General features: G+C 39.9%; 1 protein-coding gene and 1 long non-coding RNA gene across 5 annotated transcripts; one reads left to right on the top strand and one right to left on the bottom strand.

The window, feature by feature from the left end:
• Nucleotides 1-33,540: 33,540 nt before the first annotated feature.
• LBH (LBH regulator of WNT signaling pathway) lies at nucleotides 33,541-112,002 on the top strand. Of its 4 annotated transcripts, none has more exons than XM_056813226.1 (4): nucleotides 33,541-33,825; nucleotides 83,037-83,189; nucleotides 87,686-87,788; nucleotides 108,817-112,002. In XM_056813226.1, the coding sequence occupies exons 2-4, from the start codon at nucleotides 83,137-83,139 to the stop codon at nucleotides 109,003-109,005; spliced, it is 345 nt and encodes a 114-aa protein (XP_056669204.1). In that variant the 5' UTR covers nucleotides 33,541-33,825; nucleotides 83,037-83,136; the 3' UTR covers nucleotides 109,006-112,002. The 4 variants fall into 4 exon arrangements, with proteins under 4 accessions (XP_056669204.1, XP_056669202.1, XP_056669205.1 ...); XM_056813224.1 differs by lacking the exon at nucleotides 33,541-33,825 and adding an exon at nucleotides 81,675-81,831; XM_056813227.1 differs by lacking the exon at nucleotides 33,541-33,825 and having other exon boundaries at nucleotides 83,016-83,189.
• On the bottom strand, nucleotides 77,876-82,289 carry LOC130456504 (uncharacterized). The gene is made up of 3 exons (XR_008915482.1): nucleotides 81,927-82,289; nucleotides 81,549-81,699; nucleotides 77,876-81,261 (listed from the first exon to the last, which is right to left on the bottom strand). It is a non-coding gene; the product is annotated as an uncharacterized LOC130456504 (long non-coding RNA).
• Nucleotides 112,003-144,179: the final 32,177 nt, after the last annotated feature.

Here is a 144,179-nt window from a genome sequence, read left to right on the forward strand (position 1 = left end):
TACATAAGCAAGACACATGAAAGTAACCTCAGAGTGTAAACAGTGCCATTTCTAAATATGCCACAAATGGAAAGATCGTTTCTATTGTTAATTGTTCTACCCCTCCTTTTCATTTTACCTGGCTGGTTTCCTCTCTTTGGACTTTTGGATTCACCAGCAGCTGGAGAATGAGGGACTCTATGTATGTGTGTATGGGATGTTCAGGGAAGGGTAGTATCTCTGGTATGGAGGGCTTGTCGTGCCCTCCTAGGGCAGCTCTCCAGCCTCTGACCCCCACCCGACACCCAGCTCTCACTTGTGGCTCCCAGTAGCTGCTAGCATGTGGCAGCGGCCACACCCCGGGCAACGGCTTCAACAGGCCGGCCAAACCTTGTGAGGGTAGCCATCGGGTCGTCGACCCCTGGTGAACCAGGGCTTTGCTCACCCAGCATGTGAAGACTGCTTCGGCGGAACAGGTGGAAGAAACCAATAAGAAGGTCCAACAGCTGAGAGGGCGACGCAGCAAAGCACTGTGGAGTGCTTAGGGCGTGTTGGAGCACAAAAGACAACATGGCCATCCAATGCAGCTGAGGAAGTCTCCAGATGTAACGACTTTTCGTGCCACTGGACCCAGGCTTCCAACGCCGAGAGAGTGGGACTGTCTCTGTGCATCGACTTTTCCTCTTAAATCTCCTTCACGCACAAGTGTCTTTGTGCACACTCATCTATCCTAACCCCCTTCTTCTATCCACCCTCTTCAAGACCTGCAGCGATGGGGGAGTGGCGATGCAACAGGTGGAGGTGACCACTGGCAGTTGTAGTCATGATCCTGCACGTAGGCGGCCCACAGACCAGTGGTCGCTTGGCCCTGTAGGGCAGCAGGGACGTTCGGCAGCATCCTGGGCGACTGAGCAGCCCTCTCTAGGACAGCACTGCTCACCCTAATCAAGGGAGGGAACTAGAAAAGGTGTCCCAAACATTGCCTGCCCTACAAATACCCGGTCAGCACACCGCAGCTGGTGGGTCATCCTCTTAAGTGGTTGAAACCAAATGAAACAAAATACAAAGAAACTCCTACTAGGAGCATGGAACATCAGAACATTACTTGATAGAGAGAATACCCCAAGACCTGAGAGAAGAACAGCTCTAATCGGTAAAGAACTGGTGCAATATAACATCGACATTGCAGCCTTAGGTGAAACATGCTTACCAGAAGAGGGATCACTCAGCGAACCCACCACTGGATACACCTTCTTCTGTAAAGGTAGAGCCTCAAATGAAGAAAATCCACGGTGTGGGCCTGGCTATCAAGACCAGTTTGCTCAAACAGCTGCCAGACTTGTCGGTGGGCATCAGCGAGAGGCTCATGAAGATCCGTTTGCCTCTCAGCAAAGACTGGTATGCCACAATCATCAGCGCATATGCCCCAACACTGAGCAGCACAGAGGAGACCATCGAGCAGTTCTACTCTGACCTGAGTGCCGTCCTTCACTCAGAGTCCACAAATGACAAGCTGATACTACTGGGAGACTTCAACGCCCGCACTGGCCAGGACCATGAAAGATGGAAAGGAGTGCTCGGCAAACACGGCATGGGCAAAATGAACAACAGTGGCCTACTGCTACTCAGCAAATGCTCAGAGTTCGAACTCACTATCACGAACACTGTGTTCAGAATGGCGAACAAATATAAAACAACGTGGATGCACCCAAGATTAAAAGAGTGGCATCTTATTGACTACATCATTGTACGCCAGCGAGACATCCAGGATGTAAAGATCACCAGAGCCATGAGAGGAGCTGAATGCTGGAAAGACCACCGATTGGTTAGAGTGACTCTTCAAATGTGCATTGCGCCTCACCATCCAAAACGCACCCAGACAGTTCGCGCATTTTAAACGTGAGTCGTCTTAGAGATCCATCTTATTTGCAAACATTCCAGTCCTTCCTGGACAACAAGCTGTCTGCCAAGGGACCACTCGCTGGAAGCTCAACTGAGAAATGGAACCAGTTCAGAGACGCAGTGAAGGAAACATCAAAGGCAGTCCAAGGCCCCAAACAACGCAACCACCAGGACTGGTTCGACGAGAACAACACTGCTATTGAAGACCTATTGAGCAAAAAGAACAAAGCCTTTATGGAATGGCAAAATAACCCAAACTCTGCTCCTAAAAAGGACAGATTCAAATCTCTCCAAGCCACAGCACAGTGTGAGATCAGGAAGATGCAAGACAGATGGTGGGAAAAAAAAGGCAGAAGAAATCCAGTGCTTTGCTGATACAAAAAACTACAAACAATTTTTCAGTGCCCTCAAGACTGTCTATGGGCCATTAAAACTCACCACCACTCCCTTGCTATCCTTTGACGGTGACACTCTCATAAAAGATAAAAAAGGCATCAGCAACAAGTGGAAAGAACACTTCAGTCAGCTTCTCAACCGACCCTCTTCAGTCGACCAAAGAAGCGCCCTTGACCAGATCCCCCAAAACCGCACCATTGAACAACTTGACGTCTCTCCTTCAATAGAGGAAGTCCAAAAAGCCATTAAACAAATGAGTGCAGGCAAGGCACCTGGTAAAGATGGGATCCCAACCGAGGTGTACAAGGCCTTAAATGGAAAGGCACTCCAGGCATTCCACATAGTGCTAGCAGACCAGTATATGGGAAGAGGAAGACATGCCCCCAGAACTCAGAGATACCTTCATCGTAGCCCTATACAAGAACAAAGGTGCACAAGCAGCCTATGATAACTACAGAGGCATCTCACTACTCTCCACTGCTGGAAAGATCCTCACCCGTGTAATACTCAACAGACTCCTATCATCTGTTTCAGAGCAGAACCTGACTCGGTCACAATGTGGCTTCTGACCAGATCGCAGCACCATCGACATGGTCTTCACAGTGAGGCAAAAGCAGGAAAAATGCCTTGAGCAGAACCTGAGTCTCTACATTGTCTTCATAGACCTGACAAAGGCATTCGACACAGTGAACAGGGACGCATTGTGGGTGATCCTTAGCAAGCTTGGTTGCCCAGCAAAATTCGTCAAACTGATCCAGCTCTTTCATGTCGAAATGACAGGGGAAGTCCTATCTGGTGGAGAGACTTCCTATCACTTCAACATCTCCAATGGCGTGAAACAAGGCTGTGTCCTCGCTCCGGTACTATTCAACCTATCCTTCACCCAAGTATTATGACATGCTGTGATGGATCTAGACCTGGGCGTCTACATCAAATACCGACTGGATGGCTCACTATTCGACCTTTGCCGCCTGACTGCAAAAACAAAGACAACAGAGAGACTCATCCTGGAAGCTCTCTTCGCAGATGACTGTGCTCTCATGGCCCACCAAAAAATCATCTCCAAACCATTGTGGACAGGTTCTCTACAGCAACAAAACTGTTTGGCCTGACCATCAGCCTCAGCAAACAGAGGTGCTGTTCCAACCTGCACCAGGGAGGCCAACTAATCAGCCATGCATTACAGTCGATGGCACGCAGCTTTCTAATGTCAACACTTTCAAGTACCTGGGCAGCACCATCGCCAACGACGGGTCCCTAGACCACGAGATCAATGCCAGGATCCAAAAGGCCAGCTAGGCACTCGGGCGGCTGCGCTCCAAAGTCCTCCAACACAGAGGTGTAAGCACTGCGACGAAGCTCAAAGTGTATAATGCAGCGGTCCTCAGCTCGCTCCTGTACAGTTGTGAGACATGGACACTGTACAGGAAGCACATGAAACAGCTGGAGCAATTCCACCAATGCTCTCTCCGGTCAATCATGAGGATCTGATGGCAGGAACGTATCACCAACCAGGAAGTCCTCGACAGAGCCAATGCCACCAGCATCGAAGTCATGGTCCTCAAAACCCATCTACGATGGTCTGTACACGTCATCTGCATGGACCCATACCAATACCAAGACAGGTATTCTATGGTGAACTGTCAGCTGTACTCAGAAAACAAGGCCGACCAAAGAAGAGATTCAAGGATCAGCTAAAGTTAAACTTGAAGTGGGCTGGCATTACACCAAAGCAACTAGAACTTGCTGCCTCTGTCAGAAGCAGCTGGCGAACCCACATTCACCATGCCGCCACCACCTTTGAAGATGAACGACATTGACGTCTTGACGCTGCGCGTGAACGCCGACACCAGGCCACAATCGCACCTCCAGTAACAACTGGCGTCCCATGCCCCATGTGCCACAAACTTTGCGCCTCAGTCTTTGGACTTCAAAGCCACATGAGGGTACACCGTAGATGAAAATGCACAAAGACAATTGTCATTCTCGATCACTGAGAGACTACCACTAATTCAATATTTACCAAGTTTAGGCATTTTCCTTACTTAGACTATCTCGAGAAAACATTTGATACCAATATGGCGGCACTGAAACTTTCACTGTGATCTGGACAAACTAGTGAATCAATAAATATTTGTTAAGCACCTACTATGTATTAGGCATTATGCTAGAAGCTGAGAAAACAGAAAGTGACAAAAACAGTTTCTGACCTCAAGGAGCTCACAAACTAATGGGAGAAACAACAAACAAATATCTACAAATAAGCTATCTACAGGATAAATAGGAAATAATTGAAAGGAAGAAAGCGGATTAAGAGGGGTTGGAAAAGGTTTCCTTTCTTCCTCAGTTTCCTCAAGTGTAAAATGAGGATGATAATGGTATTTAATCTCCAAGGGTGGTTGTGAGGATCAAATGAGATAATATTTGTAAAGCGCTTGGCACTTAGTAGGCACTGAGTAAATGCTCATTCCATTCCATTCTGCCTGTCCTTCATATTAGCTTTGGTGACATACATGATGAAGCATATTTTACAGATGGGAAAACTAAAGCCCAACCGGGTTCCATTGAAAAATAAGTATGCCACTGAAGGGTTTTTGTAATATTAATCACTTCTTGGTCATGGGTTGGCTTCAGAAATCCAACTTTCGTCTGTTCTATGAATCTAGTGTAGCTTACACCACTTAGTGACACTGACCACTGACCCTTTGGGCCACCTCCCCCTTGAAAATGGAGGAAAATTTACAACCCCACTTTTGAAATATTTTGACTGCTAAAACTATAGAAAAATAAACAGGGAATTAAACTAACCATGAAAAGGAAAAAGCTACAAGTCTAAAAAATGCATGAGTGGGTAACCCTGATCTTTATTTGAATTTTAAAGCTAGCCATATGTAACAATAATGACCAATCTTGGCTTTGAGAAAATCTGACAGAATGGCCTTTGTCTCCTCTTCTTTGCAGAAGTGGGAGATTATAGTATCTTATAATACATATGTTTTCAGACTTGGCTAATGTGTTGGTTAGTTTTGCTGAAATGTTCTTTCCTCCGCTTAAAAATCTTTGCTAAAATGTGTAGTTTGCTGGGCAAGGATGGAAAGGAATATGAAGTAACAACAAAAAGCACCAATAATAATAATAGAAAATTTAAAGCTAGATCTTGATCCTTTTTATGTGTGTCTATTCACTGATTCATTCTTTTAGTTCCTGGCCTGTCAGCCTAGTTGGAGTCTCATCCAGTTTGGATGTCACAACAAACTCCTAGATTCCCCGCTTATGGTAGATTAAGGTTGGCATGACCACTAAATTTTTCAGCTGTTTCAAAACATGAATGTTGGTCCCCCAACTTCAGAAAGACTCTTCAATTTGGGTCTCTGAAGATTCTTGCCCTGGGCATTGGCTGCCCACATATAACCTTATGGTCAGCTCCTTCATTCTTCTGGAGGTTTTGATGATTCCAGTGCCCTGGAAGTCCTGTCTTGCTCTTAAAACATTCACACAACTACAGAATTTGAGAATTGGTTGGGACTTTAGGAACTATCCAGTCCAGCCTATAAGAAAAGGAATCTCCACTACAACATTCCCAACAAGTGGTTGTCTAGCTTCTGCTTGAAGTCTTCTACTGCTTCTCAACAAAGCACATTCTGTTTTTGGATAGTTAATGTTAGTCTTTTTGGTTTTTGGTTTTTGTTTTTTCCTGCTAGGAAGGCTATATTTTCTTTTTTGTAACTTCTATCTAATATTTCTGGTTCTGCTCTCTAGTGCCATATAGAACAATTTTAATCCCTTCTCCCCAGCCCAGTCCTTCATATATTTAAAGTCAACTATCATGTTCCCCATACTTCTTCTCTTCTCTGGGCTTACCACTCACAGTTTCTACAACTTATCCTCATATAACATAACCTCCAGGCCCCTCATTAAAATGGTTACCCTCCACTAGATGTTCTTCAGCTTACTCAATGGCCTTATTAAAATATGACACCTAGACTTCAGCACCACACAACATATGTGGTCTGACCAAGGCAGAGTAGAGAGATTCTTACCTCTTCAACCTTGAAAGTTTCCTGGCTTAGCTGATTTCTTTATAGGAAATCCAATAGTTGGTTGTTTAATGGTTATTCTGCTCTTTGGGTGACTTAGGTTCTTCATTTATTCTAGGGTAGCATATGGGTTAGACAAATCATTTCATCTCATTGGTCTCAGTTCCTCATTTGTAAAATAAGGGATTTGGGAAGACTGTTCTCTAAGTTCCTTCTAGCCCTGACATTCTAGAACAGATTTTATTGAGCCTTCACTAGTAGACAGAGCTTTCAAGAATAGAAAATAGAGGATTAAATCTCCTTGACTCCTAGACTCATAGTCTAATTGGAGTAAGACATAGCATCTGATGAAAAGTTAAACAAAAAGTGGTGTATGAAAATTGTGTGATTTTACCCTTGCTTAGATTTCAGTCTAGATCTCTATAAAATGAGGGAGTTGGGCTATGTATTTTTTTGTTATGTATCTTGTATTTACTTATCTATAAGTGTATTCTCAACTATTAGTAAAATTTAAGTTCATTGAGGGTAGAGAGAGACTACCTAACTTTAAATTTGTATTCCAGGACACTGAAATACAGACAATAGACTTTCTCTACCTGCTTGGTCTTTCCTGTGTGAATAGACATGTAACACTCCTTTTAGTAATAACATATCTTTTCCAAGACATCCTACAATGTTCTGGGGTTTCATGTAGTTAGCACAATGTCATCCACAAACAGAAACATCTGAAGGATTTCACTATCTACTTGGTTTTTATGCCTCACTTGATGTTTATTATCAGAAGGTTATTGGAAAAGGTTATTTCTATTGTTACATTTTCCAAATAATCTTGAATAATAGCAATATATGGATGGGAGCCACCTTGTTGTAAAAGAAACATGTAAGGCATCATTTTATTCTACTAAATGATTTTTTTATACTCGAGACAGAATAAGCACAATGGAATTTTATGTTCTTTACGTCTCTCAGTTAAATGAGATACTAAAAATGAGATTCATTGTTCAGTAACAATTTCAAAAACCTGCTTGTCCCTTACAAATACCCTCATTGAAGATGCCCTTAATTTGTGCCGAGATGATTCTCAAAATGAGTTTGTACAATATGTATCTTTGGGATAGACAGGGCACATGGTGAATGAGCTGGATCCAGAATTGAACAGGAAGAAGAGAGCAAGCTACATTACAGGAAACTGTAAAACTCTTTTACTATCCTAAGCTTCCTATGAAAGCAAAGGCCCCATCTTTTTAATCAATCAATTAATAATCAACCAACAAAAATTTATTAAGTACTTATTTGCCAGGTACCATGCCAAACTCTGGAGATAACAAAGAAAAGCAAAAACAGTCTCTAACTTCAAGGAGTTCATATTCTAATAGGGAAAAGAGCATGCAAACAACTGCATATACACAAGATCTATATATCTATTGATCTATTTATCTATCTGTCTGTCTATCTCTGTCTCTGTCTATCATCTATCTAACATCTAATTCTAAACATCTATTATCTATCTCTGTCTGGCTCTATCATCTATCTCTAACTCTAAACATCTATCACCTATCTATCATCTATCTATCTACCTATCTATCTATCTATCTATCTATCTATCTCTGTTTATCATCTATCTAACATCTAATTCTAAACATCTATCATCTATCTATCCATCCATCATTCTTTCTATCTATCTATCTATCTATCTATCTATCTATCTATCTATCTATCTACCTATCCACCTATCCATCTATATCTATCTACCTATCTACCTATCTATCTATCTATCTATCTATCTATCTATCTATCTATCTATCTATCTATCTATCTATCTATTCTATCTGTCTGTCTGTCTGTCTGTCTCTATCATCTATCTAATATCCAACTCTATCTATCATCTATCTATTCATCTATAATAAAAGTGGGAGGCAATCTGAGAAGGAAGGCAGTGTCAGGGAATGGAAGTGGAGTAGGATGCTGTCCAGTCAGTGGATCAGTAAACATTTAATAAGCACCTACTAAGTGTCGGGGATACAATGAATGCTCTCATGGAGTTCACCGGTTAATGTGTGTGTATGAAAACCAACATATAATCCATCTACATGTGGATAACATGTCAATTAACACAGGAAATACCAAGCAGATGGAGAATGTTTACTGTCTATATTTCAGTGTACTGGGAATACAAAATAAGGTAGTCCCTGCCCTCAGGGAGGTTACACTTTATCAGTGGAACACAATATATTCATAGATAAGTAAATAAAGGATACCTACAGGGAAGTGATAGGAAAGATAAATTTTTGGGAAGTCAACAGAGGAATGGCACTGGAATTAAGGGGCACAAAGAAAGGCTTCTCATAGTAGATGGAATTTGAGCTGAGTCTTAAAGGAAGCCAGGAAAGCTAGGAGGCATAGGGGAAGGGGGAGAGCACTCCAGGCATAAAAGACAGCCAGCAAACAGACATAGCACTGGAGGAAGGAGGGTGTGAAGTATGTGAAGAAGATTAAGTCCAGGGTCATTGCTACCTTTTTTGGGTTATGGTTATGGTAATGAGATGTTGCACATCACTGTCACAAAAGAACTCAAAGTGACTTCTTTAAAGGTCACTAGAGAAGCGCAAGGTGGGAGGTGAGCTGATTTCAACACAAACCAGGGAGGAACTCCAAGGAAGTATATGAAAGGACAAGGGGAGATGGACTGGTCACATGGTGGGATGGAGAGATCACAGTGACTGGTGGGCAGAGTGCTCATGAATACCCTTGCAATGTTGGGAGAAAAGAAAGCCACCAACACAGTATTAGGTGGATCCTCTGTGCTGAACTTTTATGAGAACAGAGATAAGCATCAACATGGATGGGCAAGCAGGGAGAAAGTGTAATCTGCCTCATTGGAGAGAATGCCTAAATTGATGAGGCCTCGGACCTACTTGGTATTTTGAGTTTATTCCTAGCACAGCCTGGCATAGAGCAGATACTTAATAATGCCTCTTCATTGACTTGCTTTCCAGATGACAGCTCTTTGCCAGGAAAACCAGGTAGTCTGGTATGTGGACAGCAGAGGGGGATGTTGGGCTGATTTGCATTCTTGGCGTTCTGGCGTTTTATAAAAGAACAAATTCAAACTGGGACATGCAAACCTTTTGTTTGCTCCCAAGATTTTGAAAGCCTTGATCTGTGTAGGAGGGATTAGTCAAAGAAAGCCAGAGAATGAGGACACTTGCTGGAGATGAGCTAAAGTTTCTTAGTTGAGATACTAGAATGGTTTGCCATTTCCTTCTCCAGCTCATTTGAAAGATGAAGAAACTGAGGCAAACAAACTTTGATTTGCCCAGGGTCACACAGCTAGTAAGTATCTGAGGCTGGATTTGAACTCAAGTCTTCCTGATTCCAGGACTAGTGCTCTATCTACTATGAGCTAAATGCTGGAGCAAAACTAATCTCAAACTTCTTCAGTTTTGAAACTGAACTGTGGAAACAATTTTGAAACTGAACTGTGGAAACAGTCAACCAAGAAAGGCCTGGAAAAGAAATTGGGAGACCAGGGTTCAAATCCAAATTCTGTCACTAACTCAACTGTGTGTATAAACTTAGGAAAATTACTCTACCTCCCTGACTCTGATATTGTTGTTGTTCAGTCATTTCAGTCAGTCATGTCTGATTTTTCATGATCCCATTTGAGGATTTCCTGGTGGAGATACTAGAGTGCTTTGCATTTCCTTCTCCAGCTCATTTTACAGATTTTACAGATGAAGAAACTGAAGCAAACAGGGGTAAGTGACTTGCTCAGGCTCACACAGCTGGCAAGTATCTGAGGTTGGATTTGAACTCAGGTTTTTCTGACTCTGGGACCAGTGCTCTATCTACTATAGCACCCAATATTGTTTAACTATAAAATGGAGGATCAGTTCTCTTTGGTCTTCAGCACTGCTAGAGATTCTGCCATTTTCAGATAATGGACCTGCAAGATCAGAGACATCTGCTCAGTCATTTGTGATAGGTGTAACTCTGAGCAAGTGACTTCTCCCTCTGGGCCTCCCTTATATCATGTACAAAGGGAGGTGGTTTGACTAGATGGTTTCTAAAGTGCCTTCCAGCTCTAAAGCTAAGATCTCATGAGCTGTCAAAGGAAAGCATGCCATGCCTGCAAATTCAACATCTGAAGGAATAAAAGGGAACTGGAATGAAAGTGGGAAGTGAAGAGGAGAGGAGAGAGGGGGCCTCTGATCTTCTGACACATCACTTGTTGTGACTTCCCCTTCGGGAGCTCCTTTAGCCTGGGTCCTGTGTCGAAGAAACTTCACCTTTAAGAGGGGCATCCATAGAAGAACCAGAAGGCAAGTGTAGAAAGAATCACAGGGTAAACTGGAGGAAGTGGATAGAGTGCTGGGACCTCAGCATCTTCATCTGTCAAATGGAGAAGGAAATGGTAAACCTATCCAGAATCTTTGCCAAGAAAACCCCAAAGGAGGTCATAAAGAAGAATCAGAAATGACTGAAAATGACTCAGCAACAGCAACAATGATAATGAAAGTTTCTTAGGAAGGCAATCCACAGAGGAATAAGAATTGTTGGAGTAAACTGATCATACAACTGGTAACTAGCATCTCACTGGACGCAAACAACAACCCTTCAAGGTAGGTGCTCTGATTATCCCCATTTTACAAATGAGAAACTGATTAAGAGAAGTTAATAATTTGCCCAGGAAAGGGCAAATCTTAGCTAAGTGAGTGCTTGAAAGCAGGACTTGAAATCCAGTCTTCCTGGTTCCAAGGCCAACCCTCTATCCACTGTGGTGCCTACCTGCTAAGTTCTTCTGTGGAAGTTGACTTCCAAAGTAAACTGAATGATCTTGACCTTTCCAAAATGCTGACTATACACAGAAGCAGATAAATGTCTCAAATAGCAGAGATTGGGCTCCACAAGGTCCCGAGGAAGAGGACCCGAAGGCCAAAGACCCATTGAATGGGGAAGAAATTGTTAATGTCCACTCATATTAAAAAAAAAAAAGACCATGCCAAAAATGGCTCTACCTTGGGTACAAAGAACACAAGGAACCCTAGACACATTGAAATAGTCTGCCCTGCCTTTCAGCTGTCATATTATTGATTTTTTTTTCTTCTCTCACTCTTGCTGGAGTGAGAGAAGTGAATTCAGTTAGCAATTTGCCTTCCCTTCCATTTCTCTTAGTGCCCCATTTGGGGAAATTAAAGTCAGAGGTTTAATTCAATGTAGAGCAAAGCACAATGTGATTAGTCTCCAAGCTTCCCAGGCCATGGATACAGAATAGAATCTATTCTTTTCTTTCTTCCTCTAAAACTGACATGCATCCAGTAGAGAAAGGAAGTCATGATATAGTGGGAAAAAACAGCCAACAAGACTCTGGACCAAAGCCAAACCAAGTCAAATCCTCTGCTTCTGCTCTGAACTAGCTGTGTGGCTCTGGGTAGCTGAAGAGACTTTCTATGCCTGGGGCAAATCCCTTGGAATTATCAGCTGTCTTTAAAACAGGATCAGCCAAAGGGAAGTTAGAGATCCTCATGTGGAGGCATCATAGATCCTTCCAGCAGTGAGGTGGAGAGGACCATCGATTTAGTGTGGAAGGAGCAGCTGGGGGCATTTAATCCAACCCCACACCCAGTTTGTAATCAAAGAGACTAAAGCCTAAAAAGTGATTTACCAAAGACCATCCAGGTGGTAATTAGTAGAGACAGGATTGGAACCAAAATCCTTTGACTCTCTCATTCCAACAACTTTTCCACTGTTCCACATTAGAGAGTCCCTTATTTGTCTAGTCACAACTAGCTGTGAATACGGAATTTTACATCTTTTAGGTTCAATTTCTTAAGCTCCAGGTAAAATAAAGAGGCTGAACTATATTACAAAATCATAGAATATTGCACCCCAGTGGAACCTTGCTGTGATATTCTGACCCAGACCTTTAACTCATGTCCAACTCTTTCTGACTCCATTTGAGGTTTGGGTTTGTTTGTTTTTTTGCCAACCATACTGGAATGGTTTGTCATTTTCTTTTCCAGCTCATTTTACAGATGAAGAAGCAGAGGCAAACAAGGTCAAGTGACTCTTCCAAAGTCATACAGCTAGTAAGTTGTTTGAGTCTAGATTTGAATCGAGCCTGACTCCAGCTCTATCCACTGTACCATCCAGCTCCCCAAATGAGACCTAGAGATGATCTACTTCAATCTCATGATATAGATAAGGCAATTGAAACCCAGAAACTTTATTATCTCTAAGATTCCCTTTTATCTTCTTCCTGAAGTGAAGATCTGACCTTGTCACATCCCCTTCACCCCAATTCAACAAACTTTACCAGTTCCCTACTGCCTCCCGGATCAAATATAAAATCCTTTGGCAGTCAAAACTCTTCTTAACTTGCTTCCTCTCACCCTTCACCTTTCAGCCTTCTTATACCTTGCATTCCCTGAAGTATGGTGCAGTGACTGTGGCCCCCTTGCTGTTTCTGCAACAAAACACTCCATCTCCCAAACCCCAGCAATTTCCACTGGTTGTCCCCAGGTGTGGAATACTCTCCCTCCTCCTCGCTGCCTCTTGCCTTTCCCGGTGTCCTTCAAGCCCCAGCTAAAATCCCACCTTCTACAGCAGTGGTTCTCAACCTTTCTAATGCTGTGACCCCACAATACAGTTCATCATGTTGCAGTGACCCCAAACCAAAAAATTATTTTGGTGGCTACTTCAAAACTGTAATTGTGCTACATTATGATTCGGAATGTAAATACCCGATATGCATTATGTATTCTTATTGCTACAAATTGAGAGGTTGAGAACCGCTGCTCTACAGGAAGCTAGTCACAGGCCCTCTTAATTCTAGTGCCTTCCTTCTGCTGATTACTTCCAATGTATCCTGTCCATGGCTTGTTTGTACAGTTGTTTGCAGGTTGCCTCCTCCACTACCACTACCCTCTATAAAAGCAGCAACTGTCTTCTGACTCTCTTTGTATCTCTAGCATTTAGCACAGTGCCTGGCACATAGGAGATGTTTATTGATTGACTCAGTGCCTAAGATATATACACGTATATATTAGAATATATATGCCTATATATGTGCTTATATATAGCATATACATATAAGTATAGTATAATTATATTTATATATTATAATATATGATAATTATTGTTATAACCATACTATATTTAATAAGTTCTATGCATATTCATACATTTTAACAATGGCTTTCTGGTGATATTGCTCCTCTCTGAAGAATAACAATAGATCATGCACAAATAGACACAATACACACACATAAGAGGGAAAGAAAGAAAGGAAGGAAGGAAGGAAGGAAGGAAGAAAGGAAGGAAGGAAGGAAGGAAGGAAGGAAGGAAGGAAGGAAGGAAGGAAGGAAGGAAGGAAGGAAGGAAGGAAGGAAGGAAGGAAGGAAGAGAAAGAAAGAGAAAGAAAGAAAGAGAAAGAAAGGAGGAAGGAAGGAAGGAAGGAAGGAAGAGAGAGAAGAGCTTGTAATCATTTATAAAAATGCTATCATTTTTCTTATATATAGTTTGTTTTTATATAATTGTTGACTTGTTGCCTTCCTATTATACTGTGAGCTCATTGAGAGTAGAGACTATTTTGTTTTGTTTTGTTTACTATCCCTAGCACTCAGCTCACACAGTTCCTGGCACCTAGCAAGCACTTAATAAATATTTATTTACTGACTTAGTCCAACTCATACCTGGGAAAAAATACCATCTACTGTATGCCTGAACAAGAACTTGACTGATCAGCTGAAAACTTAGATTCCAGCTTCAGCTTGACCTCTTGAAAGCTGTGGGCTCCTTGAGGGCAGGTATAATTTTTTAATCTTTCTTTTGTATACCTAGTCTTAGCATAGTATCTGGAATATAGTAGATGCTTAATAAATGTTTATCGATTTTCTGACTAATGCTTTTAGTAACTTCTACTGACCTTGCTTGGAAACTATAATAACTCTTGATGATGTAGTATATTACAGTTTATAAAATATTTCCATGTAATAGCTTTGTGAGATAAGTAATGCAAGTATCATGATCATCCCCATTTTTTTAAACATTATTTTATTTGGTCATTTACAAACATTATTCATTGGACACAATGATCATTTTCTTTTCCTCCCCCTGCCTCCCTCCCACCACCTCTCCAATAGCCGACTCACGATTCCACTGGGTATCACATGTGTTCTTGATTTGAACCCATTTCCATGTTGTTGGTATTTGCACTAGAGTGTTCATTTTGAGTCTCTCCTTAGTCATATCCCCTCAATCCCTGTAGTAAAGCAGTTGCTTTTCATCAGTGTTTTTACTCCCACAGTTTATCCTCTGCTTGTGGATAGTGTTTTTTTAGATCCCTGCAAATTGTTCAGGGACATTGCATTGACACCAATGGAGAAGTCCATTACCTTCGATTGTACCACAGTGTATCAGTCTCTGTGTACAATGTTTTCCTGGTTATGCTCCTTTCGCTCTGCATCACTTCCTGGAGGTTGTTCCAGTCTCCTTGGAATTCCTCCACTTTATTATTCCTTTTAGCGCAATAGTATTCCATCACCAACATATACCACAATTTGTTCAGCCATTCCCCCATTGAAGGGCATTCTCTCATTTTCCAATTTTTGGCCACCACAAAGAGTGCAGCTATGAATATTCTTGTACAAGTCTTTCCTTATTATCTCTTTGGGGTACAAGCCCAGTAGTGCTATGGCTGGATCAAAGGGCAGACCGTCTTTTAGCACCCTTTGGGCATAGTTCCAAATTGCCCTCCAGAATGGTTGGATTAATTCACAACTCCACCAGCAATGAATTAGTGTCCCTACTTTGCCACTTCCCCTCCAGCATTCATTACTTTCCATAGCTGTCACGTTAGCCAATCTGCTAGGTGTGAGGTGATACCTCAGAGTTGTTTTGATTTGCATCTCTCTGATTATAAGAGATCTAGAACACTTTTTCATGTGCTTATTAATAGTTTTGATTTCTTTGGCTAAGAACTGCCTGTTCATGTCCCTTGCCCATTTATCCATTGGAGAATGGCTTGATTTTTTGTACAATTGATTTAGCTCTTTGTAAATTTGAGTAATTAAACCTTTGTCAGAGGTTTTTATGAAGATTGTTTCCCAATTTGTTGCTACCCTTCTGATTTTAGTTACATTGATTTTGTTTGTACAAAAACTTTTTAATTTGGTGTAGTCAAAATTATTTATTTTACATTTTGTGACTCTTTCTAAATCTTGCTTGGTTTTAAAATCATTCCCTTACCAAAGGTCTAACAGGTATACTATTCTGTGTTCACCTAATTTACTTATAGTTTCCTTCTTTATGTTCAAGTCATTCACCCATTTTGAATTTATCTTGGTGTAGGGTGTGAGGTGTTGATCTATTCCTAATCTCTCCCACACTGTCTTCCAATTTTCCCAGCAGTTTTTATCAAATACTGGGTTTTTGTCCCAGAAGCTGGGGTCTTTGGGTTTGTCAAAGACTGTCTTACTGAGGTAATTTACCCCAAGTCTATTCCACTGATCCTCCTTTCTGTCTCTTAGCCAGTACCAAATAGTTTTGATGACCGCTGCTTTGTAATATAGTCTGAGATCTGGGACTGCAAGGCCCCCTTCCTTTGTATTTTTTTTTTCGTTATTTCCCTGGATATCCTTGATCTTTTGTTCTTCCAAATGAACTTTGTTATGGTGTTTTCTAAATTAGTAAAGAAATTTTTTGGAAGTTCAATGGGTATGGCACTAAATAGATAAATAAGTTTGGGTAGGATGTTCATTTTTATTATATTGGCTCGTCCTACCCATGAGCAGTTAATGTTTTTCCAATTGCTCAAGTCTAGTTTTAGTTGTGTGGAGAGTGTTTTGTAGTTGTGTTCATATAGTTCCTGTGTTTGTCTCGGGAGATAGATTCCTAGGTATTTTATTTTGTCTAAGGTGATTTTGAATGGGGTTTCTCTTTCTAGTTTTTGCTGCTGAGCTGTGTTGGAGATATCTAGAAATGCTGATGACTTATGTGGGTTTATTTTGTATCCTGCAACTTTGCTAAAGTTGTTGATTATTTCAATTAGCTTTTTGATTGAATCTCTAGGATTCTTTAAGTAGACCATCATGTCATCTGCAAAGAGCGATAACTTGCTCTCCTCCTTGCCTTCAATTGATGCCTTCAATTTCTTTTTCTTCTCTAATTGCTACTGCTAGTGTTTCTAGTACAATGTCAAATAGTAGAGGTGATAATGGGCATCCTTGTTTCACTCCTGATCTTATTGGGAATGCATCTAGTTTATCCCCATTGCAGATGATATTAGCTGATGGTTTTAGATATATACTGTTTATTATTTTTAGGAAAGACCCTTCTATTCCTATACTTTCTAGTGTTTTCAATAGGAATGGGTGTTGTATTTTATCAAAGGCTTTTTCTGCGTCTATTGAAATAATCATGTGATTTTTTTTGGTTTGCTTGTTGATATGGTCAATTATGTGGATAGTTTTCCTAATATTGAACCAGCCCTGCATCCCTGGTATAAATCCTACTTGATCATGGTGGATGACCCTTCTGATCACTTGCTGGAGTCTTTTTGCTAGTATCCTATTTAAGATTTTTGCATCTATATTCATTAGGAAGATTGGCCTATAATTTTCTTTCTCTGTTTCTGACCTGCCTGGTTTTGGAATCAGTACCATGTTTGTGTCATAGATCATCCCCATTTTATAGATAAGAATACTTTGACTTTTTCATACACATAGAACCTGTAAATGTCAGAGCATGGGATTGCCTTTCCATTACACCATGCTGCCTTTTTCAATTCTCTTAAGAGAAAGAAAAAGAAAAACACTAAATAGAATTCCTATTCATAAAGCATGCAGTTTGAACAGAGAACTAGTTGGATCATTCAAACCCAAAGAATCCATTGGCTCTAAATGCCTGTATTATATTAACATTGCATATTAAAGTGGGTTGGGGTCTGAATGATCTAGATAGGTGATGTCAAACACCCTTCAGCTGGATTATGGCTAGAAACATTTATAGATGTAGTAAATCAGAGGAAAATGTTATTGGGAACTATTTAATAAAAATACAATAGAATAGATATGTTAATAAATATGTGGTTTTCTAAGCCAGTATGCTGCTGCTAATGTGGATCATTATATATGGTTTAATGACCTTGTTTCTATTTGAGCTTGACATCATGGGTTTCCATTTTTTTTGTTAATATCATATTAGCCAAAATAATTGCACAATTGGACAATCTGTGTGCATATATTTAAACATTTATAAAATATATACAGTTGTTACTGAAATAATGATTATGTATAATCTATAAAACTTATACTGAAATAGAACTTCTAAAATAATAAGATAAAAATGAATAATACTGATTCTCTAGAGGCACTAGAAATCACTAAAGTTTATTGAGCAGAGGAGAGTCCTCTTCAGACCTGAATTTTAAGAAAATCACTTTGGTACCTATAGAGACAGTAGACTGAAGAGGAGAAAGATTTGATTCAGGGTGACAAGGCTATCACAATAATCCAGGTAAGAGGAGATGAGGGCTTGAAATGGAATGGTGACTATAGGAGTAGAGAGAAGGGGACAAATGGAAAAGACATTGAAACAGAAATTCTGAAATATGACCACTGATTAGCCATATGGAGAAAGGGGGAGTGAGGAGTTGAATATGAATTTGAGGTTGTGAACCTTGACTAGAAGGACAATGGTTTCCTGTAGAGTCATAGGTAAATACAAAAGAGAAGTGGATTGGATGTGGGTTCATGATAGAATAATGAGGTCTATTTTTAACATCTTGAGTTCGAGGCTGGATCTTAGGAGAAAAACTAAAGTTGGATATATAGATCAAGGAAACATTTACATAGAGGAGGTAATTTTGGGCTCTTATTCTGATTCTACCCTCTCTTCTAAGGTACACCTGCAGCACCCTTATCAACTTACATTATAGAAGGGATGCACAGTGCAGGTGGGGACAGAGTGGAGGAATATTGGGAAATAAAAGGAGAGACAGACAGACAGAAAGACAGACAGAAACAGAGGTAGAGACAAAGAGAGAGCTGATTCGTAAGCCTCAAGCCTACAAATCAGGGCTTGATTTGTTTTGTTGATTGTCTAGACTTAAGATAGTAATAAATAGAATATTAATAAAGCTGATGAACTTTAAAAATATGTCATGTATATATTTTCCCCCTTGGGGATCTGGTTGTTAAACATTTACCAGCATACCTCTGACTAAGGGTAGGTGTGATTGAGTTGGTGTCAGGTCACATAATTGGCTATGAGTAGGATTAGACCAATTTTCTCACAGTCTGAATTGTTAATCACATACCCCTAATGATCAAACCATGATCAAGGTTCCCTACTCTGAAGACCATTGTTTGAGATAATTCACTCAGTTTCCCACCATGCCCTTCACTTTACATATATAACATTTGACTTCATCTTATAATGATGAAATCATGGAATTTTCAAATTAGAGGAAACTAAAAGATAATTTATCTTTAGGAAAAAAATCAATATTATTGTTATACTAGATAATATATAATAAATATAAACAAAAATATGATAAAATAATAATTATTATAATATCATATTTGTATAGCACTTCAAGGCTTACAAAGCACTTTCCCTCTAACAATCCTACAAAGTAGGCACTATAAATATTCAATTCAATTAAAAAACTTTTATTAAGTATTTACTATGTGCTAAGAATTATGTTAGGTGCTAGGATTAAAAATTTTAAAATGAGACAAACTCTGCCTTTGAAGAGTATACTTTTATAGTTGGGAGAGGGAAAGCAACATGCACCCAGAGAATTAAAATATAAAACAATACACACAAAGTAAATGTAAGGGAGGGGAATATGTAATTACAAATGATGAACTTTCCTCTTCTCTGCCCTCCTCTCCTATCCTCTGCTTTGCTCTGCTCTGCTGCCCTCTCCTCTGCTCTGCTCTCTTCTCTTCTCTACTCTGCTCTGCTCTCCTCTCCTCTGTTCTGCTGTCCTCTGCTCTACTCCGCTCTCCTCTCCTCTGCTCTGCTCTCCTCTTCTCTGCTCTCCTCTTCTCTACCCTGCTGTCTTCTCCTCTGTTCTGCTCTCCTCTCTCTGCTTTGCTCTCCTTTCCTTTGCTCTGCTCTCTTCTCTGCCTCCTCTTCTCTGTTCTGCTTTCCTCTTCTTTGCTCTCCTCTGCTCTGCTGTCCTCTCATCTCCTGTCTTCTCTTCTATTCTCCTCTGCTCTGCCCTCCTCTCCTGTCCTCTGCTTTGCTCTGCTCTGCTGTCCTCTCCTCTCCTTTGCTCTGCTCTCTTCTCTTCTCTTCTCTTCTCTTCTCTTCTCTTCTCTTCTCTTCTCTTCTCTTCTCTTCTCTTCTCTTCTCTTCTCTTCTCTTCTCTGCTCTCCTCTGTTCTGCTGTCCTCTCTTCTTCTCTATTCTCCTCTCCTCTGCTCTGCCCTGCTGTCCTCTTCTCTGTTCTGCTCTCCTCTCTCTGCTTTGCTCTCCTTTCCTTTGCTCTGCTCTCTTCTCTGCTCTCCTCTGCTCTCCTCTTCTCTCCTCTCCTCTCCTCTCCTCTCCTCTCCTCTCCTCTCCTCTCCTCTCCTCTCCTCTCCTCTCCTCTCCTCTCCTCTCCTCTCCTCTTCTGTCTTCTTCTCCTGTCTTCTCTTCTCTTCTCTCCTCTGCTCTGCCCTCCTCTCCTGTCCTCTGCTTTGCTCTGCTCTGCTGTCCTCTCTTCTCCTTTGCTCTGCTCTCTTCTCTTCTCTACTCTGCTCTGCTCTCCTCTCCTCTGCTCTGCTCTCCTCTCCTCTGCTCTGCTCTCCTCTCCTCTGTTCTTCTCTGCTCTGCTCTTCTCTGCTCTGCTCTTCTCTGCTCTGTTCTCCTCTTCTCTCTGCTTTGCTCTCCTCTCCTTTGCTCTGCTCTCCTCTTCTCTGCTCTGTTCTGTTCTGCTCTGCTATCATCTCCTGTCCTGTCCTGTCCTCTCTTCTCTTCTCCTCTATTCTGCTCTCCTGTCCTCTCCTTTCCTCTTCTCTTGCCTCTTCTTTTTCTTTCCCCTTCTTTCTATCTCTCTTTTTTCTCTGATATCTACCACACTGTCTGTGTCTGTCTGTCTGTCTCTGCCTCTGCCCCCATTGATATGGAAGAGGGAATGCCATTGCCGGAATGAAAGCTAAGCTACCAAGAGGTGACAAACAGTAGAAGTCAATCTTCTCCAGGCACACTTTGTACAGAATGACTCCTGCATGTAGGGGAGTAGCAGATGTTTCTCTTCTCTCCTACCCCCATCGGCCATAATGTCTAGCAATAAGCTACTCACCTTTTGGAAGACACCCCATTCAGCAGTTGGAAAGTCAGTTCAAGATCATCTAAGGCGCAGTCGAGGGAACAGAAACATACAACTCTTCAGCCTGATGACAGGAATACAGAGAGACAGTAGAAAGCAGAGGTGGCTTCGGGGTAAGCAAAGAAGAGAGTCAACTATGGATGTAGAAATCTGAGAGAGACCTAACTCTGGCAATCAAAGACTGAGCTTTAGAGAGGGATCAGGAAAGAGAGGACTTGGAGTACTGGGGTTGTAAATTGCTTTAGCCACAGGTATGATTCTCTATCATTATGTCCTCAGTTTGTGCCTACTCTTTTCACAGATGCTGTGCATATGAATAGAGGGGTACCCCCGCCAAGGCCTATGGGTAGGAATTTAAACTTGAAAGGAGAGAGGAAAGGACTTTTCGGAGATACTATTTTCAGTTTTCTGCCATAGTAAATTTCTCTGCTAAGAACTAATTGTGCCTAGGGGCTAATCGTTAAGGGGAAGCACACTGATATGTGCTCATAAGCTACTATAGTAGAACTGAAGAGTATAGGACTAGTATCTGCCTTCTGGGGAGTTACTGCCTAAAGTAGAAAGCACTAACAATTAGGGAAATGGAGTCCAAGATTCTAAGCAGGCGAAAAATAACATTCCAGTCATAAGGGGATAGCTGCCCAGAGAGTGGGAAGGAAATGTGTTCTATAGAGAACAAAGTAAAGAAATTTAACTAGAACTGAGTGCATGAAACAAAAAATGTGAAATTGGTCCAGAAAAATGATTCCCATTTTACAGATGAAGAAGCTGAAGTTCAGAGAAATTAGATGATCTGCCATGTTTTCACAGCTAGTAAAGGTCAGGGCTAGGAGGTGAACCCAGGACATCTGAATCCCAAGTGTCTTTTCCCTTTCATATCTTTGTTAATGGTGTAAGAGACTTGGGAATGGAAAACATCTGTGCTCTTAACAGAATTATGCTTCTGCCCAAGATGTAGTGATTTAATAATTAAAACAATATCTGTGAGTTATAAATATAAGGTATTCATTAAATTATATTGTGACTTCTCAAATCCAATTATTATGTAAAATATCTCTAATCACTGAAATAATGAGTTTGTTGAATATTAATTCTAGCATTCACCACAGGCAGTGATTATAAATCCCTAAAATGGCCCATGAGGTTATGTAGTTTTTATTGAGATTCAAGATGGTCCTTAAAATATTCATTATGAATTAGACATTCAGGGCTTTGATTGATTTTAGTGATATTCCATTATATGTTTACAAGCCAGGGAGGATAATACGTAGGTTTTCTGGGAACTGGATTTCCAGAGGGTAGGCCACACATTCAATCTGAACTATGCATGAATAGTTAGGTTAGACTTTCAACACCATCACTCAACTGAAATATTCTTTTCTAAGCTACCAGTGATCCAAGCACCAGATCCAATGAGCCTTTCTCAGTCCTCATCCTTCTTGGCTTGTCTGTAGGATTCATCATTCCTGACTACCTTGGGTGCTTCCTTTCTGAATTTTTATTACATTCCTTTCTCTTGGCTATTCTCCTACCTGTGATCACTCCTCAGCCTCTTTTATGAAAAAAAAATCACTCATATCCTGCCTCCTAACTCTAATTATGCTCTAAATTTCTGTCCCAAGTCCTATTTTCTTCTTTCTATTTATTCTCTCTATCAGTGATCTCAACAGCTAATAGAGCTTTAATGATCATCACTCTGTAGATGACTCAGATTTCTAGGCATCATGGCAGAGAAGATTGAGTGCTGGGTTTGGAGTCAGGAAGTCCTAAATTCAAATTCTGTGTCATATATTTGATAGTCATGTGACCTTAGACAAGCCATTTAATTTTTCCTAGTTTTAGTTTCCTCATTTGTAAAATGAAGAAAAACCTTTGTTCCAAGATGTCATTCAGATCAAATTAGACAATATATGTAGAGCCCTTTGCAAATTATTAACTGTTATAACAAATGTCATCTATTATTATAATGATTATTATCTATCTTTTTTAAAAATCCACTTTAACATTCATTTCCAAGATCAAGAACTGAAAATCAAAGCATTTTAGAAAGCTGATTTCTAATTGAAAGCAATCTAAATCTAAATCAAGTGAAAAAAGTTCCCACCGCTATATAAAAGCTGTTTTTCACAGCTCATAGCAATAATTTTGATTAAATAAAAACATACCAATTTCCATTAATTTCCTATTCCTTTCCCAAAATCCCTAGCAAAAAGAGTTCCTACTCATTTCACTTCCAACCCCTTTTAGCAACTACTCAAGAATTTTTCAAACCAATTTTTTTTTTTAAGAATAGCTCTTTCTCTTGCCTAGGAAAAGTATCCAAATTATAAAATTTGAAATAATTTATTATCAAATTTGGAATTTATAAAAGTAGTTTTCTTACAAAGACATTTTAAAAGGAAACAAAAAGAAAGCATGCACTAAAAAATTAGAGATAAACACTGGCCCTGGCAGATGCAATTTAATTGTTACTATTACTCATTGTAACACACACCTAGACTAAATACACTTCTTTCCTTCACTAATCACACTGGGGTACCAATATTCAAAAATGGAAAAGTCAATATTGAAAAATAAAATCTAAAAATGAATTTTTTCCTCTATCCTGAAAACTATGTCAAGTTTTATATGAAATGTTAGTATACTTCTTGATATTTCTAGATACTTCATAGTTGTGACCTTGGGCAAGTCATTTAACCCAATTTGCCTCAGTTTCTTCATCCATAAAAGGAACTAGAGAAGGAATGACAAACCACTCCAGTATCTTTGTCAATAAAACCCCAAATGGGGTCATAAAGACTTGGACATGACCAAAAATGACTGAAAAACAAGAGCATATGCAAGTGACTTGGCAAAAACCATGTTTGGCAATCAAATACAGATGTCTAAGACTGAGGCATGCTCTCTACATCCCACTCCTGGAAGCTGAGTTGGGCCTGATACAGAAAATAGTTTTGGAACAATTAGTCCAATTCTATATCTGCCATGATTGAGAAGATATCTAGGAAATTGGGTTGATTTATTACACTGTTTCTTCTTATTAGGGCTATCAGAGCAATAAGAATTGCTATAAAAGCAGCATAAAGATTTATTAAAATATATACTTCCATTCTTTAATAGATCTGAGGTCCTCTCAACATGGACACTCCCTCCAGTGGTGCAGAGGACAACCCATTCGTTGCCTTCTTATGCTTTGAGAGTCTCCTTCATGTCCTCCCAGCAATCTTCCACAAAGAATCTTGCCAATGATCTAGAGGTTTTCCTCTAAGCAGATTGTAATGTCTGGACTCTCCATCACTCTAGACAGACCTCCAAGGGTTGAGCCTCTCTGAACTCATTTAATTTTGTTCTCAGAAAAATGATATATGATCTATGTCTCTAGCTTGTACTTGAAACTCTCCCAGCTAGGTAGGACCTGTCAAAGCTTGCACCCTTCAAGGAATAATCTCAAAAGACATAGAAACCAGTCTTCATGCACTGGCTTCGCTTCACTACAATGAGGCATCAAAGGAGGCTCCAATCAAAATTCTCATCAATCAGCATATACAAAAGGATAGAAATATGGAAGCTCTTTTTTCTATTAAAAAAAAAATAGAAGGAATTATATGGGGCAATATAGAAATGTTTGACTACATATACATTTTTTTCTGTACATCAAAAAAAGTATGTATCCCCAGCAAGTGGCACATAATAGATACTTAATGAATGCTTATTAGTTATTAAAATGTTAAAGAAAAAACAGATCTAGAAAAATACTTCTTATAAAATATTAGATAAAAATATATAAGCTCACAATGATTTTTTACAAAGGATATTCCAGTCCACAATGGACAAATGGTGACATAATATAGAAACAAATTTCAAAGGAAGAAACAGAAATGCTCAACTTTATTAATAATCAGAAAAAAATTATTTTAAATTAATGCTTCATACATATCAAACTGACAAAAATAATTAAATTCTGGGTGCAGCTGAGTGGATTGAGAGTCAGGCCCAGAGATGGGAGGTCCTAGGTTCAAATCTGGCCTCAGATACTTCCTAGCTGTGGGACCCTGAACAAGTCTCTAAACCCCCATTGCCTAGCCCTTATTGCTCTTCTGCCTTAGAACCAATACACAGTGTTGATTCTAAGATGGGAGGTAAGGGTTTGAAAAATAATAATAATAAATTCAAGAAAATTAAATGCTGGCAGGAATATAGAGAAACAGGAACACACGTTTTCTTACTGGTGAAAATGCAAACTTCTGGGATTTTTTTTTGGAGAATAATCTAGTAATAGTCAATAAAAGTTAGAAAAATAAATAGTTGGAAAATGTATTCTTTGATCTAGTATTGCACAGCTGGTAATTAATCTTGGAAGTGTTATCAAAAACTACAACAACTCAGGGCAGCTAGGTGGCCAGGTGGATAGAGTACCAGGTTTAGAGGCAAGAGGTTCAGGGTTCAAGTATGACCTCAGACATTTTTTAATTGTGTGAGCCTGGGAAAGTCACTTAACCCCAATTACCTAGTCTTTACCACTCTTTTGCTTTGGAACCAATACACAGGGGACAGCTAGGGAGCTCAGCGGATTGAGAGTCAGGCCTAGAGACAGGGGGTCCTAGGTTCAAATTTGACTTCAGACACTTTCCAGCTGTGTGACCCTGGACAAGTCACTTAACCCCCATTGCCTAGCCCTTACCACTCTTCTGCCTTGGAACCAATACACAGTAGTGATTCTAAGATAAGAATAAGGTACGTTTTTAAAAAACAATCCACAACAACAATAAAAAGAGCTTTACATATTTGCATTGTAGCATCAATGATAAGTGCAAAATATATGTATAATTGGAAGGAATCTAAATGTCCAACACTAGGGAAATGGTTGAACAAATTGTGGTGGCTTACTATAACGGAAGAGCATAAAATAATTAAGGCTGACAAATAGAAGGAATACCATCGAATCTGGAATGGTCTTATTAAATAAGGCAAAATGCACAGCGCATGTACTCAGTAGGATTGTTTCAGAGAAATGAGTAAGAAAACAATGGACAAAGAATCCTGACATTGGCTTATGGGGAATGTCTAAAAAGTCGTTCTTAGTATTTTATGGGAACAGGCTGGAAAATCTTTCTAGAAAGGCATTTTATGGTATCGACTGGAAGGACCCTGCTCTCTGACTCCAAGTAGGCTCTGATGTTCCGTCCCTGGTCTGCCAGTCCCGCGATGAAGGGACAGATTACTGAGCCAAAACTGGGGGGGGGGGGGGGCATTCCCGAGGCACTCACGGGCCAAAATAAGAACCTCGCTTCTCCTGTTCTCCCTCTTTCCTGCCTCTCCGCTGTGAGAGACGCGCTCTGGACAGGAGTTCTGAAGACAGCTGTGACTTTGTGCACTGTAAAAGGTTAGACCAAGGAGTGCCCAGAAAGAAGTCCGAGAGCCAGAGCAGAGCTCGTAGAGGTCAAAGGCAGCCAAGAGGTAGCCACGGTAATTCACGCAACAGCCAAGCCCAACTGAGAAGGGATCTTGATGGGGACAGAGGCTATGGAGAAACGGACTTCAGCTGGAGCCCCTTCTCCACAGAGACTGAAGCAGCAGAGAGGAGTGTCCCCAGGGAACCGGGGAGGGGAGCTGCTTGTGTGTTTGTTCTTGCTGTATCTTCTCAGTAAATATCCCTTTATAAAAATCTAATGAATACTAAGATTAAATGAAACTCAGGTGCTGAGCTCTAGAGATTAACATTACGGAGAACACAAGAGAGTGGGGCTGTTGGCTGATAGCTTTAGAGAAGGACACTCCCTACCCTCAGGAGACCCCCTAGACTAGAATCTTGCTCTGGAGGACTTTATTCATAGATAGATGAGAGTGGGATTTTGATAAGTAGCCTAGAGTACATAAAATATGTAGATTAAATTAATTTGATTAACTAGTCAATATATTGAATTATATAATTAACATATTAAATTTCTAACATACAAATATATGAAAGAAATAGAATTAATTTTAGCATCTATTACATTCTATATTTAATGCTATTTTATATACTACAGGCATTATATAGAATTGTGTGCTGCAAATATATTTAATATAGTAAAATTAACTTAATTGCAAATTATTAAATAAACTCCATTTTATTGGTGTTCAATATTGTTTTTAAGCTATTAAAGCATAATCATTTTTATGTATTTGTAGCTCTTATTGACAAGAGAGGTGATGAGGGGAGACTGATTGAAGTCTTTTTTTCCAGATAAAAGTTGCGGCTCATTGACCAAAATAACCTTACTGGGTTGGGGGAAACCCTGGAAAATGTAAAATCAGTTACTCATTGCAAGAAAAGGGTCCTGTTACTTGCTTCCTTCCTACACCTCCTATGCCCCCAAATGAGTATAAACAACAGCAATTTGAGCCTGGTCTGGTTCAAAGCCATGTTTAGAGTTGGCTATACAGTTATGCAAGAACAAATGAAATGGGAACCCATGGGACCTATAACCCTAGACCTACATGCACATCTGTACTGAAATTCTCTGTCTGTCTGTCTGTCTTTTGATCTCTTTGACTTTGTCTCTATATTTCTTTCTCTTTCTCTTTGTCTTTCTGTCTCTTTTTGTCTCTGACACTCTCTTTTACTCTTTCTGTCTGTCTATCACTATCCATCTCTCTGCCTATCTGCCTTTCTGTCTGTCTGTCTGTCTCCAAAGACAGAAAATGGGATTTCAGAGCTAAGAACAGATTCAAATAGGGAACATCCTGACCCATGTATGATGGAGGATGTAGAGGATGTAGAGCATGTCTGTCTTCAGAGTTACAAGTAGAGGAAAAGGAAAGAAAAAAGCACTTTTTTTCTTCCTTTGGGACTATTTTTGTGTTTATCTCTCACTAGGTACACAAGTAGAAGCCCATTTCTCCTTGACTAAACAGGGCTCTGGTTTTTCTTCTTGAAAGTTTGGGAAGATTTTATGGCTGGGCCTCTGCCATGTTCTTGCGGTTTTGTGGCACTTGGTCTGTTGCGGTGCTGACATTTTATGGAAATATTTAGTTAGCCTATCTTGTGACTTCAAAGATCCCAGGCCACATTCTTGCCAGCACATATTCTTTTTTCTCCATTTCTTCGTCTGGTGGGGGGTGGGGGGAGAGGGGTGTTAGATACTTGTAGGTGTATTGTAAATGCATTGCACATACATTGTATTAACTACCCTTTCATCAGCAAGTGTATAATAATGATTAAAAACCATAACAATCAAGACAGCATGATACAATGGCAAAAGTGCTAGATTTGAAGTTAGAGGACTAGCAGTTCAAATCCCACCTGTGTTATTTACTAGCCATGTGTTTTTTGGTAATTAACCTCTCTGGGCCCCAATTTCTGTATCAATAAAATGAATGAGGTTTCTTCTAGCACTAAATCCATGATCCCACCATCTTAAAAATAATAATAGTTAACATCTACATAGTGCTTTAAGGTTTGCAAAGGACTTTACAGACTTTTTATGATTTGAACCTTATAATAACCCTGTAACATGGAATACTACAGATTTTAGTATAAACAAACATCCAAGAGCATTAGCCTGAAATTCTAGATGCCTGAGTAAGAATTCCAGCCCTAACACTGGCTGGTACCTAGTCTGTGCCTCAGTTTCTTATGCATAAGATGATAAGGCTCAATTAGATGGTCTGCAAGGTCCTTTCTAGCTCTTGAATTCTATGGTTCTATGCCTTGATGAGCTCTATAGATCCTTCTAGCTATAATATTCTGATTCTGAGGCTGGAATTCAGTGTCTGGTATGAATTGAAATTTGGAAAGAGATTCACATACTGATAGGATGCTTGTATGAGATGCTATCCGAAAGCTAATTTAAAATCTAACTGACAGTCATTTATTTTGATTCAATTCCTTTCTCCTGGTACTCTGAGGGAGATAATTTTGGATTTTTATTTTGAGGCAGCTGGTTAGCACAGTGGATAGAGGTCCCACCTTGGAGTCAGGAGAACCTGAATTCAAATTTGACATCTTAGTAGTTGTGTGACTCTGGTCAACTAACTTAACCCTGTTTATCTTAGTTCGTCATCTGAAAAATGAGCTGGAGAAGGAAATGGCAAACTACTCCAGTATCTTTGCCAAGAAAAAGCCAAATGGGGTCTTTGAAGACTGGATTTAGCTCTCCCCTGATTGTAACAATGAAGATACTTAGCTCTTCCTTTATTGGGAAGATTGAATTGTAATCTACAATCTATTTTTAGATTTTAATCTACAAAAGGTGATAACTCAGTATTTTAAGTAGATCTACCCATTTTAACTACAAAAAGGTTTTAAGTAACTACAAAAGGTGAACTAACCAAAAAAAGGTGTTAAGTAACCCAAAAAAAGTATAATCTAACCAAAGAAAGTGTGAACTAAAGAGTGGGCAGTCCTGGAGAAAAGTGTCTGCTGTGATTGGTAGACGTGAAATTTAGGGGAGGTGACACAAGGGGAAAAGATCTTTAAAAAGAGGACCAGAGGCCAGAAGAAGATATTTGATTTGAAATTCGAGATGGATGGAGGATCTCTGACTCACGAGTTGGACTGAAGGAACTGGACCCCTGGAGGAACACGTGGAGGAGACCTCAGACTGCTTTTCATTTAGATGGAGGTGTAAACCTCTGAGAAAGGCCCATTGTCTTGAGACTTTTTTCCTTGGCTAGGGCTTAGAAATTCTAACTGATATCAGAAGAAGCCAGATCTCTCTCTCTCTCTCTCTCTCTCTCTCTCTCTCTCTCTCTCTCTCTCTCTCTCTCTCTCTCTCTCTCTCTTCCTTAATATCATCCTATCATCCTTCTATTGAAAATAAACTACCATAAATTCCATTTACTTTAATAATTCATTTTGGGATGTAGAAATTAAATCCCTGGTGACCACATAATTAATATATTTCAGTCTCAACACAAATAAATTTAACAGGTCTTAAAGAGTCAGATGTGACTAATTGGCAAAGAGACAACAAAATTCTATTTTGAACACCTAATCCCCTAGTAAGGGAGTGGGTCACAAGGGGCCAGAAATGAGAAAATGCTGTATTTAGGACCTGAGGGCTCTAGTCTAACATTTGAAAGAAACTTGAAGGCGTTCTAGGCACCATTTAAGGAGACATTGCTCTTGGTATTCAGATGGAGAAGCAATTGTTTGGAGTTGCACCTTAAGGATCATATGAAAAGTGCATTTCAAACCTTCAAGGGACTACACAAATGCTAGCTATTATTATTATTAATCATTATTACTAAGAACAAGACTGGCTTCATCTCCTTTCTGAAAGTGCCTTCCACTCCATCCCTGGACGTGCTTTTTTTCTTTGTCTGCTTGGCTGATTAGATTTCAAACAGTAGAGCTGATGCCATTAAGGAAAATTAGTAGGACTAATGCCATTAAGTAAAAAGTTGACTCCTTTGAAAACAGCCTATATAGTCTAGATTCCATTTTTAAAGCCTCACATTCCATTAAGATGAAATATATTGAGAGCCACATGGATTTGGTTTCAAGAATAATCATTAGAACTTCAAGTACTAGGGCTTTAGTGGGAATTTCAGCCTGGGTGAGGGGAAAGGGAAGGAAGTCAGCAGGTCCAGCAATACTAATGCACAAAGACTTGTAATAAGATCAGAAAATTGTCCTCAATCCAATGGTCAGTTAAGCACTTGTAGCAGAGACATGAATCTTAGCCACTAGAATGGGGCTGTTCAGGTCTCACTAGCTTGCATGTCATAAGTTTTCCTTGCCCCAACAATTGTGTATTGCAGGATTCTTATGGGAACAACCAGTTCTGCCCCTTCCCTAACTTTATCTCCAGTGTTTTCTTGAGACTTAGAGAAGCCTTAGGGTAATTTGCATGGTCTGCCCCAGGTGCTACAAAGGAAGGTGGGTGAGAAATGAAAATGCAAAGGCAAAGAGAGCCTCATTATGAATCCTAGCAAGATTCACTGGAAGGTGCTGACCCAACAGGAGAAATGTTCCTTAGGTATGGAGAGAAGGGAGAAGTAAATGGTATCAACTCACCTTGACTTGGCTCAGATTAGAAAATAAGGACTTTTGCATGAGTAGGACCAGTAGGTAGATGCTCACAGGACTTGAAGAGATCCTATGTTTGAAGACAGTATGGGTCTGTAGGGCTCCAGTGAAAAACCAAAAAGAATAAATAGTCGCCTCTCCCTGCTAATGAAAAGTTAAAACACTATTAGCCTCTCCCCTTTATTCAACTGCTGGAGAGCCAGGGCCAACCACTGGGGAAAGGGAGTACCTGCCAGAAAGCATCTGTTTTAAGGAGAAAAGAACCTAGATCTATCCTGACCCAATAGGTGAACAAATTATAATACTGTCTCTTATGGAGTTGCCATTATTTCCTGGAAGATGAATGATTGTGTCTGCTGAAGGAGAGAACTATTTAGCGATGGTCATAGTAGTGAATGATGGAAAACAGCTTCTATGGGGGTCCCTCATTAAGCCCCCCACTAGAGCCCTACCCAAGGCATCACTCTGAGAGGATTCAATTCTCCATTAAACTGGGTGGAAAGTGGGGCAAAGCAGAAGGGGAAAAGGATTTCTAACAGCTTTCTAAGGCCTGGAGTAGTTGCTGCCTTCTTTGATAAGTAAATAAAATCTGTTTTATGTCTGATGCATTGTGAACCTGAACTCTGTAAGGAGACCTTTAGGCCACCCTGGAGAGGGGTGCTGTGCACTAATATTCTCAGATGCCTCTTGGGGTGGTCAAATGAACCAGAGAAGTGAAATGTTCTCAGGATAAGGCCTCTGATTTAAGGTTTATAAGCACAATCATTATATACAGACTTGGGCTTTTCACTGTACTAGGTGCTATAGGGGTTTTGAAAGAATAAAAACTCTGACTCCTCTCTGCATGGAGCTTATAATTTAGTTGTGGGTATATCAAGAGATTAGTGAGCAAAAAGTATGATAGAAAAGTACTGTATCATCCTTCTTGACTAGAGCATTTATGTATTAATACTGGATGATAAAGGCTTTTGAATGATTCAGAATTTATAGAATCACTGAAATTTGAGACTAGGAGGGACCATAAAGATTACTTTGGTCACAATCCCTTCATTTTGCTTACGAAGAAACTGAGGTCTTGAGAAGGTAAGTAATTTGCCTGCAGTAACACAGCCACTTAGTGGTGAAGTTGAGACTCCAGCTAGTTCCAAGGCCAATTCTCTCTACATTGTAATAAAATGCCTCATGTGTGCTAGTTGTTGTTGTTGTTGTTTTATACTGTAAACAGCTTGAAGTAAGGGCTTAAGGTAAGGCCATGCTTTGTGCTCCTCTCTCCATTAGACTATAAGCTCCTTGAGAGCAGGGGCTATCTTTTCCCTTTCTCTGTATCCCCAGAGCCTTGTATAAAACAGACACTTGATAAATGCTTGTTGACTGACCATTTGTATCCCCAAACAGGCTGCTGAGCACCTAGGAAGTTTGCTAAATAGCACTAAAAATAAATTACTAAATTGTACAACCCAAACAAATGGAAATTAATTGGATTTGCAGACAAATAACATGCTAACCGTATGATATAGGTCCCAAGAATCAATCTGTCGATTGATAAACATTTACATCAAGTATCTACTATGTATCAGGCACTGTGTTAAATGCTGGGATACAAAAAGAGGCAAAATATAGTCCCTGCCCTCAAGCTGCATACAGTCTAATGGGGAAGACAACATATGGACAAATATATGCAGAGCACTATATATGCTTTATATGGAATTTTATAGCTACTTTTCACACAAGAACACTCTGTGAGATGTTACATTTTCTTTATAAATGAAGGAACAGGCTCAGAGAATTCATCGATGATTACCTAGTAAGCAGTAATAGAGATCCTACTTGAACCCAGACTTTCTGGCTGTTTTTAGACCATTTCTAAATGTTAGCTTAGCCATAAATAGAAGATTCTTATTCAATAACCAACTAAAGAAAATTATTATTAATTGCTATAATTAATCAACATTGATCATATTAATCTTGACATTTTTGATAAAGATGGAGCCAGAAGAGAGAAGGAAATTGTAACTAAATAAAAGCATTGCTCACAGACTCTCCTTGAAGTGGTAAATAAAGGGATTAGTAAAGTTGGTGTTTCAAGCATCCAAAGTCAACACCTTTCATGAGATATTTATTCATTTCATAATGCAGTGTTCCTAATAAGTATTTATCAATATATCAAGAAAATAATTCCAGTATATGTACTATCCATGATAGAGGATGATTAAGGAAAAACATTCTACAAAGTACTAGAAAAGACCCTCCAAATTAAGTCAACATAAACTTTTATCCTGGGTGACTTCAAAGCCAGTGGAGGCAAGGACAGAAAAAAGCATGTTTGAAAATGATTCAGGAATAATATCATCCAAAAAATAAAGACACCTCAGAGGTTTTACTCTTATACATGCAGTATATATTCTTCAAGAAAAAGGCAGAAAGTATTGAATCTATTGAGCACTGAATAATATCACCAAAAATAAAATTGATTTTTATGTATATACATATGTATATATAATATGTATCTGTAATATATATGTATATATAATATGTGTTTAAAAAACTATTACTCTCTGCCTTAGTGACAACTGTAAGCAGAAAAGGCAAGGCAAATAGGATTAAGTTACTTGTCCAGGGTCACAACTGATTATGTTTTAATTTAGGAAGATTCTTTACTGATGTGAGAATCATTCTTAAATTAATTGTCAGTGTACTATTGAACCACTGATTTGTTTGAGAAAAGATAAAAATTAATATAAAGCTAAAAGAAAGGGAAAAAAGAAAGATATGGCCTACAATGGAAACAACTCCAAACTGACAAGTTATGACACTAAGGAAAATGGAGAGAGGAAATGACATCGACACTGATTGTGACAATTTCATGTAGAAGCTTGACCAGCACAAATCAGTTCCTACAATAGGGAGATCTAACAAGCTTAAATTACTTTATGCACCTTCAGCCAACCCAGAAATAACCACCTACAGCAGACCAGATTAGCAACCCCACCAGGTTGGGGCACCTTCAGAGTAAGGCAAATCACAACCCCATTTGCCAGTGAGGAGGGGAGGGGTTGAGGAGTGGGGACCCTCCAGGACTTCACTAGCACCATCTGCTTCCTGGACCTGCCCTGCACTGACCCCCATCTTCACCCACTAGCCACTCAAGAGGAAGATCAGTAGCAGCAAGAACAGGTCAGATCTGGGGATCAAACACCCTTTCCAATGGTTGGGCCTGGAATATTCCCTTCTTATTTGCACCTCAGAGAATCCCCCCCTTTTCCTTGGGTCATAGCTTTAGCACCATCTTCTACATGAAACCTTTTCTTATACCCCCAAAGACTTGTATCTTCCCTCTCAAACTGTCTTGTATTTAACTATTTGCATTTATTCTTTTTATATTTGCTATGGATATACATACATATAGATAACCATATATGTATAAATATGTGTATGTATATACTTATGTACATATGTATATATTATATGTGTGTCTGTATAATATATAAAGGGACTGCATAGAGGTGGCATAGTACATAGAGTCCTGGGCCTGGAGTCAGGAAGATGCATCTTCCTGAGTTCAAATCTGGCCTCAGATACTTATTAAATATGTGCCTCAGTTTTTCCATTTGAAAAATGAGCTGGAGAAATAAATGGCAAACCATTCCATTATCTTTGCCAAGAAAACCCACAAAGATAAGAGGCACAAAGAATCAAACACAATTGAAACAACTCAACAATAGCATAGATACAGATATAGACAGGGGTGTGCTAGTAAGTAAATGTTTAACAACTAGCTCTCTAGAAAAAAAAGTCCTTATAATACACTTTTGTGTTTAAGCTGCATTATTAATATTTACTCCATCACTTTCTAAAGTCTAGACAGTCATCAGAACAATAAATAAAACCCTGATTGTAGTGTTTGCCCAATTTCCAAGGTGTAAATGCTCCCACTGAAAATTTATAACAATTGACCTTAACTATACACTTGTATAGCTATAAATTTGAATCTAGCTATCCTTGTTGTCTCCTTCATTAGCATGGAAGGTCTTTGGGAGTAAGGATTGTTTCATTCATTATATATATATATATATCCCCAGAACCTCCCACAGTACCTGGCACATGGTATTATTTAATAAATACTTGCAGAATGCTAGCTTGATTGATTCTGCTTATCCCAGAAGGAAGAATTAGGAACAAGAGGTTGAAATTACAAAGAGACTCATTGTAAAGTAAGACTCATTGTAAAGTAAACTTGCTCTATTTTGGTGGGGGTAGTTGTGGTGGGTATCACAGGATCATGGTTTAGACCTTATTTTACAAGTGAGGGAACTAAGGTCAGAGATATTAAGTGAATTGTCACCTAGGTAGAAAGTGGCGGAGGGAAGATTCTCATTCAGGTCTTATAACTTAAGTTCAGCACTGTTTCCACTAAAGTGAACTTGTGATTTTACTGGCTTGGAGAACTCCTGGTATGGAAAGTCCTTTTACTGATACAGATCAGCAACTCACCCAGAAGTTATTATCTTAGGGAATTTCCTAGTAATCTGAAAACCTAAATTAATTGTCTATGGTCATAAAACTAACAAAGGTAATAAAGGAAGTACTTGGAATGATATTTTCCTGATTCCAAGATTGTCCCTCTAGCCATTGTGCCATGCCATACTAATGAACCATTTTTGTCATCCATAAATAAAATGGCAGTGAGGCCCCTTCCTTTGGGATTTTTACGTAAGGACCAGATGCCCATTTGTCAGATGTTTTAGAGATGAGATTCTTGTTCTGTTTTTATCACAGGAGATCTGCAAGGATTAAATGAGATAATACATGTAAGGTGCTTTGCAAACATTAAAGTGATATCCAATTGTTAGCTATTATTCTATTAAATGATCTGTGATCTCCATTCCAACCTTGAGACTGTGTTTCTTTTAATTGGGATGATAGATTTCAACTCTTAACTGACAAGGGGTTGAAGATCATCTGCTCCAACTTCCTTCATTTCACAGAAGGAGAAGCTGAAGTCCATAAAGGTTGAAGAACACGTAGATGATGTATTGTTTTCATAGCGAGTGGTCTTCCTACTGTCACATTCATTGTCACCATGATTTGCAAAATACATGGAAGGCTTCAGAAAATGCAATCATTGCCTTTTCAGACTGCTCTCCCACAAATGTCATTCCACAGGTGCATTCAGGGGGCTCTTTTTTGTCCATCAGAGCCACTTAGATTGTTCCAACTGAGCCTAAGCCCATCTTGCATGACAAGTTTGCTTACATAAGCACAGTGACGGGTGCAGCCATAAGCCCAAAGAAGTACATGGTTTCCTCGGCCCGGATCAACCTAGATATCTCTGGAAATTTCCTTAAGACGCTTAGCCAGATGGGGATCTTTTGATAACATCATTGACAGAAACCAACATGATCCAAACTCACATGTTCCTGAGCGGATTATGATGAACTTTGAGCTTTTACCCAGTTAAGCTGATGTCAGCAGCAGTCTGGCAGGGGTTGCTGCTACTTACCCTTTCTCCTTAAGCCAGGAGTCAGGGTGCCTGCACCCCCTTTGTCAGCCATACAATCAGACTGTCAGACTTCAGGGCAGTCAGACAGTCAGTGAAACAGTCAGGCAGTCAACACCACAGTCACTCTATGGCAAGTCCAGTGTACTGTGTCAGGCATTGGGGGGTGATACAAAGGCTGCAGGAACAACAGTACATTCTCTTAACTACCAATGAAAATAATAAGGATAATAATAGCTAATCTATATATGATGTATATATTTATATATGCATTTGTGTTTATATTTGAAACCCTCAAAACATTAAGATAGATAGTGTTTTGCATTTTTTAAACCCTTACCTTCTGTCTTGGAATCAATACTAAATATTGGTTTCAAGTCCAAAGAGCAGTAAGGATTGGGCAATTGAGGTTAAGTGACTTGCTCAGGGTCACACATCTAGGCAATATCTGAGGCCAGATTTAAATCCAAATTTGGACTCTTGTCTCTAGGCCTGATATTTGATACATTGAGCTTCCTCTATAAATAGTGTTTTAAGGGTTTCAAAGTACTTTACATCTAGCTCTGAGACCCTGGGCAAGTTGCTTAACCCTTGTCTTAATTTCCTCATCTGTAAAAAGGGGAAATCAATATGAGGTCAGGATTTAACCTCGTAGCCTCATTTTTCTCATCTCTAAAATGGGGATCAAAATGGCCACAGGAATTTTATGATGGTTAAATGATACAACATATGCAACGTGCTTTGAAAATCTGAAAGCACTATGAAAAAACCAGCTATTATTCAGGATGTATAATATATGGTGATAAAGGCAGAGTGAGTCAGTTGAAGCCATGAGACTAGTAAAGAAGTTCTCTAGTAACAATTACTTAAGAAAAGGAAATTTAGGAAAATTCCCTCAAATTTTCAAACTAGAAAGGATCTGAAAAAGGTAGTCTTTTATTCATTCTGAGAAATGAATGATTGAATGTATGAATGCACACTAGTCACCGGAGATACAACTATAAATAATCAAATAGTACTTGCCCTAAAGAACTTTATAGTCTAATACAACATTATAAGACAATAGGGGCCAGAGAAGGGAGTTATGATAGTCTAGCGAGTCATAGTGTGAGAGAACTAATATACAAAATGGTGGACTTCTCTCAAAGGAGCAGTGGTAAGCATACAAATTTCTATTCTCCAAGTAAGCCTCTAGTTTTCCAAAAAGGCCAAGTCATCCTGAGTTAGCAGAAGAGGACATCCCACTTGCCATATAAGGAATAAAATATAGTTGGATGATTGTGATGGGTTAGGACCTTGTGCCAAGGCCATGAGCCATGGTCACCAGCCAATGGTGAACTGATAGAGAGGTGGGGTGAGGAGTATTGAGTTAGGGTCCACATAGGCAACTGCTTACCTGCTACCCAGTTGTATTGCCTTATTGAGGTGGTACCCTTTCTCATGAGAAAGATTAAACTTGCCTCTGCTCACCTAGGTGGTCTCTTTTGTCTTTAAGCCATATCATCTCATACAATAGGAATTGTGAATGGAGCTTCAGGACTGGTTTCCAAACCTGACCAGATGTGGGAAGGGGAAAAGGCCCTCCCCCCTCATCTCCTTAGGACATGTGGTCCCAACAACAGGGCTGGGATTTGGCCTATTTCATCTGTCCTTTTCCATTCCATGCAGGAAGTGGAGTCTCTGACCCAGGAGCTGAAGCCATGGAGATGTAGGACTATAGACTAGGTGTGGCAGCCAGACTAATTAGGAAGCCCTGAGGAGTAAAGGTCTAGAAGCCTAGCTCAGTGGGGCTCTTGGTGGAACTAATGCTAGGTAAGAACTGATTTAAACTATGAGTCTAATCTCTCTCCCCTTCCAAAGGCTAAGGACTGCTGGGGGAATTAGACTCCCAAGGTGGTGGGAAGATTTTTTTGTATATTTAGAAAAAACAAATAAATCTATCCAAGGTTTTTGTTACCTACCGTAGGACTCGCCATTTCTTATACTTGTAGGACTACATAAGTGAACAGAGATACCCAGAGAGCACCTGGTTCATGTGGGAAAATAATGCCTTTTCCCCAAATGTTATTGTGGACTGACAAAGCATTCTGGACAAAGGGATGGAGGTTTAAAATTAAAATGTGAAGTAAGCCTGAAGTATTTTGCAATTCAATGGAGAATGCTGGGACTAGTCAGCTGAAGATGGTGATTGCTGACATGTGATATGGACACTGGATGTGAACTATGGAAAGGCAGGAATAGAGCTCGGCTAGGGTAGATGGAAGAGGATAAGAACCCAGATGCTCGCTGCCTGTGAGTGAAAGGCAGGGAAGCTAAAGGGAGTCCTTTAGGAGTTCTGAAGAACTGAGAGGGCTTTAGAAGAGACTGTGGTACAGCAGAAAGAGTGCTGACTCTGAAGTTAGATGAAGGAAAAATAAAGACATGAATTTGACATTCCCATGGGGGCATTTGGGTGGCAAAGTGGATAGAAGGCTGCACCTGGAGTTAGAAAGACCTCAGACATTTACTAGCTGTGTGACTCCGGGCAAGTCTTGCCTCTGTTTCCTGTAAAATGGGCTGCAGAAGGAAATGGCAAACCATTCCAGTATCTCTGCCAAGAAAACTCCAAATGAGGTTATGAAGAATCAGACATTACTGAAATGACAGAGCAAGAAAAAACAAATGATATCTTGGTGACATGGTCACTTACTGGTTCTGAGAACAAGCAGAGGACATGGATTCAATTCCCGCCTGTGATTCTCACTGCTCCTGTGATTTTGGACAACCATCTGGGGCTTCAGTTTTCTCATCTGTAACATGAAGAGTTGAACTAGGTTTTCAAGATCCCTGCCAACTCTAGACCTAAGATCCTGTGCTCTAGAAAGCACGGGAGAGATAGGCAAGTCAAATTGTGCTGAATCAGAATGAGGAAGCTGGCGTAGGAAGCAAGAGCAAGGGACTGGAGAGGCAACAACCTGATAACCCTTGGATTTGGCATATTCCCATCAATAGGAGAAGAGTTGGGGTACTAAGAACAGCTCAGATGGAGCTGAACTGTCTCCCAAAGGGCCCATTTGTCTCTCACTATAGGACTTGAAAGGTTTCCTTTTCTTGCAAGATTGAATGGGTGAGCCACTGATCCTCAGGTTGATTTATCATTCCAAACTGAGAAGGCAGTTAGGAAAGTAAAATCTTATCAGGGTCAGTGGTACTTAAAGTTCTTCCCTGACTTTTGAAAGTCTGTATACATTAATAATAGTTATAGCCAGAACTTAAAGTTTGCAAAATGCCTTACATATGTTAACTCATTTGACACTTGCAATAGCCCTACAAGTTAAAGTTCTATTATTAGTCCCAATTTCTAGATGAAGAAACTGAGAATGAGATAGATTAAAAGTGATTTGTCCAGAGTCACAAGGCTAAGTAAATGCCTGAGGCAGGATTTGAACTCATGTGTTCTTGATTCCAAGGCCAAAATTATCCATTTCTCAAACAGTTACTTCCCCCTAAACCCAGCATGATCAGGACCTCTAAACTAAAGTGTTATTATCTACAGAATCTTTAGGGCAGTGTCTTAATTGCATATCTGCCTCAAGTGTTACTTTACTCAAAGAAATAAGTGTTATTTAGCAGTTATGCATCTGGGAGAGTCCACCTCTTCTCCAAGGACTTCTAATTCGGTAAGGGAAGGAGGGCTGGTACCCTGAGACTCCAGCAAGAGCTCAAAATCTAAAGATGCAAAAAGCCAGAGGAACTGAAATGTAGCTCTTCAGATGAAAAATAGTGTCTGTTCAAGCTAGAAAAGGGCTGAGGCTTGAATTGCTGAAGAAGAGGCCAGTGAGATAATAAACTTGCCTCCAAGACATAGACTGCATTTAGGACTTTGTGCCCAGCCACTCCTCTCCATTACCACCCTGGTGGAGTAAGGGAAGTCGACAGAACCAGAACTGAACACCCTAAGGCTAGGCGGAGTGCTTTCTCTTACACAGGGCTTTTGAGCTGTGAAATTTTGTCCAAAAGGGGAGACTAGACCCTCTCCTACTTTCTGCCTGGAGATGAAAACACAGTTTTCTCCCTCTCCAGAGGGAGTCAAAGGGAAGAGGCATCAGCCCACTCTAAGCTAAGAAGACTTCCCACAGTCCCACTCTCTAACCACCTGTACCCCTCTGGATACAGCTCTGATGGGGAGCTTGCTTCCAGGCCACTTCTTGTAATCCCTCTATCTATCTCTTTCTATCTCTGCTTCTCTGTCTCTGCCTCTGTCATTGCTCTAACTGGAAAGACACTGTAACACTTCAGCTAAAAAAAGTGTTACAGTACCAGCCGGTCAAGTCAGTGGTTAAAAGGTAGGAAAGACTGTAGCAGCCCTATGAGGAGCAAGCCCAGATAATCCCTTTGTCTCTCTCTAGGAGAAGCCAAATGACTTGTTCATCACCTATGCCATGCTCCACTGCAGGCTTTCCAGGGACCTTTCAGAGAGAAAAAGGACACTGAGGCTCAGCAGTTCTGGAGCTGTAGGTGCCATTGTACTTCACTCTTCCTCCCATAGAATGTGCATGTGTTTGTGGCAGAGTAGAACCCTGGAAATGGAGGCTCTACTTTGTAATTATTGTGCTTGCCTTGCCATTTGAGTGGATGCTTTTGCTAAAGCACTGAGTCTACTGGCTGATTATTATGGGAAAGCTAGGACCCATGATCTAGCATTTGTAAAATCCACCCACAGGATTATCCCCCAGAGTCCCTGATAGTAGTTACTCCCTCTGAGGTCTGGACCTGCCAGCATGCGTCAGGGCAGGGCTAGTGAGCCCAGGTAAGGGTGTTACCTCATAATGATCCACTGAAGTAGGTCATGCAAGCAATCTTATCCCCATTATAGTAATGAAACTGAAGCTCAGAGGTCAAGTGACTTCATAGCAAGCACCATCCGAGCCAGGATTGAATCCAGAGCTTTTGTGTACTAGACCAGAGTCCTTTCCATTATCTATCGGAGCATCACAACAACCTCAGGATGCAGGCAGCGCAGTTCTTCTCATTGCTGTTTTATAAATGAGGAAGCGAAGTTCAGAGAACAGAGGATGACCAGCTTACCTAGCTAATAAGCCTCAGAGCCAAGACAACAATTTGGTATCTTCTGAGTTTGGTCTTGGGAGCAGGACAGAAATGCTTATTTTGAGGGTTTGTTTTTTCCTTCTGGGCCTTTGAATTCAAATAGTTTCATCTCAGAATAAATTCTCTAATAAAGCTGAGCTGACACTCCTGAAGTTCTTTCCAATTACAGACCAGCATGCAGTGGTCAAAAGGAAACCCAAGAAAACATAAGAACATATGCAGCAGGCTTTAATAAAAACAGCAGTTTCTGTTCAGTCGGTTCAGATACTCTGTGACCCCATTTGGGGTTTTCTTGGCAGAGATACTGGAACGGTTTGCCATTCCCTTCTCCAGCTCATTTTATAGATGAGAAAACTGAGGCAAACTGGGTTAAGTTGACTTGCCCAGGGTCACAAAGTTAGTCATTGTCTAAGGTCGCATTTGAACTGAAGAGTCTTTCTGACTCCAGGTCCAGTGCTCTCTCTATCCATGTTACCTAAATCCGAGAAGCATAGCTCATCTCGAGGGTAGGAGGGCAGCAGCGCTGACTGCTACTCCTAGAAGGGGGGTTGGATAGGCAGTGTCCTTTCCCCCAACTCTGTGGTTTCTCCTAAGCAGATTATAAAGTCAGGGAAAGTCTGGCCTTCTGGATTGTTGTTAGACCAGACAATTATACTGTGATGATTGAGCTGTGTGTTTTGGAAGAGGGAAGAGCAAAGGAGCCAGGTGAGTCAAGAAGAACCACATTGAATAATGTAGTTGGCTCTGGTGAGTCCGTGGTAACCTGTTTTTTCTCTTTGTGGTATGTGTGTGTGTATGTGTATGTGCGTGTGTGTCCCTTAAAAAAGAATTTGTATATTGAATTGTAAAGTAAGGTACTTATGGTCTTAGACACAGAACACATCAAGAGAGCTGGGAACAGTGATGATTTTGAGTTATGAGATCTAGGAGAGCTGGGTCCTTGACCAAACCCTCTGAGCCTTTCCTTATTCTCTTAGATATATCTAGGTCAGGCACAGTGCACAGAAGGCTAAACCTGGAGTCAGGAGGACTCTTCTTTCTGAGTTCAAATCTGGCCTCATACATGTACTAGCTGTGTGATCTAGGGCAAGTCACCTGACCCTGGTGGCCTCAATTTTTTCCTCTGTCAAATGAGCTGGAAAAGGAAATGGCAAACTATTCCAGTGTCTTTGCCAAGATAACCCCACAAGGGGCTATGAAGAATCAGACAAAACTAAAAATCACTGAACTCACACATATCCAGGTCAGAAGCAGTAGGCTCCGAGTTTCACATTTCCCAGGTATCTGGAGTAAGAGATCTGAGGATCAGATGGATAGTAAAACTGCAGAACTCTGCAGCCATTTTCATTCCCCTGAATTTGCTGTGGAATTCTTAGACAAGCCCCTTCTCATGTCTGAGTCTGTTTCCTCATCTATTAAAGTAGAGATTAGGGTTACTTTAGGGGTTTCCAAACTGTGGTCTATAGAACTCTGAATGAGCATTTATGGATTCCTTCAATAAAGTTCAAGTCTAAAAGTGTCCCATGGTCAAATTAGTTTGGGAAACAGCAGACCAGGTGACTTCTGAAGAACTTGTGAATTCTGGCATTCTGTAGATTAAATGAGCCTTTCCACTTTGATAGACCACTGAGCAATCTTCTGGAATTTAGTGACGAAAAGAGTTCAACCAAGATAATTGTCACAAAAGTCCATGAAACAAAGCTTATGCCTTTTTTTAGGCAAGCCCTGCAGGGTTTTACTTAGCAACTATTAACTCTTAATTTAGATACACTTCTAACAAACTTATTGGATTTCCTACTTATAACATTCTAGAAGTTGCCAGTTGGAATTTAAGGTCCTGAGCTTCTTGTGGTGGGCAACTTTCCTGGCTTTCCTTCCTCTTTACCTCTAAGTAATGATAATCAGGTAATAGTACCAGAAAAAGAAATTCATGATCCTGTTTTATTTCCATGTTGTCTCATTTGCCTCCTACACCAACAAACGTGACAGTCATGGCTGTTTCCAGAGATAGGAAAGTCAAGGATTTGTCCTTTCCCTCTAGAGTGAAGGTAACTCAAGAATTTATCTGTAGTGAGTGTACTTTGAGCTATAGCTCAAAGGGGAAGAGCTCTTCTTGTTTCTCCATTTCTAAATACCTCAAGGGAGCCAAAGTGCTGGCCTTTAAATGTTTCCAGACTAAATGCAGGTTTCCCCCTGAGGTTTCTGTTGGGCACTCCTCCTCCCTGGTTTTGAGTGAATCTATGTTCCCTTTAAAGGCCTTAGACTGGCCACAATTCTCTCAAATGGTGGCCACAGAGGAAAAGCTTCCCAGCCTGCTTGGGAAAGATTCATTTTTCTATTTGCAGAAGCATAGATGTTGATCTTTGATCTCCTTGTTGTCCCTGTGGGTCTTTTAGGCAGTGACTACCACCATTCTGTTTTCTGTCTCTCTACTTCCTAGACACAGTAGTTCAAAATAGAAAAAGTTGGGGGGCAACTGGGTAGCTCAATGGATTGAGAGCCAGATCTAGAGATAGGAGGTCCCAGGTTCAAGTCTGGCCTCAGTCACTTCCTAGCTGTGTGACCCTGGGAAAGTTGCTTAACTCCCATTGTCTAGCCCTCACCACTCTTCTACCTTAGGGCCAATAAACAGTATTGATTCCAAAATGGAAGGTAAGAGGTGAAAAAAATACAAAATGGAAACAGTTTTAGACTTGAAGTCAGTTTGCTTTGGTTTGTATCTTGGCTCTGGCATATACTGATTGTGTCCTAATTCTTCTAATTATTAGCATCCCATTGCATTTCTTGGCATTTAGTTTATATAGATTTTATTTTTACTTGAAATCTTGGGATCTTAAATTTAGGGCAGTGTGAAAAGGGAATTCACACTCCCTTGGTTTTTTTTTTTTAACTTGATCAATCAGGAACTTGGAATTCCTTTCCCTTTTAACTTAATCAGTCAGGAACTTGAAGATCCTTTATCAGTGATAGAAAGAAAGTTCATATCCTCAGAGACAGGAAATTGATCCCACAGGTTAAATTAAGGAACTATGATTGGTTCCTGGGTTGTGACGTGGGAGAACTAATGGAGAGAAGAAAAATGTTTATAAGGTGAGACATAGCACAAAGTGGGATTCTGATTTGAACTTGAACTTGTGCTCTAGAAGCATTTGGATTCAGGCTCAGGTGCTGACTGAAAGAGTTCTTTCTTGTACTGGTGGCCCTTGCTGAAGGGACTCACTCTTCTGACTAAAGATTGAACTTTTTGTGGATAGAGAGCTGGATTTCATTGAAGCAGACTCTAGGACAGTAGGCTAGGCAATCCTCTACCTTCTTCCTACACTTCCCTCATTGCTATCTCTCTATTTTGATTAAACTAAATTGTTAAAGCTATTAACAGCCCCATAATTTTAGTTGTAATTATTACAATTTGGTGACCACATCCTTTTAACTCTTATACCATGTCACTCTTATGATAAGTAAGTTCCAATAGTTGCCTATTGCAGCCAAATATTTTATTCCATCCTAAATATTGCATGATGACACAGTAAATAGAACACCTGGTCTTGCCTACTTGCCTCAGTTTTCTTATCTGTAAAATAAGCTGGAGATGGAAATGACAAACCACTCTAGAATCTTTTGTCAAGAAAATTCCAAATGAGGGTCATGAAGAGTCAGATATGATTGAAACAACTGAAGAACAATACATATTTTGTCTGAAATGATGAAATATAAACTCTTCTTTTTGGCTTTTATAGTCCATCACAACTTAGTTACAAACTAATTTTCCAATATTTCTAGCTCTCCATCCTATGCTCTCTGGTTTAACCAAACTCACTTTCTTACTCTTCTCCATACAGGACAATCTATTTCCTTCCGCCCTGTTTTTATACTGGCAGCTCCAAAGTTTGGAATGTACTCTCTCCTCTGTCTACCTCTTAAAATAAATTGATGTTAAGTAATTTTTTAGTACTTACTAAATGCCAGGAACTATGCTATGTATTAAGGATATAGAGACAAAAGTGAAATAATGCCTGCCCTCAAGGGGCTAATTTTTAATAGGGGAGAGACATAAATACATTTAAGAATATATACAACATAGTTTGGGGAGGGGCTATAAAACTAGATGGGGAGAACAGAGAAAGCTTCCTGAAGAATATGATACTAGAACTGAGTCTTTTTTCCCCCCTTACCTTGGTGTCTTAGAATCAATTCTGTATATTGGTTCCAAGGCAGAAGAGCCATAAAGGCTGGCCAATGGGAGTTAAATGGCTTGCCCAGGATCGCCCATCTAGGAAGTGTCTGAGGTCAAATTTGAATCCAGGACCTCCTGTCTCTAATCTGGCTTTCAGTCCACTGAGCTAACCAGATGCCCCCTACATGGCTATTTTTGAGTAGATTCATACTCAGAATACCTTGAACCTATGGAAATTTGTAAGGGGTCACCTGGTAATTGATAGGGTGGGTTCCTCCAAGTGCTACATACTTATCTTTTTCTACAGTTTCCTTAGAAGTATATTAAGTTCCTAAGGATAGGGGATCGGTCACTTTTTTATCTTTGTTTCCCCAGTACCTAGTGAAGTTCATTGCCTGTAGGAGGTCAAATTAGTGTTTTGTAGAATTGCATTATAGCAGGAATATTAATACTCTTCTAATGGAATCTGAGGCAAAAAAAAGATAAGCAAGAAAGAATAATGTGTATTTAAAGTGCTAAGAAAAGTTTGTGTTATAGAGATAGCTAGTCCTTGTTAGTGCAAATAATGAATCCTGTAAAATGGTGACATTATTCAAATTTGCATTGTATACTTCTATTGGTCTGGGACCAATTTTCATATTTTACATAATTATAACTTTGAATAGGGTGAACTTGAGTACATGCAACCATTTCATGGGATTCATTGCTTGTACTAATTGGAATTTATCTCTTTATAGATGAAAATTAATTGAAAAAAAAAAGAGCATGCTTTTGCCCCCATGTACACCTTGAACATTCACAAAAATTGATCATATTCTAAATTACAGACATTAGAGTGGGCAGCTAGATGGCTCAGTGGATTAAGAGCCAGGTCTAGTGATGGTAGATCCTGGGTTCAAATGTGGCCTCAGACACTTCCTGAATGTATGATCCTGGGTAAGCCACTTATCCCCCATTGCCCAGTCCTTACTGTACTTCTGCCTTGGAACCAATAAACAGTTTTATTTTGTTTTTTTGAAAGAAGCAAAGTTAAGAGGTAAATTTGGAAAGGTAGATAGTAATCAACTCTGAAAATATGATTCAATGATAACAAGGACACATGGGAATTTAAAAGTTACTTATTAAATAATACATAAAATAAAAATTATAGAAACAATATTGTTAAAGATTTTGTCCTTGTGTAACAAGTGTTATGGACAGGTCTACACTTGGTGGTGCTGCAGGAACATTTGCAATCTGCGTTTGGTTCATTTTTCTACTTTTTACAACCTACAGAGAAGTAAGTTGATATGTGATTAAATAATTAACAAGCTAGGAAGCATTGTTTGACCAACAGGTGGCACTATTCTAAATCCTAAATGATTTAACCAGAGGGTATTGAGTGTGTCTAGATAGCTCAGTGGATAGAGAACTGGGCCTTAAGTCAGGAAAACCTGAGTTCAAATCCAGTTTCAGATGATTATTAACTATCTGTGTTACCTTGAGCAAGTCCCTAAGTCTTTGTCTGCCTTGGTTCCTTCAAATGTTAAATACTGGGAATAATAATAATAATAGTAATACTCAGATAAGATAATATCTATAAAGCACTTAGCACAGTGCTTTGAACATGGTTAGATATTTAATAAATGCTCTCTTTCTTTTCTTTCTCTTCCCTTCCCTTCCTTTCTCTTCCCTTTATTTTCTTTCCTTCCTCTCTCCCTTCCTCCTTCCTTCTTTCCTTCCTTCCTTCCTTCCTTCCTTCCTTCCTTCCTTCCTTCCTTCCTTCCTTCCTTCCTTCCTTCCTTCCTTCCTTCCTTCCTTCCTTCCTTCCTTCCTTCCTTCCTTCTCTTTCCCTTCCCCTTCCCTTTCCTTTTCCAAAAGGATTCAGTATCTCCAAAGTTCATCCAAGACCTTCAGCTCACCAACTCTTAGACTCTTTTCTAGGTTGCATTAGTCTCCTTATCTGTCAGCACTTCCTGGATGGCAAAAGGCCTTTGAGGATACACCAATACAAACATAAATATCATGTTATCTATTTATATGGTAGCAATGTGACACAGGAGGAAGAACTCTGAACTAGGAGGCATATTCTCAGTTAGAATCTTGGTTCTCTGACCCAGTACTTATAAAATGTGGGGTAAATCACTCAGTCCCTCGGGACTTCAGTTTCTTTATCTGTAAAATAGGTTCTGAGATCTTATCAACTCTAAACCCATGACTCCACATCAGAATTTGAGATTATAACTGTCTTTGAGTACTTTAAGTGCTTTACCCAATCTCATTTTAACTGGACAATTAACACTTATTAAACTATGCACTAGGCAATGTGGGGAGTATGGAGAAAACAAGAAAACAAGGAATTTAAAAAACCAAACAGCTCCTACCCTTAAGTAGCTTATATTCTAATGAGGAGATAATATATATATATATATATATATATATATATATATATATATATATATATATATATAATCTCCTCATCAGAATAGGCAGCCCTCAAGATATATAAGAATATATATGAATCAATAATATTTGATCCTTACAACCTCCTGAATTATGTCTACAGGTTGTACTAAGATGCTGTAGCCAAGGCAAGGCTAAGGCAGAGGCAGCTTTATATCCCTCAATGTTTATGTTAGCAAACAAGGAAGAAGGGAAAATTAAATAGTGACTTATAGCTGAAGAAACTAGAAAATAAAAGATATACTAGAAGCAAGCTTGAAGAAATCTTTGTAAAATGAAGGTATAGATCAGATGATAGAGAATAAGAAGAATTTAATTGATTTTTTTTAACCCTTACCTTCCACCTTAGAATCAATACTACACATTGGTTCCAAGGCAGAAGAGTGGTAAGGTCTGGGCAATGGGGGTTAAGTGACTTGTCCAGAGTCACACAGCTAGGAAGTGTCTGAGGCCATGTTTGAACCCAAGACCTTCCATTTCCAAACCTGGCTCTCCATCCACTGAACCACTTAGCTGCCCCTTGGATTGATTAAACACATACACACACACACTTTCGTTCTCTCTGTCTCTCTCTCTCTCTCTCTCTCTCTCTCTCTCTCTCTCTCTCTCTCTCTCTCTCTCGCTCTCTCTCTCTCTCTGTCTGTCTGTCTGTAAAAGGCCAGAAGACTGATTAACAATTAGAAAATAGAACTTTTAAGAATCAGAGCAAAATCAAATGACCAAAGCCAAAAGAGAGAAAATGAAAATCACAACAAATGAAAGAAAAGAAGGAAAATTACCATTGTACACACAAAACCATGTAAAGAGAGGTATATACACATTTTAATGATAAAAGGAAGATGTAAATAATTTGGGAGGGGAAGAATAATAGAGACAAAGAGAATGCTCATGACTTGACTATGTTGAACCAGAATCATAGATAAAGGGGGCCTCAACAACTATCTAATCCAACCTGTATTCAGAAGAAATCCCCAGGGCTAAACTCTGCACAAAGATCTATAAGGGGCAGTAAGTCCTCACCTCTCAAGGTAGCCCATTCTACTTGAATAGCTACAATTCTTAGAAAGTTTCTCCTGATATCTTTCTTACATTTGCCTCTTTTTACCTTCCATCCATTTTTCCTATTTATTTTGAAACCCTTACCTTCCATCTTATAATCAATACTGTGTATTGGTTCTAAGGCAGAAGAGTGGTAAGGGCTAGGCAATGAGGGTTAAGTGACTTGCCCAGGGTTACACAGCTAGGAAATGTCTGAGATCAGATTTGAACCTGGGACCTCCCATCTCTAGGCCTGACTCTCAGTCCACTGAGCCATCCAGCTGTCCCCTCATTTCTTCTGATTCCACTTTCTGGGGCCAAACACAAGTTATAATCCTTTTTCAACAGGACAGTCTTCCAACCTTAACTGATAAAATAATGCCCAAATGACCCAAATTAATTGATAGATTTAATTTCCACCAGTGGGCTACTCCATATAATTGGAGAAAGTGATTCCAACATATACATTTCTTCAGTGCTTTGAGGATGAATGATTTTATTTGGGTAGATCCTCACAGTCCTGGTACAGATTACAATAAAAAGACCTCATATTAGATTTTTGAAGAATAGATATAAGAATGGAGTAGAACAGTTAAAGCATCACAACATAGGCAAAAGGGATTAAAGAAAGGCAATGGGGTCAAGTTGTAGAGATAGCAATAGTTGATCTATGATATAACATACTAAATGTGAAGTTGATGTGCAAATGGTTAAGAGCTTTTTGATGTGGATATTATCTCCAAAAATGCCAAATTAATGACCTAAATAATTGAACAAAATGTAATTAGAAAATGAAAGATCTCATTTCCCATTGCTATAGAAATCTCCTCTTTAGATAGTGCTGTGGGGCCTCACCCAAGCCACCTGTGATATGCAAGTGTTGCCTGACTAACTTCTTTTGAAGCTGCCAGAATGTTGGACATCATCTCAAGAAGCAAGAATAAGCAACATGGCAGTGGTTCACTTGTAGCAACCCGTTAATTACTTTGAAAGGTAACTGGGTTCCACTTCCAATAACAGCTTCTACAGGAGGGGAAGGGGAAGTGGAAGGAAGGTACTTTTATTATCCCCATTTTACAGTTGAGAAAACTGAGGCAAACAGAAGTCAAATGACTTTCCCAAGGTCACACAGATAGTAAATGTCTGAAGTCATATTTGAACTTAGGTCTTCCTGACTCCCAGCTCAGTGCTCTATCGACTGCACCACCAGCTACCTCTAGGGGAAGTGCCAAGTTCCCTGGGAAAGTGATCTACATTCCTAGACTTCCAAAATTAGATTCAGGCCATTAGTAGCATTCTTCTGGAAAGCTTTTATCCATTTGTGACAAGTATATTAGACTCCTCAAAGCATTCAGGAACTTTCCAGGTTGCTCACGGCATAATTATCTGTGAATTGGCTTAGGAAGCCATGAAGAAGGGGCATGCCAGCAAGCCCATCAAAACTAGGGTCGGGCTTTCTGAATGAGCAGTAATGTCCTCCCTACTGCTGCTTGCTTCTGACATGTGCTGGGTATCTGTTTATCAGAGCCCATTTCTTTTCTTCTTCCTCTTCATCCTCTTCTCCTTCTCAGCTTGCCCTGTAAATTAGCCAGGCTGCTTAAGTCACTTTTCCGCTGTTTGGCTCAGTTTCCTCATTTGCAAAATGAGGATAATAACAGCACTTATGTTCCAGGTTAGTCGGGAGAAACAAATTAGATATTTGTTAAGTGCTTAACATAGTGCCTGGCACATAGTAAATGCTATGGAAATGTTAACTATTATTATTCTTGAGTTGTTGTGCTCTCTGTGTGTTTTAAAGGAAAACAAAAACAAAACACCAAAAATGAAAACAAGAAGCCACCCTTTTTTTACCATCAGTCTTAAGTACTTTGTTTACTTTGTACTCAGCAACTAATAAACTAGAAAGAAACTAATAAACTTTGAGCAGCTTTTTATAAAAGAAAGCAAAGAAAAATGCAATTGACAAACAAGAAATTGTGAAACAAAAAAACTTGTAGCGATTCTAAGACAGAAGATGAAGGTTTTAAAAAATAAATACATAAATAAAATGTGGTTGGATTACGTAAAAATAGAGCTTTTACACAACAAAACTGATGTATCCACAATTAAAAGGGAAGAAATAAAATTGTGGTAAAAATAGAGAATAAAAATCTGATATCTCAAATCTTTAAGGAATAGATTCAGATTTATAAGATTAAGATATATTCCTCAATGGATAAGTGATCAAAGAGTCATAATTACAATACTAATAATTAATATTTATAGAATGCTTTACCCTTTTCAAAGTACTTTACTTATGTTATCTCATTTAATCCCAATAACAACCCTGTAAGGTAGAACCTGTTAGTATGCTCATTTTTCAGATAAGGCATGTGAGGTTGAGAAATCTTGTCCCTTGACTAGGATCACACAGCTAGTAAATATCCAAAGCCAGATTAGAAACCATGTCTAACTGCAAGGTTGAAAGTGTCAAACCTACAACATCATTCATGAAAGCAGAAGAAAAACCATTTCTAAACTACCTGGAAAAAATCAAATTCCATTATAGTCAGAGGAATGTAAAGTTCTGAGTTACTGCTTTGCATTCATCAAGTTAGCTAATACCCAGCTATGAATTGGTACTATCTTTTGGGGAAACAAAAATGGCACTAGACAAAAAGAGCTCTAAAATAAATCAGACTCTTTAATTCAGTGGTGATACTATTAAAAGGGGGGAAAATCTATCTATACAAAAATACTTGTAGCAGCTTTATCCATTATAACACAAGATCTAGAAACACCCTGATATGTTGTATCCAGCGATTGGGGAGTGACTAAACAAACTGGGGGATATGAACATAATGAAAGTCTATCTCAGTGCCTAGCATAGTGTCCAGTGCAAAGCAGTTACTTAATAAATGCTTATTGGTTGGATAGTTGTTGCACAATACAAAATAGCTCATATGAAACAGTCCAAGGAAATATGATTTAGAGTGAACAAAGCAGAAACAGGGCAAAAAATATAAATGCTATGATTAAGGGAAAATGTGATAATGCTAAATTTATACTAATAAATAAATAAAATAATACCATGAAATTTGGAAAAAAAGACAGAAGAAAAAGATCAAAGGCCAAAAGCACAGTCTGCTATTGTTAAAATTCTGCTAGAGCAATTAAACACATTTTTAGTAAATTATATAAAATTTAACACAGACATATATGATCATTTAAATTTTGCTTATTTGAATGGTAATTTTTGTTAGGACTATTAAACAGACTAAAATTTTAAAAATAAAATGAAGAAGAGCAGCTCAGTGTCTCATTAGGTAGATAGCCAGGCCTTGAGTGAGGAGGAACTCAGTTCAAATGTGGTGTCAGGCACTTTCTAGCTGTGCGATTCTGGACAAGTCACTTAACCCCACTTGCTTAGCTCTTACCGCATGTCTTTCTTGAAACAAATCTTTGTATTGATTCTAAGATAGAAGGTGAGGGTTTAAAAAAATAAGTAAATACATAAACAAATAAAATAAAATAAATAAAGGGTTTAGATGAGGACCTCAAGGTCCTTTATGTCTGTGTCTATTGATTTTCTAATGTGTAATGGTCAATATGTGGCATGAGAGACCATGTAGTGTGTTGTGGGTGATTCATGGTATATAAACAGGGCTATAATGTGTGATATAAGAATTGAGAAGCAAAGTCACCTGCTAAAAGTATCTCCTTCCTTCAACGGAAGCACACACAACAGGCAAAGTTTTCTTTCCCTTTCCTAGGTCCTTTGACATTCCCACCAGGAGAATCATTAGTAGATTAGCCTATAGGAAGAATCAGAAAATCTTGGAACTGAAAGGGACCTTTTTCTACAACATAGCCAATAAAGGACCATCTGGTCTTTCCTTCTCATGTCTAGGGCGCAAAAACTTGTTACTTTGTGAAAGAGTCCATTCCACTTCTCTATATCTCTAAATTTTAAAATTTATGCAAAGCTAAATCCAGTTATTTGTATTTTCACAATTATCTCCCAATGCTCCAAGTTCCACCCTCTTGGACCAAATAGAACAAATCTAATCCTATCTGCACATGACAACCTTTTGGACACACAGTTGAAGACAGCCAGCGTGTCTCTCCTAAACCTTCTCACATTAAGGCAAAACATCCTTAGGGTCTTCAACTGATTTTTTTTTTATGTCAATTTAACAATGTGAGTTGAGCTCCAGACTTCTCATTCAATCTGTTCACCCTTCTGTAGATACTTTCTAATGTATCAATATTTTTCCTCTAATGCGATGCTCAGAACCAGAAGCATTACTCCAGTTGGGCTCTGACCAAGGCAGAATGCAGCAGAACTGTCAGTCACCTTCCTTGTTGTTAGATACTATGCCATTCAACATGGAGCCTAGGATTATATGCACTTTCTGATTGCCACATCACATGATTGAGTCATTCTGAATGATTCCCAATGTCCCCTAAAAATGATCCAATTGCTGTCTATTTCCTTTCTTTCTTGTATTTGCAAAGATTAATTCTGAATCTGTGTATTATCTCTATTAAATTAAATTTTATTAGATTGGATTCTGGCCTATCAACATCTTTTTGGATCCTGGCTGTCATCCAGTGTATTAGCTATCTTCCTTGCTTTATATCATATGCAAACTAGATATACAAGCCACCTACAGCTTTATTTATTCATGGGTAAAAATGTTAAACAGCACCAGGCACATACATGTTCCTGGTACATTCAACCAGGGACATCTTCCGAGCTGGCATAAAACCAATAATGACTCTTTTTTTGGGTCTGGCCATTTAATCAGTTCTTAATCCTCATACTGTCATCTAACCCACATTTCTTTATCTTGTCCATAAGAGTAGCACACAATTGTCAATTGCTTATTTGAAATCCAGATAAACTATGACTATAAACTCACCTAATCTACCAGCTTAGTAGTTCTACTGAAATGCAGAATGAGTTTAATTTAACCATATAATTAATAGTAAGCTTTAGAATTTTGCCAGGCATTGAAACCAATTTCACTGGGTTATAAATTGCAGATTCTAATCTCTTCTCTGTGATGAAAATTGGGACATTTGCTCTTCTCCATTCCTATGGTATATATCCCACTTGTCCTGTTCTTTCAAAAATTATTGAAAGTGACTATAATAATTCTACCAGGTTCCCCCCTTCATTGTACCATTGAAAATAGTTTATTTGAACTTAAATTCAAAAAGGACAGTTAACTCCCACCATATCTTAGGTATAAAGTTGTGATTAATCAACTCTCCATTCTTACCACTAAAAAGACCATTTTCCTTGTCAGAAAAAAAGAAGAAAAGTAATAATTAGCAGGTCTGCTTTATGTCCACTGGTTATCATTACTCAGTGCACCCTAGTTCTGGTCCTAGGGTATGAGGAAACTTGATGATATTGGCTTATGAGATCTCATTATTAAATTTTCATTGCGAGCATTATATTGCAGAAATTATCAAATACTAAAAGTCAGGACTTAATTTTTCATTTTGTTGATTGCACGTAAGAAAATGATGGAGAAAATATTAGTAATGCAGATTAAATTTAAAGGTTTATTATGTGTACATTTATTTTCCTGGAGAGGCATCTATTAAATGTTTACCAGCATGCTGATTCAATGTTTACCAGCATACCTCTACATATTTCTACACACCTCTCCTACTCTTTCTTTAAACCTCCACTTGGCAAGAAAAATTTCAAGGTCATATAATCAATAAGATGAAGGACTAGACTTTTTTTTCCTAATCCTGATGACCTCTCAAACCTCTTTGAAAAAAAGCAATTTCATCAATCTTCCTAATCTAGGATACCAAGGACTCTTACAAGGTAACAATCCAACTAATTAACAACAAAGACTGATTTAGATCCCTAAGAAGTCAGTCTCTACTCCCTGACCCACTGGCCATTGGGCTCTGGCAATGTGATATAATCTAATCCATAGGTTTACAACACAACTCCCTATATCCTCGGTGCCACAGAACTGGAGGTAGGGAACATGGGAAACCTTATTCTACTGGAACAGTGCTCAGCCAGAGATCTGAGGAACAAAGGGAATTAGGGAAGAACTTCAGTATTATTGGGGGCTATACCAGAACTGAGGGAAAGCAAACTAATATCCAGCTGAGTCCAGTTCTGTCCCCTTAGAAGTCACTTGGGACAGAGATTAAGACTAGTGAAAAATGAATCCACCAATGTGGGAAGAAGCTGATATAGCTTTGAAGTTAGGCCCCCAAGAGAAAGTGTGATCAAAGAGGAAGGAGTCAGAAAAGGAGTAATAGAGGAAATACAAGCGAAAAAAACTGAAATTACCAAAGATCTTGTGGGGAAAAGATCTTAAGCACAGTAAAAAATCTAACAGGCTTTGAAATATTAATAACAGAAAAGAATATGACCTCCAGATTAGGTAACTGCATATAGATATCCATGAATAAATATTACAAGACAAAGGAAAATGAATCAATACTTATGAGGAAAAGATTCCCAAGAGAGGATATGAATTATAGGAAGATGGCCCCAAATGCTTCAAGAAAGAAAATTAATTGTGAAAGCAGGAATTATATAGCAGACATAATTAGTAGGATTGAAAAACTTTAATACAAGATGGTAAATATCAATAACAACAACAACAAAAACAAGAGTGAGAACAATTGATTAGAAATGAAAATATACAGAAATAGAAGACAATATGGAAGAAGATAAGCAAAAACAATAAATAAAAAATGATTTCTACAAGCAAGACATAGTGATTATGAAGAAAGTACGAATAGAGACAATCAGAGGATAATTGGTCTCCTAGCAGAGCATGAGAAATCAAAACACTTGAACACCATAATGCAAAAAACAAACAAACAACAACAATAACAAAAAATGAGAATTCCTAGAACTTAAAGAACACAGACAACAAAATGCCAATTGAAAGAATCCAGACTCTCCATGAAAAAAAAGTTTACGTTGTATACTCCCAAGACACAGGAGTAGTTAAATTAAACAATTCCAATAACAACAAATTCTGCTAGTGGTTAGGTAAAAGTCCTTTATATCTATAGTAAAATTCATTTAAATAATACAAGACTATTCTAGACCTAAAATAAACTGCAGGAGAAAATGTAAATAACATGCTCCAGAGAGCAAAGGAGCATAAATTGAAACCCAAGGAGATGTACCGTGTAAACTGAGCCTAGTTATCCATGAAAAAAGATGAACATTCAATAAAAGAGAGGCATTAAAACATTCCTCCAAAGAAAACCAAATGTGATCAGATTTTTGCTTTCCAAACATTCCAAATAAGAGGAACAGAAAAGTGTGATATATCCTAAGGAAGTCAACAGCAGGAAACATGCTATTAAGTACCTACTACGTATGAGGCACTGTGCTGAGTGCTCTACAAATATTACTTCATTTGATGGAAAATGAAAGGAAAATAACTCATAGCCTCTTGAAAGAAGAAGCCCTACAGGAAAATAAGCGAAGTAGCAAGGAAGAAAGAAAAGAAGAAATCTCAGTTCACTGGTGGGAAGGGGTGGGGTCCTCTGAAGAGTGATCTTAGAGTGCTAAAATATATCCTATAATGGGAGAAGGGGACCTTATGATGGGTATAATTTGAAGGGATATTATGCTTAGGGATACCATTACCTTTATGAGAGTGCTATGCCTCCATGAAGAACATCCTATTTTAGGGGCAAGTGAAACCCAGAAGAGAGGGAGGTCATAGACCTAGAGAAGAGATTTCATGGCAAATGGAGGAAATAATCCTGGGAAGATTGTGGGAGTAGTAACAAATTGCACAACCAGGACACAGGAAAATTCCTACCATAGGGCAATGTCCCCGTATTTTTTTTCCTTGAGGAATTGTTATCTCTAAGAGTGAGATACCCAATAGAAAAAATAAAGTGTCAGGAGGCAAGATTCTTGACTTGTCTCCAGTAGGGCTCTAAAAATCATTTTTTTGTGTGTATGGCTTTCCTTCCTTGTCTCAGTCATTCTGAACTTTACTCCCACATACTATTCTTTTTAAACCCTTTCTTTCTGACTTAATAACAACTCTAAGACAGAAGGGCAAGAATAAGTAAATGGGTAAATGACTTGCCCAGAGTCACACAGCTGGAAGTATCTAAGATCGGATTTGAACCCAGGTCCTTCTGACTCTTGACTGGTGCTTTATCCATTATGCCACCAAATTGCCCCCTATATATTATTCCTTCAGGATTATCTCTTTTGCTGTCCAGTAAAGTCCCCATAATGAGACTAGGATTTCAAATAGACTACCTTATTTTTAGGACACTAAATCTTGAGCTAGAAGAGACCTTAAAAACCATGGAATCCATCCCCCTCATTTTATCAAGAAGGAAACTGAGTCTCAAAGAGATTAAGTGAGTTGACAAATGTCACATAATTAATAAACATCTAAAACCAGATTTGCCCTCAATTCTTTTTGAATTCAGGTCTTGTGTTCTGTACACTTAGCATATAGATGTCTAATTCGTCTTTCTTATTAACCTAAACTTTGTATATTTGCGATTACTTCTGAAGCCACTGGTTATATTGCTAGCTCCTTTCTTGGATTTAATCTCCTGTGAATCTCAGGAGGTCTCTACTGCTATCCTTTTTACACTTTACTTTATCTCTGTGGTATCTAGCTTGGTAGATTTATGTAGACAGTTTCCTCCCTCCATCACCACATACTACCTCCACCCCCATTTTCTTTGTCAATCTAAAATCCTTTTGATTAGATGTGTAAGACTCAGACATGTTTACCAAACCTGGTTAGGTGCTTTATCAGATACTCATTTTTACCAGTCCTGGTTAGGTTGTCTCCAGAAGGCACAACTGTTAACTGGAAGCATCATTGTAGGTCTCTCTTATTAGCCTCTTGGTAGCTTAAGAGGAATCAGTTTATCAGTGATACAGCAATTACTCTGAGAGGATGACAGGCCAGTTTCAATTAAGGGAGCTGTGGAGGGAGGGACAAGTCAGGAACCAGAAACCAGCAAATATTCAGCCTAGCACCCTGCAAAAAGCAGTCTGCTAGAAGCCAAAGAACTTGGGTTCTAGTTTCGCCATGCCAATATGTAGTTTTGGCAAATCCCTTAACCTCTTTGGGCTTGAGTTTCTTCCTCTGCCAATGAAGCAGCTAAATTAGAGAAACTCTTCTAGGAATAGTATTTAATGGTTGAATGGGCTATTGGATGCTGGGGCAGGAGATCAGATTTGGCATGGCAGGGTGATGGGGAATGGTCCCAAAAGGAAGTGAATGGAGTAGAGTTAATGCAAACAATCTTCCCCCCTTTCACACTGTGGCCAGTGGCCAGCCCTATTCTGAGGACCTGCTAGAGGACTTTGAATGAACCGTTTTCCCTCCCTGGGTCTTGTTTCCAAGGAGAATGCTCTATAGCAACAGCTGTGAGGCATAAGTAACCAGTGACTGTAACTGAGCTCTCTAGCGCTGGATAGCAATACTTAGGCACCACCATCTGAGCTAGGAACTTTCAAATGTAGTTTCTGGTGCAGGCATGCTTGCAGAGTGATGGAGGGATAATGGCAACAGGACCCTTGGGCTATTTTTATGTCCCACAGACCTAAAGTTTAGACACAGTGTTGGTGAAAGTTTTCAAATTCATGTGCCAAAACTGTAACTTCAAGCTATCTGTGAGTCTGTCTTTCCCTCCCCTCTCCCATTACCCCAGAGAGAGGAGGGAGGAAATGCTCCCTTTGGGCTGCTAGACAGAGGGGTAGGGCATGCAAAAAATGTCCTCAGGCCCTGAGAAGAGGGGGAACAGAGCAGCTCCTCCCCACTGCCTGGCTGGGCAAGCATGCCAATAGTTCACCAATGCTGGTCTAGACCTTTAAAGTTTACAAGGACTCTAACTGTCATCTGGTGATGGGATCACAGACCTAGAGCTGGAAAAAGGCTATCTAATCCAATCTCTTATTACACAGATGAAGAAACTGAGGCTCAAGGAGGCTAAGTGACTTGCTTAAGATCAAAAGATAAAAAGCATGAGAAGATTTGAACCCAGGTCCTCTGACTCAAAATTCATTATCCCCCCCCACCCGACTGCCATTTTCTCATTTTATAAATTAGCAGAATGAAGCCCAGAGACTCAGACAGAAATTTGTATTAGTCTTAATTGCTGCTAACTAGCCATATGACTTTAGGAAAGTCCCTTACCTTCTATAATCCTACTTCTTTGTATGTCATTTAACCCTGATTGCCTTAGTTACCTCATTTGTCAAATGAGCTGGTCTAGGAAATGGTGAACCACTCCAATATCTTGGCCAAGAAAACCCCAAACAGGTTCTCAAAGAGTCAGACACAACTGTAATGACTGAACAAAAATTCAGTATAGTAGGAAGAGCCTTGGACTTGAAGGCAGGAGATGAATGAGTTCAAATTCTGTCTCTCAGCATTTATTGGCTATGTCACCATGAGCAAGTCATCTATCCTTTCTGTTTATCTGCAAAATTGGAATAATATCTATAGTTCTGACTTCATAGAGTTGTTGTATGGATCAAATGAGAATGTAAATCTCATTGCAAATCTCAAGAAGCTATTGTAATATGAGTTACTGCCACTCTAACCTGAGGATAGGAATACCTACCTACTAGGTTTGCTATTAGTTACTACAATGCCTGGACATACAGTAGCCCTTCAGGACTTTTCCCATTCATTTCTTTCCATTGGATTAGTTAATTAATCAGGAAAACTTGGGTTCAAATGTCCCATCTTTACCACATCCTGGCTACAAGACCCTGAACAAGTCACCCAACTTCTCTGTTTATAGGCAACTCTTAAGACTAAATTACAAAGCAGGTTCCATTCTGCATTGGTAAAGGGAGATTCCTCAGTAGAAGTTCTTTAAGTCAATGAAATTTTAAACAAATAACTTACATTTTTCTATTACTTTAAGGTTTAATAACTATGTTGACAGTTCTTTCTTTAAGTAAATTTGCATTATGAAAATTCAACTTTATGTATTGAATTCAAAGAGAAATGTGCAAACCCCATACCTATGGTGACTTTACTGGTCAGGATCTTGCTCTCTCTGTCTCCTCTCCTGCACTTTAGCTTAGTATTCTATGTCCTCCCCACCCCTGCCAAAAAATCAACTTTAAAAAAATTCTCCTAAGTGAAAGCTGAAGAACTCAGGTGGAAAACAGGGCAGGAATGGGGGCTTATCTTGAGACCTCTGGTACTGAGAAAGGACACCCAGCCTTCAGCCCCCTTGTGTCTGTCTACTGTCGCTTCTGGGTCCCCCACCCCAATGTGTCCTTGAAGCCTGAGCTAACACCCTCCATCAAACCTTGTCAGGATCTCTTCCTGCCTCCTTCCCTCTCTTCCTTTTCCTAAATGTAGAGGTCTGCAGAATGCCTTGTAAAGCAAGAACTGTCTGTAAAAATAGCTGACATTTTTATAGTGTTTTAAGGATTTACAAACAGCTTGACATGCATGACCTCCTTTGAGGGTCACACCAAGCTATGAAGTAGATGCTCTTGTTTTTTCATTTTTCATATAATGGGACTGAGGATTAAAGAAATTAAACATCTTGACTGGGATGACAGAGCTAGTGAGTCTCTGAAATGAGGTATGAATCCAGTTTCAAGTCCAGCATTCTATCCCTGACACACAGTGTCTCAAAATGCTTTCCAGTGAACTAGGCAGGTATTATTCCCATTTTACAGATAACATAAATGAGGCTCACAGGGCCTGAGTATCTTGCCCACTGTCACATAGCCAAGATGGGGACTCAGTACTCCTAAATTCAAGTTCAGTACTTCTTCTACTATGTTTTACTGATATACTATATCCTAGGTTCTTTATAGCTGTAAAGCAAAATATGGACAAGGCCTATTATTTTGTAGCTAGTTGGTTCGGTAGACAGAGTACTAGCTTAGAGTCAGGAAACTCATCTTCTTGAGTTCAAATCTGGCCTCAGGCCCTTACTGGCTGTGTGACCCTGAGCAAGCAACATAACCTTGTTTGCCTCAGTTTCCTCATCTGTCAAATGAGCTGGAGAAGGAAATGGAAAACCACTCCAGTATCTTTGCCAAGAAAACCTCAAATGGAGTCATGAAGAGTCAGACACAACTAAACAACTACAATTGCAAAAATTAATAGAATGTAGTATGGCATCAAACCATGGCTTTCAGAGAGATGACTAGCTAATATTTTAGTTGACATAACCAATCAGAAACTCCCTGTAAATACATGTGAAGGCTTTTGTGCCCTGCTTTGGGATATGAGAGTTTGACAGCCTATAGTAAAGTCAAGATAGGAATTCTGGTGGACAGAGAGTGTCAGAGCCCTTAAATCTGACTGATGGAGTTCTAGGACTCATGACTTTTAGAGAAGTCAGAGAGTCTATGGAATGGCTCAGAAGGTGATGAATATCAACTCTGCCTGCATCTGCCTTGGTAATTTTTTTAAAACCCTTATCTTTCACCTTAGAATCAATACTGAGTAGTTAGGAGGTGCCTGAGACCAGATTTGAACCCAGAATCTCTCATCTCTAGGCCTGACTATCAATCTACTAAGCTACCTAGATGCTCTGGGTAATAGTCTTTATTCCTTATACTTTTCCCATGTTTTCCACATTTAGGACCTCAGGTACCTCCCAGCCAACAAAGACATCACAGGGAAACACAACACGGGAATGGAGACAAAGAGGGAAAACTACCCGGGGCTCCAGACCCACAGTGCCACATTGCTCTGCTTATAAAAAGATCTTACCTTGATAATCTGTTTCCTAAACTGTGAAATGGCTATAATGCCATGTGTTCCTATGGGGCAACTGCCTAGAAGCTCTGTGTTCTGAGAGGTCTGAGTACTTGGGTTGGCCAACAGCCTTGAGCTGATGGGCCTGAGGATATGACTTATACATTTTTATTAGTTCCTCAACTGTACCCTCTGACTGGCAGCAAATGACTGTGGGAATCTCAATCTATAGAAGCAGTGGCCCTGAACAAAGTGATAACATAGTCTATATATCTAACCTTGGCATACAAAAATGTTATTTCAGGCTAAAATGATGCATGTGATGGACTATCATTCCCATTGTCCCAAAGACAATGCAGCCCATTCTTTGCTGCTATCTGTCTAGGACCATGGCCTGGAACACTCCCTTTCTCCACTCCCCACCCTTACCCCTCACTCCTTTGATGCCAGCTGCCCCTCTGCCTCCATGTCTGTTCATGGTTCTTATACTTTCACACCAGGTCAGGAATAAGGTGCCATCTTGAATGTACAACTCACATTCTACTGAAGACTCAGCCAAGTGATAGGATATCCCTGCAGATATGAGGGTAAAGAATCCCATTTCGGATGCTCAGATTCTGGGTTGAAACTTTTCTCTATATGAGGCTAGTGCAGTGCAAGGCTGGCAAGCAGGGTCATTAGGAATTCTGGAACCAGAGCAAGAAGTAGAAATTTGGAGAATTTGTCAAATAGATAAAGTTTATGTTTCTCACTCTCCTACATGCCACATTTGGCACCCTCCCCTTTTCCCTTTTGCATCTCTTACCCCCCTTCTTGATTATTATCTCTTATTTTACAAAAGAAACTGAGGCACAGAAAAGTAAAATTATCAGCCCAGATTCACATTGCTAGTATCTTGGGTAGGGCTTGAACTCTGGTCTTCGTGGCTCCCTGTCCAGGACTTTATACTCCTGTACCACCTAGCTGTCTCTGGATTCTGGTCTGTCATTCCTTGGTGTTGGACTCTTGATTAAGGTACTTCTTTCTGGGGCATGTTTTTTTTTTTCATTGTAAAATGAGGAATTGTGCTATATGATCTCTATATAGTATCAAGAGCAAGAAATTTGGCATCAGAAGGCCTGATTGCAAGTCCTGGCTTCAGCAAATACTATTTGGCCCTAGGAGTCACTTTCCTTTCTGAGCCTCAGTTTCCTCATCTCATAATAGAAATAATTTTTATAAATTTATAAATATAATATGTAGAAGCTTATATATAATATTTATATATTTATAAATACAACCTATCTCATAAGAGTATTATGAAGATCAAATATAATGAAATAGGCAATAATAATAACTGACATTTATATATTGTTTTAGCTCTAGGTATCATCCTCTTTAAGCCTCCCAACAACCTGGTGAGCTAGGTACCAAAGATGTTATTCCCATTTTATAGGTGAAGAAATAGCTTTTGAGACATTAAACAGCGTTATCTTTTTTTAAATCCTCTCACTATTTTTTGATGTTGTTCAGTCATTTTTCAGTCATGTCTTACTCTTTTTGATCCTATTTGTGATTTTCTTGGCAGAGATACTAGAGTAGTTTGCCATTTCCTTCTCCAGCTCATTTTACAGATGAAAAAACTGAGACAAACAGGTTAAATGATTTGACCAGGGTGACACAGCTAGTAAGATTCTGAGACAGATTTTAACTAAAAAAGATGAGTCTTCCCAACTTGGGGCCCTGGGATCTATCCACGACAGCATCTGGTTGTCCCAATTACTATTTATTTGTTTTTATTCATAGTATATCCCTCTGAAAAAAGTCAACTCCTTGAGGGCAGGGACTGTTTCCATTTTGTCTGTCTCACTAGTGCCAAGGACAGCACCTGACACACATAGATGCTTAATCAGTGCATACTTATTGACTGATTTTCTCATAGTCACATAGCAAATAAGTGTCTCAGGCAGAATATGAACCTGTTTTCCTGCCTCAAAGTCTAGATCCCTATCCCTGTACTAGTTTCCTTCTCATAAAGTATAAAGGGTGTAAATGGGACTTCTCCCTGTCATCTGTCTATAACATTCTATTAGACCATGTGTTCTCACGGAGGCCTTGTGCTCTTCTCTATCCTTCTGATCAGAACTTCCAGGTCCAGAGTCCTCTTCCCTCAATTCCTGCCCTCTGCTAGGGGGCTGAAACTCATCTGATAAAAGGAATTAATCTGTAGACATTGATGGCTGATAATGGCTTCCAGAGTGACCCAGTCCCAGATAACACATTTGCATTTTAATAGGGGTCCTTCATGCCTGAAAGCAGAGACTAATCATAGACTTTTTTTGACATCTCTGGAAGATGGTTGGGTAGAAACGGCAGATGGAGAATCCTTGAAGCAGGAGCCCTTCTTTTATGCAATTCAAATTCTCCTATATGGAATTGGCAATCCTGCCTGTGCCTAGTCAGATCGGGTCCAGGGTTTTGAGCTCCCCTTTAGCTTCTTTGAGGGGAGTTTTAAGGTTAAAGTCCAGATTCCATGTCAAGCCTGCTCTGGTGAAATCTTGGAAGGACAAATGGAAAATGGTGAGCTTTCTTCAAGCCCGTCAATGATTAGCCCTTTGAGTGTGTGGGTAGCCGTGTCATGTACCATAAGGAGACAAGCAAATAAGGAATTAACTGGAATAGCAAGATACTGTCTGTTGATGGGGGAAGTAGCCCGTGACCAGGTGGGTCTTTTTCCTTCTAGAAGGTCTCACATTTCACCTGCTTTGTGTTCTGCAGGGAAACTAGTTAATTACTAGGCATCTGCTTGGCACTGCGACTTAGTTGAGTTAGAGACTTGAATTCTTCTGTGTAGCTGAGGAGATCAAATTGTAAGCAATGGGGAATGAGGGCTATGTGCTTTGGTAACCAAGGAAAGAGAAGGTCTAAGTTAGCAGGTCAAGGGGGAGCAAAGGGCAAGCCGGAACAAAGGCACTAAATTGTGGCACCGTAAGGAGCAATTAAGGATAACTCTTCCTTGGCTGCCACCGCTGCTGAGTCACAGCTTTTCTGGCCCTGCCCCTCTCAACCAATTCAACAAGTCCCAACACTTGGCTAGACTCTGACAGACAGCTTCTCCAGGCCTAGTTTAACCAGCAAGACATCTATTGGTTCCTTGAGAGATTTAACGAGATTAGCCAGTTATTGGAGTTTTTAACCAGAAAGTTTGCAAAGACAAACATCGGCTATATTTTCAGGATGTCCCCCATTTCTAAGATTCCCCCACAATCAGGCCTGTCTCTCCTTAGCCCACTCTCCTCTGCTCTGCATGCATGCCTTGGGTAAATCTCTTCAAGTATTAGAGGTAAGAGGTAGACTCCAGAAGAATCTTGAAAAAATAATAGCAAGAAGTTTGGAGTAATGAAAAAGGGATTAAGGTCAGAGGGAGAAATAGGAAGTGAATGGGAGCTAAAGCAATTTCCTTCCCCTCCATCACTGGCCTTTCATAGGACCCTAGATCAGTCAATGTTCCCCAACCTTTACCTCTGTGTCTCTGGAGGAGGGGGAGTCTAAAATTCTCAGCCAATTTTCCTAGGCTGTGGGAGCCTGAACTCAGTGGTGGTAAAGAACTCTCCACTATTTGAGAGCTGGTTTTGAGATAAACTCTGCACCTGCCAGCCATCTCCATCAATAAACTCCTGTTTTTCCAACTGTATACTGTATCCCTTAGGCATGGAAAGAAATCTTTTCCACACTTCTTGGTTTCCAGGGTCCTCCCAAGGGCAGCCTGCAAAGACTTCAATGTGTCAAAAACCAGAAAGGAGCTACAGTTGCTGTGGAAGGGAGGAGGAACAGAGTGTGGGGAGTGGAGGTGATGGAAGGAGGAAAAGAAGCTGCCTCCTTCCCATTCAAGCCAAGGACTTGTTCTTTTCCGTGTACGGTCCTGTAACCCAAGCAGGGTCTGGAAGTCTCTGTGAAATGCAACACGTTCTAAGAAATTCCATGGAAAGAATGACATCATGGCCAGCCCCTACAGTGCCCCCCCTCCTCTTTTTTTTCCAGTGGGAGTGAGAAATAAATAGACTGACACATTTTCCAGTCAGGGAGTGATTCTAGGGAGAACGTTTACCTTGGCACAGGCCTCCAGGTGTAGTGATGAGAAACCTTATCTGCCCTGACTGAGTAAACAAGAAGCATTCATTCTTCTAGTTGTCTCAGTCACTGAACAGGTTAACACCAGGAGGGCAGCTGACAATAGTGGACTGTGCATTGGCAGAAGGCAAAATAAATCTGGGTTAGTGCCTACTGGGGGATGGATCATTGTCACCTGCATATGATCGAATTTGGCTGACCAAGATTGTGGCTGGCAAAGCCTTTTGACAAATCCAAGTTTAAAACAAAAACAAAACAAAACAAAAACCAGTGAAACCTTAGAGTCTCGAATGGGAAGACACGAACATACTTCAAGGTTTGGTGGGAACTGTGTTCTAACTGATGTGGATATTCCCTCTAAGTCAGGGGTTTTTAATCTTTCTTTTGTCATAGACCTCCTTGTTCATCTGGGGAAGACTACGAACCTTTTTAAAATCATCTTTTTAAAGCAAAAAATAAAATACATAGGATTATAAAGGAAACTAAATTATACTAAATAGAGGTATCCCTCTGCCAGGTCTCTCTCTCATATCTCATTTCTATCTATCCAACTATTTGTCTATCATTATCTATATAGCCATCCATCTATCTATCATGTCTCTCTATAATTTCTATCCAATTCTTGGTCTATTATCTTGTTTATCTACCTATCCAAATCTATCATCTTTATCATTTTATTAACTATCCATCCCTCTAACTCTATCACATCTCCAACATTACTATCAAACTATTTGTTTATTATGTACCCATTTATGTATCCATCTATATCTCCCTAACATACCTTTATCATCTCTATCCCAACTACTTGTCTATTAACTGTCTATTAACCATTTACCTATCCATCTATCCATCCATCCACCTATCTATCTGCCCATCCATCTATCCATCCACCCATCTGTCTGTCTGCCTTTTTGTGTCTATCTTTAGAGTTTATGTAGCCCAAGTTAAGAACCCTTGCTCTATGCCCATCCCTTCTCATCTTGCATTATTCTTGTCCATGCTTTTTCTTTAAGCCCTCCAAACAAGAGCCGCTATTACTTTGGACACCTTTCTCTGGTTCTTTAATATGTAGAGCTAGTTTTTCTGGGGCTGTTTTGTTATTGTCTTCATATCCCTGGTGCCTACAGAGACAACATTCAGGGAAATAGTGTAGGGGTCAGGAACATTTGAATTCAAGCCCTGAATTTAACGTAGTGTGTACTGGCTCTGTGTCTGTGAATGGGTCATGTAGCCTCTCAGTGACCCATGTGACTTGACTAGAAATGTGATGAAGAGCAGTAGAAAGAGCAGGAGATGTGGAATCAGAAGAACTGGGTTGAAAATCTGAGTCTGCTACTTGACCCTCATGTGATGTTGGATAAGTCTCACTTAACCTTTTGGACTCACTTTCCTTTATAAAATTGGGAAGTGGAGTAGATTACTCTTAAGGTTTCCCTAACTCTAAATCTATGATCCTAAGGAAACTAGATCTAGAGACAGAAGGGCTCATAGGCCATATTATCCAAACCTTCTCATTTTTAAAAATGAGGAAACTGAGACCCAGAGAGGCTACATGACTTACCTAAGGTTATATAGGGAATAAACATGTAGGGAGGGATTTGAATCCAGGTCATTAGATTCCAGAATCAATGTTTTTCCCTCTGTACAAGGCTGATGGATTGGTGAACTCCACTGTCATTGGTTCTTAAGATGGGAAATTCTCAATGTTAAAGAAATCCTAGGTTCAGACAGAGAGAAAACCCCCCAGCTTTAGCATAGTGTCAAGTATGTTGAACGTAGGAGGTGTCTAATGAATGCTTACTGGATTGAATTGAATTTCATATACTTCTTGGTTCCTACCTGACTTCTGAGAGTATCTTGTCAAGACCTCCAAACTCCATACATAAAGAAAGCTAGATGGACTGATGTCAACATAGAAAAGAACTTATTTTAGAAAATTTGGGGGTGTTAATACAAATAATTTATATTAACTAGTTTCACTATCATTCCTCCCAATAATTTGGGTTGATTTGATTCCACACTGGAAGGGAAAAGTATTGATAGGCCAAGAGTCCTTTACTTTTTCTATGTCATGAACTCTTTTGGTATCCTGGGAAAGCCTATAGATCCCTTCCCAAAATAATCTTTTTGAGTAATTGAAGGAAATGCTAAATTTCATTTAAAGATTATTGAAAATAAAGATGTTGTTTTCTCCTATTCAACTTCATAGATTTCTTTGAAAACTATGCTTGGATCTCTTGATGGATGGAATTCATGAATCCCAGATTGGTATAGACCAAGACAGTTTTTGTTTCTATTGCCATTTGTTTAAAAAAAAGTTCCTCCAGATCATTAGTAATGCCAAACAAGAGCCTTTGGAACTCCATTAAATGAATCTACAAGCTTGCTTTTGAGATCCACTCTCTTTTAATGTATCAGGTTAAAATGAATGTCTCTGGAGTGCTTCTCAGTGCTGCAGGGAAAAGGCAATTCTGCCTAGCGGGAAGAATCAGTTCAGACCCATCTAAAATCAGACCATGTCTATCTTGTGATCCTGGAGTAGTTTGGAATGTGTCCTTGCAAAGCCAACCTCCAAGAAGCAACTTTCAGGCATAGTGCATGCCTTTTAGGATCATGGGCAAAGAAACCAGTCCTCTGGCTCTCTGCTAAGGCTTTCCTGGCTATGCAGGAAATACTGAAAAATTCAGAGAACATGGGGACCCCTACACCATCAACTCACCTGATTAGAAAGTTGGATCCCATTGGCAGACCTGGCCCCAGATGGCTACTTAACCAGTGTGGCTATACCACACAATAATAATAATAATAGATATTTACATAGCATTTTAGAGGGGGAAAGTACTTTGACTATATCTTGTCTGTCTTGGGTCTCACAAGAACCCTTTGAGGTCGATATAGAAGGTATTATCATTTCTGTTTTATAGATTAGGAAGCAAAAACTCAGAGTGGGTTAAGAGACTTACCTATGGTCACACTGATATTTGAACCCAGGTTTTTCTGGTTCTAGGTTTGGTCCCATATACTTTATATCAGGCTAAATCTCTGAGAATCAAAGCACCCCAGATTTAGAAGATATCTCAGAGGTCATCTAGTCCAAACTGAAAGGGAAGAATGGTCATAGTGTAAAACAATAATGTTGCACAATGGTTAGAGCATTGGTCCTGTAGTCAGGAAGACCTGAGTTCAGACACTTACTGTGTGGTCCTGGGCAAATCACTTAAAGAGGAAAATAAAAACACTTAGTTGTGAAGATCAGATGAAATGGTGTTTGTGAAGCACTTTACAAATATTAAGTGCTAGCTTTTGTTATCATTAACATAGCTAATAAGTGAATATGTTAATAAACATTCCCATCTAAGCTTCTGCTGGAAGATATCTAGCAACAGGGAACCCACTAGTTTTCAAGGTAGTCCATCTCCCTTTGGGGAATTCTAAATGTTAGAAAGTTTTTCCACCCTTACTTCAAGCTGCCTTTCTTCAACTTATTTACCCCTTTGGAGAGGGCAAGGAAGCAAGGTTATAGCCAATGGAACCTTGATGACTCTGGGTAGGACACAGTAGCAGCACCATGTCTGCTGTCATGGTGTGCCAATACAAAAATCTTGGGGCAACCTTACACCTAAGAGGTCAAAGTTTAGAATGACCACAGAGTGGGGTGACAGACCATCTTGACCTGTGCACGGTGTGATAAGGATTCTTACAGGAATGGTAGATTTTTCCATCACACGCCCCAGTGAGGGCACACCTGCAGATACACAAGACTGTCACTGTCAGTGGCAGGAGCAGCAATACACAGTTCACCAGGGCAACCATTCACACCTGTTCCCCTGAAGTCAAAGGGAGTTGGCAAATGTGAGAAACATAAATAACACCAACCATGGGTGCTAAAAAAACAATGTGAATTGTGAGGGGAAGGATGCACTTCAGCTTCTTGGATTAAGGCCAATATTGTTTCCCTAGCCCCTTCCCCAACCAGGCAAAAGGTAGGGAGCAGGAGTGGGGGGCAAGGGGGTTCTCAACTTGGCCCTCCCTGTGAGATTCCACTGGTGTGTAAAAATATGTCTCTGTGTGGACAAGTGGTGTCCAAAGGGCAATCAATGAATCTTGTGACTTGCAGGCACTTGAAACAAATCTATTTCTCAATTCAATTGCTGAAGGAATAACTTTAATAGCCTGAAGAAAATGATATGGTCCAGGTAGACAAGAGAGTGGAACAGGAAGGTGCTATCACTACACCTTTGTCTATACTGTCTAATTATTCATTCCTGACCTGAGCTACATAGCTACATAGACCATTGCCAGAAATGTTGCCAGGGATATAAGAGATTCAGATAACATTTTTTTTTAACTTTACAAAGATATTTCATTTTACTAATTATGTGTAAAAACAAATTTCTACCTAAGTTTCTCAAAGTTATGTGATCCAGATTATCTCCTTTCCCTCTCCCAGAGCAGGCAAGTAATTTGATCTGGGTTATACATGTATTAACATACAAAACATAGTTTCATATTGTTCATTTTTGCAAGAGAATAATCATATATAAACAAAACCCCAAAATAAAAACCCATGTAAAATGAAAAATCATATACTTTGATCTACATTCTGACTCCAACAGTTTCTTCTCCAAGGTGGACACATATTCTTTGTCATGAGGCCCTCAGAATTGTCCTGGATCTTTGTACTATTGAGAGTAGCTGAGTCTATCACAGTTGATCATTCTACCATATTGCTGTTACTATTTTTAATGTTCTTCTGGTTTTGCTTATTTCACTCTGCATCAGTTCACGTAGGTCTTCCCAGTTCTTTCTGAGATCATTGTATTCATCATTTCTTACAGCATAATAGTATTACATCACCAGCATATACCACAATTTGTTTAGTCATTCTCCAATTGATTGACATTCCTTCAATTTCCAATTCTTTGCCACACAAAAAGAGCAGCTATAATATTTTTGTATAAGTAGATTCTTTCCTCTCATTTTTTTATCTATTTGGGATACAGACCTAGTTAGTGGTATTTCTGGTCAAAGGGTATGTATTGGTTTATTGCCCTTTGGAAATAGTTACAGATTGCCCTCCAGAATGCATAGATCAATTCACAACCCCACCAACAATGCATTAGTGTCCCAATTTTTCCATATCACCTCTAATAGTTATCACCTTTCTTTACTGTCATAATGGGCAATTAGACATTTCCAAAGAGTGTTAAACCAGTCTGGGTTGCTGGAAATGAGAGTTCACTTGTAATCATACTTATTTACCTTTTTATAGAGAGCCTTGACTTGATTTTCTCTGAATCAAGGAGGGATTATTTTCTCTACTATGTTTTTCTGCTAACAAGCAATAGAAGCAATTCTACCATTTGAGTTTTGGCTGGTTTTCTTTCTGGTTCATCCACATTGCAGCCCTAATGATGTCACCATTTAACATAATACCCTGTCAGTCAACAAATTTAATTTTGGAAAGGAGTTTAGAGATCATCTAGGACAACTCCCTCACTTAATAGGTGAGGCTAGTAAGGTTCCAAATCATAAGGTGATTAACCCAAGGCCACCCAGGTAATTAAAAGTAAAGTTGGGGTTCAAGTCCATGTTTTTGTATTCTATATTCGGTATGCTCTCCCTGCTCTATCCCACTGTTCCTTTTCCAAAAGCAAGTCATATCCCCATTTTACAGGTGGATTAGGGGAACTACTGAGGAAGGAAATGATGTTGATTATTTTATATGGTGACCAACAGAGAAAATCCAGGGAATTTCCTATTTGACTTTACTGATTCTTTTCTTCAGGAAAAAAAAAAAGAAGTTAGCTAGAGCCTTCTGGCTCTAGATATAAAGGAAGTAAGATATTCAAGGAGGCTTATGTCTGTAATTTTTTAAAATGTAGAATAGATTCTTTAAGAATAACTCATTTATATAATGCTTTAAGGTTTATGAATTGCTTTAAAAATATTATCTTATTCTTTGCTCACAATAGCCCTGAGAGGTAGGTGCTATTATTATTCCCATTTTGTAGATGAGGAAACTGAGACAATCAGAGGTTAAGTGACTTGTCCAGGGTCATTTAGCTAATAAATATCTGAGACCACATAAAGTGAAAAAGTTGGGGCTTGATGAATGTCTAGCTCTAAAGTCACAGAATCATGGATTCTAGGAAGCCCACACCCCTCATTTTACAAATGAGGAATCAAAAGCTTAGATATGTTCTTTTCTTTTTTTTAAACTCATACTTTCTGTCTTAGTAATAAATCTAAGCTGGAAAGGCAAAGTCTAGGCAATTGGGGTTAAATGACTAGCCTAGGGTCACACAGTTGGAAAGTATCTGAGGTCAGATTTGGGTTCAAATCCCAGGTCCTCTGGACTCCAGGTTTGCCGCTCTATACACTGTACCACCTAGCTGCCACACTTGAATTTGTTCTTTAAGCAGAATTTGAACCCAGAACTTCCCAGCTTTAACTCCAGTTCAAGGTCCAATACACTCTAATGTTTCTTTATGACTGTGAAAAACAGTAATGACTAATACATGAGCCAGAGAGTTCCTTGGCAAACCACCAAATCTCACCGTTTTGCCAAATAGTCAAGCAGGGTCGTGGGACATGCCTCCATAAATTGCATTTTCATTTGATTGTATGATTAATATAAATAAATAAAAATAATATTTTTGAAGGATAGGTAACTTAGTTCAGTTCAATTAAGTAAGCATATATTGGGTACCTCCTTTGTGCCAGGCACTGTGCCAGGTCCTGGGGATTCAAAGACAAAATTTTGCAAATAACCCACGTCCTTAAGGAGCTAATATTCTCCTCGTAACCTCATGGACAAAACTCAAGGTTTGCCTGAAGGAAATGCAGACTGTGGTTACTTACCATCTTTGCCTTTTCATTTTTCCTAAAGTGTGGAGCTGACCAGAGGGACTGGGAAGAGAGAACAAGAAAATCAGGACACAAACCCAAAAAGACAGAAGGAAGGTTCATATCAAATCCAGGACTGGTCCAGAGCTCAGTTCTCAGTGATAGCTCCTTCTCACCTCCAGCACCCCCAGAATCAGGGTAGAGTTCAGAGAAAGTGAGCCTGCCTCATCCCTGTTTCCTTGGCATCAAGAAGCAAAACCCCCAAAAGCTCTGTGCAGACCCCAGAATTGGGCAGAGCTCTGTTCATTAGATTTTTAAAATCTGCCGATGATCCTGGCTCTTCCCTGTAGGGTTTGCTTCCCTGACACACTTGACCTTTTTCTCTTTTAGCGCTTTTCACCAGTTTTCATCCAGTCTCTCAAATGACTTCTGGGGTTTCATAGCTCTCCTTTCTCAGTGATGTCAACACATTCTTTGTAGAGGTTGCTGATGCTCACCTGAGCTGCTCTGCACCAGACCATGGGTTGGGGCCCCTGTTGCAGAGTTGGGGTGGGGGGAATCATCTAGGACTTATAGTTCTGTTCCTTCCAGACAGAAATAATGGATACGAGTACCTTTCCTTCCTTCTGCCATCATTCCATGTGACTGGCTCCCCGAAATCCCTTCAGGAAATCCAGTCTAGAATACAAGACTCCATTCAGCTTCTGTGTCTAAAGGGATCATATAGAAGGGGATTGGACAGATGGAGAAAAGCACTTTGCTTATAAAATTTAGAATCAGGGGATCTCCAGAGATCTCAGAAGGCAAACTCCTCCCAAGACAAGCGACTTTGAAAAGAAAAACTTCTCTGGGTTAGAGATTTCTAATTTGTAAGGTTTCTTCTGGCCCTAAATCTTATACTTTTACAGACAAGTCTTCTTTAAAGTGGACTTTTGTTTTCTATGACTTTGGTCAAGTCCTTTAACCTCCTGGGGGGGGTCAGTTTCCTGATCTGTAAAAAGTGTCGATCATCTCTGAGGTTCCTTTCAAATCGTAGACAATGATCTTATGCCTGTCCTGTAATATTTTTATTTCTGTCCGACTTTTTTACAGTAGTATTCAGAATATCCCACTGGGCATTCATCTGTGTAGTAAGCTTTAAAGGTTCCTTTGCCCCCAGTGCCTCCTCCACCAACCCAAAGTCTGGGGGAATTCTATCATTGGTAATGGATTCCTTTGGTTTAAAGCACCTCCAAGCCTCTACCTTGAAAATGCAAATGTAGGGGCAGCTAAGTGATTCCGTGTGGATAGAGAGACAGAGAAAGTCCTGGGTTCAGGTCTGGTCTCATGTGTGTGACCCTGGGTAAGTCACTTAACCCCAGTTGCCTAGCCCTTGCCACGTTTGACTTTGGAATGGACACTTAGTATTGATTTTAAGACAAAAGATAAAGTTTTTAAAAATCGTAATGCAAATAGACATTCAAGGAACTTTATATCTAGTTTAAATTTATTTATTAGTTTGTAATTCTTTCTAGATAATCTGTCAGCACGCATTTATGAAGTGCTCACTATTTACCAAGCACTGTCATAAATATTGGGGATCCGAGGATAGGCAAAAACATGGTCCCTGCCCTCAGGGGGCCTCTGTGCTCATGGGAAGGAGAAAGCATTCAAAGGATTATCTATATGCAAAATATATACAGTGTAATGAGAGGCACTAGCAGTGGGGTGATGGGGGGAGAGTAAAGAATGAAGAAGGGACCCAGAAAGGCTTTTGGTGGAGTAAGATTGGATTAAGAAGCCAGGAGATTGAGATGAAGGGGGAAAGGCTCTGGGCATCCATGGAGGGCCTGGATCCCAAGGATTTTGTTGCAGAAAATGGAGGAAGGATTCAGGGCCACAAAAAAACACGGGCCCCTGATATAAAGAGCAGCATGGAGAGGGCACTTAGGCTTAGAATAATAAATTCTTTGAGGTCAGGAAATGGTTTTGTTTTTGTCTATCTCCCCACTGCCTAGCACAGAGCTGTACACACACAGGAAAGCCTGTAGAAAGATGGATAATAATTGTGATGGATGCCATTTCTATAGTGTGTTAAGGTTTATAAAGTATTTTATATGGAGTCTTATGTGATTCTTATATGACCCTGTGAGAAAGGTATCAATTGCATTACTATCCCCATTTTTCAGATAAGGAAAGAGAGCCTCAGAGATGTTAAGTAGCTTTTCCGTGGCTACCCCGTCATTAAGAGTCAGTCTAGATGTTCTTGGCTCCAAGTCTAGCCATCTCTCTGTTGTGTACCTAGAAAGCAGGCAGCTTGGCGGCACCATAGTTCACAGCATGCCATGCTGGCAGTCAGGAAGATCCAAGTTCAAATTTGACCTCAGATGCTTACTAGTTATGTGGCCCTGGGCAAGTCACTTAACCTCCCTTAATCTCAGTTTCCTCATCTGTCAAGTGAGCTGGAGAAGGAAATGGCAAACCATTCCAGTATCTTTGCCCCAAAAAGCTCCCCAAAGGGGAGTGGGATTGGCCTGAACAATGACTGAACAACAAACTAGAAAGATACGCATCAGGATATGCAAAGGGGACCCAAGAATCCTAGAGATTTAGAGGCACAAAACATCAGCGATTGTTTAGTTAAGCCTTATTTATACATGAGGACACTAAGATTCAGGGAGGAGAAGACCCTTGTCCTAGATCACAGGTCTAGTGGCTTCTGGAGCTAGAATTAGGACCCAGAACCCCAGCCTCCTGATGATGTTTGTTATGGTGCATCCTACTGAAAGAAGTCTCAGTAGTAACTCATCATCTAAGACCAAGTGGACCTTGAAGACTGGCTTAAGGGGCAAGAGGACTAGATTGGGAGTCTGAGGACATGGGTTTTACTCTAGCCTCTACTCGCCTCTATCATCTTGGCCAAGTCACCTAACATTTCTGGGCCTCAGTTTTCCTCCTTTGTATGAGGAAGGGGTTCCAAGGTCTCTTCCAGATCTAACTCTACAATCCTACCTAACCACTATGCCTAGGACTATCCAAAAAAAAAAAAAAAGAAATACTGATAATAACTTCATATAACCTGGAAGGCAGTTAACCATTAGACAATAACCTGAATTATTCTAGCACTTGTTAATAATGCTAATTAGTTTCTTGTAAATTCTCTGAAGGATCCGCTTCTGCAATGGATGCACGCAGACTCCAGAAGTCTTGCTTTGGCATTGATTCCTATTTACAAATGTGTTTTTACTTTTAGCACATAGGCAGCAGAGTAAAATAAATGCCTTCAGGAGCCCCAAAATGTAGTGTGGTATAATATGGACCTGGCTATCAGATCCTGAGACCAGGTACCGATGTGGGTGTGAAAATACACTGGAGATGAAAGTGAGCCTCTGATAGCTAGGGTTACCAAGCTGGCAGAAGTGTGCAGGTGGAATCAGTCCCTGATGCATAACTTACTGCTTAATGCCTTAGAGGCACAGCAGGTGTGAAATCAGCTAGCTGGGAGACAGCTGCCCTCACACAGAGCTACCCAGCATCCTGCATACTTGAAAAGAAAACCAAAAGTGCTTTGGCTGCTCAAGAGAAACTTGTGTAAGTGTCTTCCTATTTTTATAACTGGCTGGGAGGGTAGAGCTTGGCTAGTCAGGATTGTGAGTAAAGAGAATGAAAGCTTGGGGATGTAGAGATCTGTGTGGATTGATCAGTATTCTGAAGCCTCTCTCATACTAATCCAGGAAAAAAGGGAACAGCTTGCTGGCTCCCACTTTACAGAGCATCTGTATATATAATATGAATCTAGAGGCTATGTAATTCTCTTTCTGTCAACATGTGTGTATGTTTGAGAGAGAGAGAGGGAAAGAGAGAGAGACAGAGAGAGAGAGACAGAGAGAGAGAGAGAGAGAGAGAGAGAGAGACAGATAGACAGACAGACAGAGAGAGAGAGAGAGAGAGAGAGAGAGAGAGAGAGAGAGAGAGAGAGAGAGAGAGAGAGAGAGAGAGAGAGAGAGAGAGAGATTCCAGAATGTGTATAGTTCCATAATTGGACATAAGAGTTTTGGACAGTTTCCAGTTATGTGTTTTACTTTCAGTCCTAGATCTGAAAGATCTCATCGAGGTCCCTGCTTATAAATCTCCTTTAGGTTCAAAGGCCTCTAAATAGGAATAAAAGAAAGAAAAAATACAGGGACCAAATAGCTTCAAAGTTAAACTATAGGGACCAAATAGCTTCAAAATTGATGGAGGCAAGTAGTTACACACTCAAAGATTTCCCTCCTCCTCTTGTGGAAAGGAAGGGATCCAGGAAACATATCTCTGAGCTGGCAGGAAGAGTGAGAAAATACAATTCTCAGTTCCTTTCAGCAAATGTTTATTAGGTGCACCTACTGTGTGTTAGGCCCTATACAACCTACTGGATCAAAGCCAGGTCTTAACTAGGCATCTGAACTCTCTCTCCACCCAATTGTTTTTTCCATCTACCATAGCCACCTCCCCCAAATGGTAAATAAGGAACTCAAGAGAAACACGAGGGAGGTTTGTTTGTTTCAGAATGAATTGAGAACTGAGCTTGATGAGATAATCTTTGTTTTCTTTTCCTGCTACCCCCCACCTTTTCGATTATTAAATGACTTTCACACAGAAAATTGGCTTGAAAACATCTCCCTCTCCCACACATCACTTAAAAAAAAACTGCAATTGATTCAGATATTTTAAGAAGCTCACAGGTTCCCAACTTCATGAATGTGTTTGCTTACTCCTGCTGGACTGGCTCTGTTGGGCATCAGAATATCCAGTCCTTGCCAATAGAATTATCACTCTTATGTTGAGTTTATTGCTTGGTTGTAAAAATCAACCAGGGTCCTTGCCAGGAGACACCATATGAAACAATGAGTTGTAACTATAAGATCATAGAGCTAAGAGTGAGAAGGGATCTCAGAGACCACTCTAATTTTTATATAGGAAAATGAGATCCAGGGAGGTAAAGTAAGTACTTAGAGTTGCAGTGAGTATCAGAGACACAATCTAAATAATAATGATAGCTACATTTATAAAAGCATTTTAAGGTTTGCAAAGCACTTTACAAATATCATCTCATTTTACTTAACCTCACAAGAACCCTGAGAGACATGTACTATTATTATTATCCTCGTTTTATAGATGAAAAGATTAAGACAGAGAAGGTTAATTGACTTTTTCAGAGTCACAAAGTTAGATGCGTATGACACCTGATTTGGAATTGAATTTTCCTGATTTTGGGTCCTGTGCTCCATTTACTACCTACCATTTACAGCCTCAGGTCTTCTGACTTCAAATCAATTTATTTTTTAATGAAGAGTTTATTTTTTATTGGGGGGAATAAAACATATACACAGAAAATTAAATATAAAATATGTACAAGTAATTTCTGAAGGATTTTCTACCTGGAAGAGGTAGAATAGCAATTTGGGAGACATCTTTTTTTGTATGTCTTTATTTTTTTCTGATATTTGTTATTCCATCTGCATTTTGCCTGCTTTTTTCCATTTGTTTTTCTTAAATTTCTTGATATTTTTTCAATTAACAAAAATCTATTTTCACTCCCTCTCCCACTGAAAAGGAAAAAAGAAAAATTCTAACAAATATATATATATATAAACAAATAAAACATATTTCCACATTGATCATGTCCAAAAAAGTACCCTGAGTCATCCATAACCTGTCAGGAGGTGGGTAGAATTGTACATCATTGGTTCTAGGTAATTTGTTGGTCACATTTATCAGAATTCTTATGTCTTTCAAAGTTGTTGATCTTTAGAAATGCTTTTATTATATAATTTGTCATCCTGGTTCTGCTCACTTCACTCTGCATCAGTTCAAAGAATTCATTTAGGAAGAATCATAGAGGAAAAGATCATCCAAACCCATGATTTTTTTTGGTTAATTGTTATTTTTTTAAGGCAGGAGGCAACCAGGAAATAGATACTTTTTTGATATGAGCAGGGACCTACTATCCCTTGATTTTACCACTGAAAATTTGCTTTTCTATGAGAATATTTAAGCTCTTTATTTGATATGCAGGTTTTCCATTAGGGAGGATAGCTAAGTAGCACAGTGGATAGAGCACCAGATGTAGAGTCTTAAGTTCAAGTCCAGCCTCAGATACATACTAGCTGTTTGACCCTGGGCAAGTCATTTAACTTTTTACCTCAATTTCCTCACCTGTCAAATGAGCTGGAGAAAGAAATGGCAAATCACTGTTCCCCCCCCCCCCCCAACTATAACCTTCAATTTTAGAATCAAGAAGAGAGGTAAAGGCTAGGCAATTGGGGTATAATGACTTGCCCAGGGTCACAGAGCTAGAAAGTGCCTGAAGCCACATTTGAAGCCAGGTCCTCTCTATTCACTGTGCTGTATCTTTGCCAAGGAAAACTCAAATGGGGACACAAAGAGTTGGACATGACTAAACAACAAGAATTTCTGTTAGAGAAGAGAGGGAGAGAAGACAGGAGAAACAATGGGCTAGGAATATATGCGTTTTTCTACATCAAGTAAGTGTTGATGGGATAGCAATCATCTCCCTTGGGTGTGGCATAATCTAAATGATACTGCTGACCAGTCATGTGACCTTGTGCATTAAATAACTTGACCATTTAGAGGCTTTGCTTATTTATTTCCCATGGTTGATATGAGGATCAAATAAGGTAATGTATTCAAAAGTGTTTTGTAAACTGAAAAACTCTATAGGAAGCTCATCCTAATGATGCTATTGATTGACAGAGGTCTAGTCAGGACTTTGTATATAACTTCTGCTACTCAGTGCTTGGATAATGTGGGAGTGATTAACCTCCCTACTTGGAGGTATTCCCCCTCCTTTGAAGAAAGAGTGATCTCTGGCAAAGTGTCAGAAAGACTGAATACAGAGCTCTATGCTAGATGGTAAAAAAAAAAACAAACTATGAACCTAATAAGGTGGACAGATAATAAGAAATGTTATAAAAGTGTTTAAATAACAAGGGAGATGACCTCAGGACATTCCTTGTTACATTGGGATTGGTAGAGATATTGGATTGGCAAAATGGTTTGCCATTTCTTTCTCCAATTCATTTGACAGAAGAGAAAACGGAGGCAGAAAAAGGTAAAGTGACTTACCCTAGGTCAAACAGTAAATGTCTGAGGCTGGATTTGAACTCCAGATTCCAGATTTGGCATTCTTCCCACTAAGCCACCTAGTTGCTTGTCCCTTACTTTAAAATTCTTTAAACCTGGCCCTTCTCCACATACATTCCTATTTCTGCTAATATCAACTCATTATGGAGGGTTGAAATCTCAGATTCTTCTTTGGTTCGTCCCTTTGACTCTGCTGCCCTTTTTTCAATCCAGTTATTTCTTCTTTCACAATATTGCTTAAAACCCTTTCTCTACTCATCCAGCTGCTGCCTTCCTAGTTTAAGCTATCTTATTTGGCTTATTGTAATAGTTACTTAACTAAAGTAGTAAACTTCTACTCTGTCCCTCCTCTTATTAATTGTCTTCTAATTGCTCATACAATCTAATTCCCAGGTATGATCATGTCACAGCCCCAGTGACTGTATATTTCCAAGTTGGGATAAAATGCAACTTTATATACTACAAATACAAAATACACATTTCTCAGTCTGGCATTTAACACCTTCTTTAGTCTAATTCTAGTTTACATTTCTAGCCTTAATTCATTCTCATCCCTCTGTTTCAGCCAAACTAGACTACTAGTTATTCACAGATCTCATAATACATTCTCCAGTTTCCTTGAATTTAAGACTACACCACAGGCCTTCAGAAATAGGCTAGGATCCCATTCTTAGCTGTTAACATTTTCTTCCTGCAAAGTATAGTTCACATATCACTTTTTCCATGAAGCCTTCCTTCATTCTCCAGCTGAAAGTATCCTGTCTTTCTTCAAATTATTTTAGAGTTCATTGGATTCCTCCTTTGAATTAATTTATCATGCACTAACTTGTAATATTATTGGGGGTATACACTCACATCCTCCCTATTAAAATATAAATTCCTGGAGGGCAAGGACTGGTTTGTTTTTTCATCTGTGTGGCTATTTAGTTGTTTTCAGTCATGTTCAACTCTTTGAAACTCCCTTTTTTTGGGGGGGGGTTTCTTGGTTTGCTGTTTCCTTCTCCAGATCATTTTCCAGATGAGGAAACTGAGGCAAACAGGGTTAAGTGACTTCCCCTGAGATCTGATTTGAATGCAGATCTTCCTGACTCCAAGCCAAGTGCTCTATTTTCTTGGCCACCTAGCTGAATCTATGACGTCCTCAATAAATAGCACAGTGCCTTATACAAAGTAAGTGCCTAATAAAAGTTTATGGAACTGAATTGAATTCTTAAGATGAAAGATCTGAGACAATACCGTTGCATCATGGAGAAATCACCATCAGATCCCAACACTTTTCTTATAGGGAAAATCTGGTTGCAATGGACATCAATTAAGGGAACAGGGGAAAATTTCAGGACTTTTGATCCTCACCCTTGGAAAGCCACTGGCCATATAAATCCTCAATATACTTTCCTCCTTAGCACAGAGAACTCCCTAACCTTAACAAAAACACGAATCTAATTTTTCTCCAAAGTTATGAAAGTTCAAAAAGTCAGATGACAGAGAAGAAGCTCCGTGTGACTTTTGTAATGCAAAAGTGGTGGGGCATTCTTTTCCTCCAGGAAGGCTTTCTGAGTCTGTGATTTCTATATCTGGGAGGAAAAAGGAGAAAGAAGCTGGTTATTGCTAGGCCCTCTTTAACCTCAGTCTTCAGAACTTGCTCTCTTCCTCTAAACACTCCATTATCCTCTGCCAGGAGATTCTTGCTCCCCTCCTTGGTAAAAATCATAAATCACAGACTTTTTTAGTTTGCATTCTCATTTAGCTGAATAGATTACAACATCCCTCACCCCAGCCAGCAACTATGGGCAGTTCCCCAACCCCCCACCTCCCCATCCCTTAAAAAAAGACTAAACAATTTCCCTTTGTTTGCGGTTACCTTGACACTATGCGTAGCACGTTAGTAACCCGTCCACAGAAACGTTGCCCCTTACCAAGCTACTATCTCCATGCACTTCCATGGGGAACTTTTTTTTTCATCTCTCTCTCTTCCCACTTTGAAGCCACTGATTTTTAGATGAGTGGATGAACTGGAAATAAGGAGAGATAGATGGTAATCTTTTCATTATTGTTTAATACAAAGAAGAGAAGAAGAGTTTGTACACAGATTCCTGGCTTATACAGCACATTCCTCAACCTTCGTTTTACCCTGTTTGCCTAAGGTATGCAGACGTTTGTGTTTTATGTACGCTCACTGCCTTTCATAGAGCTCTGGCTGACTTGAAAACAGGTGTGTCTTTCCCCTTCATTCTATTACCTTCACCCAGACCTTGGTGGGTGTGAGATGTGTAATTATCTCCATTCCTTTCTTTCTTTCACGTGGAACCACTGGGATAATGAAAGCAAAAAAGCATCCTTCACAAGGATCCTTCTCATCCACTTCAACCCAGGGCCCCAGGCTCTCAGACTGGTTGCTGGGGGAGGGGAGAAGGGGGGGTGTGTGCCCGGGGACAGTGACCAAACAAACAGACCGGTGTCCCAAACTGAGGAGAGAGATCAACAGCGATGGTCCATTCTTTGTTTCTCCGGTCTAAAACTAGACTTCCTCCGAGCTAGGTCTGGGAGCTAGGGTTTTGGGGTGATGTGTACCCCCCTCCCCCTGCCTGCCTCCCTCCCCCACTCTTTGCCGAGGAGTGTTTGTATGTATAGGTCTCATGGAAAAAACCCAGGATGAGACCACATCCTCTCTCGAGCTTACACACACTCATGCGTGTAGATATACAGGCATGTGTGTGCATGCGTTCGATCTATATCCGCATACATACACACACACAAATATATGCATGTAAGGTATTCATGCAGGCATGGATGTATGCACGGATATCTAACCAGATACATTTGAGTGATATCCTCCGTGAACAACAGACACTCAAACCAACCCTTTAGGGTAATCACACAACTCGGAGTCGCCCTCCCGCAGATTATTTTCCACGCAGAATGGGGCTCCTTCAGGGTCACGGTCCCGAAATAGAACAGAGCTGCTCGGGACTTAGAAGTCCGGCGGGTCGGGGAAGGCTCGGGTTAAAAGGGTTTCGGGCCCAGGGGAGGCTTTCCAAGAGGGCTAGCTCTCGGGAACTGCCTAGACTCTGTGCCCAAACCTTCGGGGCGAGATGTGAGTGAGCAGCAATAGGCTAGGTGAATGGGCCCCGTGCTGGGGCTGGCTACCAGGGGGTCAGTTTCAATGAATAGATGTTGAGTTGGAGGGGAGGGGGGGGCGAGGATGGGGTAGAGTCTAGGGGCTCTTTTTCTAAAGCCCGGCTCATTTGCATTGAAATGCAGGTCCATAAGTACCAAAGGAGAAGGATTCCACTCACGTACAGCCTTCCCACTATCCTTTTTCCAACCCATCTCTCCTCCTTGTGTTCAGAGATCTCGAACCCCTTCTCCAGGAACCCAAAGAGGACAGCTTACTTTGGCTGGGGGGAGAAATGAACCTGATTACCTGATTGGATTCGTGATAGGGGGATATGGACCCGCAGAATAAACCAACGATTAGCCAGAAGGAGGGGTCCCCGTGTGCGTGAGTATGTGTGAGTGCGTGCGCGGAGGTGGGATGGGGAGGGAAGGGGACCTGTCGCAAACCAGGGCCCTTCTGAGGAGTGGAGCCGAGCCGCAGGCACTAGCTCGCAGCTACGAAACCATTCATGATTTTGGTGACGTTATTCCAGTTGTGGGGGGGGCGGGAAGGCGGAGCCTCTGAGGCCCAAGGCCCGCCCCCCTGTACTCCTATAAATAGGGCTTCCCGGGCTCTTTGTGGGGCTGAGAGCTCATTGGGAAGGGACTTAGGCACATCTTCTTACTATCCTGTCCTCCGGGTGGTGGTTGAGAGCGGTGGGAGCCTGTGAGGCAAAGAGCTTACCCTCCGGAGGGGGTGTCCCGCGACGGCGAATCCCTCCGTTGCCTCTAAAAGCTCGAGAAAACTGCTGGGCGCTGGGCCACCGCAGTACCCTCTTTCCTCTGGCCAGGGAACCGTTTTTTAAATATCCGAGGGCGTGGGTCAGCCTCCCTTAGGACTTCATGTCTGTATATTTCCCCATTCACTGGTGAGTATTCATTCTTTACCCTTGGCTTCTGATGTACCGAGGGGTCTAGCCTGCCAGGGACTCCTGTTGTCTCCCAGATTCCGTCCCTTTAGGGTACTGTGACTAGTGATGGCTGTGACTTAAAGAGGAGGGGCAGCTCTCCATTCCAGGCGATCGTTCGGTTGAATGCCGAAATCGCACCTAAGGTGGTGGTGGGGGAAGTAGCTACAAGGGTTCCTTTGGAGGTATTGAGAGAATCCAGACAAAGGCAGTGAACTTGGAGGCTTTGCCATAAGTGCAGGATGTCTCGGGGTGTTGTTAGGGGAGAGGGTGTAGCAACCGTGACCAATATCCTTCCCACTCCGCACTGTGCTCCAAATGCCCCCTCCTCAAATGAGGATTGATGATAGAATCTCGTGAGTGCTGTTTTCTTCGGCGACAGAGACAGTCTTGTTTCCCCTTCTCTTCTTTCCACCCCTTACCCCCTCGTTTTTTCTTGGGTTTGCATGCATGTCTTGATGTATATAAAGTGCTGGAGATGGGCAGAGCGGGTGCTGTGAAGGCTACTGTGGGTATTGGGTGTTGGAGGAGGAGGGAGCCTCCTAGGGATGGGCGGGGGGGGGGGGCGGTGCTGGTAATAGTGTGGTAGTGGTGGTGGAATATCTGTGTGTGCGCGCGCCTTCTCCCTGCACTCCCAGAGAAGACTGATATCTCCTTTTGACCCTATGGCTTTCCTTCTCCCCTTTGAAAACCATCCGAGTTGAGGGGGTGGGGTGGAGGGAAGCAGCTGATCTAGTCCCAGCTGCAAGAAAGGAGCCTGGAGAACACAAATCAGCAACCTGGGATGGAATCTGTGGCGAGGACTAGGGTGGGGGTGGGGGTAGGGTTGGTGGAGGGGGGATGGGAACAGAGGGGAGCGACTGTTCTGATGGCGTGCTTGGAGGTCCTTAGGGGCTGGGGGATGGATTGATGTGGGGTGGGGATGGCATGTTCAGATTTTCTGGGGTTGGGGACTGGACCAATTGAGGTAAACTGAGACCAGACCGATAGGTTTGGGAGTCTGTTGAGATTCCCTGAGTCTGGGAGCTGGACTGATGGGAGAGTGTGCGAAGATCCCGGAGGGTCTGGGGTATTCACTCTTGATTGGGGTTGTGGAGATTGCTAAGAGGGAAGGAGGAGCGGTTTGGTTTGCAGAGCCGGGCCTCAGAGTCGACCTCCTGCAGGGTCTCAGAGCTTACTTCCTTCCTGCTGAAGGGGAAGGATTCAAGCAAATATTTAGCATCTCCCTCGGGTTGGGGAGGGGGTGTTGAGGTGTGAGGGAGCGCGGTGCTTGCAAAACCTGTTCCTACATGTGAGAAATAGAAGCTTCTAGAGGAACCTCGGGTCCCAACCCAGGGTGTTTGTTTCCTGGCAAAGCAGACTTGCCTGTACCGAGCCAGCAAGGTTAAGGTTGGCCGCTTGCAGCCAGCCTGAAGCTGCTAAGCCGAGATGGAACTGGAAAGTTTGAAGCTTTTTCCTCCCCACTTTCCACAGCTGCAACTCCAAACCCCAACGAGGAGGAGAGAAAAAGGGGGCGCACTGGTCTGTAAAAAATCTGGGGCAAACACAAGCCTTCCCCTAGGGGCTGAGGGTCTGCTTACTGGGGGGCCTTGAGGAAGAACCTTGGACATAGGGCAAGAAGAGCTCAGGAGATGAATGCTGCCTGCTTCTCCCGGGGTCTCCAGCCTGACTCTCTTTCTAGAGGGAATATGATGAACTTGATGCTCCTGGAAAAGCCAGTGCCCCTTTAAGCGGGGCGTGGTTGCTGGACTCAGGAGACAAATAACTGATGAACTCCTCAGGCCCCCATCTCCTACCTCACCTTAAGTTTACCCAGCTGTCCTCACTGACTTTAACTAATGAGCATCCAGGTAGACTGGCCAGTCAGTCTTGCCCAGCCTACCTGGTTTTCGGTGGAGAGAAGCATTAATTTCTGGGGTAATATTCCCACACCCTAATAAGCTATGGTAAGAAGGACTTGGCTTTTGTTTTCTTTGGAGCTCTGCCTCCTATGTATTTAGTGTTACTTTGTATGTGCATGGGTTAGATAGTGAAGATCTGAGAAGATGCTGATACATGTCTGGAAGGCATGCTCACTATTATTTATGGGAATAGGCATTGTGCCCCACAGTCTTAAGCCTTTGACTACCTTGGGTGTGTATAAATGCTTCTTTTGTTGTTTTTTCTTTTTTGGAAATCCCTTGTGCAAACAGAGACAGACAGTCATTAAGGCTGTGGGTGTGCTTGGTATGGTACCTCAGCTGACCAGAGCTGTAGTTGGGGCTGGAAGAGAAGACATTGGTTATTGTGAAGTGTGGGGAGGTAGAGACCCACTCAAGATATATTAATTAAGTACATGCTTCAGTTTAGAGGCACCAGGGACTTTTGGAAGAATTCTGAAAGCCTCCATATCTGGAACTTGTCTCTACACATGTGGGAAGGCTGCATAGACATCGCTATCATGGTGATGAATCTCTTTATAAAATGGCAGTTTTGTACTTTTGTTATTGTCCTTATCATTGTTAATAACAACAAAAACATTACAAGGAGGCAATTTAGTTGAGATGGTTTAGAGGGAAATGAATTAACTCCTGGTGCCTTCCAGAAAGGAACCAGACAGGGAACAAGGATATAGATGATTCAGCGGGAAGAATGGAATGAATCTGGAATCAGAGGACTTAGATTCGAGTCCTTTACTTTGTTACTGCCTTTATGATCTTTGACAAATTATTTCCTTCTCTCTGGCCTATTTCCTTCACTGGCAAATGGGAAGGATTCGGCTAGATGATCTTTAAGGTTTTTTATATTGACAAATCTTACAATTTAGGATTCTCTCATTACTCCTTGCCCCGTGCCAATTAAAGCACTCAATGCAGGCAGGAAAGAGTAAAAAAAAAGGAAGTCTTTTAATTCCTTTTATCAAACCACTAAGTTGGGTAGGTTTGAGATCAGTGGCCAATGACCATATATCTTTTTATTCAGAGAGATTGGCTGTTCAAGGGCTTATTAAACATTCCCCCTTACTCCCTCCTTTACCCTTAAAAGTTTTGTAATCATCAGAACTCAAAAGTGGAGAATCTGCTGGATTTATAGTCAAGACTTAAAACACGCACTGCATTTAGATAATTAAAGTAACGGCAGTAGAGTGGCTAAAATGCCTCCTGGAGTCAGTAGGATCTAAATTCCAATTCAGCCTCAGACAAATTCAGCCTTGACCCATTCTCCTCAGTTTTCTCATCTGTCAGATGAGCTGGAGAAGGATACGGCAAACTACTTTGCCAAGAAAACTCCAAATGGGGTCATGGAGGATTAGACTCAACTAACTGACAGTGACAACAAAGGGTAAATTCGGTAAATTTAGGTAAGTCACTTAATGCTTCTGATGAGTATCATTCCTTATTTGTCAAATGAAGATGCTAGACTAGAGGATTTGCAGAATCTCTTCTGATCCTATATCTAGAGCTAAAAGGGACATTATAAAGAAAGAGGGAAGTAAACAAGCATTGAGCACCTACTATGTCCAGACACTGTTCTAACCATGTTACAATTACTATATCATTTGATTCTTGGAACAACACTGAGAAGTAGGTTGGAATTATCATCACTTTACATTTGGGGAAATTGGGGAATCTGAGGCAGGACACAATTAAGTGACTTGCTCAGAACCACAGGCTCAGCAAGTCTCCACTGTGCCACCTACTTGCCTCTAGAAAACATCAAGTCTCACCTCGATCATTTGACCTATGAGAAAACTGAGGAACAAAGAGGTTTAGTGACTTTCCCTGAGACACACACAGCTAGTAAATGTCTTCATGATTTGGATTCATCTTCCTGACTCCTAGTCTACTGCCTGTTTCTCATCCTATTTTCAGATAGTTTTTGTGCTAGAACTGTATGGCCTCAAGGGTGAGAACAATGACTTTCTATTCATTTTGGATTTCTTTTCTCTTGGCAGCTCTGATTATCTGAGATCAGCTGAAATGACTGAGGTGATGATGAACACCCCAACTATGGATGAAATTGGGCTGAATAACCAAAAGGATAGCATCTCTTATCAGGTAAGCGAGTCCTGGGTCCTTTTCACTTGATGAGAGTGGCAGGTTGATCACCCCACTACTATTCACCCAGATAGAAAACAAAAGGAAATGTGAGGAAGTAGCTCACATGGGGAGCTCCATTTCTGTCCCCTTTGCAAAAATATGGCTAATCAGGAAGAGGTACTAAGGGAAGCATTTTAGGGAATGCATTTTGTGGATTTAGTGCCCTTAAGGGCTCTTTACTTCTCAAGAAAGACCCAATTTCATTTTAGTGTCCTATAGCAAGCTAATATTCTTGGACTTAAGAAAGATCTGGGTTTAAATCTTCTGATATTTGTATATGGGAAATGTATTTAATATTTTTACATATGAGCCTCAGTTTCCCCATTGGGGATAAGAGTATCCATAACGCTGACAATATGGGATTATTATAAGTCTCTAAAGAAATAAAACTGGTAAATCACTTTAAATCACTTTATATTAAATGACAGCGAGGTCTTCTCAGAACTAGAGGTTAATTTATATGGTGAAACCCTTTTTGATTATTTTTGGCACAAAAACCAGTTTGAGGCTTGGTGTCATTGATTTTTTTTCTTCAAATAAAAAATAAAAGAAAATATTTAACTTGTGGATCTTGGTTTTCACCTAATTTCCAGTTAACTGAGGTACTGGAACCATTCGTTTTTCTCCTCCATGTCTCCTTTTTTTCTACTTAGCAAAATGCCTTTTGGAAGCAGCAATGAGGAAGATGGAGAAGATGTTTTGTATTGGGGCTAAGGATGAGGACACTTCAATCCTCTTAACTTATTGTGTGAAATTTCCAAGATGGAAGAGTCTTAAGATCCTTTAGTTCAGTTTTTCATTAAGAAGGAATATGCTCTTCTGCATCTCACTAGTGTGACCTTGGGTGAATCACTTAACTCCGGACCTTTATTCTCTTCTGTTTAATGAAGGGTTGGACTAGATGAGCTCTAAGGATTCATTTCCAACTCTAGATCAATGATCCCCTAGCAATGACAATCCAGTCTGGGCTTAAAGACCTTGAGTTGACCAAAGCAGCCCATTCTACTTTGAGATAGTTTAGTTTTATTTCTGAGGCATCTTCCCCCCCCCCCCACACCCCCTCAAGGTGAGGCAAAAATATCCTTCCTTGTATGTATTGGCTCTGGTTATTCTCTCTAGGGCTAATCTCTCTTCCCTGTCTTTCAAATACCTAAAGGAATTATCATTCTTCTGCCCCAACTTCTTCAGATCATCTCTTCTGTAAGCTAAACATAGTTATTCCTCCTTACTGCTTCCAAATGAACTGGAGAAGGAAATGGCAAACCACTTCAATATCCCTGTCAAGAACCCCCCCCCCCCCAAAAAAAAAAGGTTTGCAACATCAGACAGGCCTGAAACAACTAAAGAGCCCTCTCAAATTCTACCTCTGTTTTGGGTTGCAAGTTTCTTTCCCAATAAGTCATACAGGAGCTTTCTTTGCGGTTACCAGTGAGATTTCCTTTTAACTCTGTTTCCTCTTAGATTATATATCACAAGAACTTTCAATGGAAACTACAGGATTATTCAACTCAAAAAGTACTTATTAAGCAGATATTAGGTGCCTGCCCCCAAGGAGCTTACATTCCATTGGGGTAAAATGAACATGGGCACAGATAAATCACAAAACAAGTGAGTAAACATAATTGGAGGGCAAGGGAAGGATCCCTAAGGATTGCAGAAATTAGGACAGATTTCTTGTTGGAGATCACAGTCACTCTGAGCTTTGAAGGGTGATAGTTTCTGAGAGGCTTAGGTGAGGAAGGAAGGCATAGGTGAGACATGCACCAAGTTATGGAAATGGAGTATGGATGTTGTGAATGTAAGAATGAACAGCAAACAGATCAGAATTCGAATTCATAAGTGGGAATAATGTGGTGTCAGTGTAGTGAGAGAGGCTGGCATCAGAATATGAAGGACTTTAAATGCTGGACAGATAAGTGTATTCAATCCCAGAGACAATTGGGAGCTATTGAAGCTTATTGAGCAGGAGAAAAACAGAATCAGATCTGTGCTTTAATAATAAGAATTTGGCAATTGTGTGGAAAATGAACCAGAAGCAAGGAGACCAATTAGGAGTCTATTGTAATGGTCCAAGAGAAAGTTGGTAGGGACCCAGGGCAACTGGCAATGTGAGTGAAGAGAGAGAATTGTATCATTAACTCTCACCACCTCATTTTGACAGATGATGAAAATGAGGCTTAGAGGAGAAATGACTTCTTGCAAGGTCTCTCAGCTAGCTGTAGATTTTTACCTCCCTTTCCACTACCACCTTGTATTTGGGTGGTCATAGACAGTTGCTAGTTTCCAAGAGCAATTTCAAACTCATTGAATGAGTTTAAAACTTTTATCCTTGTGATTTTGGAAAGAGGGGAGAGAGAGAGACAGAGACAGAGACAGACAGACAGACAGAAACACACACACACACACACACACACACACACAGATAGAGACAGAGAGAAAGAGAGATATGAAAAGTGACCCTACTGAGTTTCTGATCTGCTCCTGGCATTTCTTTCATGTTCTCCACTGTTCTCAATGAAAACAGAGAGTGTTTTCATAAATGTTGTATGACTAATTTCTTCAAAACCTGCTCAAAGCATATGCTGGGTAATTAAAACTTAATTTCCACCAGAGCTGTTATGATTGGCCAAGAATGACACTTTGCTAAAGGCCTTCCTTCATTTACATTCTTGATCTCTTTTCCGGAGAGTTAGAGGATGTAGGGATGGGGGAGGAGGGGTGAGTCTCACAGCTCACCACTTGGCATTCCTCCTGAGGATAATAATAGTATTTGGGACTTATCTTGTGCCTCTTTTCCAAGGAACTAAAAGTGCTTGAGAGCTATTGTCATTCATCTGCAGTGTCCCATGAGCTTGCTGGAAGCCAGGCATTAATCCCTTTTTGACAGATGGAGAAATGGAGGCTCGGTGCTGTGATATAACCTTGCTCCAAGGTCAGAGATGAAGGACCAGAGCCCACACCTTTTGATTTGCGAAGTTCACTCCTCTGGATTTCTAGTCACCAGCTCCTGCCACTATGGGGTGTCTTAGCCGCCCCTCAAAGGAAAAAGTTCCAGAGATTTGCCTTTTTATTGTGTTGTAGAATTTGGATGAGAAATATTTACTGGTCCAAATCAGTTCATGTTGGTTTTTGATTCAATTCACGAGCATTTAGACAAGACCTCCTATGTGTCAGGCACTGTTGTAGCTGTTGAGGATTCCAAGACAAAAAAGAACTAGCCCCTGCCCTTAAGAAGCTTATATATTCCACAGAATTGAGGGCAAAATGCAGATATGGAAATACAAAATAAAGGCTGTTCCAAAAGTCTTGGTGCAGTTTTGAGCTTCTAAAGCTTAAAATTTCACTTAAGACTCTTGGGACTCCTTCTAGGATAGAGGGAATATTAACACCTAGGCTAATAGGAATAGGTCTCTTGTAGGAAGAGGTTCCTGAGCTTTGCCCAGAAGGGAGCTAGGAATTCCTAGAGGGGAGGTGAGAAAGGAAAACATTGGGGGGGGGCATGGCTGAGTGTTAGCTATGGCAAAGATAGCTTGATGTTTCTGTGGCTTTAAAAAAAATCAAATTAAAATTTTCCTGTATCTTGATTTGGTGCAAATCATTTCTGCTCACCCCCACTCCTACCCCCCCAGGGTGAATGAGCAAGTGGTCAGTGTTAAGTGTGCAGTAATTCTATCCTTAGTTCACTGCAATAAGAGAGTATCAAGACAATGGAATGAAAGGACCCAAAAAGTAGATCCTGGTCACCCAAATCCTTGTGCCTTGGATTTCTCTATCAGAAAAACTGACATGAGTTGCTGCAGTCCCTAGCATAACTTTCTATACTACTCAAACTTAGACAGTATTCTTCCTTTGAAAACATTATATTAAAAAACGTTTTTAATTGAACAAAAATCAATTATATGTCCCTCTTTCATAGTTTTTTTTTTCTTCTCAATCAGAGAGCTAGCACAGTCACTGCCTCATGGAACCTGCTCAAGGTGCATTTGCTCCCCTTTTATATTAAAAGCAAATTGGGGTGAACTGGGTCAGGGGATTGCCAAATAGAAGTCCACCTCTTGGTCAACTCTGGCCTTTTCCTGTTGCAGCCATGAAAACTCAGGTTTGGCTTCCTTAGCCATCAACATCAAAAGCAGCATACACCTATGGAGAGTGAGGTTACCTGAACTTCAATGTGAAGAAAGAGAGAGGGGGGGAGGGTGGGAGAGAAAAGGAAGGAGGGAGAGGTGGGGGGAGGAAGGGAGAGGTGGGGGGAGGGAGAGAGGGAGAGAAAGAGGTTTTATAGTTTTTTTATGCTTCACCCCCTAGGCTGTCTGACTTGCCCCTTCACTCCGGTGCTTAGGGAAAACCATCCTTTCTTGCTAGGCTCCTTTCAAGTGGGGAGCTTGCTGGGTTCTAACTGTAATCTTTGGATTTCAATTTGAAACTCTTCTCTCCCAAAGCGCCTGGATTCTGATAGAGTGTTTCCCTCCTCCCCTGGGTTAGGCCTGATCTTTCTTAAGTGGCAGATTTCTCCTTCCCCTAGGATCACTGGCTTGGTCTGGAGGAATTTCCTCTGGATTAGCTGATGCTTTTCCAGTTGACCACTGTAGCCCCTTGTGCAGCTGGATGAAATCACTTCTTAATCAGCTTCCTTTTTCTCACCATCTCTGCTCTTAGTTCCTGGGCACCAGCTGTCTTGTCACCAGCTATTTTTCCCTTTTACTCAGTTGTGAAATTAGCATTTCTATAGCCCACCTTTCCATTGGATAACCTTTTCCTCTTCAGAGAGGCTGAGGCTCTAATACAGACTATAAATAGACAAGGGTGATAATTCTCCACACATCCTTAGGCTAATCCATTGAATGACTGAGTGATAAAGAGGTCTTGGGTCATAGAAGGAGTTTAGGGCCCAGAATCAAAGAACCTTAGGGCACCTCTTGACCTCTGTTACTTCCTACCTGTATTGACCTTGGAAAAATCATTTAACCTCTTTCAAGCCTGACTTTTTGTTATTCACTTGTTTCAATTTTGTCTCATTCTTCATGACCCCATTTGAGGGTTTTTTTTGGCAAAGATACTGGAGTCCTTTGCCATTTTCTTCTCCAGCTCATTTGACAGGTTAAGAGGTTAAGAGAGGTTAAATGATTTGCCTAGTCACACAGCTAGTAAGTGTCTGAGGTCTGATTTGAACTCAGTGCAGGTCCAGAGCTCTATCCACTGCACCACCAACTGTAAAATGAAAGGCATCAGACATCTATAAAATGAGATTAGATTTAGGATTTCCGAGGTCCCTCCCAGTTCAAAATTGGTTTTGCTATGGCTGTGATCTTTTTTTTTTTTAAGTCTCACTGATTGCTCTGAGGCACCTAAAGCATCCCTTATCTTGGCATTTATGGCTGAAATCCTGAAATTCTTTTCTTGAGGGTTTATATTATAGGCAGGAGTGATGAATTCTCAATTAGCAACTATCAGAGTGTAAGATCATTGGATTTTGAGGGCTCTTATCTCAGATACATACTGACTGAGAGGTCCTGGGCAAGTCATTTAATTTCTCTCAGCCTCAGTTTCTTAATTTGTAATATGGAGATAATAATAGTACTTGCCTCAAAGAGTTGTTGTGAGGCTCACAGATAAACCTCACTTGTACAATGCTTTACAGACCTTAATGCCATATATATGTATGTAAATGCTAGCTATTTTGATTTATAGCTATAATCTTTTTTTTAAGTCCTTACCTTCTGTCTTAGAATCAGTACTGTGTGTTGGTTCTAAGGCAGAAGAGTGGTGAGAGCTAGGCAATGTTAAGTGACTTGCCCAGGGTCACACAGCTTAGAAGTGTCTGAGGTCAGTTTTCAACCCAGGACCTCCTGTCACTGGGCCTGACTCAATCCACTGAGCCACCCAGCTGCCCCCTATATCCCCATTGACCCATGTGATCAAGCAGTTGTTTTTCTTCTGTGTTTCTATTCCCACAGTTCTTCCTCTGGATGGTGTTTTTTCTCATGAGTCCCTCAGAATTGTCCTGGGTCATTGCATTGCTGCTAGTAGAGAAATCCATTACATTCCATTGTGCCACAGTGTATCCGTCTCTGTGTACAATATTCAAGGAGCTCACATTCTAATGGGGGAACCAACATGTAGGTAACTGGACCTGTCAGACTAGCAATGCTTTCCCTATGTACCCAGAGATAGTCAAGACACACTCATTCTTCTTTACCTTTACTTACAGGAAATATCAACTAGTCTAAAGAATAGTTATGCTTGAATCATTTCTGATCATAAAAACAGATCAGTTCAGAGAAAGTTCATGATTCCTTCCTTCCTTCCTTCCTTCCTTCCTTCCTTCCTTCCTTCCTTCCTTCCTTCCTTCCTTCCTTCCTTCCTTCCTTCCTTCCTTCCTTCCTTCCTTCCCTCCCTCCCTCCCTCCCTCCCTCCCTCCCTCCCTCCCTCCCTCCCTCCCTCCTCCCTCCCTCCCTCCTCCCTCCCTCCCACCTTTGACACCCAGGGTTTAACCCTACAGTTCCCCCATTTGTCAGATGAAGGGGTTGGACTCTTTAAAGATCCATTCCAACTTGATCATTCTATGTTTTATTGCTGGATGGGTATCCTAGCTTTTCGAGGGGAAGGAGAAAGAAAGGAGGGAGAGACAAAGAATGTCTCCTGCTTCTGACTCCTGACTTAAAAGGGCTTGTTAAGTGATAGATAACCCTTTGCTTTTGGGTTGTATGGAGTGACCCACCATTATTGGGTGGAGTGAGGGTGGGATAATTGGGAAGTTTAGTAGCTGTGGTCAGCTCCAAATGCTGTGCTTATCTGGAGTCTTCCAAAGAGCTCAGTAAAGCATTGCTTAGTGATCCTGCAGAGGAAGCAGTTCTGTGGCCACCAGAAAATGATCTACCACAAAAAACATCTGACTGAAGGTCCTCTGAGCCTTCAGTTTCTAATGGCACATGCAGACATATCAGTAAAGTTTTAGCAGTTTGGGCTGGGTGATTCCAGTCAGGAAGTTAAATTTTAGTGGAAGACCAATATTCAAAACAATTTCTCCTACCCTCTACTTCTTCCTCCACGCCTTATTTCTACCACCAGATGTTATGCTTTCTGAAAATGTAGCACAGGCTCCCCCACCCCCCACTACTGAATGACCAAAAAAGGTAGTTCAGTCTGAGTGTATATTTGAGGAAGAAGAGTGAATTCTCTTGAGAAGCATTAGGTATTGGTCCTTATGCACAAGTTCTTTTTTATGTTAACCCCTTCCTTCCCATTGAAAAAAGGAACATTTCTTTGTGGCTGGCACCTAAGCATTTCATAGCAACTGCTCCAGTGGGGAAGACTTGGATCATAGGATCACAAATCTGGAGATAGAAGGGAATTCAGAGACCATGAAGTTCAGCTTCCTTTTTTTTTTTTTACAGATAAGGAGACTGAGACCAAAAAATTAAAATAATTTGCCTAGCACCACACTGTCTAAAGTGTTAGTGACTGTCTAAAGCAGGTTATAAACTCAGGTCAATCTGACTCTTAAGTGCAGTCATCTATCCGCCATGCCATGCCATGCTGCTTTTTCTAGACGAAAGAGCATTGGTTTTGTCATAATCAAATCATTATTTATCAACCAACAATCATTTCTTAAACACCTGCTTTGTGTGAGGCTCTGGAGATAATAAAATACAAAAAGTGAAATAATCCCAGAATCCTAGATCACTGGACAGGATCTTAGAGATGATTATATTTACTTCTATGGCATCCTCAACAAAAGACCATCTAATCCATAGACCTGGTTTTGAATCTTGGCTTCCATTGATCCATATGTGGTCCTGGCCAAGTCAATGTAGCTTTACTGACTCAATTTTCTCATCCATAAAATGATGATCATGATGCTTTTTTCAGTGTTTATCTCAGCAGGTTCTTGAGAGAAAAGAACTTTGTAAACTGTGAAATAAGGCAGTGGATAGAGTGCCTTCAAATACCAACCAATTAGAATGCTAGTGGAAGTATGAATTTAAATAAGCCTTTTAATAAAAAATTGATGCTTTTTCTTTACATCCCTATCTTTTAAAAAGTTTTTTTATTTTCCCCCTTTTTTTCTAGTAACCACCCACCTATCCTCAAGAGAATTCATTCTTATTACAAAAAGAAGTATAATTCAGCAAACATGTTGAGTTCAGTTAGACATGTCTGATGGCATGTACCTCATTCCTCTGTATTCTACCATCTCTTGGTCCAGAAAAGAGGGGTCTGGTTTGTGATTGGTCCAGTGGAATCAAGAGGCAAGCCTTAATTTTTTTCTCAAAGACATGTCTGTGCTATTAGCTAGGTATGATAGATATTGTTCTTTAATACAGTGCCCTTCCCCATAGTAGGTAAATATTGATAAATTACATAAAACGTCAGCTGGCTCATACTGAGAATATCAGGGCGCCTTTGTGAGCCCCTAGCAGAATAAATAGTCTAAGTAAGCGCCCTGGCTCCAAAGTAGGAACAATGAATTATATAGAACTTGGTGTCATAAGCATTTTCTCCCAGTCATTGACCCAGTCTCCCAACTTGGATGAGAAGGAAGGAGGCCTGCAGGGGTAAGGGAGGAGGAATGTGTTTGGGTGATGGATCTTGTGATTGTAGCCAAGAGCTATTCCTGGGTGTCTAATGAATGTCCTGAAATGATCTCTCAGGGATATGTCCTGAAATCATCTCTTGTGGATATGGAGACAGCCACTCATTCCCACGGGGTTGATGGTTTTAAATGCTTCTTGTGGCAGAGAAAGATGTTCTCCAGGGGGGATGAGGCTCGTTCCTCTCCAGCCCTAGCAGCCTGTGGCACTTTTGTCTGGGTGCACAGCTGGCTCTCTTGCCTCCCCATCTGCCCTTCCCTCCACCCCACTACCCACCCCCCAAAAGAAAGACAGCTTTTCTGGTTTGCTTGTTTTATTTTGTTTTAGATCAGCAAGCCCAGTACTTTACTCGGACCTCATGACATTCCCCTATATGCACAGGCCAGTCTTAGAAACTCTTTGCTCCTAGTCCAAAGTGGTCTTTTCTCTCTCCTGCTGTTAGATGAGCATTTTGACCAGAATTGGGACTATTCTGATGAGTTTCTTAATAGGAAAACCTTCTACTGGCAATGATTTGTTGACTGTGACTGGCAATCAAAAAGGAAACAAACCCCAGATGGGTTCATCTAAACTTATGCTCCTGCCACCCTATCCTTGGGCTGTTGACAGTTACAGTGTGGTTGTCCTAAATAGGGAAGGGGCGATGTTCCCGAGTGTAGGTGGAGCAGCATGAACTGCTGGTAACTCACCATTGGAGGGAAAGTCTCAGCATCTTTAGGTCCCAACACACTCAGATGAGCACAGGCGTAGGCTGCACCCAGACAAAGTCACTCTTACTGTAGCCAGAGTTATTGCTCCCAAATCCTTAAAATGCTCTCTTCTTCCCTGCTTCCCCACTTCCCAGAACAGAAGAGGCCAAAAGGTGCGTTCCCACATTACCAGGACTCCCGACAAGGTTGCCAAGCTCAAAGGTCCTAACGGGATGGGTTTGGGGATGGTCAAAGATTTTGTGGCTCTTGGACTGACAAGTTGATTGCAACCTTAAAGCAATTTCTGCTTCTTTACAGTCCCTATTATAATAAAAGCTTATAACACTGAAAGCACTGGCTATTAGGACCCACCAGAGTTTCTGATTGTATTTTATTTCAGTGAAGTCTATGGAGGACTCTGGTGAATAGCAGTCTTATAAAAAATGCACATATATACACACAACTAAAAAAATACCACATATATTTAAAAACATTTTTTAGATATTTCAGAAAAACTCAGTTATATTTTAAAATATTAATTTTACTCAGGAAAACTTGTATATATAAATGTTGTTTTTCTTTGAAGGGACATTTGCAAGGTGGCATAATAGAATCAATGCTGGATTGTGGCTAGAGGACCTGGGTTTTCAGTGCTCACTTCTTTTCTTTCAATTTGCTAGCTGGTAACATTTGGCTAAATCACATTATCTGTCCGGACCTCAATTTCTCCACCTGTAAAATGAGAGGTAGACTAGAGGACCTATAAAATCTGTCTAGTTCCAAATCTGACCTTGTTGGATTATCGGGCATTATTTGGAATGTTCCTATACTTATCTATCTATCTGTCTAGTCAGTCTAACTCATCTTTACTTGGAGGTGACCCTGGGTTCTCAAAGATTATATCTGTGAGAATATAAATTCTAGTGGTTTTTAGAAAGTCTTTAAATACAGACCCAGCAATGAAGAACTGCTATTCAAGGACCAACCCAACTAAATTTAGAGGGGCTAATCACCAGAGGTTTTGGCTACCAAATGATTAAATTATTTTATTCTATTTAAATTAAATATTTAATTGATCATGTAATAGCTACTTCTATAACCACTTTTCAAAGCATGGCATAGGTATATATCATCTGTGTCAATGAAGGGAGTATCTATATTGGTGAAATCATAGATAATTGAAATGACCACATATATTTCCATCTTTTTTCTGTTAATTGTACTTGAAGAGAAGAACCAATTTCATCATTTCAGAATATCTACTAGTGCTAAATGGATGCTATGTAGCATAATATTTGACCATCTATTGACCTTAATTTTCTTTATGCGGTAGAACTGACTCAGGGAACTATGAACGAACCGAGATTTTATGTCTTCTTGGGTTCTAGGTAGTAGAGTTATAGTCCTAGGAGGACACAAACCAGGAATCATGGTGGCCATTTCTCTTCTGATTTTAGGAATACTAAATTAAAAACCAAAACAAAACCAAAACACCCTCTGGCTCCAGTCTCTTTGCTGGCTCTTGGGAAGAATAGTGTTGTGGGCATTTTGTTCCTTGACATTAAAGCTTGTAGCTCTTGGCTGCACCGCAATAGGCAAACAGCCTGGTAATAGAAACTATGTAAACGTGGAATACTACAGAATTTGTTTTTAAGAGGAGATTGCTGTTTGTTAACATGAAAAAAAAATATGTCTTAGAGTTGAACTTTGCCCATTATATCCATAAAGATAGCAAATGCTAAGTCATCAATACTGCATTTACTTTTATAATCTCTTCTACCATGTGTGTATTTTTTGAAAAAATTTATACTTTTGCTTCAAAATGCAGGTTAGACAAGATAATTTCAATATCTAGGGCAGGGGGCCTGGGCCTCTAATCATAGCAACTATCATTAATCTTAAAGATTATTCCCATTAAAAACAAAAAGTAGTGGAATTGTACAGTTGAAAGGGTCTTTAGTGGCCTTTTAATCCAATCTCCAATGAAGTACATCATTCCCCTCCACATTGTTTTTGACACTGAAACACTTCTGGTGACAAGGAAACCCACTACCCAACAGGCTAATCTATCCATTTATAGGTCATTTTAATTATGGGAAAGTTCTTAAATTTTGTAAAAATCACGTGTTAAAACATGTGTAAAAATCTTTCTTCTTATAATTTTGGCCCATTGTGTTGTAGTTTTGCCCTCTGAAGAGACTCATTAAGTGCATCCTTTTGTCTACAAGGAGTGGTTGAGATTCATGTTGAGCTGACAGACAACTAAAAGTATTGGATTTTTTTTTACATGAATTATGACATGACCAGGCCTCTTAAGTATTATACTTTTAATGCAATTGAGTCTTTCAACCCAATGAAAAACCTTGCATTTAGAGAGTGAATCTGATTCTGGTTATAATGAGTGAGAATTATTCTAAGTGGAAATGTCTTTACTGGTAAGTGAAAATTAAGGAATAATGTCCAGGTGAAAGGCAAAGGTTCAAGACAGAAATTGGGGAGTCCTCAATAAAGAAAGTGTAATTGAAGCCATGACAGTACCTAAATTCTTTCAAGAAATAGTGCAAAAGGAGAATGGAAGGTCAGGGAAGAGCTTTTTAGTTGAAGGTTTGGGAGAATAAGTAGAAGATAGAAAAGGAAATCAGGAGAAACTAGATCGAAGGAAAGAATTAGGAAGGTGCAACATCATGTCAAGAGAAGAGGGAGCCTTCCCAGAAGTAAGGGCAGTCAAGCATCACTAAAGGAATGGGGCAATGTAGAGGATTTGGCCAGAAATAAATCATTATGGAACCTAGTGAGTAATTTCATCAATGTCATAGGAATAGGATAGACCTGATCACATCATTGCTTTGCTCAAGAAGCTTCAGTGACTACCTTTTGTCCCTAGAATGACATAAAAGCTCCTTTGTTTGGCATTTAAGCTCTTTGCAATTTGGCTCCAACATATCTTTCTATACTTTACATTCCTCCTCTCTTACACAACATTCCTGCCAAAATAGCCAACTTATCATTTTTTGACAACAGTACAGAACATTACATCTCCCAGCCTAGTCAATGTCCTCCTACCCCTTCTTCCTTTTAGAACCCAGGCTCCCTTCTAGAGCCACCTACCAATCGAGGCACATTCCTGATCTCTCTGCCTCACTTTTTCATACTCTACTCCCCTCTGCCCTATTCTGTATCTACTTCATATTTGATTTTCTGTATATATATTGATTTTTCTAGAATATAAGCTCCCTGAGCTCAGGGACTATTTCACTGTCTGGGACTTAGTAAATGCTTGATGAATGTTTATTGAATTGGTTTGAATTGATGGGAGCCAGATTTCATGAGCTGAGAGGGAATGGAAGGTGAGGTGAAGAAGTAAAGACTGTGGATGTAGACCAAATACACTTGAAGAATTAAACTTCAAAAGGGAGGGGAGAAATTAGCTAGTGTCTAAAAGTGGCCATAGGGTCAAGAGAAAGTTTTTAATAAAATAAGAGAGACTAAAAATAAAATAAATATTAAAAAGTATAAGTAAAAAATAAAATGAAACAGAAGGAAAAAGGAATTGAAATGGAAAGACTGATGCAATAATCTTGGTAAGGATTTTCCAGAAGAGGCCCCCAAGGAATTTGATCTGGCATATAAGAGAAGGGATTATATTTAGGGAGGTCTATGACAAGGCTGATCTAAAAGAATTCATTATAGATGGCCTCCATCTCTTCCCACAGATGTGGGCAGCTTTGAAGAAAGCATTCCCATGAGCATTCAAAGGTTTCATTCCCTCACTGATTCATTAGTTATACAGTGATTAGTCTTAACATTTGGTGGGAAGTTAGCTCTCCTAATAGTTTTCTGTTTGGTAGTGTTGCTTTGAGTGGAGAGACCACAGGATGGGTGTGTGCTTGAAAGATGCTTTGCAAAGTGGTTCAAAAGTGGAATTTACACAAAGCATTTCCTTTCCCTTCCCTTTTGAGACTTAAACACCTTAAGTCTAGCATACAAGGAAGTGGCTAGCACCCAATTCTGATGGGGAAAGGACTTCTTGGAGGGGACAGATAGCCTTTCACCTCTAGCCCAGGGAGCTGGAAGAGGAAAAGGAGAGTGGATAAAGGAAAAGGAAAAGAATAGGTGTTGACTAGATCTTCCTTCCCCTACCTTAAATTTAACCCTGATCTGCCAGACACAAAACACATTCAACCCCTTGTTGCTTCCATTACAAAATGCAGTCATTATTCCAAAGGAGAGGGAAAGAAATGGTTTAGGGAAGATTTTTTTTTTTGCATTTATCAAAATTGAATGCATGTGTGGGGAGGGGGAGAGAGAGGGGGGGTGGTGGTGGGATAGGAGAAAGGGCGTTACACAAAGGTGGAAAATAGTGGTGCCTGATTTTATTTGAATCACTAATTTTACACTAAGCTGTCTATGTTATAAGTCAGCTCCATCTTGGAAGAATAAACAAAGATAAAGATTGTTACTGCTTTTTATTAAAAAAAAATTTTTTTAAGCCAGTGACAAGGGGGTAAAGAAAAATCTCTTACTTTGAATATCTGTCAAGAAGACTACTACCACTCTGCAAAATTCTAGTGTTTCACAATATGTGTCCTCATCCTCAACTGAGGAGGTGGCAGCTTCATTAATGTCTCTTCTGTTTCATAGTGGGCAAAAATAAGATTATCCATAATGAGACTCAGGGCCAGATATGACATTGGGCGATGGATAGACATAAGCAGCAAGCTCTGGTGGATCACTTTAGACTCATTAAAAGCAGACAGAAAACTTGTTGGGTATCAGTGGCAAGAGTAGAGAAGACATCCTTTTGGAGTAGTGGAAAGGGCACTCATCATCTACAAGTCAAAAGACAAGGTCTCTGCAGTTTAACTTAGTGTTGTTGTCCTTAGGCCAATTACTTCTCCTCTCTGGTTCTCTCATTTTCACATCTGCAAAATGACGGGGTTGGACAGGATGATTTCTAAAGTTCCTTCCAGAGCTATGATTCTCTGATTATTTGGGTAACATTTCCCTAGCATTCTGAAAACATGACTAAGTCAACTCAAACTCTTTGGGCCTGTCATTTGGGAGAATTGAGACCCAGAGGTGTGAAATGAAAGTATCAGAGTCAACAACTTGGAACTTCCTACTGAAGGGTGTTTAATCCCACTTTGCCTGGACTGGAGCTAGCTACTTAAGGACAAAGCCTATTCTCTTCAGGGTAGTTCAGTTTTGCCTTGGGACCCATTTGATTCCATGGGAAGTTCCATTTTATTCTCAAGTTTGGAGAAAGGAAGTTGCTCCTTCTGGTGTGTCTATTGCCAAATACCCTTCAGGATTCAGACTAATTATTTATTATGAGTCTTTGGCTCATCCTACCACCTCCATTTCTCTCCCTCTTATCCTACCCCCAGCAGGGAAAGCAGGATGTGCAGGCTACTGCTGTCTCAGCTTGCAGAGCTGGTAATTAGCCCTTTGTGTCCTCTTAACTACCTTTCATCTCTCCATCAGCTGGTGTCTGCTTTCCCTATTAGCATCTCTCAGCTCTTTGCTGACCACTCCTTTCCCATTGTAGTAGGCCAGCTCATATGTTTGTCAGGGTGATGGAAGATGGTGTACACAAACACACATAGATATACACAGGCTGAGGGCTGGTCTTACCAGAATCACTAACATTTTCCATTCGAGATGCCAAATATCTTTCTCTTCTCCCCACCCCAGAGTAAGTCAGGTTTAGGTCACCTGGCTCAGAGGGAGACAGATGATAGCCAGGCCCTCAAATTTAGGGCCTTTAGAAACCATGGTATTGCCTTTCAGTTTCCCTCCATGGGTGAAATGGGAGATGGCAAACTTGCTACTTTTACACCTAAGCAAAGTGACCTGATGACTGCTTCTTAATTCCCAAACTCTTTTTCTCAGCTTCACCAGATTCCTTTCTCTAGAGGTCCTCCAGTTCAGTGATTGAAGAGGAATAGGTGGACCCAGTACCTGAACTCTCTATAGGGCAGTTCAGTGGGGGTTGGGGTGAGTGGGTTAGGGATAGAAGTGGGGGGGGGATGAAAACTAAATGCTAGATTTGGCTCAACTGTTCCTACACTACAAAAGAAGTACAAATGTTGTCAGGGCTCTAAATGTTAGCACCCTGGGTTATCTCTCCTTAGTTTCAGTTCTGTTTGGAGCAGAAAATAGATTTGCAAATGCCTTCCTGAAATGGGTATTTCAGCTGTAAAATTTCCATTCAACAGAAATTTGAGATATTGAAATGTCCTCTACTGTGCTAAGTGCTCATAATCTCATTGGTCTCCCCTCCAACCTAGGTTATGAAAGAGTAAACATTAAAAGCTGTCTTCTGTCTGGGGCAGCCTTTAGTTGTTTTTAAATTATTTTTTATTTATTTCATTAAATATTTCCTAATTCATGTAAATAACTCTTAGTTTTTAGCCAATCTTTCAGTATCTCTGTCAAAGCCCTCTCCTTATGCAGTGTGAAATAATTTAGCTTTCTAGGATCTTAACCTTGAACATCATCAGTGGTGGAGATTTGGAAAGTTGGGGAGGCTTTGGCTTGCAGGTGGGCCACAATTGGGTATCACCTTTGGGGGCAGGCCTTGGTGAGGCAGTGTGGTGTCGTGAGATATGGGACATAGTAGCATTATGGTAAAAGGGTGAGAACCATGGGACTTGGAGCCAGAGGTCCTGGAGTCAAAATCTGGCTTTTGTTATTTACTAAGTGCATGATTTTGGGGAATGTGTTTCCCTTCTAAGCCCAAGATTCTTCTTTTATAAAGGGGTTAGGGGGTGTCAATCTCTATGAACCTATGAATTGATCTATAATTACAAATTAACACCTGTAATTCTAGGCATCCTCTAGAATTGATACTGTGCTGGAATTGGATTTGAACTAGAGTCATCCCAGAATGTGAGTGGTGTACTGTAACTCCCTTAACTTCTCTGGATTTCCGTTTTCTCATCTATAAAATGGGGATAGCAGTGCCTTTGAGTTGCTTTTGTTCAGAAGAGGAAGTTTAACCAGAAGTGGGTTCTTTCTTGGGTTAGGGATAGCTAAGAATTTATTTCCCCCTTATTTTTGTTCCCCAGCATTTAACAGAGAGCCTGACTTAACTCCCCCCTCCTCCCCAATCCAATGCAAAACACCCTCAGTTCCTCCCTATCATATGTCTAAAATAGTCCAACTTGAGTCCTTTTATATATATATCTATACATATAGATATATATATTTCCCCCCACCTCTTAAAACTGCAGTTGCAACCTCTCATTTTTCTGTTGCCTTGATGATTAAAAAGCATGACTTAGTGGAAAAATCTCGACCTCCTTGGGGTCAGCCTCTCTCACAGCAGCTGTGAGAGATAAGATTGTGCTGGCAGCCAACAGCTCAGTGGCTTGTTGGGAGCATTTCTGTTTGTTTAGAAGGAAATGTTGAGCTTCTTGGTTTGGGGATTGTTCCTTTTCCCTCCCCTTTTTGAGGTAGAGCCTCCCCCCCCCTTTTTCCCCTTTTTCCCCCCAGAAGAATAAGTTGGTACAATATGCTGATAATATCTCTACTGGGAGACATCGGCCAAGAGGCAGCTCAATTATTACACAATCTTCTCCCCCTCCCCCCCACCCTAGAATTAGCAGGTTTTTAAACCTTTTTTTTAAATGGAAAAAAAAAAAAACCCTAGCAGAGCCTCCTTTGAGCAAACCAGGGAGCAAAGTTCTCTGGCAAGGAAGCAGTGCTGAGTCTTTTGAGTCTCAGGGGACAGCTTTCTCATGTAGTAGGGCCCAATTCCTGGGATAAAAATTATTCAGTTATTTTAATTATAGTATATTAGTGTCTTTGCCTCTCTTTTGAAGATCAGGAATGAGCTGTTGCCTTAGTGCAACTGCCATCAATAAGGAGCCAGATTTGTGGACTCCATGGTAGTCTTGTGGAGCTCACTCAAGACCTGGAAGGGATAACACTAGTTTCTTGAAAGTCGAAGGTCTTGTCTGAGCAGGACAATTAGAGCTCTGGGCAGGCCTCCTGCCTTAGGATGGTGAGCACAGGCTTGGCAATGTCCTCTTTGTGTGTGTGTCTGCCCTAGGTAGAAGGCTGGCCACTATAAGAACCATCCCCATCAAAAATTTACATGCCTTGTAAGGGTTAAAGTTTATTTTGGACTTGATATTTTTCATTCAAGTTACGAAAACCTTTTTGCTCATTGATCTCAAGTCAATCAACAAGCATTAAGTGCCTATTGTGTCATAGGCACCATGCTAGGAGATGGGAATACAGAGAGAAAAAGTGAGACAGCCCTTGCCATCAAGGACCTTCTATCTTTTTCTCTTTTCTTTCCACTGCTGCTGCTGCTACTACAACAATAATTATGATAACCCGACATTTTATTTAAATGTTTAACTCCATTTCCAACTTAGAATTAAATGTAGCATTCCATGGAACAAAATTTATTTTTTAAACTTTAAGGGAAATGCATTGTAGGAAGTTTTATCTTAATTAGACAATCAGACATTTTTTTTTCCTGAACTTACCTGCAGATATTATAGAAAGCTAACAATCAGTTTGGAGGTTTGCAAGTGTTTTACACATATTAAACCAACAGCATGTCCTCTGCATTTTAGGGAAGGGGGAGGTGGTGGGAGAATTTGCCAACACTTTGTTTATGCCATTATTTTTTTCCTCAGGAGAAAATGATATCAGGCTATTTGGGAAGTGGTCTGTCCTGTTGCATTTTCCTTCTTCAGATAGAGCTTTTCCTTCTACTTGCTCAATAACCCAGTCTTATGTCTGGTATAATTTAACTCAGCATGATTGGAGCCAAGGAAAGGGATCTGATGAATCTTGCATAGAGAAATAAAGTAATTTGGCTAAGATCATCCTACCAGAGATTGCAGGAAGAGACTCAGCATCCAGGTCTCCTGACTGTTCATTGTATAATCTCTCAGGTTCTCTTCACCTTTTATCAGATTTTAGTTAGAGCAAGCATGACACTCAATCAGATGTACAAGATGGCCTTTATTTCTCTTTCTTTTTCCATTGTACTCCATAACCTGGGGGTGCAGGTAGGGGAGCTATAATTCATAATATTCCAGAATGTGAGCTGGAGGAAACTGAAGCCTCTCCCTCTTCTCCCTTTTGTAGAGTGAATTTATCCTGGTATTTATCTGTAGTCCTGAGTCTTTGATACAGAGGGGAGTGGGGTACGGTGGTGTAGACTTGGCTTACAGAGGTCTAAGATATTTGAAGCTGAAGCCCATCCCTTTCTCAGATGTGAGTGATCACTTTAATTGCATGAAGGTTTAGTAATAACTTTTTAAAGAGTGTTTTCAGCTGGCCCATGTCTTGCACTTCTGTGGAAACTGCTTGCCTTAATAGTTTTAACTAAGGTCTTGTGCAGACCAGTAGCAGGGGTCAATTCAAACATTCAACTGTATACTTTGATTTCCCTTGTATGATCTGTTAAGTGGGTTTATTTGTAAAAGGGTCAAGAAATAGAAATTTCTTTTTGTCTTGATAGAGGGTTCAAGTAATAGATTTTTTCCCCCTTAGGCAGTTTCCTTTCACTCATTTCACCTTATTTGTGTTATTATTTTCCTGTCACTCCTCTCCAGAACCCCTTTCCTAGAGGGCTATACTTTATCATGAATGAAGTCTAGAAGGGGGAAATGTACAATTCCTCTTGCATTGTCCTCAGTGGACAGATTTCCATTTTGTATACTTTAGTAATGCTGAATTCTTTTTTTAATTAAAAAATTTTTTAACCATTACCTTCTATCTTGAAATCAATACTATTAGTTCTAAGGCAGAAGAGTAGTAAGGATAGGCAATTGGAATTAAGTGACTTGCCAAGGACACACAGCTAGGAAATGCCTGAAGTGTGAGATTTGAACAGAGGAACTTCTACCTTCAGGTCTGGCCTTTCTATCCACTGAGCCCACTTAGCTGTCCCATAATTCTGAGTTCTAAATAATTTTAGCAATTGATGTAGAGATTTTGCTGCTTCTCCCTGGAAGTTTTTTTCCCCTCTGGAATGCCACTACACTGCCTTTTTATGAGGCTTGTTAAATTTTTAATGTTACCCAGTTGTGCAGCTGCCTTAAGATTTAATCCCTGTCAATAGGCCTTTATGGAATAAATAGTTGATCATTCATCCAGTGATGTGGAGAAGATTCCCTGAGGTTGGTAGTTCTCAGAATCCTCCATAGAAAATGGAATGCTTTTCCAATGGGCTCACTTGATTGGACTCCTGCCTAGAGTAGCAGATGCCTGGGATTGGGGCTCTGTCCTATTCCTAATTAGTGGTAAAAGTAAACTTCAACCATATTTATAGGTGGGAAAGATTTCTTCTCTATGGGTCAGCAGGGAAAGGTAATGTGTTAGTGTTCACAATACCACAACCAAGAATGGCACAAATTTCAAGATGACAAGGTTGTCTAAATTCTCCTGTTAGCAGAACTTTGGACCTCCTAATATTTCAGAACCTCTTTAATGAGATATAGAAGTGACCAAGAGAGTTTGATTTAACCATCCACATGAGAAAAATCAAGTGGATGAAGAATGCCTATAGGCCAAACTATGACATGCAATCAGATTGACAAGCTGTAGAGCTCTTTGAGCAATATATGGCAAATGGATAATGAATTGAACCTAGAATTTAAAAAGACTTTTGGGAAATTGCAAAAGCCTTTTAATAACCCTAAACTTCTTACTGGAACAAAGAGCCGCTGTAAACAACAAACACTATTTTCTAGGTTTCAAAAACTTCTCAATTTGACTGTGGGAAGAGTGTGGAGGAGTGAGGCTACCACTTGGGAAGACCTCAAATCCTTTTTTTCTCTTGCATTAAAAACATACATTTTTTATTGATAATCTTTTGTTTTTATATCACCTACATTTTCCAATGTGTCCCTTTTCCTTCTTCCCACAGTCATCCCTCATAGCAAAGCATAAAAAAAGGAAAAGAAGCAAGTTAAACAAATCAACCAAGTAAAAAAGAGCTAACATGTGGTGTTTCACAGCTATAGCCCTCCCACCTCTGCAAAGAAGGGGGAAGGTACCTTTTCATATCTCTTCTGTGGGGCCAAACTTGGTCAATATAATTTCAAAATACTTCGTTTCAGTTTTTTGTTCAAGTTCTTTGTAGTATAGTCAATGTGAATTTTGTTTTCTTGACTGCTTACTTCGCATTTCATCAGTTCATGTAAGTCTCTTCATGCTTCTCAAGATTTATCATAGTCACCATTTCTTAAAGCATAGTAAAGTGTCATTACATTCCTGGGCCACAGCCTGTTTTGCCAAACTATTTGTTCAGCCAAATTTTAAGTTCTTTTGACAGCTGCAGGAGTTCAGTGATCCAACCTTGGAGGCTATCGTAGAGTAGAAATGGAGATTTGGGGGAAAAAGTGGAAAAAAAAGAAATGAAAAAAAAAAGAAAATTCTCACCTTTGCTTATTACTCTAGTCCAGATCTTTGGTCATCGATAATTCTACTTCGATTACTGTGAGAGTGGAGGGCCTGTGGAATGGTGGTATGACCTGGAACTCATTGAAAAATGCAGATGGAAATATTCCAAACAGATACTGTGGTGCCTCCCAAGTGATTATTCCACTATAAGATTAAAAGCAGCTTTCCTTTATCCTTGTCTCATAGGAGTATAATGCCTGAAAGCACTCCATTAATTGCCCCCAGTACCTTCAGCTTTTCTTTGCCTCTTATCCTCTGTCTTTCTCATTTCAGATCTTTCCAGATCCCTCTGACTATGAGTGCATCTGCAAACTGAAGGACCGCCTGCCTTCCATTGTGGTGGAGCCTACAGAGGGAGAAGTGGAAAGTGGAGAGCTCAGATGGCCCCCAGAGGAGTTTGTGGTCCATGAAGATGGGAAAGAAAAGAAAGAAGAAAAAGAGAAAGAGAACAAGGAGCAGTAAATCTATTGAGGGGGCACCCAAAGGGGGCAAAAAAAAATACATGTAAACTGTATTTTTTTTCCCATCATGGTGGAAAATGAGTGAGCCACAGTAGTTCTGAAAATGTCTAATGACAGCTTCAATTTTGCACCTGCGAGATCACTGGGTTGGTTTTCTTTTTTTTTTATATGTATTTTTTTTTCCGAAAGCAATATGTCCAGCAGCTGAGTCCTCAATGCAAAGATCAGCAAGGCCTTCTGAGAAAGGAAGTCCCTTAACTGGGGTTGGGGAAGTGTCTGCTGCTTTGAGATCACTATCTGAACTCTGCATAGTCTAGAGAAGTTGTGATATTCCAGGGGGGGGTTCGGTAAAAGGCAGAGCAAGTAAGGAACATTTTGAGGCAAAAAAACAATCTACAAAAATAAGAGAAAATAAAGGTTTGAAGAAAACAACTCAGCAAAGAACTATAGCCAGAAAGCATTCAGAGGAGACTAGTGCTGGCTCAAAAGTACATCAGTAGATAGAGTCATCATCTCTCCCATTTTTCTCTTTCCCCCCATTTGTTCTGTTCAGAGTGTGTTTGAGTGGGTTAACAAGGGAGGAGGGGAAAGAGACCACACTGGGAGCTCTCTATTGTCAAAACAGGCAAAGGGTTGTGAAGCAGGCATGTGGGAAAGTCCCTTGATCACCTCCCTCCTCCCCTCCTTTTTTTCCTCCCCCCGCTCTCCCTCTTCCTCTGCAAAAGAATTTCCCCCATGTTTATCTGCTTTTTGTTGTTGTTGTTTTGTGGGTGGGCAGGGCAAGACTTTCTAGGCTCCATTTCCCAAAATATTCATCCAGTTTTTGTTCTTGGAGCCCTAGTATCCCATGTTCCCTTGTAGGGAATGGGGAAGATAGGAACGCCCTAGGATAATTCCGTCGCCCTTCTTAGGGTGAAAGGCACATGTCAGTGGACTTCTCTCCTCTCTTCATTCCCATAGCCTGAGCAGGAAGTTGGGGAATGGTTAGGTTCTCTTTCTTTGATTCACTCTTTCTTCCAAAGACCCTGTACCAATCTCTGAGCTGAATATTCTGCTCTCCCCTCCACCAGTCTGATTTAGCTAGGTCGCTTCCTATTGGCTTTCAGCCTCCCTTTCACCTTGAATCTTCTCTCTCCTTTTTATGAAAATCAGAGGAGCGAGTGGAAGAGAAACTTGTATCCCCTGGTATTGTTTTTGGGTGGGAACTAAGACTTCCTTCTGGTCAGGAAGGTCACTGGAGCCTGGGAAGTGGTAGGATTAAGGGTTGGGGAGTGGTAGGGACAGGAGGAGGAGAAGCGAGAAGGGTAGCACGTGGTGGCTCGAGTGCCAGCAGTATTGTGACCAAGTTGGAAATTAGAGGGTGTCATGAGATACCTTGCAGCTTTCCAAGTTCTGGAGAGGTAGGTATTGTCTGTGTGTGGCAGGGAGGGAGGAGGCTTATCCTGGGTTGCTTTGAGGAGGCTCCAGGAAGGAAAGGATATTGTACTCAGACCTGACTTCTCCCCAACATCCCCCTAATTCTGCCCCCCTCCTCCTCCTTCCTCTCATCCTTCTTGGCCCTTTGACTGGAAGGGCTGCTTACACAGGAACACTGGGAGCTCACTCACTTACGAGCCAGCTACAGTGAAGCTCCTCCAGTTTGGAATCCAGGATCTAAAGAACAAATTATAGAAATATCTCTATCTTGTTGCCAGAACCTGTGTGACTTCCACTGAGGCAGAGAGAGGCAACATAGTGAGGAATCAGACTTGGAAGCATTCCTTGGGTATAACAAGGGAACCCAAGGTACTGGACCATGGCCTCCCTACTTCTAGTCAGTCCCATTTCAGCTCCTAGTCTTGGACTGTGTGTAATATATTTGTATTTAATACCTCATGGGTAGTATGGTGTTGGGGAAGGCTGGGGAAGGGTGTTGCTTTTATATATTAGCAGGACCAGGTTTGAGAGGGGTATCCCTCTCCTCTCCATCCCCTCCCCCCAATCTCATCCACTTGTATTATAAACATTGATGGCAATAATTTTTAGCTCCATACTGTGGCAGCAGACCAGCAGGTGGGGGGAGATGACCCACTCCCTACAGTTTCTGCTGGTGACCCATGATAGGTCTGCCTCTCTGTTTCTCTCTCTGTCTATCTGTCTGTCTGTCTGTCTCTCTTTCTCCCCCCTTTCTCTTTTTTCTCCTCTCTCTTTCTTTCTCTCCCTCGCTCTCTTTCCTCTTTCTTTCTCTTCCCCCCCTCCCCTCCCCACCTCCCCTCTCTCTCTCTCTCTCTCTCATATTGTGGTTTAGTGGCAAAGAGCCAGTCATCTCTGTCGTGTAACCCTCACTGTAGTTTTGATCATCATTTAACTCCTGTGGAGGAGAGATTTGGGGACTCACCTAATGACTCCTTGTATTTTCAGATCCCTCAGTAGGGTGGTGGGTACCCAGTCCCCCATCTGCTACCTGTTATCTGTCCCAGTCTTGCTGTGTGATGAAATGTGCTTTTGTACACTGCATAACAAACCATAACAAGCCTACTATGTGTGTGTGTGTATGTGTGTATGTATGTTTATGGCTGGTGGGTTATTATCTTACTGGTCTCCAGACCACTCTCTACCACCATTTAGAATTCTGAGCAGGTGAGGGGCCAACAGCCAGCATAGGCCAGGATCTTCAGAAGGGTGGGCCCTCTTGGGTGGATCCCATCTACCCTTCCTTGGAAGAGACTATGCTCTTTATCTGGCCTCTGTGTTGTTGTGGGGTTTTGTTTTTTATGTTGATGTTGATGTTGTTGTTCTCCCCCACCCCCTTTTGGGAATAATTTGTGTGTATTTCTAACTGAATGTATCCCCCCCCCAAAAAAAATCCTTCAGTAAAAAAAAAGCCTGTTGCTTGATGAATTTTCTGTAACTTCTGTCTGTTCTTTTTTGAGGCTCAGGGAGAAACTAGCATTTTTTTTTCCAAAACTACTTTTTTGTCACTGTGACAGTTGTAAATAAAGTTTGAAAATGCTTTCCACTTTGGCCTGGTTTCCTTCTTTCCTTAATGAGAAAGAACAAAATAAACGCAGCAGGAACAAGGATGTGGCTTCCTCAGGAGGTTGTACAGAAGCAAATCTTTGGGTCTTCAGGGAAACGGGTTTGTTTGTGGTGTTTCCTCCCTGTTTCAATCCCCTCAGATGGGAGATGTCAAAGCAATCCATCATCCAATAATTATTAGATGCCTACTATGTGCCAGGTACACAGATAACTGTGTTCCCCCAAAATAAGATTTTTTTTTTCATGAGGGCACTGGAAGGTGGCAGGGATAGAGGGAGAACAGGAAAGGCTTCATGTACAAGGTGTTGCTTGAATAGCATTTCAAAGGAAATGAGGGATGTGGAGGTGAGGTGGGAGTGCATTCTACTTCTTCATTTTAAACACAACCCAAATTAGTCTTCTGTGTTTGAGAAACTCACATAGCAGGGGCAGGGAGCAGAACAGCTAGGTGGCTCAGTGGATTGAGAACTAGTTCTGGAGACAGGAGGTCCTGGGTCCAAACTGACCTCAGACCATTCCTAGTTATGCGGTCCTGAGCAAGTCACCTAATCCCCTTTGCCTAGCCTTTACCACTCTTCTGCCTTGGGACCAATATTGATTCTAAGATGGAAGGGAAGGTTGAAAAAAAACTGATCTGGGACATAAATATTGGAATGTGCTCTCTTTATCTTAGGGACACTTTGGCGAGGAGGGTGATGGTTGAAGGGAAGGAAAAATGTGAGCCTTTGATAAAAATATCTTAATTCAAAGTATATTATCTCGGGTCTCAAATGGTTGCCTGTGTGCCTCTTCACTTAGCCAGAAAATTTTATAGTTGCAGAATGTTGGGACTAGAAAGGACCTTAGAGGTAGTCTAACCCCAGCCAACAATTTTTTTGTGTGTCATGGAGCACCCCTTTGACTGTCAGTCTGGTGAAGCTTATGGACTCCTTAGAATTTTTTAAATGCAAAAAATAAAATACATAGGATTACAAAGAAAACCAGCTATACTGAAACAGTTATTAAAATATTAAAAACACTTGAGTTTATAGACTCTTGATCAAATTAAGAATCTGATCTTTCAAATCTGACCCCAGATACTTCCTAGCTGTGCAACCCTGAGCAAGTCACTTAATCCTAACTGCCTAGCCCTTACTATTTTTGGGCCTTGGAGCCAATACTTAGTATGGATTCTAAAACAGAAGGTAGGGGTTTAAAAAAAAAGAATCCTCAATCTAACCTAGTGACCTTATTTTATGAAGAAATTGAGTCCGCAGGAAACTGACCTAGCTAGTTATTTGCAAAAAAATGTTTCAAGGCTATTCCTACCATACCAAACTACAATGTTTTTCATTATCCCATCACTGGTAGTCAAATGTATGCTCAGGATATAATTGAACATTATCTGGAATGCAATTAATTTTCTTATCTAAGTGAAACATAATTAGAAATAGAAATCTGTTGCCTAGGAATTCATGATCTGTTCCAAAGCCATTAGGAATGATTAGGTGATCATCTTTATTTTGGACATTCTGGATCACTTCCCTACATCAGATGCACTGTTGATGAGAATTCATTTAACACCCTGAAAAGAACTGCTGAAGATGTCAGTTTCTGTTCACTAGATGTAGGGGCTCCAACTCCAATCATCATGTGCCAGTCATCTCTAGGTTGTGAATTATCTGCCTCAAAAATTAAGTTCAAATAGTTCTAAATGCCCACACCATGCTAAGCAGTGGGGATTTAAAAAAAAATAATTTCTGCTCTCAAAGAGTATAGATGCTACTGAGAGAGGATATATAATATGTATACACAAGTAAATTTTGAGATGGGAATAGAACAGGTCATTGGTGGGTACAGGAGAAGGCTCAAGTAGCCCCTGATCTGGGCTTCAAAGGAATAAGTCATAGGATCATAGATTTAGATTTACATAGCTGGTCCTAAGATCATACCCATAGGAGGGAGGGAGTGCATTTTATAGATAAAGAGACCAAAGTCCAGAGATAAAGGTACTTGCCCAAGATCACACAGGGAATAAGAGGCAGGATGTAAACTCAAGTTCAAAGCCAATGACTTTCCCTCTAAGTCATACTGCTACTTTATGAAGTATCTTTCCTCCACTGTGTCTTGGTTTAGAATTGGTAGCCACTAACTCTTTAGTATTTGTCTGATAATTTCTCAATAAGCAAATATAACTGAATAGCAACTACTTTATAGGATTTTTGAAGCTACTTGTTGATATCTGAGGATTTCCCATTTTGGAGGACTGAGTGCCCTGGGCAAATTGTTTAACTTCTCACACTCTAGATCACTTTAAGACTATGAAGTTGCAGAATGGTGGTCAGTACTCAAAACAAAGGAAATTCTGCTCTAGGAGTTCCCTACATCAATCAAATCTTATGTCCAATAAAACAAGCAAACAAGCTAAAAGTGATTGAATGGAACATCTTGGATGGGTAGAGTGGTACAGATTCTTCTACCTGTTGTAAAAATTAAATTAATATACAATAATTTCAATATTATATTTTATAAGATTTATTAATAATCACTGGAAGTAACAAAATAAAAGGGTAACAAAATAAAACCATGTGCCCATGACTAATCTACCTGCTCAAACAGCCTGCTCCACTGGTGTCCTGACCCAGGTAGGAAAGAGAGCTAGCCACAGAAGACCATCCTATTTATCCCCTGTCTATGTCAGCACATAATGACAGGAAGTCAGTAGGCTCCTGGGAAATGTAGTTCAAAGGCACAAGATTTCCAATTACATACTGTGGTGACATAGATGTGATCCTGAAGTCCTGAAGCTTACTCCCCCAAGAAAAAGCTATGGGTGGCTCCATATGCTTTGGACAAATTGGGTATAATCTGAAGACTAGTCTAGCTAAGTAACTATAAAGAAATTCCCTCAGTATGGTGCCCTTGAGGCAATGATTTTATTTTTTGTTTGTTTTTATCTATTTTATTTATTATTTCTTTTTCTGTAACTCTTAAAATAATTCACTTAGGCATGGAAGGGTTTTGAATTACATGAGCAAGAGGGAATACCCACCCCAGTGAAATCACTGAATTACTCATAAATGGATAAAGAATGAAAGTCACCACATCAAGTGGAAGAAATGATACACAGGTGTAGAATGCACAATACCTTTTCAAACACGGATGATAGGTTTTTTGCTATTTTGCTTAGTGGTTCTTGTTACAAAGATGTATTCTTTGGAGTGGGAAGAAGAGTCCCTGAGAAGTATCAACAATTTTTTAAAGCATGTTTCATAAATAGGCTATCTACAAATGGTAAATACAATAATTCTAATAATCAAAATATTTTCTTAACCATAAAACCCCATTTCCTGATCACACCAATGAATGATTTTATGATATGTAGATCTGAGGTCCTACTTTGAAATGTAACTTGTCTGCTCCAGTGATATTTGCATTTTTATTCTCCTGGAAAGAAAAATGTTAAGTTTGCCCTTTCCTCCAGATCTTGTTTGAACCTTACTTTCCAGAGCACCCAGCTTAATTAACTGTCCCAATTTTTTCCTGGCCTTCAAGGGCTCTCCAGAGTTAGAGTACCAGTTTGTCACCCTGTGGCAGCTGTGTCTGACAGGACCTGGGAACAGAACACACTCTGTTCAGATGGTCATTTCCTGTAGGAGTTGAATCCATATACAGGGTGAGTGGGTGACGGGTGGACCAGGAGAGAAGAGAATGGCTTCAAGGCACTCGCTATGGTCGAGATCCTAGTGATCACTGCCAGGATCTCCAGGTCTAAGGCTGTTCTGCCTTCATTTGAACCAGAGACACTCGCCTGTTCTCCCTCCTAGGAGCCTTCTCTGAAAATATCTCCTCTGAGATGACAGGATTATAGATTTAAACTAGAGGAGACCATCGAGCTAACTCCTCACCCCCTTTCTTTTTACAGATAAGGAAATGGAGGCCCAGAAAGGATAATTATCTAGTCCAAGGCCACACAAGTAGCAGAGATATGACCCCAGGTTCTCTGACACCAGTTTTAGAGGGTTTCCCATGATGTCCCTCAGACTGGGAGGAATCTGTTATGGGACAGTGGCTAGGAGAAGGGGCTGGACCTGAATTCAGGAGGTCTAGATCCAAATCCTACCTCTGATACTTTCAGGCAAGTCACTCAGTTTCCTCATCTATAAAATAGGAGAGCGATGAGAAAAACGATGAGTTTTATAGATGTTTGGTTTGTCTTCTCTGGAGATGGAGAGGAAAGAGGACAGGCTGGGCTATGTGAAAACACTAATTACAGGCGAGCTCTGGCAAGTTAGGGATTGCTGGTGTCTAGGGCTTCTCTAAACTGCAAAAAGCCTTAGGCAAGCTCTGCTTCAATTCAACTGAATTCAAAACCAGCAAACATTTAATAAGCTTCCATGCTGCCTTTCCCCAAGAAGGGCATCTCCATCCTCAAAGAGGACCAGTGACATCACAGGGTGAAGTCTTGACTTGAGCATGAACTGGAGTTAAGTGGGGCAGAGTTGCATGTGGGTAGGGATGATTTCAAAGCACTTTGCTTTGTTTGGTTGGTTTTTTTGGTAAGCAGGAGTGTAGGGGAGGCAGCACATGGTAGCAGAAAGTGAAAGAAAGGACTTCCAAGCTGGGCTTGGCTACTTGGACCTTTGTGACCTCGGACAAGTCAATAACTTCGCTGGGAGTCCTCTTTGACTCAAACTGAAGGGGTTGATCTCTGAGGTCCCTTATCTAATTAAGGACAAGCCCCAAGAACATCAGTTTTGTCTCATGAACTTGGCTTCCCTTGACCCGTGACTGGAGGACTTGAGGGCTTCTGTACTACTGAACTTTATCCCTCTAACAGCAAAACATTCTCAGTATTTTAGAACAGTAATCATAGCTCTTTAAGGTCTGTGAATCATTTCATGTACATTAGATCCAGTGATGTTCATAACAACCCTGTGACCTAGCTGCTATTATTATCCCTATTTTGTAGGTAGAGAAACTGAGGCAATGTGGCTTATCCATAGCCATGGGTGGGAGAGATTCAGACCTACATTTTCCTCATTTCAAATACAGAGCTCTCTTCCCTGTTCTCTAAGGGATCTCAGAGGACAATTAGTCCCACCATCTCCTTTTACAGATAAGGAAACTGAGGCCCATTTTCTGTGTGGCAGCATTGTGCAGAATCCTGATATTCAAATATTCATTCTGAGGAAAGGGGAAACAATTCCAAAGACTGCTCATTTGTGGGGCCAGTCTACTGGGAAATAGCAAATTTGGCCCATATAGTTATTGTCATTTTTCAGGCTGGACAGGAAATAACTAGAGAAAGAGATTTAATAGATTAAATAAGAATTTTTTTTTTTGCATCGGAAATTAAGTTGAAAAATAAAAAGAAAAGAGTAGAACTTTGAGGACGAAGGAGGGTGGGGGACTAGGCCAAGACTAAAAAAATAGCTTAGAAGACAGCTATTTCCCCTTTACTATTCTTTTACTCTTTGTGCCACTTGAGGCACACCATTTATCTGGAGTTTTATCTTCTGAGCTTCTTAGTTAGGCTTTGGTGAGACATTAGATTAGTACAACTTATAGCAGAGAAGGCCTCGGAGTGTGCATGAGGAAGAAGGAAGAAGCCACACAGGAAATTCATACTTTCTTCCTGCAAGCTGTCAACAGCAACCACATTGTGCCTGTTAGGGCCAACAAAGGCACCATCAGATAAAAATAACTGGGGATCCGAATGCAGGATGGAGACCATGATGGGGGAGGAGGGATGGACCTGGGGAGGGGGATGCACAGATTTTATTCTTCCTTTGACTGAACAAATTGTGTTACAGAATATAATGGAATGTTATGACTCAGTAAAAAAAAGTAATGAATTTGAAGAATTCAGAGAAAGTTGAAAAGACTTATGTGAACTGATACAGAACCAAGAGAACAGAATAAGGAGACCAATTTATATTCTGGTTCCAACAGTGTAAAGGATGGAAGGAAACAAGCACTTATTTATGTTTTAGGCATGGTGCTAAGTGTTCAACAAATATCTCAATTGTTCCTCACAACAGCCTTCTGAGAGAAATGCTGTTATTATCATTTTACAGTTGAGGAAACTAAGGCAGACAGTGATTAGGTGACTAGGATCATGCAGCTAATAAATGTATAAGGCTGGATTTGAACTCAGGTCCTCCTGACTCTAGGTCTATCCCTTTATCTATTTTGCCACCTAGCTTCAGGAAAAGGAAAATAACAGAGAAGGACCTTGGGACTTAGATCCATGCAAGTGACCACTAATAATTTCAGAGAACTGGTGGCTAAACATTGACATTTGTTTCCTGCTTCCTGGCCTTTGTTCTGTGTTACACTGTTGGTTGCAGAATAAATTGTATATTTTCAGGGCTTTGATTTATTTTTCTTAACTATTATAAGGGCAGGTTCTATGGCTGTAGGGAATCATTGGGACAAGTCTGTGGTATGAGAGTCGACATGTACACCACGCTTTAAGGTTTACAAAGAACCATAAATATAATACCTCATTTGATCCTTACCACAACTTTGTCATGTAGGTGCTATTATTATCCCCATTTTACAGTTGAGAAAGTGAAGGCTGAGATGTTAAGTGACACGTCCAGGGTCACACAATTAGCCAGTGTCTGAAGTGAGACACAAATTCAAGTCTTTCTGACTCCAAGTAAATATTTAGCAACCAGCACTCTGGGGGCAGAAAAGGCACCTGTGTTGCATTTAAGTTTAGTCGGCATTATTAACATTTTCTCCATCACTTTTTTGATTCTATAGAAAACCAAATCAAGCCCTGATTTGTAGCATTTGCCTTTCCGGAACTAGTTGGAGCTGGTTTCAGTACAGCCCTCGCTGTGTGACCTCAGGGAAGGCAGTGCCACCTTTCTAAGCCTCCATTTCTTCATCTTTCTGCGGAGCCTGACAATACTTCCCTGGCTTACTTCTTGGGGTGGTTGTGAGGCTCCCTCCGGTGTGAAAGTTTTCAGTAACCTCAAAGCGGTCTGTAAATATAAGAAAGAATGCCTTACGGGAGGCAGCAAGGACGATGGCCACCCTAGGGGAGCTCCTCAGTCTCCAGGGGACAACAGTTTTGGCTGGGAAAGTCTTCGCCTCTCCTCTCTTCTTCCAGTGAAAGCGGTTGGTCCTTTCCTGGGACCCCTCTGAAATCTCTCTCCTGGGAGGCTTAGGAGCCAAGGAGCTCCTGCCTGCCCCTGCCCCGAGATGAGGTCACCCCCCTGGAATTAGGGTGGGGTTGGACCCGCCGGCGCTCCCTCTCCTAGTCTCAAGCAGATTTCTGGGCCAGCCTCCCCAGTGCCTTTGTGCCCCCGGGGTTCCCGCTCTGGGGGCCTAAGGAGGGTTCTTCCTATTATAATCTCTTAATGGAGCAGCTGACAGTTTGCTCAGTCTCCCAAGAGTGGGTGGATTGGAGGGTGGTAGCAGCAAAGATTCAGGGTAAGCAGGATTAGAATTCTCGGAGGATTTAGCTGGCTCAAGACTATGGGCTGGGGAGGTCACAGCGCCATGGCATTTCAGCCCTGGAGGGGAATTGGGGGATTATCTCGTACAGCCCACCTTACTTGGCCCCTGCGGAATGGGGCTCCAGGCGCTAAGGGACTTGGGATCGCTGACCTCGGACTGGACGCTGGCACCACCAACCCGACCAGACGCTCGCCGGCTCACTTCTCTAGCTGTAGTGCCTGCAGAGCGACGACTCCTAGCCCAGTCCTTGACCCTCTGTAGAGCTAGACTCAAAGACCTTTGGATCCAAAGTGGACTTTAGCTGTCATGGTCATTGGATTGTAAGTGGAATCCCCAAAGCCCATGGACATGGGACATTCTCCCTTGCTACTAGATCAAAGTTTAGAAGGGATATCTCAGAGATTCCCTCATTTTACAAATGTCCAACCTTTTTCAGAGATGAATCCCCTCTTTTAATGGATGAGGAAACCGAGGTCTAAGACTCATTCAAGGATGCACTCTGATGTCATTAGGAAATATTGGAGATGGACTCCGCAATTAGGTGGGGAGCTAGGTGATGAAGTGGATAGAATGCCAAGACTCTTCATGAATTCAAATCTGGCCTTAGATGGGTACCTACCAGTTACATGACCCTGAGCAAGTCACTTAACCCCATTTGCTTTGGTTTTCTCATCTGTAAAGTGAGCTGGAGAAGGAAATGGCAAACCACACCAGTCAGTATCTTTGCCAAGAAACCCCCCAAATGAGATCTGAAGCCCCTGGGCTGCAACAAGAGCACCATCTTTCCCAAGATCACACAGGTTTCAAATGGGGCAAACTGAAACTAGAAGTCATCTGTCCAGCTGATTCTTTGCGACTTGCTCAGGCATATTGTCAAGGGGATTTTTGCTTTGGGGTAGAATGGATTAGTTAGTCAGTCAATGAATAAGCATTTATTAAACTTCTCCTATATGTGAGGCACTGCTAAGTGCTGGAGAGAAAAAGAAAGGTGCTCACAGTCTAATGAGGGAGACAACATACAAACAGCTATGTACAAATAAGCTCAACACAGGAGAAAGTGGAGTTAATCAAGAGAAGGAAGGCACTGGAATTAAGAGGGATCTGGAAATATTTCCTGTAGAAGATGGAATTTTAGCTGGGACTCAAAGGAAGCCAGGAAGCCAAGATAAGGAGGGAGGGCATTCCATATAAGGAGGATAGCCAGTGGACATGGCTGAAACCAGGAGAGGTAGTGTCCTGTTGGAGGAATAGCAAGGAGGTCAATGTCGATGGGTCACAGAGTAAGTAGTGAGGGAAATGGAATATAAGGTGAAAGACGACTGGAAATATGGAGGGTGGGTTAGATTTTAGAGGTCTTTGAAAGCCAGACAGAAGATTTTATATTGATCCTAGAGATGATAGGAGACTTCTAGAATTTATTGAATAAGGAGGAGACATGAAAGGGTTCTGGATTTTAATGATATGACTTTCATGGCTGAATGGAGGATGCACTGGAGTAAGGAGAGACATGAAGCAAGGAGACCCACCAACCAGAGGGCTATTGCCACAGTCCAGGTATGAGGTGATGAGGGTCTGCACCACAGTGGTGGCAGTGACAGAGTAGAAATAGGGGTATCTTCAAGAGATAATGCAAAGGTAAAATTGACAACTATTGGCAACAGACTAAGTGACCTCCGATGATTCTTCCAACTATGCTTGGCCATAGTGTCTTGGTTTCTGAGAAGTATTTTTGTAGTAGCTTTTCTGTCTGGTGCTAGTCGTATGACCTTGGGCAAGTCCTTTTATTTTTTGGGAGCTTAGTCTCCTCATCTATCAAATCAAAGGGTTAAATTTGATCATCTCCAAAGTCCACTGGGCCAGATTGACTAATCACTTGTACCGATTAATGAATGAAGCTGACTTTGTTGAACTATCTGTGGGATTGTGAGAAAGGGACAATGTAGATGAGTTATGGTATTGACATATTTCTGGGGGCCTCCCTGACCCACCCCACAAAGGCATTATGGAAACAAATTCCTCTAGTGGCTAGCTCCCTAACGTATGGCACAGTGAAAATAGAATCTGGATTTGGCATCTAAGGATCTGAGTGCAAATATCAGATCTGGGACTTACCTGTGTGATCTTAAACTCTTTGAACCTCAATTTCTTCATCTACAAAATGAGACAGGTGGATTGGATGGCCCCTAAAGTCCTTTCTTGAAAATCTATGATCAACCACGAAAATATTTTCTCTTGTTTGTTGCTTTCTAGAGCAGAGAAACAATCCAGCCTTGGAAAGGGCACAGGGAAGAGAAGGCACAAGAGGAACTTGAGCTTCCCCAGCTGGATTCCACATCTTATCTTCAGGCTTGCTTGACAGATGGCCACAGGAGAGCATTGCTAGGGCCTGAGTCCTCCTGCCTCAAGTCCTAACTGGTTGTCTTAAAAGGAGCCTGGGGATTGGAAGAAAGGAAAGTTTTGTGGTGTGGCCAGGTTAGGGATGGTTTCTGATCCCAAGTTGATAATTACTGTACATAAACTCAAAAGTTATCAGAAAAAAATGACTAAAACTATATTTCACACATCAACAAAAAAAGGAAAAATAAAAGCAGGCCTGGAATGTCTGAGTCATGCTCCAGAGCTCTTTAAATTACATGTTCTTTAGGGAGCTTTTCCTTATGCCCGCCTCCTGTTGCCTGGGAGAGTGTAAAGCCATTAGAGAACTCACATGTGCCAGATGCCTTTCGGTTGGGTTTAAGGACACAGTGGGTAGCCCAAGACTGTTTGTTTTGGGCTCAAAGTGAACCACAAACAAATATTAAAGGAGCCAATGAAGCTTGGAGTGGCATACTTTCATTCACTGGTTTTCAGCTCTTTGGTTCTGGTTTGCAGTTTGAATAGGGCTATTAAAATTATTGATATATTTGTTTTGTCATCAGCAATAGACAGTGTAGTATAGATAGAGAGTCATCCTCAAATCTAGGAGGACTTGACTACAATTCCTATTTCTTGCACAAACTAGCTGTTTTTTGGTCATTTTCAGTCCTATCTGACTCTTGGTGACCCCATTTGGGGTTTTCTTGGCAAAGACACTGGAGTGGTTTGTCATTTTCTTTTTCAGCTTATTTTACAGATGAGGAAACTGAGGCAAAACGGTGAAGTGACTTGCTTAGAGTCACATGGATAGTGTCTGAGTACAAATTTGAACTCAAGGAGAGGAGTCTTCCTGACTCCAGGCCTGGCACTCTATTCACTATGCTACCAAAATTCCAGTCCAGTCTCCACCACTTTTATTTCTCTATAAATTTCTCCCTGTACTTCCTATTCTTTGAGCTGATTCTTATAACAAACACTGAAAGAAAATGGACTAAGAGCCGGTCAGCAAAATCAATATCCCATCAGCCATAACTAACAGATATACAATATGCAATATAACAACATTACATGTCCTTCAGTCATTAACCTCTGCAGAGAGGATGGAAATAAATTATCTCAACTCTTCTCTAGGATCAAGCTCTGTCATAACCATGCAAAATTCTTTCCTTGCTTCCTTCCTTGCTTCCTTTCACTGCTTTTTCCATTTACATTGCTTTAGTCCTCAAGCATGTTATTTTTTTTTAAATCCTGATTCTGATTACTTCATTCTGTATCAGTTTATATGCTCCCAAGCTTCTCTGAATTTTTCATTATCATTTCTTATGGCAGGGTAACATTCCATTACACTAATGTACTATGCTTTATTTAGCCACTCCCCAATCAATGAACATCTCTTTTATCTCCAGTTCTTTTTTCCCACAAAAATTGCCACTTTGGATTTATTTTTGTATGTGGAACTTTTCTGACTTTGACCTTCTTGGGATTTATGCCTTGAATACATTATATATATATATCCACACACACATATATATACATACATATATTTGTGTTTATACACACACACGCACACATATATACATAAAAGAGTCAAGGGCATGGATATTTTAATAACTTGAAAAGCACAATTCCATTTATTTCCTATAAGGGTTGAACCACTTCAAGTCTCCACTCTTTATTACTGTGCCAGTTTTTCCACTGCCTGATGGGGCCATTTGTATAAACATACATGAGGCAGAATGGACAAGGAAAAATGTAAAGCCCAAATCTATTCCCTTCCATCTCCTAATTTATCAAGTTTATAAATTTCTTGGGTTTTGTTTTTGTGCATAAAGTTGTTTAAATAAGGGCCAATTTGAACTATGGGGAAAAAAATGCCTATTATCAATCCCCAGCAAAGCTCCACATCTTACTTCTCCCTCCAACTTTTTTATGGAATGGAGGTGATCCTGGGTTATTGAATGCTATGCCAATTGTACATAAGCTCCAATCGATCAGATCATATCAGAAAGATTTTTGAGTACAAGTCCAAAGACAAATTGCATGCTTGTCTTCTGAGGACTAGCCTAGCTGGGTTTAGAAAAGCTTATCCGCAGAGGGTTGACCACTAGGCAATTAATGTTTTCAGCCACAGAAAGTCAAGAAGATTATATTCATTGAAGAGCTGCTATAAGTATTGGCAGAGAGACAATCTGTACCATGGGGAGCAGGGATTTTTATTTCAGTTTGAGAACAGATTTGGAGAGATGGAAGAGGCCTTGGAGACTTTTTAGTCCAGCACTCTCATTTTACATATCAGAAAATTGAGGAACAAAGACTAAGTTGGTCAAGGTAAGACAAAGAGCAATTGTATGAAATGGAATTTGAATCCAGATCTCTTGACCCTGGGTATAGTATTCTTACCATTAAATTACTTGTTCAAATGTAGCTTCTAGATCTTATGACTGGCTATTAGCTCCAGACCTGGGTTCATATTTTATTGAGGAACATTTTATTTTTGCATCCACTGGCCATATGTGGGTCGGACCAGTCTGTAGCACCCATCAATGCAAGCCAGAGGAAGTGAAACTCACCGAAGATCAGAAGGTAAGGAGATCTCAGGAGGGCAGCTCATCACTTCTGCTTATCAAGGAAAGGACTTTCTTATGCTTTTAAGCCAGGCTCAGAAGAAGAGCTATAAATAATCTATGATTACCCAGAGGACATACTATTAGAAGGAAAAGCATGACATGCTTCCAGGATGGAAGTACACGTGCTGGGAAGGCTTAAGCTCAAGAATCTTGGATATCTTCCATCCATTCATTTAACTTTGGTAATCAAGTCTGTGGGCTGTAGTGTGCTGTGAGTAAGAAGTCTTGTGAGTTAAAACAATTGTAGGAGGGAGGATGCCAAGCTTGCTTACATAGCACATCTTTTACAGGGAATACCATGGTCCTTAATTCATTTATGACAGTGGATCAGTTACTTTCAACTTATTCAGGGAAGTAGGAAGATGTGGAAAAGTAAAGACTGGTCAATATAGGAGCACTTGAAGTATGACTATCCTAAACACAACATCACAGATTATTAGAGTTGGTAGAGAATACAGAGATCAATCTCTTGTTTTAATAAAAAATTCCTCTACAATATCACTGATAAGTGATCATTGAATTATGCCTTGAGGACTTATAATTAACATCCATTTCCACTGCCAAAGGAGGTGAGCAAAGATCCATAATCCCACACTACTGGATAGAGGAGTTTCTCAAGGATGAAGGTTTCAAGAAGCACAATTTTTGTCTGTGCTTCCTAAGACCGGAAATGTTCTAAAACAATGGCAACAAAAACAAAAATACCTTTGGAATAAGCAGACTGCATTTCACCAAGCAATAGTAAATAAAGGCTGATAGAGGTATATGCTGTTGGATCTATTTAATGGAACTGAAAGAGATTGCCTCAGGATGAAGCCTATGAAGGAGCTAAGTTCCAAGATCCAACAATGGAGCCAAAAGGCCCTCTCTGGGCAACATCAACATGAATCCATCCAGTACTATGTCAACAAAGAAATGCCAACCAAAATGATTTATGGAATTCATTTGCAGAAACAGAGGGATTTATGATGACAATTTGGGATCAGGTCATTGTCATGGGAAATTGTAGTAGAGTTATTCTCAACAATCCTGAGCTTAGTAATCAACATAGTTTATGCAAAGAAATGGTAAAAGATTATGTGACATTATTTCAGACTGAAAAAATTTCACATCTTCTGAACACCTGGAAAAATATGGCCTGGTAGATAAAGTTATATACCAGAAGCTTGCTTTCTATCATGGCCTTTTAGATGACAGATCCTTACACTACACATATAGACCTTAAAATATCTTTGAGAAGTCAACCAATAATAGTACTGGAACTGGACCATTAAAACAGACAGAAATATTTTTTACTGTTGCAAAATTGGGATCCATTGCAATGTTGGTAGAATTGTGAAGGGATTCAACAGTTCTGGAAGGCAATTTGGAACTATGCCCAAAGGGATATAAAACTGTGCATATCTTTTGATCCTACGGCCTAAATCAGTATTCCAAAGAGATTTTTAAAAAAGGAGAAAGGACCTATTTATACAAAAGTATTTATAGAAGCTCTTTTTCTGGTGGTAAAGAATGAGGGAATGGGTAAACACATTGTGGAGTATGACTGTGGTGGAATACTATTGCTCTGAAAGAAATAATTAGCAGGATGATTTCAGAAAAACTTGGAAAGACTTACATGAATTGATATATATTGAAGTGAGCAGAACCAGGAGAACATTGTACAAAGCAATAGCAATATTGTATAATGGTCAATTGTGAAAGACAGCTATTCTCATTAATACAATGATCCAAGACAATTCCAAAAGAGTTGAGACATAAAAATGCTATCTACCTACAGAGAAAGAATCTATGAAATCCAAACAGAGAGCAAACCATACTATTTTTTACTTTATTTTCTTTGTGTATGTTTTTATTTTGGGTCTTGGTTTTATATGAATTTTCTTTTACAACATGACCAATATGGAAATGTTTCATATATTCATATATGTACCATACAGATTAAATTGTTTACCATCTCAGGGAATGGGGAATGAATAAAGGGAGGGATATAATTTAAATTTCATAATTTTGGAAAATGTTTGTTAAAATAGTTAGTAGTCATTGAGGAAAAAATAAAATATTAAATAAAAAAGAAATGTTTTTCACAATTGTCTGTACAGAATATTGAACTCTAGAAATTTAAGAACATTTTTAGTAGATGTTAATAATAGTCGATGTTTACAGATATTCATCATCTCCAAGCTACATAGAATTTAAGATGTTATAAAGAATAATCAGCGGAGTAGATCAAAATTGTGTTGGAACAGACTGAGTAACATATCATCCCTGGAATCTTGTCTGCTTTTGGAGTTGTACTGAGGATGCTTTCAGTGAATTGGCAGAGGATAAATTTAAAGCCATGTTTTGGTCTAGGCCTGACTCAGGCCAGTCCCTTGGTAATTTAGGCTTGATACTGGAATAAATTGGGTCACTTGTAAGTCATTAAATAGTAAAAAGAGACTTACTTAGCCATAGCAGGCAAAGGATATTCCAGAAGGCTTTGATGATACCTTGAAGTGATTCAACTGAGGAAAGCCATTACCCATCTTTACCCACTAGCCAAATCTCTAAGACATCATTCCTCTTTCCCTAGGTGGCTGCTTCGTACTCCCATGATGAAGAAATGAAGTCAATAGTCTGAGTCCTTTAGTCCCCTGAGCCAGCCAAGTCTCAAGGAATGTCTCAGAGCCTTTTAATGAAAAATAAGGTTGTCTGGAAGGATAGATTAAGGTGTTGCTCTTGCCACAAGGCTAATAATACTTTTATTCAACTATAGAAAGCCATGATTTCTTCTACCTATGTAATATTTAATGGAATATTAACTATAATAAAAATAACAAGATGGTAACTTGTTTCATAACCATCTCTGTCTGTACCCTGTCAAAAAAGAGGAGAACCAGTTGATAATAAGGATAATAACAATTCTTTACATTTATAAAATATTTTACAAAGGACCTTCACAACTGTGGTCTTATTTGATCCTCACAACCGTTTATTAAGGGGTTATTGTTGCTTGGTCATTTCTGTTGTGTCCAACCTTTTATAGCCTTATTTGGGGTTTTCTTGGCAAAGGTACTGGAGTGGTCTGCCATTTTCTTCTCCAGCTCATTTGACAGGGGAGGAACTAAGGCAAACAAGATTAAATGACTTGCCCAGTACCACACAGCTAGTGTGTTTGAGGCCAAATTTGAACTCAGAAAGATGAATTTTCCCAATTCTAGGCCAGTCACTGGATCAACTTTGCCTTTTACCTGCCCTCATATGCCCTACTATTTTGCAGATGTCACTATTTACATTTTACAGCTGAGGAAACTGAGGCTGAGAAATATAGTAACTTATTCACAGAGCTGGAAAATAGTACTATTCAGACCAGACTCCTGTGCTTTACTATTTCTATTATACTTTATTATAGTCCATCTTTTAAGGCTGTGAATGAGATAAATGTAATATTCATCCAAGGGTCAGTCATAGCCATAGATTATGTAATTGATTATCTATTTGCTTAAATTTGAGGATCTGGAATCACATGGATGTCTCTATTCCCTCCACTCCCCACAATAGCTTCTATCTTATCTCACTTCCTTCTATGATCAACTGGAGACAAAAGAAGGGGAATTTCTTTTCCAAAGATGTGTCTCTGTTTATAGGCTTTCCTGTCTTCTTCTTCTCCAATAATATATCTTTCTCATGATGTCTAAGGAGCTAGGTGACTCAGTGGCTAGGGTATGGGGTCTAGAGCCAGGAGGACCCGAGTTCAAATCTGGTCTTAGATACTTACTAGCTATGTGACTTTGGGCAAATCACTTAACCCTGCTTGCTTCAGTTTCCTCATCTGTAAAATAATTTGGAGAAGGAAATGGCAAACTCTCCAGTATCTTTGCCAAGAAAACCCTAAAAAGGCTCATGGAAAGTGCGTATGACTGAAAACAACTAAACAACAGCAAAGACGCGTCTACCACATTTCAGCTCATACAGTCAGCTACAATACACAACTACATTTTATCATAGTGTAAAGAAATCTCAAGGTAGAGACTATATACTCTTCAAAATATGTCTGGATGATATTATTTTTGAAATATTGTAACTCTCCTATGCCTTCTCTTCACCTTCCCCCTGCCTAGAGTCCAATCTTGAAACAAAAAAGGCCAGGTAAGCAAAACAAATCAATTCATTGGCCATATTGGAGAATGTTTACCTTGTTTTGTATGGGTAGTGAACTATTTTTGGGGGTGGGGGAAAGAAGATTCCTTGCAAGTCTTCTGAGAGTTTTTTTTTAATGCATTAGTCAGTGTTTCAAAATCTTTCAGTCATTTTATTTCACATAATTGTGGAAATTGTATACATTGTTCCTTTTCCTTCTTTTTCCTTTTATCTATACCATTTCATTCAAGAATTTCCTCAAGACTCTTTGAATTCTTCATAATAATAATGTCTCAGGGTATACTAATATTACATTATTTTCATATAACAATAGCTAGGATTTATATAGTGCTTTAAGATCCACAAAGCATCTTACAAATATTATCTCACTTTATTCTCACAACAACAGCCCCGAGAGGGAGGTGCTGTTATTATATTCATTTAAAAGACGAGGAAACTGAAAGACAGAGACCTTATGTGACTTGTTCAAAGTACACAGCTAGTACGCATCTGAGGTGGGATTGAACTCAGGCTTCTTGTCTCCAGGTCCAGTACTCTACCCACTACATCTTTTACACCAACATTTTCCAGTTGAGTCCAGTTTTTTGCTACTACAAAAAGTGTTGCTATAAATATTTTTGTATACGTGAGACCTTTCCATCTGTCCTTTATACCCTTGGGGAATTATGCTCAAAAGCTCAAATATAGACTTGATGTCAAGAAAAGACTTCCTAACAATTAGAGCTATCCAAAAGTGGATACTTCAAGCAATGGTAAATTCCTCTTTCTTTGACGCCTTCAGTCCTTAAGGGATGCGTAAGGATAACCTTTCTGTAAAGATGGGCTGACCATTTGTTAGAGATTTTATAATGAGAATTCCTTTCTTGTATGGATTGTACCAGACCCTTACCAAGGTTCCTTCCAATTCTCAGATTCTGTGATTCTAGGAAATGCTTATCTAGTTCTTCAGTATTTCAGTGACCCATGATTTCCTGGTCTGGTCATCTCTTTTGCTGATCTATGTCTCACTCTTTTTCTGCCTTAACAGATGGCCTTCGTAGGATTATAAGATTTAGAGTTAGAAGGGACATCAGAATTCACCTCGCTCAACCCCCTTCATATTGCAGATAAGGAAGCTAAAACCCAAAGAGAGACAGTCATGTAGAAAATAATTAGCATTATCCATATCTGACACAGAGGTGATGAATTCAAAGTATGGAATGACATCTATTTTCAGACAAGGTCAATGCAGGAATTTGAGCATGAATATTTGTTAAAAATGGCATTGTTTTTCTCCCCCTCCCTCCAGTATAGGAAAGAGAGGAAAAATTGAGAGAGGGATAACAACAGGATTGCTAAGAAAAGGAAAGAAAAAAAAGGAAAGAAAAGAGGATCATTGAAGCATTTTAAATAAAATCATTGAAGGGAACATATGGAAACCCAAATAGGTTGGTTAGCTTTAAAATAAAGAATGTTGAATTTCATAGGATCATAGATTTAGAACTAGAAAGTATTTTACTAATCATTCAGCCAAACCTCCTCAATTTACAGATGAGGAAATGGAGGCTGAGAGATGTTAAGTTAATTGTCTGTTATACAATTAATAAATATCCAAAGCAGAATTTGAACTTTCTTACTCTAGCCACTGTCTCTAGCTATACCATACAGTTATCAGAACTAAAATCTTAACCATGATCTCCAAATCTAAATCTAGGATTTTTTCCAATATACCATGTTACCTTCATGACTGGCTGTGGCCAAATTAAAAAAGAAATCACTGATGGAAGGTCATTCTTCTGATGATGAACATGAATGCACTTTACTAGGAAGGCTCTGGATCTGGTGCCAGAATCATTTTCAAAACTTTTCCAGTAGTTTTGTTGCTCTGTGGGCATAGCCTTTGGAGTACCTAGTATTACCTCCAGATCAAGATGACTCATCAGAGAAAGACATTAAAGAAGGAAATCTATGGTTGAGATAAATCATAAATATTGTTTCCTGTTGCTGAGTTAATTTGACATATACTTAAATAATGAAATATTTCCTTCTAATTGTTTCTTGTCTTTCCTATTCATAGTCCATAACTTCCTCCTTTAGGTGCCTATCTTCAGCATTACTGATCTTGATAATCTATTCTGCTTCCAACCCTTCCTGGCCTAGGTCAGATTCTCTCTTTTGACCACCAAAATGCTTAGAATGATGGATTTTTTTTCTTGTCTTTATATGATTCAGTCCCTAGCCTACCATTTTGGTCACCCTCTAGATTGCACTCAAGTTTATCAATGACCTGCTCAAAATGTGGTGCCTGGAACCACATACAATGTTCCCAATATGGTGTGACAAGGAGGGAGTCCAGAAATACTGCTACCTTCCTAGTGAGGGATTTTATCCTTTTAATGTAGCCCTAGTTTGCTTCAACTTTTTTGCCTCCATGTCATCCTTCAGACCCTTATTGCAGTCCACGAATGCTCCTAAATTGTTACTATAAGAACGTTTGTCTATATATTATCTATTTTGTCTATATTGTCCCCCATGTACTTGTGAAGTTCATTTTTTGAGCTCAAGTTCATTTTATATTTATTGCAGCTTGATGTTATATTCCTGAACTTGGCCCAACAGCCCAACATACTAGCTTTTCTAGATGAAGTCAGAAGAACCAATGTGAAGGAATTTTATTATAGATTTGATTCTCACTACCAGGGAAGAACAAACTTGACGCTGAGGTATAAATGATGGAAATTCTGGAAGTAAGTAACTACTTCTTTCTCCCTAAGAGTTTTTGATTTTGTTGTTCTTTAGTAGTTTTGTAATGTCTAACTTGTGTGACCTCATTTGGATTTTCTTGGCAAAGATGTTGGAGTGGGTTTGCCATTTTCTTCTCCAGATTACTATACAGATGAAGAAAGTGAGTCAAACACTGAAGTGACTTCCTTAGGGTCACATAGCTAGTAAATATCTGAGGCTGGATTTTGTACTCAGGTATTCCTAACTGTGAAAGAGAATTCTTTACTCTATTGTCTATCCTGAGTTAACACTAACTTAAATATTCCCACTTAGTACTCACTAGACTGAAGACAGGATTAACTCCCCCTTGTCTACTTTTGAATTGAATCAACAAAAAATTAAACAACCTACTTAATACTAGGTGAGAATCTAGCAAGGTACTTAGAGAATTCACACCCTTAGAAATTCAATCAGAATGAAATCTAAATCTATGTCTTTAGATATAGGGAAGTAATTCTATTGTTATGTTTAAAATTATTTTGAGAGATTGATTTTGGGTAAGAAATTTCAGTTGATTCATTATCTAAGTTCATTGGTTAGGTCAGCATCATAATCAATAAAGTGACATAGGTCAATGGCTCTCTCTCAGTGACCAGAGACCTGACTCTCTCAGGCAGCTCAATAAATAGAGTTTTAGGAGCTCGTTCAGCCTGTCCCTTAATATTCCAAGACTTCTCTAATTGTTAAACATCTAATTAAGAGGCAGTCCATGAAACTATCATTCCCTCCCCATCCCCATGTCATGGAGAACAGGAACACAAGAAAAGTACTGTTGTCCCTTTCATTTATTAACCACATTCTTTAAAAAGGAAATATGTTCTTGGGAGTTCCCAAGAACAGTTCCTAAGAACAAAGGATATGCAAAAAGCAGAAGACTTGATGGAATCTCCAATCCAGATCCAGGATGCAGAAATACACAGCAATTCTCTTAATATATAGGAACTTTCTTCTCTAGAACCCCATAGTAAGAATTAATATGGCATAAGAAAAAATTTCCATACCACTAAAGAGGAAAAATTGGAATATTTCTGAAGAGTTTGACATTGATGAATACGGAACTCATCATCTAACTTAGAATTAAACACCTGCCCCCCCCCCCCATGTTCCACTTCCATGTACATAAAATCTGAAATTCATTTAATTCTTTTATCTATTCATAATTTCTCAACATTTCATCTTTACTCATGCCCTATGTTTCCCTAACCCTGTTCTTTGTCTCCACAATGGCCTTCTGCCTATTCAACCTTTAGTTGTTACCTGGGCGGCACTCTCTTCCCTTTCCTACTTCAATCTCTTCACGAACCAACTTCACTCCACCCTATCTTCTGCTTTTGAACCCCTCACACATTTGTCCTATTTCCTAATACACTTTTCCTGGATTACGTCTGCCAAACATTTCCTTTGTTCCCATGTACATACTGCTAAAGGGAGGTGGAAGAAATCATGAAACTAAGCCAACTGGATTTATTACAAATTTATGTTCTCTAATCTCACCTGGACCTTCTCTGCAGCAAGGTAATCATTTGATTTGTTCCTTAGCTTATTTTGTACAGTGGTTGCTCCAAACATTTTCATCCCTCCTTTTTTTTTTCAACTTTAATAATATTTTATTTGATCATTTCCAAGCATTATTCATTAAAGACAAAGATCATTTTCTTTTCCTTCCCCCCACCCCCATAGCCGACGCATGATTCCACTGGGTGTCACATGTGTTCTTGATTCGAACCCATTTCCATGTTGTTAATATTTGCATTAGAGTTTCGTTTAGAGTCTCTCCTCTGTCATGTCCCCTCAACCGCTGTAGTCAGGCAGTTGCTTTTCCTCGGTGTTTCCACTCCCACATTTATCCTTTGCTTATGCATAGTGTTTTTTCTCCTAGATCCCTGCAGATTGTTCAGGGATATTACACTACTACTAATGGAGAAGTCCATTACGTTCGATTATACCACAGTGTATTAGTCTCTGTGTACAACGTTCTCCTGGTTCTGCTCCTCTCGCTCTGCATCACTTCCTGGAGGTTGTTCCAGTCTCCATGGAATTCCTCCACTTTATTATTCCTTTGAGCACAAGAGTATCCCATCACCAACATATACCACAATTTGCTCAGCCATCCCCCAATTGATGGGCATCCCCTCGTTTTCCAGTTTTGGGCCACCACAAAGAGCGCAGCTATGAATATTTTTGTACAAGTCTTTTTGTCCATTATCTCTTTGGGGTACAGACCCAGCAGTGCTATGGCTGGATCAAAGGGTAGACATTCTTTTGTCGCCCTTTGGGCATAGTTCCAAATTGCCCTCCAGAATGGTTGGATCCCTTCACAACTCCACCAGCAATGAATTAATGTCCCTACTTTGCCACATCCCCTCCAGCATTCATTACTTTCCTTTGCTGTTATGTTAGCCAATCTGCTTGGTGTGAGGTGATACCTCAGAGTTGTTTTGATTTGCATCTCTCTGATTATAAGAGATTTAGAACACTTCTTCATGTGCTTATTAATAGTTTTGATTTCTTTATCTGAGAACTACCTATCCATGTCCCTTGCCCATTTATCAATTGGAGAATGGCTTGATTTTTTGTACAATTGATTTAGCTCTTTATAAATTTGAGTAATTAAACCTTTGTCAGAGGTTTCTATGAAGATTTTTTACCAATTTGTTGTTTCCCTTCTGATTTTAGTTACATTGCTCTTGTTTGTACAAAAGCTTTTTAATTTGATGTAATCAAAATTATTTATTTTACATTTTGTGATTCTCTCTGTCTTGCTTGGTTTTAAAGTCTTTCCCCTCCCAAAGGTCTGACATGTATACTATTCTGTGTTTACCCAATTTACTTATGATTTCCTTCTTTATGTTTAAGTCATTCACCCATTTTGAATTTATCTTGGTGTAGGGTGTGAGGTGTTGATCTATTCCTAATCTCTCCCATACTGTCTTCCAATTTTCCCAGCAGTTTTTATCAAATAGTGGATTTTTGTCCCAAAAGCTGGGATCTTTGGGTTTATTGTATATTGTCTTGCTGAGGTCGCTTTCCCCCAGTCTATTCCACTGATCTTCCTTTCTGTTTCTTAGCCAGTACCAAATTGTTTTGATGACTGCTGCTTTGTAATATAGTTTAAGGTCTGGGACTGCAAGGCCCCCATCATATGTGTTTTTTTTTTTCATTATTTCCCTGGATATCCTTGATCTTTTGTTCTTCCAAATGAATTTTGTTATGGTTTTTTCTAAATCAGTAAAGAAATATTTTGGGAGTTCAATGGGTATGGCACTAAATAGATAGATAAGTTTGGGTAGGATGGTCATTTTTATTATATTGGCTCTTCCTATCCATGAGCAGTTAATGTTTTTCCAATTGTTCAAGTCTAGTTTTAGTTGTGTGGAGAGTGTTTTGTAGTTGTGTTCATATAGTTCCTGTGTTTGTCTCGGGAGATAGATTCCTAGGTATTTTATTTTGTCTAAGGTGATTTTTAATGGGATTTCTCTTTCTAGTTTTTGCTGCTGAGCTGTGTTGGAGATATATAGAAAAGCTGATGACTTATGAGGGTTTATTTTGTATCTTGCAAAACTTTGCTAAAGTTGTTGATTATTTCAATTAGCTTTTTGGTTGAATCTCTAGGATTCTTTAAGTAGACCATCATGTCATCTGCAAAGAGTGATAACTTGGTCTCCTCCTTGCTTATTTTAATACCTTCAATTTCTTTTTCTTCTCTAATTGCTACTGGTAGTGTTTCTAGTACAATGTCAAATAGTAGAGGTGATAATGGGCATCCTTGTTTCACTCCTGATCTTAATGGGAATGGATTTAGTTTATCCCCATTGCAGATGATATTAGCTGATGGTTTTAGATATATACTGTTTATTATTTTTAGGAACGACCCTTCTATTCCTATGCTTTCTATGGAATGGGTGTTGTATTTTATCAAAGGCTTTTTCTGCATCTATTGAGATAATCATGTGGTTCTTGCTAGTTTGCTTGTTGATGTGGTCAATTATGTGGATGGTTTTCCTAATATTGAACCAGCCCTGCATCCCTGGTATAAATCCTACTTGATCATGATGGATGACCCTTCTGATGACTTGCTGGAGTCTTTTTGCTAGTATCCTATTTAAGATTTTTGCATCTATATTCATTAGGGAGATTGGTCTATAGTTTTCTTTCTCTGTTTTTGACCTGCCTGGTTTTGGAATCAGTACCATGTTTGTGTCATAAAAGGAGTTTGGTAGAACTCCCTCTTTGCTTATTATGTCAAATAGTTTGTATAGTATTGGGGTTAACTGTTCTCTGAATGTTTGATAGAATTCACTGGTGAATCCATCAGGCCCTGGGGATTTTTTCTTAGGAAGTTCTTTGATGGCTTGTTGGATTTCATTTTCTGATATGGGATTATTTAAGAATTCTATTTCCTCTTCTGTAAGTCTAGGCAGTTTGTATTTTTGTATATATTCATCCATATCACCTAAATTGGTGTATTTATTGCCATATAATTGGGCAAAGTAATTTCTAATGATTGCCTTAATTTCCTCTTCATCGGAGATGCTGTCCCCCTTTTCATCTTTGATGCTGTTAATTTGCTTTTCTTCCTTCCTTTTTTTAATTAGATTGACCAGTACTTTGTCTATTTTGTTTGTTTTGTCAAAGTACCAGCTTCTTGTCTTATTTATTAAATCAATAGTTCTATCACTTTCGATTTTATTAATTTCTCCCTTAATTTTTAGGATTTCTAGTTTGGTTTTCTGCTGGGGGTTTTTAATTTGATAGCTTTCGAGTTTTTTTATTTGCATTTCCAATTGATTGATCTCTGCTCTCCCTAGTTTGTTGATATATGCACTCAGGGATATTAATTTACCTCTGATTACCTCTTTGGCTGCATCCCAAAAGGTTTGAAAGGATGTCTTGCCATTGTCATTTTCCTCGATAAAATTATTAATTGTTTCTATGATTTCTTCTCTAACTAAACGATTTTGGAGTATTATATTGTTTAATTTCCTATTAGTTTTTGATTTGGTTTTCCATGTACCTTTACTGATCATTATTTTTATTGCCTTGTGATCTGAGAAGGCTGCATTTATTATTTCTGCTTTTCTGCATTTGTGTGCTATGTTTCTGTGACCTAATGTATGTTCAATCTTTGTGAATGTGCCATGTGGTGCTGAGAAGAAGGTGTATTCCTTTTTATCCCTATTTATTTTTCTCCATATGTCTATTAATTCTAATTTTTCTAAGTTTTCATTCACTTCTTTCACCTCTTTCTTATTTATTTTTTGGCTTGATTTATCTAAATTTGATAATGGTTGGTTTAAGTCTCCCACTAATATGGTTTTACTGTCTATTTCTCCCTTCAATTCTCCTAGTTTCTCCATTAGAAATTTGGTGCTATATTATTTGGTGCATACATGTTGATTAGTGATATTTCCTCATGATCTAAAGTCCCTTTTAACAAAATATAATTACCTTCCCTATCCCTTTTGATCAGGTCTATTTTTGCTTTGGCTTTATCAGATATCATGATTACCACTCCTGCCTTCTTTCTGTCAGTTGAAGCCCAGAAGATCTTACTCCATCCTTTAATTCTGATCTTGTGGGTGTCAACCCGCCTCATGTGTGTTTCTTGAAGACAATATATGGTATGGTTTTGGATTCTAATCCATTCTGCTATTCATCTACGTTTTATGGGTGAGTTCATCCCATTCACGTTCAAAGTTATGACTGTCATTTGTGGACTCCCTGGCATTTTGATATCCTTCCCGAGTTCTAACCTTTTCTTCTTTGGCTCTAACTTTTAGTCCAGTGATTTACTTTAAATAGGTCCCCCTTGTCCTCTCCCTTGATATGTTTCCCTTTTTAGTCCCTCCCTTTTTGTTCCCTCCACTTCCCCCCCTCTCTTTCCCTCCCCTTTTGTTTTCCCTCTCCCCCTCACCCCCTTGGTTTTCCCTTCTCCCTACCCTTGATGGGTAAGATAGAATTCAAGATCCCAATGGATCTGGATGTTTTTCCCTCTCAGAGTTGATTTCCCTGAGAGTAAGGTTTAAGTAAAAATTCTCTTCCTCTCCTTCTTATAGGAGTTTTCTTCCCCTCCCCTTCCCATGTGAATCTTTGTGTGAGAAAGATTATTCTATTTGGTCTTTCTCTTCCCCCTATTTACACATTACATTTTCCCCACGTGTTAGTATACATAGATTGATATAAATGTAGTCCTTATAGAAGAGAGTTTGAGTAAAAGAAGAAGATAACATTTTTTCCTTTTTCCTTTCCTTCATATTTACCTTTTCAGGTATTCCATGCTCTTTGATTTTCGATATCGAACTTTCCACAGAGCTCTGGTCTTTTCATTGCAAAAAGTTGGAAATCTTCTATTTTGTTGAATGCCCATACTTTCCCTTGGAAGTATATAGTCAGTTTTGCTGGATAGCTGATTCTTGGTTGAAGACCCAGCTCTCTTGCCTTTCTGAAGATCATGTTCCATGCCTCATGATCATTTAGAGTAGAACTTGCAAGGTCTTGTGTGACCCTAATTGGCATTCCTTTATATCTAAATTGTCTCTTTCTGGCTTCTTGTAGGATTTTTTATTTTGCTTGAAAGCTTTGGAATTTGGCAATTACATTCCTGGGAGTTGTCTTTTGGGGGTTTAGTGTAGAGGGTGTTCTGTGAGCTCTGTCAGTGGCTATATTGCCCCCTTGTTCTAGAATCTCTGGGCAATTTTCTTTGATTATCTCTTGTATTAAGATGTCAAGTTTGGTGTTTATTTCTGGCTTTTCTGGAAGTCTAATTATTCTTAAATTATCTCTTCTCCCTCTATTTTCCATATCTGTCACTTTGTCAGTGAGATATTTTATGTTCTCTTCTAATTTCTTGGTCTTTTGGCTTTGCTTTATTAGTTCTTGCTTTAAAGCCTGGTTTTCTTTTACAGTTTGGTCAAACTGGTTTTGTAGATGCGTGAATTTCTTTTGCATTATTTCCCACTTTTCCTCCCAAAAGGCTTCCATCTTTTTGGTCATTTCTGATTCTAATTCTTCATGGGTTTGTGGAGAGTTTCCATTTCCTTTGGAAGGTTTCAGAGCATTGGCTTGTGTTTCCTCTTCTATCTCCTCTGTGTTTTGTATTTTTGCTCCATAAAATGTGTCCAAAGTCACCCCCTTCTTCTTGTTTCTTTTGGAATTTGGGGACCTTTGTCCTTCTGTGTAGTTTGCCATCTCTATCTGAATGGGGAGGATTAGCTTTTCTTATCTCTGTCTGGTGTTCAGAGGTTTTAGCCCTAGGCAGATTGTCCATTCTATGCAGTTGTTATTCTGTCTTCCCGGGGAGCCAGGAATTGCTGGTGTGTCCCTGTTACTGCCCTCCTCTCCTCGGCACCCTCCTGATGCTTCTCCATTGCCTTATTTCCACGCTCTGAGCCTAGCTTGGCCCTTGTTCCTGTGCCTTAGCCGGTCAGCTGCAGCACTCTGCGGGGGGAGGGGCCGCAGCTTCCTGGAGCTCTGAGGGCTCCTAATGAGATTAGCTTTCCCTGGGCTGAATTTAGTATGCCTTGAGGCAGGGACTTTTTTCATGAGCCTCCAATGGAAGGATCCAGCCAGGGGGTTACAAGCTCCCCCCTCTCTCTCTGTTTCCCTGCTGTCTGGGTGCCCCCTTGACTGGGTCAGGTTGTTTTCAGGATGTGGTCTTCAGAATAGCCGGCTCCCGAGGCCCTTTTGCCAGCCCTGAGGGTTGCTGTTGTTCCAGATGACCCTGCTCTCTGAGGGGGAGGGGCTGTGGCTTCCCGGAGCTCCAAGGGCTCCTCCCAGGGGGTTAAGAGCTCCCCTGTCTCTCTGTTTCCCTGCTGTCTGTGTGCCCCCTCAACTGGGTCAGTTTGTTTTCAGGAAGCAGCCTTCAGAATAGCAGGCCTTGGGGCTCTGAGGTTGCCTCTGCTGCCTCGGACTCAGACTCGGCGCTCTGGGTTGGAGGGGATGGGTCCTAGGACCTTCCTTCTGCTTACCCCTTAGGTCTGAGTGGTCTCGGGTTCTGGCTTTTGGGGGGGGCTGTACCTTTTGATTCAGGTCCAGGTCCAGGAGGAAGACTCCTGGGGTCTATGTTGTTGATCGTTTTGAATTTCGGTGCCCTAGGAGCATTCGGTTTGAGATTGGTAAGGAAGGGTTTCAGGAGATCTGGACTTTAGCTTTCTCTAAGCCGCCATCTTGACCGGAAGTCCATTTTCATCCCTCCTTAAACCTTCCTTGGCACCCTCTGCCCACACCCTTTCAACTGAGGATATTACGTCATACTTCACTGAAAAAAAACTGAAGTAATTCACTTAGAGTTCTACCTTCTCCTCTCCTATTCATCTCACAAGATTCAGACATCTTCTGTCATTATCTGTTCCTTCACTCAGGCATCAGAGGAAGAGGTAGCCCATTTTCTTGTCAATATCAATTCCTAAATACACGCTTGTCCTCACCAACAGATTGTCCCCATTATCATTGTAGCTCCATCTAATCTTTAGTCTCTCCCTATCTACTTTCTCCTTCCTTCCTACCCACAAACCCACCAATGTTTCCCCATCCTTTAAAAAATAAAATTAAAAAAACCTCTCACTCAAACCCCTTGTATCTAGTAGCTATCATCTTCTATATCTACCCCCTTCTTTGCTAAATCCCTTGAGATAGCCATACTCAGTACTTTCTCTTTTCCTTTTTTGAAACCCTTTGCAACCTGCCTTTCATCCTTATCATTAAACTAAAACATCTCTTTCAAGGGACCAGTGCTATCTTTATTGTCAAATCTAGTGGCTTTTTTCAGTCTTCATCTATGTATGCAATGGATAGATTATAAGACTTGGAGTCAGGAAGATTTTCAGTTTCCCAACCATTTTTGTAAAATGTTGAGTTCTTACCACAAAAGCTTGAATCTTTGGGTTTATCAAACATGAGATTATCATGATCATTTACTACTGTGTATTGAGTACACAGTCTATTCCACTGATCCACTGAGCTCAAATTCTAACTCACATACTGTGTGACTCTGGGCTAGTCACTTCATTTTAGTTCCCTCATCTGTAAAACTGGGATAATGGTAGTACCCCCCTCCCCTCACAGAGTTGTAAAGATCAAATGAGGTAACACACATATTACTTTGAAAACTTTAAAGTATCCCATAAATGATAATGGTGATGATGATGATGATGAAACATTAACAACTTTAGCAAGGTTGAAGTTGAAGAAGACAAAATATATCCACATAAATTATCATCTTCTCTACCTAAAATGTTCAGTAGCAAGAGATATAAAGAGAAATTCTATTTAAAATAACTGCAGAAAATATAAAATACTTAGGATTCTACCTGTCAAGACAAACCCAGAAGTTATGCAAACACAATTACAAAATATTTTTCACACAAATAAAGACTTAAACATATAAATAAAGATTTAAACAACTGGAGAAATGTTAATTGCTCCAAATCAATAGGCCAAACCAATATAATAAAAAACACAATTCTACCTAAGTTAATTTGCTTATTCAGTGCCATACCAATCAGACTGTCAAAGAATTATTTTATAGAGCTAGAAAAAATAGTAACAAAATTCATCTGGAAGAACAAAAGGTAAAAACATGAAGGGAATAAATGAAAATAAATATGTTAAGGAAGGTAGCCTAGCAGTTGCAGATTTCAAACCATATTACAAAGCAGTAACCACCAATAGAATTTATACTAGCCAAGATATAGAGTGGTGGATCAGTGGAATAGATTGTGTACTCAATACACAGTAGTAAATGATCATGATAATCTCATGTTTGATAAACCCAAAGATTCAAGCTTTTGTGGTAAGAACTCAACATTTTACAAAAATGGTTGGGAAACTGAAAAGCAGTTTGGCAGAAACTAGGTATATATAGACTATCGTCTCTTACATATACCAAGATAAGATCAAAATGGACAAATGATTTAGACATACAGGGTGATGAAAATAAATTTAGGGAGCATGGAAAAATGCACCTATCAAGTCCATGCATAAGGGAAGAGTTTATAACAAAAATATATGGAGAAGATAACAAGAAGTAAAATGAATTACATGAAATTAAAAAGGTTTTCCCAAACAGAATTAATAGTCAAAATTAGAAGGAAAACAGAAAACCAGGGGAAACATTTTTTACAAGTTTCTCTGAAAAAGGCTTCATATCTCAAATGTATAAAGAACTGATGCAAAATTATAAAAATAAAAACCATTCCTCAAATGATAAATGATCAGAGGATATGAATAGTTTTCAGAAGAAATTAAAGCTATCAATAGCACATGAAAATGCTCTAAATGACTAATGAATAGAGAAATGAAAATTAAAATAAGTTTGAAATACTATCTCACACCTACCAAATTGATTAACATGACTAAAAAGGAAAATGATAAATACTAGAGGGGATGTCAGAAAAATGGGAAAATAATACACTGTTGGAGTAAACTAATCCAACCATTCTGGGGAACAATTTGGAACTATGCCCAAAGACCTATAAAATTGTGCATACCCTTTGACCCAGCAATATCACTATTGGGTCTGTATCTCAAAGAAATCAAAGAAAAGGGAAAAGGACTTATTTGCAGAAAAAAATTAGCAATTTTTGTGGTGACAAAGATTTAGAAATCAAAGAGATGCCAATCCATTGGGTAAAGGTGAACAAATTGTGTTATATGATTGTGATAGAATACTATTGTACTATAAGGAATGATGAGCAGGATGTTTTCAGAAAAACTTCAGAAGACTAATCTGAACTGATGCAAATTGAAATGAGCAGGAGCAGGAAAACACTATACATAGTAACAACAATATTATAAGGATGATCAACTGTGAAAGATTTAGCTACTCTGATCAAGACAATTCCAAAGGACTCATGAGGAAAAATGTTATCTACTTCCAGAAAGAGAACTAATGAACTCTGGATACAGATGCTTTTTCTTTACCTTTCTTTATTTTTCTTGTTTTATTTTTTGGTGTGTCTTCTTTTGTAACATGATTGATATGGAAATATGTTTTGCATGACTTCACATATATAACAGATAACAAACTGCTTGCCTTCTTAAGGGGTGAGAAGGGTGGGAAGGAGGGAGAGAATTTGAAACTCCCAATTTAAAAAAAGAATGTTATTTTTTTTGCATATAATTGGGAAATATTTAAATGAAATAAAAATATATGTGATCTATAGCTAAACTATGTCATTTTCATTTTTACAACATTTTTATGTAAGTGTCCACTTACTCTCCACTTACATAGCCACCATCTTAGTTCAGAAGGTTCTCATTACTTTTCTCCTAGACGAATGCAATTATATTCTAATGGTTTCTCTGCCTTGTTTCTCCCTGCTGAATTCAACTGACAAAGGAATTTATCTCAAGTATGTAGATCTGACTATATCACCCTCCTTCTCAATGAGCTCCAGTGGTTTACTATTACCTCAAGAATCAAATGCAAACTCTTTTGTGTGGCATTTAAAGCTACTTTCAACCTTCCTAATTGTCATAACTTTTATTCTCCTTCGTGTTCTAGGATCCAGATACAGTAGATCCCGTCTTATTTGCTATTCCTTGCACAAGATGCACCATCTGCCATCTTTGTGCCTTTGCCCTGACTATCTTCCATGCCTAGAATGCTCTCTCTCTTTAACTCCATCTCTTGGTTTCCTTGAATTCTTCAAAAATCAATTCAATCATAACATCTATAGGATGCCTTTCTTTATTCCCTCGGCTACTAGAGATGCCTTCCCCTCTGAGATTATATTTGCTTTACACTGAGTGAATATATACATATACACCCATAGTTATAGACAGATAGACATATGTGTAAAAATTATACATGTATATTACATATATAATGTACTCAGTACCTTACCTTATCTTCCTCAATTAAAATGTTGTTACTTCAGGAGAGGGACTGTTTTTACCTTTCTTTGTATTTCTAGCACTTTGCAAAGTACCTGGCACATAGTAGGAGCTTAATAAGTTTTTGTTAATGGACTAACTAATTAGAGAAGGGTAAATATCCTGATTTTCCAAAAAGTGAAGAGAACAATCCACAAACTATAGGCCAGTAAAGCTGACTTTGATGAATGAGAAAAAATTTCTAGTAGTGAACATTAAAGAGAAAGTTGTTGAATGTCTAGAAAGAGAAATATTAAGCAATTATTAAGGCTCTTCCATGGCTACATCAAAAAATGAGTCATGTCAAACTAATCATGATTCTTTTTTTTAAAAACTAGGTTACTAAACTGGTTGATAAGAGGATTGTTGTAGATATAGCTGATCTAGATTTTAGCAAAGCTTTTGATATAATATCTTACATTATTCTTGTGGAGAAGGTAGCAAAGTGTACTAAATTCAGAACCTGTTATCAAACCAGTTCTGAATAAACTCGACTGGTTTTGAATAAAGTAACAGTTGATGTTTCAATGTCAAGATGGGAGGAAATCTTCAACAGAAATATCCAGGAATCTACTCTTGGCTTTACCATTTTTGTCAATGACTTGGATAAAGACATCGATGGAATTCTCATCAGATTTGCAAATAACAGTAACCTGGGTATGCAGAGATAGCTAATATTCTAAATAACAAAGTTGGCATTGCCAAAGAGTTTGACTGGGTACAACATGAGGCTGAATCCAATAAAGAGAAAGGGTAAATCTTAGACTCAAAAAATTAACTTCATGAAGATAGTATATCTTTATGAGGTAAAATTAGGCAGAATTTTGTTTGACTCAATCTGGGGATTTTAGTGGATTACTAGATCAATAGGAGTCAGCAATAAGATATGACACACACTTGTGTCATATGCTTGTTCCATTTTTGACATCATCATCTGGAG

Source organism: Monodelphis domestica, chromosome 1, assembly GCF_027887165.1.
Source record: "Monodelphis domestica isolate mMonDom1 chromosome 1, mMonDom1.pri, whole genome shotgun sequence".
Classification (NCBI taxonomy): Eukaryota; Metazoa; Chordata; class Mammalia; order Didelphimorphia; family Didelphidae; genus Monodelphis; species Monodelphis domestica.

What these genes read in the sequence shown, in the direction of transcription:
- LBH (XM_056813226.1), top strand. Translation starts at nt 83,137, where the DNA reads ATGGACCCGCAGAATAAACCAACGATTAGCCAGAAGGAGGGGTCCCCG. An exon ending in AAGGAGGGGTCCCCGTGTGC is followed by an intron (nt 83,190 to 87,685) that starts GTGAGTATGTGT and finishes TTCTCTTGGCAG; the next exon opens with CTCTGATTATCTGAGATCAG. An exon ending in AGGATAGCATCTCTTATCAG is followed by an intron (nt 87,789 to 108,816) that starts GTAAGCGAGTCC and finishes TTCTCATTTCAG; the next exon opens with ATCTTTCCAGATCCCTCTGA.